Raw genomic sequence first — 121896 nt, forward strand, 5'->3', positions numbered from 1 at the left:
TGTTCTATAGGGAGGGGTATTTAGACAAGGGCATGTCTGTCCAGGCGTTCTATGTTGATGAGTGTTTAGACAAGGGCATGTCTGTCCAGGCGTTCTATGTTGATGAGTGTTTAGACATGGGTATGTCTGTCCAGGCGTTCTATGTTGATGAGTGTTTAGACATGGGTATGTCTGTCCAGGCGTTCTATGTTGATGAGTGTTTAGACATGGGTATGTCTGTCCAGGCGTTCTATGTTGATGAGTGTTTAGACAAGGGCATGTCTGTCCAGGCGTTCTATGTTGATGAGTGTTTAGACATGGGTATGTCTGTCCAGGCGTTCTATGTTGATGAGTGTTTAGACATGGGTATGTCTGTCCAGGCGTTCTATGTTGATGAGTGTTTAGACATGGGTATGTCTGTCCAGGCGTTCTATGTTGATGAGTGTTTAGACATGGGTATGTCTGTCCAGGCGTTCTATGTTGATGAGTGTTTAGACAAGGGCATGTCTGTCCAGGCGTTCTATGTTGATGAGTGTTTAGACATGGGTATGTCTGTCCAGGCGTTCTATGTTGATGAGTGTTTAGACATGGGTATGTCTGTCCAGGCGTTCTATGTTGATGAGTGTTTAGACATGGGTATGTCTGTCCAGGCGTTCTATGTTGATGAGTGTTTAGACAAGGGCATGTCTGTCCAGGCGTTCTATGTTGATGAGTGTTTAGACATGGGTATGTCTGTCCAGGCGTTCTATGTTGATGAGTGTTTAGACATTGGTATGTCTGTCCAGGCGTTCTATGTTGATGAGTGTTTAGACATGGGTATGTCTGTCCAGGCGTTCTATGTTGATGAGTGTTTAGACATGGGTATGTCTGTCCAGGCGTTCTATGTTGATGAGTGTTTAGACATGGGTATGTCTGTCCAGGTGTTCTATGGGAAGGAGTATTTAGACAAGGGCATCTCTTTCCAGGCGTTCTATGTTGATGAGTGTTTAGACATGGGTATGTCTGTCCAGGTGTTCTGTGGGAAGGAGTATTTAGACAAGGGCATCTCTTTCCAGGCGTTCTATGTTGATGAGTGTTTAGACATGGGTATGTCTGTCCAGGTGTTCTGTGGGAAGGAGTATTTAGACAAGGGCATCTCTTTCCAGGCGTTCTGTGTTGATGAGTGTTTAGACATGGGTATGTCTGTCCAGGTATTCTCTGTGTGTGTGGAGGGGGGGGGAGGTATTTAGACAGGGATACGTGTGTTCAGGTGTTTTATGTTGAGGAGTATGAAGGGCATGTGTGTCTACGGAACTCGATGCTCATGAGGGCGATCACTGGATTGTCTGGCCCAGATATGAGTATCTACATATAGTTGGAATATTGTTAAAGAGGACGTTCACACAAACACTAGCAATGCGATCTCCACTTACCGATTAATAAATTCACCTTGAAATCTCTTCAGAATTGAACACATGGCTTGTTAGTGAGGTGGTAAAGGTGGGCCTGATGGTTAGGGTACCTAAATTCTTCGTGGCAAGTTGCCTCCCTTGGGCTCAGTGGGAACCCATAATCTTTATTCGGAAACTCGGCTCAAACCGACTATTTCTCGCCGTCTCATGTTTCACCTAGATAGTGAAACGTGCCTAACTCAGTGTATTCCTACCATGTTGAGTTATAATAAACGGAATGTTATTAAAACGGCATTTAACTCAGTTCGATGCGACAGAGTAGCTTTGTGGTAAGAACGTGCGCTCGTCACGTCGAAATTCCGGGTTCGATTCCCCACATGCGTACAAAGTGTGAAGCCCATTTCATGTCCCCCGCCGTGATATTGCTGGAATGTTGCTAAAAAGGCGTAAAACTACACTCACTTATTCCCTGTTCTTTATGATTTCAGCTTTGAAACATTGCCACGACATCGACTCCTTGACGTCATCTGACCTGTCACAGGTCACGAGGGCCTACGTGCACGCGGTGACTGCTCGATTCCCACGTGCGCGTTATATTGTGGGTCGAGACGCCAACATTATGTTCCGTGTGTTGTGGATCCTCCCTCTGTGGATGAAGGACAGGTTACTGGCGCTTCAGTACATCCAACCAGAAGGAACATTGACACAGAAGCATCGTCAGTCTGCAAAAGGCGGAATATCATCATGAAATCGTGGAAAGCAGAACTAGCAATAACTATTGGCAATTGAAGCAACTCCAGATGAGTGGTCTCTAATGAGCGGGAGACATGGATGGTCTACAGTCCCAGATTCCAGTTCCGCCATATAGCTGGAATATTGCTGCATGCGGCGTAAAACTAAACTCATTCACTCCCAGATTCGAGCTGAAATGACAACCGTTAAGAGAAATCAGAGACAAGAACTGACGTACTCCCTGATGTCGATCGTGGAGTCAAACTTTTACAAAACTCGCAATCCTATCACATTTTACGGAAAGGGCCGTGGTGTACTGAATGTACTGGACACTTTCCGTTCAGTGTCAGAATGCAGTAAGCATTCACACACCCGTTCCGAAAACTGCAACATCACGATTCATCTAGCCCCGGAATAGCATGAGTTGGTCACGAATTGGTCTCATATTTAATCGAAGACCTTTGGACTGCTCCTGAATGACACAAATGAGAAATGAAACGTGACTAGACGAGAATTTACTATAAGTTGCCAAATATCTGCGTTGTTTATTATATGTAAATGGCTTTTGTTCGTATTCCAGGCATATGGAATTTCTCGGGGGTATCGGTGTTAATCTCCATTAATGTCAGAGCACCTAACAGATTTTCCAGCCCTACAACTAGACAATCCAATGCTTACGTTTGCTCAAACCATCAATGATATTGTTCTGGACAGTAGCAGGAAGATCGTTCTGGCATACAAGCAACAATCGTTACTTTCATGATTATTCGTGACTAACTCGTGCTATTCCGGAATAAGTCGGGTACGGAAAGGGTCGAATGGTGCCGAATGGGTCGTGTAATTCTGGGACAAGCAGGTCACGGAAAGAAAGAGGCTTTCCATTCCCCGTTGGCGTCCAAAGACTGGCAGTATTTGTTTCAAGAATATCATCCACTCCGTAACCTGCAATATATAAGCTGGTTATGAATGGGAAGGAGACACTCATTCGTGACCGACCTTGTGTTAGCCCTGGACAAGCCGGACAGTCTTCTTTGGAGGTGACGGAAAGGGGCGAGTTGTGATGAATGTTTGACATTAATGATGTATACGTTCAACTGATTGAAGCGTTACAAAAATCACCCTGTTTGATTGTGGTGCCATATGCTTACATCCTCTGTTTCTCCATCCACATGGTTTTTGTGATCTCAAATTACCGTTGTTATTGGTTACGATACGAGAACTGTAGTTTTAATCGTTAACTGTGAGCGAGCCGTCTAAGACACCTGACTTGTGAGCCAGCGAGCTTGAGGTGCTGGTATCGAGCCTAACTGTGACCGGGAATAAAACCTTGCAGTCAACTCTTACAGTGTCGTCACAACCCCTAGTGTACACCACAACCCTGTGTACTTACAAAATACGAATCTGTTCATGAAGGGAGTCTTTTCACGAAGCAACCTTAACTAAGCTTAAACTTAACTCTGCAAGAGTTGGATAATAATACGATGTGGCGCATCCAATGATGACCATTTGAGCCGCTGTGCTGGATATTAGCGATATACAACTGTTAGTAGAATAATAATGATGAATCTAACTGGAAATCCAATGTTTAAAACGTAACTTCACTCAAGGATATTTGTAATGGAAATACATGTAATATCTTCATGTAAACATTCGTTACCACTCGCCCCTTTCCGTAAACAGCAAAAATTGCCCGCCACAGAATAACATGGGCTACACAAATCGTCGAGTGAAACAAGCTTTGATTTTTAGCTGCTACGAGTTATGTCCCTCACAATCAGCCCGACCTTTGATTGAAAGGTCACTGTTTCCGAAAATCAAGGACGATACAGCGGTTATAAAGTTTTATCCAAATGCTTCCTTGGAGAAGTGGATGGTGAATCTCATACACGGGTTAAATGACACAGGGAAAAACTATCTTATGTGAAATGCGTACCAATAAACTTATAACGTATTCATCGATGGAAAAGTGTCTCAACTGCCACTGAATTCGTTCACTGTGTGGAAGTTGCGGATCAAGAGTTTTAATGGAAGTATCACTAGACAACGTACGGAACTTATTAGCGTACGGCGTGGATTAAATTAGTTACAAAACCGCTTCATACGGTTGCAGAGTCGTCTTTATGTGTCGATTAAGATGCACATTTCACTGTCTATTGACCAGGCATGGAAAGCAGTACAAGTTAAGTGGAACTGATTTTCAGGTCGAGAATGTAAATGATGTCTACGAATAGAGACGCCTAAACCGGATTTTAGGAACCATTTATCAAGAACAGTTTGTTTTTGAGATTCTAGTCACATATATGATAAAAATTTACAGCATTATATTTTTATGCAGATATTACAAAAACGTGTTACCTTAATCAACTATTTGTTTGCACAGTAATGAAAGTTCTGTTTGATGAAACTTTCAATTGGACTGATTACATCATGTTGTATGATACAATTCCCGCCCGTGAAAGTTGACAAAGTGTGTGAATTGTGTACATATAGACAATCACTTCACACAACTGCAAGCAAAGGTCAACCAAAGATGAGGGCCATTTCAGGCCTCTATGCGTGATTCAATACATGAGCAGGACATACAAGATATTTCTCTATCAGTTATATACCATTAAAAAGTAGGAGATATTGGATTGATAACATGCAACTGACGAAGCAAAGGATAAAACAGATGGTGAAGCGAAATTTATTCCATTGCTTTGGAAATGTTTCATCTGTATAGATATATATTAATCTTTCCCATATGCATTGGCTAGTGGTATGCTCGCAAAATGGAATATCCCCTCCTGTTGGTCGACAGCCAACGTCATCAAGTCCAACAGGAACTGAGAATGTGCCTGTCAAATGTGGAATACTGCATACAAGTGTATATTTAGTTTAAAACGGGTCAAGGATCCTCATAAAATGTGCAATACGTGTATTTTTATGCCACAGTGTAATCGTATAACACAAATATATAAATAAAACATCTTGATCATACGTTAAGCATTTCTTTTTGTCACATTTCTATTTGAGTGAGTGTGTGAACGCCGGGTGAGTTCTACAGTATTCCACTCATTTACAGTTAAGGATACGCTGAAAAAAGGTTCATTCCGTCAGTTTAATGGAACATATTTTTTGCATCTCATTACCCGTTATCCTGGAGATATAAAAATTCATCTCCTATGTCCACTTTAGAAAGCTTTGGTATTTCGGGCCAAATGATTCCGCTTGTCGAGTAAGAAATCTTACCTGACAACTATAACCAAGTTATAAAAGTTAAATAAGAACAAGTCTTCTCTCCCATGTAAAGCTGAATACTAAGAACATATATGTAGGGTAATATCCTAAGCTCATTCGTTCTTTTATAGAACGTAATAACCAAAAAAGCCATTTTGGTGGAATATGTGTTGGAAAATTAACAGTCGATCTTTTTAGACACATCTTACAATATTACAGCTGTATGAAGTGCACGGATCAAGGTACGAGTGGTAGAAACCAGATTATCGATTTACAGGCAGTTTATAAATTGCTGGACAAGTTCCATTGTTTAGATTTTGCATGACCGAACAAAAGCACATTTCGTTTAACATCACAGTAGAACTACCAAGGAAAGATGATGATGTGAGAACTGTACAGAAGCGTATGAGGAGGTGTCTTTCGGAGGTGTCTTGAGGAGGAGACCCTGCTGAACTCTACAGCACTAGCAGTGAGTGAACGCTGAACATCGGCTGGCTTCTATACGGTTCGTGTTTGTATATTTGTTTGTTTGACTTTCTGTCGTGTAATACTGCACTCAGCAATATTCCAGTTATGTGGAGTCGAGTCAGGGCCAGACAATCCAGTGATCAAAAATATGAGCATCAACAATAATAGGTTGACAGTTAACAGTTAGCCTTACTGTTCAGTTCAGCTCAACCTGATGAGGGGGCTAGGATAAGCCCCGAAACGTCGTAAATATAAACCCAAGAAGTTGCTATCCATACAATTTGTCCTGTATAATATGAGCATCGATCTGCGTAACTGGGATATGACGACATGCGCCCAGCTGAAGTACTTGACGTGCGTCAAGTTGCACTAATTCACTAGTAGTACCAGCTCTATCTGTGTCGATTGCCTGGGTAGGTGCCATACGCATGTGACTACTAGCTGATGGGTATTACTACACTTACCTAAAAAAGAAAGCACACACCGGTTTTATGCGGAAAATTTAACAACAACGGCGGCTTCGGCGACGACACCAACAACAAACAATACACAATCGTAACCATCTTGAAAAGTTATTTTCAGAGTTACTTGCTACTAAATTACGATTATTGGCCCCCATGATAATTGAGACAGATTACCAGTCATTTTACTTGCTCCACATAAATTTAAAAACAAATCAAAACAAAACTTGATCTGGAACGTTCCTGCAACATGGCGTGAGAAAGACATAATTGTATACTGTGTTTTTCATTATAAAAATGGGCGGAAGATCATACTGACTCTCTCATGATTAAAGCGGCATAAAACTACATTCACTCACTCACTCACTCACTCACTCACTGACTTATACTACATCTCACTTCTTCTTTACGACAACCATAATGATATAATCCAGGAAAGGCGTTCGGGTAGAATTTCATTAGTCTTAACATGTTTACGGAAAGTATAACTGGTTGCATTTATTGCAATCGGACCAGTCGTTCTATACACATCCTGTGAGAACACATGAAGCATGTAGTCAGCCGATGTTCTTTGGTTCAAAGTGGCCAATATCTGGCACCATGCTTGAAAGTGACGGGAACACGACCACTGACTTCTCTCTGATTTCCCGTGAAGTTCCGGGCTAGACGTTGTCCTCAGGAAGCCATGTCGTAAGATGAATCTAATGGAGTCGACAGGCCATTCTTGCTGTCGTGATTCGTCCCCATTTCTGTGTCATCAAACAAACTAGGAATGTGACTTATTCTGTTTTACAATCAATAGGGAAGTAAGAATTAATTCAATCAATCAATCAATCAATCAATCAATAAACCTGAGATTCGAACATAGAATTCTGGCCATGGTATGAGTAACAGACGCAACTCTGGTCTACCTTTGGTGTTTTTCCAAAGCCACGCTTATGAAGAGTCGTTTAACAAAATCGACACACAACCGTTCAAGTCGGCATATGTAGTGATATCTCAAAATGTCATGTTTCGGGTGAGTTAGTCCAGCATCAGGCAATCTTTCCCTGCTTAACTTGATACTATGAAAGTTTAAACTCTCAACGTAAGGATAAACTGTCCAATGATATAGTACCTCAAGCCCTGTGCCATAGCAAGGAAACAAGTCTAGATTTCTACGGGTTCTGAATCGCCCATCTCGCTGCGGCTCCTCTTCAGTTTGAAAGCAATGGTTGGTTTCTACCAAAGGCATCTGTATGCACAGGCTACACATTAGTCTATCTGCCTCACAATCCCCTAACCATGTTTTTCTCCCCCGCCGGGTCTGCATTGTCCCAAAGGAAGCATGTTTTCCGCAGACTCAGGCCTGCTATCACTCTAGGCTATGCTAACACTCTAGGCTAGGCCATGCTGCATGTCCTTAAATTCGCTCTGACTCGCAAAGAGGTCATTCACCTCTTTTTAATTTGGTAGAGCGACTCCAAAAAATAATATCACATACTGATACACACACACGCGCGCGCACTGACTCACGCACACACACAGTGCTAATATCCGTAAAGGCTCTAAGATGGTACAGTTTTCACATACAGTTCAAAGTTCAAATGCTTGATATTTATTACTACTTATTGTGCATTTTGATAGCATGTACCTTTGTCGTCCTTTTAATGAAACGGTGGCCGGATGTACAAGGCCTGCTTACCCTGGTGTAGTATATCACTGTCATGTCTGTGTGCTGCTGTTATTGTATCAGACAGCCATTCCTGTAGCTGTCACCGCTAATTGCCTCTGGCGCCCAGGTCAATCAGTTAGCGCTTGTTTACTATGAGCTTGCCAGGAATTTCAGAAAGCAATATGTTTGAGGGCAGAGACCTTCAGTTTACGCGCGTAATTGGAGACAGTGGGATCTACTTGTCTTTGTCCCTTACACTGAATCCAGGACTGTTTGGTACTGTTTAAGATCCAATAAACACGACAGATGATACCAACGACGTTATTGCTGTCACGGGCCTCATCAGGCGCTGTTGTCAACGTACAGACCTGTGTGTGTTTACTGCGGAGATTGCATACGTCCACTATACACACACTTGGAACTGAGGAGTCCGAGGGCCACATCACTACATGGGAACAAATTTGTGTCCCGCTCGAGTGAGTGAGTGAGTTTAGTGTATATGTTGCATTCACAAATATCCGAGCATTATCACGACAGGGTATGCCAGAAATGGGATTAACACACTGTAACCATGTGAGGCATAGGCCACAGGTCTTCGGCGTGACGAGCTAACGCTATAACCACTTGGCTATCACACCGCCCCATTTCGAACTCTAAAGGAAATGTCGACATTTGCACTTCGACACGTCCGAAAAAGGTCAGCCTTAACAACTTGAAAATAATTTTTGTTGTTTGATAAAGAAGACCACGTGTTAATCACGGTTGGTTATAAACAAGTAAAAGAAATAGAAATGTTGAAATTGCCCAGCATTAGCCTTATTTGCCTTGCTGTTTGCAGCGGAATGGATAATATTATTTTTTTTATTTTCTTACATATCACTTATGTGAAACAGTTTCATCGGACACAAATGGCAAAATAAAAATATATCAAGATATAAAGACTGATTGGAACGGCCAAGTGAGAGATTACGACATGTTGATATTTTTTTATTCCCATGTTACACGTCGAGTGATCCGTCGTTAGACGTGAGTGAGTGAGTTGAGTTTTACGCCGCACTCAGCAATATTCCAGCTATATGACGGCGGTCTGTAAATAATCGAGTCTGTACCAGACAATCCAGTGATCAACAACATGAGCATCGATCTGCGCAATTGGGAACCGATGACATGTGTCAACCAAGTCAGCGAACCTGACCACCCGATCCCGTTAGTTCCCTCTCACGAAAAATATAGTCGCCTTTTATAGCAAACATGGGTTGCTGAAGGTCCATTCTACCCCGGAGCTTCACGGGTCCCGTCGTAGGAAATAACCAGGTACCCGAATCTTTCACCGGGCATGAACATCCATTACTTGTAAACAACAGAAACTCTGCTCGAGACAGTGTTGTATTTTGCCCAGCTAGTTTTATAAAAATCAATGACGCATTATTATGTGACTGGATTGCCTTGTTCACAGTCACTGTCACGGGATTGTCTAGTCCAGCCCCCATTGTTGTTTGTCTGTAGGCAAAAATACACACGTATCTATTGATTTACAACTATCTGGGCAGTGACACCGAAACAGCCAACAACTGTTTTCCATTTAGCGTGGTTGTTGTCTTTCGGATGAGAATCGGGTGGTCAGGTTCGCAGACGTGGTTCACGCATATCATCGTAGCCCGGATGCTCATGATGTTAATCACTGGGTGGTTTGATCTAGACCCGATCACTTACAGGCCGCCGTCATGTAAGTGGAAAATTGCTGTGTGCGGCAACAAAGGGACGGAAATCTTCCGGTGAAGATCCGGGTTACAATTGATCTACCCATAGTAGATTGAGTAATCCATACTTGTATAAGGGGCTAACGGGATCGGGTGATCAGGCTCGCTGACTTGGTTGGCACACACCATCAGCTGTCTAGGCCGATGTTCATTCTGGTGATCACTGGATTGTCTTGTCCAGCTGGAATATTGCTAAGCGGGACCTTAAATTAAACTCACTTGCTCACTCCATTAGGACCTGTGGGTGGCCTATTGATTCGTTACTTGGGTACAATATGTGAAGCCCTTTTTCGGTTCTTTACAACAGACACAGGGGTGTTTATAAACCTGAAACCAACTCAAACACTGTAACATACCAATCCCCTACCGATATGGCTAAGCTATCAAACTACCGATCGTGACACTTATAACTCAACTCAGAAAGGACAGGTATGTCTTGCAAAGCCAGTATGTCTTCAGCGAAGCTGTCTGTGTTATCTCGGGGGTTGTTACTGTGCTTACAGACCAGTAATTTGCAACACTGTATATGGTTGTCATTCCGATATCGATAAATGGTGAATTTACAAGTGCAAGTTAGGATAGGTATGGTATCACTTATATATTTTCATTTGAATGTTGGTTCACTCAATGTGAAAGAGAAAGAGTTTATTCGTTTCAGTATAGGGAACAGCGTCTGTTAAAGAAACACAGGCGAACAGACACCCATACACCGCCATATGCAAGCCAGCAGACACAGACACACACCCAGGCCTACAGACAGAGGCACAAATATAGACCAGCGAGCGCAAACACACACACACAGAGGCTAACAGACAGACACACAAATATAGGCCAAAAAACCAAAACACACATAGGCCAACAGACAGACACACACAGGCCAACAGACACACCCACACAAATACAAGCTAACAGACGCACAGACGCCAACAGACTCATTCAGGCCAACAAACACACACACACAGGCCAACAGACAGACACACACAGGCCAACGGATACACATACACCAAGGCCAACAGACACAGACACAAAGAGCAATAGACAGACCCATACACACCCATACACCGTCATACACGAACACAAACATAGGCCACATAAGCGCGCGCACACACACACTCAGAGGAAACGCGGTATTCATGGGTCGATATCATTTAATAGTAATCATAATTGATAAGTTCCATGCTTTGGTGTAGTAAGAGTAATCGCCCACGACAAAGTAAGTATTATATGTTATATTTGGTCAGCCATCCAACAAAGTCAGCCATCCAACCCACTCGTCTTTTCTGGAGAACACAAGGTCATTTTAGAACTGCTAGTCACTGTGTCACAGTCCCTGAACCGCATTATTTTCCCTACTGCCTAGCCCTCCCTACAATGTCGTCTGTCTCACAGTCCCTGAACCACATTATTTTCTCTACTGCCTAGCCCTCCCTGCAATGTAGTCTTGTCTCACAGTCCCAGAACCACATTATTTTTCTATCTTTAATTATTGTTAATCTATATATTGCATTCGTCACGGTATGACAATATGAAATATTGTCAAAGTGACGTTAAATTTTAACTCACTCATTCACCCCAAACATACCGTGCTACCTTTGGCCACTTTCTAAATGGCGTTGCGTATTTAAAGTACGTATCAGATTCAACACTGAGAAATTTATGGATAACAACTTTTGGGGTAAATTTCAACTTCCGAATTGCCTCTCAAACAAGGTATCAAACGTCTGTACATGATTTGCGAGTTTACTTTAGAAAGGGCGATACGATACAGTCCTAACAATACCACACAGCGTCTGGCCTCGTGTAATGATATATAGGATAGTGTATTTCTGACGTTCGCAATATTGATCTGGAAATATTGAAGCAAATACAAAATGGCCCCTGACCTACACCCCATCCAACTTCTCGGTAAGAGATAATGGACCCCATTCTACAAAACAACTTCACCGCTACGATGATCGTAAGCCTATGTTAATGTATGAGTCACGGCAACCTTAGGCCTTGGGTCGTGTTGTTGAACAGAACCCAAGACGATTCTAGCATTCGAGCCTACAGCTATACGGTTCTAGCACGCTAAAAACAGACAACTCTTGACAGTGAATTGAGGCGAGTTAAAACACCTCCAGCGCTTGCATCGTCTTACAATGTATACTTCATGAGGAGACTCGCAATAACAATGGGATTTATCTAAGAACCACCATTCATCCAATGTTGTACCCCTCATCAACACTGTCGGAAAATCGTTCTCCGATTTCGCGAAAAATTCTAAAATAATGAAGCAAAACTGACATTCAACCTATTAGGCGACTACGGACAGCGACTTTGTGTGATAGTACTTCCGGAATAACTCACGTTTCATCTCCTCTCTTACAACACAGCTGTTGGTGAATGGTGGCCGTGGAAACAACTACTCTGACGGCTGTGATCTGCATGTATTCATGATGGTTTTATGCACTAGCTTGGTTTAGTTAGTTTGGATCTTGATGTAGCATGGATTGTTGATGGCTACAGTTGGCATGGCTATTGCACATTGGTTTCCCAGGGTTTGTTTGTCTGGTGTTTAACGCCACCTTCAGCAATATTCAACGTATTTGGCCACTGTTTGTAAATAATCGAGTGAGTGAGTTTAGTTTTACGCCGCACTCAGCAATGTTCCAGCTATATGGCTGCTGTCTGTATATAAGCGAGTCGGCGCAAGTAGGAACCGATCACATGTGTCAACCAAGGTCAGCGATTTTGACCACCCGATCCCTTTAGTCGCCTCTTCCGACAAGCATAGTCGTTTCTTGTGGTAAGCATCATTCCCTATGAAGACCTGTTCTACCCCGGATCTCCACTGGTCGTAAGTAACCAAGCCTGTAACGACCAATCCAGTGATCAACAGCATGAGCAGCGATCTACGCAACTGACATACGATGACGTGTCAACCACGTCACCAGCCTGACCACCCGATCCTGTTAGTCGTCTTTTACGGGTAACTGAAGATCAGTAATAACCCAGATCATCAAGGGTTGATTTTCAATGATTCATTTGTCGAACCACTATTTTGCCCTGTCGTTTTGTCAAATCTGCTTCGTTAGAAAACATAGAGACTCGTTATTTCCTGTCGTTGACACAATCGGATACGTCGACCCAGGAATCCAAGACTGCAACAGTCCAGTCAAAGACAACTTGGTGGCAGCGTCAGTTCCCAAACTGCGGTGCCTGTATGGGACATGGTACGCGTTGAAGACATTTCCTTATAGTCAAAATGATATCCGTTGCAATGTCCTGTCATGATTTTACGATGTGTTTCCGTGTTTGTCCAGGTGACAGTTGCCCCGCCTGTGTATGTGTGTATGACGGGTGCAGCTAATGGGGCAGGATGAGCTGAGACTTCCGTAATGATTACTAAACCCAAGTTCGTGATGTAGCTTCATTTGGTCATCAAATGTACTTTTGATTATGTAAGTGGCCATTGTCCTCTCTGTTTGTTCCCTGACACACCAAGAATCATGATCAGTGCAAATACAGGAACGGAGACCACGATTCCCTGTGTTGGCACCATGGTCAATGCAAATACAGGAACGGAGACCACGATTCCCTATATTGGCACCATGGTCTCACTAGATTGCTTCACCAGAGCGATGAGAACCGTTATAACTTAACTGCACCGTAGCCATATAACACAGAATGATCACAGGCATGTTGAATAAAATACTTAGCTCAGTACACTGTAGACTTTGGTGATACCTGGTGATTAGAACCATAGGTCATTATACTAACTGTGAATAAGGCATACAACAGGTGGCGGGGACTAAATTTGGAAACAGGGCAACAATAGCATGTGCGTTATAAATGTGTAAACCTGTTCCTTTGTATTTACTATGATTTTCTATTTACTCAGCCAAATAACCTTGTCTGTTTTGGCTAATCACACGTACAAGATGTTACATGTGAAAAAAGCTGGCAAGCGCAGCGACGCAAAAAGAGTTCTGATGAATGATTTGAAAATATCTGATAATCATCATGCCGTTAGTCCGAAGGTTTCCGAAACTGTTATACCTGACATTTCAAGCATAGTCACGTGCTCACTATCAATTCATTCCCCGTCGTACTTTCAATATTTATGTCGTTCTGCCGAAATGTTTTTCGTTGCCTTTTATTTAAGTACATTATCTATTTATGGAACAACATCCTGTTTTAAACACGCGTTATGTGGTAATTTGCTTCTCTAATTGCAATCCACGGCATAACAATTGCAAGCTGAAAATACAAAATGAAAAATAAAGTTTTATTGATGGTTTCTCTGTAACATAAATATCTCTACCTCAAATTACAAAAGCCTTTTATCACAGTTAAAATTGTCTATAATAGCAAGTCAAACAGCGCTTTAGATATGCTTTAATAATCTTGTCCATGAACTGCAATGTGACACGTACTTTGTTACAACGACTCACTGCCATCACGGAAGTAGAATCAATTAAGTTTAACATTCACGTCGTAAAACCAGGAAACTGATAGAAGTGCAAAGCCATGTTTGTTCCGCTCAGGAACACCGACATTCTGCTGATATCTTTTTAAGACACGGTGCCATGGTGATGGTCACCCCAAAGTGCGTCTTGTGGGTGGACTAAAGGACCGTCAGCTTGCTCAGGTTGACCACATGCAGACTGGACATGCAGCGTCTAACGATATCACATGGGTAAGTTTGATTTTCGTTAAAATGTGCTTGAGCTAGACTGAGAAATCCATTTTCTTAGTCACATAGGAATATTGTCTCCCGTTACCTTAAACACTCAAGGAAAGAAATCGCACCAAGAAAATATTTCGGAACATTGTACCTGGCAGTAGTGAAAAAGATTTGTGTACTTTTAGATCTTAATGCATTTGGAACACGCCATTGACAGGGAAAATATGCCTCGGATATTTGTCAGATAATATTTGAATGTGTGTGCATGTGTGTCTCTCCAGATTCCTTGAAAAACAATCCAATTATTTACTGTTACTCTATAATCCCTAATTATTTACTGTTACTCTATAATCCCTAATTCTTTCGTGTTACTCTTTTAATCCCTATGTCACAGGGAGGGCTCCATGCACTGATTTAGGTGTCACATTAGAGGCACTCACATACCAGCCCAGCACAGCGGTGTGAACACTCACCTCATTCTGTGAAATGTCACCACCGACATAATTCCCTGAAATATTTAACGATATATAACTGCCCTGTGATCTGTATTTCCGATGTCAACTTAAAGAGGTAACAATAGACCGCGACACTTCTCGACAGGAAGTTGATGGAGAGTAGTGTCCCTTGGGTGTGCAAGAATACTATGATCAGACGTTTGAATCCCAGATTTTGCCCTACTGTGTGCTAAGTGGTGTATCGGCACCCTATATCCATGGGTTTAACAGGTGAAGTAACTGTCTAAAACTGGGTTTGCGATCGGGCCGTTCATGCGGAACTTCAGCGTAACACAGTGATATATTTAAAATATGCATTACCATAATATAATCACAACCGCATTTGGCAGACAAGTTAAAATAACACTTGTGTCCCAAGGAATACATGATATATTATAGGAATATATTAAAATGGCGAAAGTCTAAATGGTTGTATTTAGAATTAGACAGCATCAGCAAAAAAAACTAAAGTGTCACCTTCGCTAAATCACACAAAAAATAAATTAACCAAAGTGCGACAATGCGACATTTTTGCGACATCCATTGGAACTCCTAAATAAAAACTAATGAAACATGACGTTTTCCAGCAGAGGATGCTTCTGGTTTGTTCCATCAAGACCAGCAGGTTACATATTGTCCTATAACTAAGTGTTTATGTGTTGTTGTTGAATGGTCTTGTGGTGCTGTCTGTACACAGCAACAGTGTTTAACATGCTTTGTTGCATTAATGGATTTTATATTCTCATGATTAACGGCTCTGCGCTACAAAATGACGACACTTTCCTCCTGTCCAAGAGCGTCCGTCGTGGTCGCTCTCGGGTGGTAGTTTAGGATGGTGGACAAGAGACAGGGAGCACATGAGTCGGTGTTAGAGATGAAGACAGCAGCAGCCATATTTTATTACTGTTTGGTCGAAGGATGGTCAAAATGCTAAAATACAGTGGTAAACATGTGACAGAACGCACATCAGGACTGAATGGCCAATGATCCCGATGTGGAGACCCGCTCTGTCACTTACACACATTCAGAAGTCCGACGGCGATTCTCATCGTCGACGTAGTCGTAGGTGGGGCGACGGCCTTGGCCGACACCCCGACTAGCCACACAATCCGCCCACTTCTGTCGATGATCTAGTCTCCATGGTTGGTCTTGCTGGTTGGTCTCGCTGGATGGTCTCGCTGGATGGTCTCGCTGGATGGTCCCGCCGGTTGGTCTGTCGACTGACCATATCAGCCAGGTTTTTATACACAGGGCCATTACGCCACATTGTGCAAGGTCACTGGCCCATGCACATGTACACACGTAAGATTAGGCGACTTAAGGAGGTGTTAATTGACATGTATTGATAACGTTTGAGAATTAAGGGTCCTGCCCGGAGGGGGGTTTATGATAAGAGGGGATACACCGAATGTTTGCCGAATACATTACATAGACAAAGGGGATAGAATTTCGGTGCACTTTGGACTTATATTGAAACAAATAGATTGTTTGAATAAATGAAGTTTTAAGGAAACCTATTGAAATGATTTAGTCTATGACACTCCCAAACAGACATCTTTAGCTATATCGTTCTATGTGAGTAACGAAGCAATGACACTACCTGTCAGTCACTATCAACACAAGAAAATACAACATGTAAACATTATTATCACTACAATACGTAGTAAGAATAGTCCGTGTAATGAATGTCCGATCAACAGTTAATTGAATAACGTATTAATATGCACGATCAGTGAACGTGATGTTGTCACCTTTAATTAACAGTGAATAAACACCTACACCCCTCCGGGAAGTTTCACCAAGACGGACGCATCTGTAACAAATAGCTTCATCAGTGACGTATAGCCATTTTAGATACGGCGATTGTTTTACAAACATGGACATGTTGTATAAGTATGTCATATTCCGTATACATCAGTTTTGATGATGTGTCTGACTGATTTTGCTTGAACGTAGTTTTCACATATTTTTGCATGTTTTTTACACCTGAAGTTCGGACACCTTATATTGTAAATTGAAGAGTGGTTGATTATTTTCCAGTCTCTGGATGTTGTAGAAAACTCCTTTCAAGCTACAGAGCGCGGACATCATGCCACGGCTTACAGAAAATCAGCGTCTCTGCTCCTTGGTTATGGTGGAAACTGGAATGGCCCAAAATGAAGCGGCGAGACATTTTGGTGTCCATCGAAACACGATCTCATCTCTATGGAGACGTTTTCAGTACAACTGCAACACGAGAGATTTGCCTCGGATTGGCCGTCCATACATGACGTCACCACATTTCAGACTGTCATTTTGACTACCCGGACCATTCATGGATTACGTCATATCAGAACCGACTGAGGGAGCAAAACACCCGGTCTCGACGGCCAGTAGTACGTCCAGCTGTGCTCAAGGTCACCGACAGTCACGTCTTGCCTGTTGCAGACGGGAGACAAGACTGGGATGGTGCCTTCTTCACCGAGGAGACGAGGTTTCATCTGGACAGTTCAGGTGGCAGGGAAAGGGTGTACAGACGGTGAGGTGAACGGTATTCTGTCGCATGCGTTGTGCAACGTGGACAGCTTGGAGCCGATGGCATCATGTTATGTAGTGAATCACATCTTATGGTCGGAGACAACTGTCACTGTCTTTGGCAATCTGACAGCTCGGCGTTTCAAGCTTCAGCAGGATAACGCCCACACACATGCCGCACGTGTTGCGGCAGTTTGTCTGAAACAGCAGAACATTGCTGTGCTCCCCTAGCCAGCTGTTTCTCCGGACCCGTCCCTTATCGAACACGCTTGCCATGAATTTGTGATCTGATTCTGGCACCACATCTCTTCAAGGGCATGTCACGATGCCTTATGTCAAATCGTACAGATTTTAATATTATCCTGTCAACAGTTAAACAGCGATAAAGGAAAACACTACAAAATCATGAAAAAAATATCTTTGGGCATTAAAAGGACTTAACATCAAATAATGCTCGGTTGCTTTATTCCAGTTGTAAATAACATAATATGAGAAGTATCTTTACAACTAATTGTAATTCACCATTTGTCAAACATGCAATCCCAATTCATTCTGGATAAATTGTTTACTGTAATATACTACGGTGAAACTGGGGTGATACGATTACAAATATCACTATATATCGCCAGAGATCTAAGTAATTATTATTTTCAGATAAGATATTTTTTATTTTATCTAAAGAAGGCTGCTTCAGGTTACTTTAAACACTTGGATTTACGACAATGCCTTTGAAAATTACAAATGAGAACCGATGACACGTGTCAACCAAGTCAGCTAACCTGGCCACCCGTTCCTGTTATTCGCCTCTCATGCTTGGTTCACAGTGTCTTGCGATTCGTTACGAACGACTGACCACTCGTAGCAGATCGGAGTCCCCGATTGGGGATGATTTGGGGACGTGCAGGTACGTCCTGATACGTTTATCACGAACCGATGCTCTCTGTTGCGATAGGATTCGATAGCGGCTGCGATGTCTTTCACGATCACGATCGAGGTGATCAGGGCTTGAGCTACGACTGAACCCCGACGGGTACATATACAGGCCGACTGACTATGGACTTCAGTGAACTCCTACCGAGAGAACACAACCACTGAGGTGTTTGTCTTGTCCGCGACTGATTCCGATTACCACGATCTGGAAGCACGATTACGATTGACAATTAATCGTGTTGATCGTAGAAACGTTTTGAACCGTTCAAAATCAACACGATTGCCATGACTGACCTGATGATCTGATAAGAGCATGGGATGCTGAGTGCGTAGTGTTTTACGCCGCGTTTAGCAATAGTACAGAAATATCACAGCGAAGAATACCAGAACGCAGTGTATCCATATGGAGAAGTAGTATATACAATGGGGGTTCTGGACCACTTTCAAGAAAAGTCTCTACAAAGCCTTATTTACTAAATAAGGCTTTGGTTGGGCCCTTAGCTCTTGCTACTATTACCCCTACTACTTAACGTGTGTTGGAGGTAACACTGTGCCTATGTCACGTTTATATCGATGAAACAGTTTAACGTGAACCGCCTACGATCTCTTTGGTGTTCATAATAAAGGCTTGCTGGGCTTTTTGTATCCCCTGTTCTATGTACTTTTTTTTCTCGTCCTCGCTGATAGCAGACTTACGAGACTTGGATCGAATATCTTGTTTGATTCCGTTATATTTTTTGAGTTCAGAGAGGATTGAACGAAACTCCTCTTCTGAGATCTTACTATCAGAGAGTGCCATGGAAATACGCTCACTCACTGTGTTCAGCTTTGCTTCTGCCAGAACCCTGATCTCGTCGTGTTTCAATGCCTTACGATGAAGTCTGCGTGATACTAACTTAAGCGCCAATCCTGCTAACCCTGCCACCCCAGCTGTTATTTCAATACCTAGCACTATAGGTGCAGCCACGATGGTAGCCAACAACCCAACGCCTGCCGCCCCTAGTCCCATGCTGGTTGCCATAAGGGTAGTGTCAGCACCGTCCACGATATTGAAAGCTCTATTGTACTTCTTACATAGTGCTTTCCGCGTGTCACGGTCTTGTTCTAGTTGACGTTTCACATCACATAACTGCCTCAAGCGGAACACATCTACGGTTTCCAACGTCTTCGCTACTTCCTCTACGACTGGGTACAGACCCATCCTATAATATATATTATGAAAGATATTTTAATTGGGTTTCAGTTAATAGTCCATAAGTGAATTTGAATTCTATAAGGTCTATACCACTATTCAGGGTAATAGGTGAGAGGTTAATAGACTTTCCTGTTGTAATAAAAACCCCACTGAGGCTTATTAAGCGGTTTATATGACCCGGGGTATCCCGTTGTATAACAATACGACAATGTTGACCTATGTGTTCATCATACCAGTGTATTGACACCCCGGGTACAATTTGGTGTACTCTTGAGTTGTTTTCAGTGCTTAAATAAAAGAAGACTTCTATGATGAGTGTGGAAGGGGAGAATATATCAAGAATATTTATATTACTCAAATGATTGCTAAATGTTAATTTATTTTTTCCTACAGACCTTAAACTATTTACGGAATTAATAAATATCATGAATCCCCTCTCCGGAATGATGAAATCCCCGATCCAGCTACCGTTGTTACTAATCTTAGAGATCCACTGATTTTCGTCCATTGTGATATAAGGTGAGGCGAGTGTTAAGTTGATCCTCCATTTGGGCTCTTTAAAATCTGATAACGACACCCGTCTGTACACGTTGTCTTTGAAGTGCAGGATATATAAGGTGTCTTCCTCACCAGGCTGATCGAATCCCTCCGTATCTCCTAGGTCGTTAAGCGTAGTGTTGGGTCGATGACTGGTCATTATTATACTATTACGATATAATTTCCAACTGGTTTTTTGATAATAGTTCAGGGGTGAACTTCATACCCATGAAGTGTATGTTGGCAGGCAGGAAGATATTGGTTAGTGATATCTTGTTTTCCACGATCACGTTAACCCCCTGCAGACTGGTGTTGGAGTCGGAACCCACCCGCACGTAAACGTTGCAAACTTGATACTGGTGTCGTTTCACCCACCCGAGTTTGATCCCCTTAACGATCTCGACATCATTCCCCGATGGTTCCCCTAGGTAGACTTTGATGATCAGTGTTGAGTTTGCCGGTAGACTCTCTAGTATAGTGACCACGCCTTCGAATTCAGACACCAACTGCAATTTCACGTTTTGTATGGCCGGTTTACTCGTTAGCATGTGGGCTGCCATAGTGTCGAGTGGACTGACGACTATGCTACGTCTCTGAGCTGGGACGTAAGCCACGAGCAGGGTTCCATTGTTCACGACTTTGTTTAGGTGGTTGTCTTTGTTATCCGTGAACACGTAGGGAGAGACGAGTCTAATATTGAGAAACCAGTCGTCGTTATCGGGTAACAACACCCACTTGTCATCTTCGGTGAAGACGAGCATATATGGTTTGTTTTGGACGACGGTAGTGCTCTCAACATCGTCTAAGTCGAACAGTTTACCCCCGAACGATGGGTATATTATCCAGTTATTACCGGTGTTGACAAGGGCGTACTTAGTGTTGACTTTTGCTCTTGCGGTATCTACTATATCACTTAGGGCTCCACCGGAGGTGACTTCAACGCGTTTGTAAATGTTGTTTTTCAGTTGAAATGCGTACGATGTACCATCTACTCCGGGAGCGTCGAAACCGCGCGTGTCTCCGAGGTCGGAGATCCCGATATTGACGCATTTTTTCACTCCAGGCCCTTGTGCGCTGGTCATTTTACATGAAGCATTAAGCTGAGGTATCCTATATTTACAGGATTATGATTTATATCTAACACCGATATTGTCAGCTCAGGTATGTTGCCCTGGGTTAACCTCTTATACTGCCGTGGTGAAAACGACTCGGTTCTACCGTCGTTGTATTTCTCAGTTTTCACCGGCACTGCTCTCAGTATAGTGGAAGGGCGACCTCCTTGAATGTTGTACGTTGTGCTCACCTGATCGAGATGAATGTACAGCTCTCGGTACGGTACTAGATCGGGTAACTTCGTGCCTGTGACGGTTGTTGTTGGCTTTATCTCATCAGGAGACATACCGAGTATCCTCGCTAATGGTCGGCCGAGCCTCAATGAGGTTCTTCCGCTGTTGATTAACACCACTGTACCGTTTGAGTCGTTCATCTTGAGTTCGGCTCCAAGGGGTTTGAAGACCTTGTCGTTTAGAGAGCACACGCTGTAGTAGCCGTCAGTTATCTGGCTGCGAGTTCCACTGACGAACAGCTTATTGTTGCTGATGTTGATGTTAGTCCATTGCGGTAGGTAGGTGATATCGCAGAGTGCGACTTCGAGTTGGCCTGACGTGTTATCGATCGCGTGCGTCAGCTGAACGGCCTCACCGCTCGTTATTCCTGGAAGTGTTATGTACATGTTAGAGTATATATGCTCATTATATAAGAGTTTTAAAATGTTGTTTTACCCTAAACTGGACGTAGATTTCTCCCCCATGAAGATCGTGGTTGCTCCTGAGTTGTATTTCAATGCCCAGCTTTTAGATGTGTTCGATAAGTATAAGCTTTCGGCGACTAACATTAAGGCAGTCCACGCTTGGTTCAACAACCCTATGCAGTTCTGGCAGAATCAATTAAACTTTGCCGTGTGGTGCGCTACAACGGGGTGTGGTGTGACATTGACCGACACTCGGCGTGGACCGCTGAGTCAGTCTGTCTTCAAGTTCCACGTGTACTACCAGGTCAGACGTATCCTTAAAGAGATCAGCGCCCTCCTCCCACAGGACAAAGCGTGGGACGCAACAAACAACCCGTACGATAGACGGGTCTACGAACGTATTTGCAATGAATTCGAAATAAGCCCGAAGACGGATTGGCGTTTGCCGGGGCTGAACCACGGGTTGGGTATTCCTTACAGCGATGGGCTCTCAGTAAAAGCATTTAAGAAAGATTTACTAACAAACTTTATGAAACGAAAAATGTTTAGTACTGGGAATTTTTTCCATGCATTAGATGATATTGTTCCTAAACCTACCAAATATGGACCAAAACCAGTGAAAGATGCAAGTGATGATTTAGTGAAACGAGGTATACTTAGGCAGGACTTTGCTTTGTCGAGTAATGAATGGAGGGATGATCGTATGGACTTTGAAGGTGGTGTTGCTTTCACAATCCAGAAAGTGGAGCAGTCAACCGCAGACGGGTGGAAAATGTTTATGCTGGATACGTCGAAAGGATTCACTCGTGCCGGGGTAGTCAGGTTGAACGACTCGATTCGAACGTACGTATGGGCGCTGTTGGGTGCGCAGTCGATGACGCGTTCCAACATCCTCGGTAAGGGAACTGCTTTCGACGCTCAGAAACAGTTCGTTTCCAACGTTGAGGATGCTATCAATTCTCCAGTTGATCTCCCGCAGGCCATCGACCGCTACCAAAACGTGTTAGAATACGCCAGATCGATAGTCAACTACGTGTTCGGCATGGGGCTGTACATGGCTCCGAGTGATATGCAACTGAGAGTAAAAAAAGTGGTGGGTTATAACAACAAAATAGTCATAGCCACGGCGGATCAAAAGTTGGGTATCAACCCCGATATTAACACCCCCTATATCCCACACATCCCACCACGTGAAACAGGTATAGTGGCGCCACCCCCGGAGTCTAAAGTTCAACCAACACCACAGGAGGTGGCCCCCCATATGCAGGCCTCCTATCAGCAGCATATTGATAGTAAAACGGCCCTGGTGGTTGGTGGAGTAGCTTTGGGACTTATTTGGTTAAAGATTTCTTAGCCGCTACGTACACCAGACCCACCACGGCGACGATGGCTGCCCACAGGTTTTGGCTGAGCCACGTGACAGTTTTAGCCAGAGCGCTCAACAACCACGAGACGATGCTACCCAGGATGCCGGGAAGGGCTTCGGCGGCTTTACCAGCCAGTTTAGCTAGGCCTTCCCCGAGTTTTTTTATCCAGTCTTTAACACCACCACCACTTGGAGTTCCCCCGCCGCCGGCAGGCACCACAGTACCCCCTGTCAGTGACACCACCAGGGTTGATATGATGAAACCCAATGCAGTCAGAATGCTGGCGATGGTGATCCCTTGCTCCCGGAACAATATCCGAATCCTGTCTGCTAACATGGTGTCTCGGTAGAGGACTTGATTGATGGTTTCCCGCACACGGTTGGCCTGGGATCGAAGCTTTTCTTTGTAGCCGGACGCTGTCTCCAACCAGACCTGCCTTTCATCTTCCAAATTACGTATTCGTTCCTCGATGGTGGCTTTCCTAGACTCATCCTCAGTTTCACCGAGTTTTTTCTTTTCATAGGCGATTTTGTCGTCTATCTCACTCACTTTGGCCGTGCTTTTCCAGAGATGGCCACGAATGGTTTGCATCAACAGGTCCAACCCCTTCAGTTCCCGAAAGGTAATTTTGAGGTCTGGGAAGGGTTTGTTCTCGTAGTCGGCCAACACCTTTTCAATATCATAAGTCATGTTTTGAACCGATGTGGCGTCCCTGATGCCTTCCAGATCTTGACTGACCTTCGGGGGAATCTTCTTCGGGGGAATCTTAGGTCGCGCGCCACCGTACTCTGTGAAACCTAGTTCATCTTGGACAAAGCCAATATTGTGGTCTTTTCTCAGTGTTGATAAAGCAAGCGGTTTTCTCGTGTGTTTTTTCATGAGATCGATCTCCGGATGATCCTTCAAACGCAGCTTGCCCTTTCTATCAACAAAAAACTTGGTATAGTCTCGCCACCGCGGCTTGATTTTGTCTCTCTTTTCAACTGTGTTGTAATAAGCGTCGACGGCGCCCCTCACGAGTGTGGTAACTGGCGAGAATGAGATATTCTGCTTGTTTATATCTTCAACTTCGTCGACAGCCGGCTGTAGGCCAGTACTGAATGAGGTCTCCTGCTCATCGGATGCCTGGGCACTAGCGCCCCGCATCTCCTCCATAGGTATGTCTTCATCCATTATTTAGTATTAAAAATATATTTCGTTTATATATAACAATGTACGGCAGAAAATTAGATCCTTTCAGAAGATTGAGAGAGCCATTAGGAGCCAGAGCCATGCGTCAGTCGGTGACCATCACCAACAATCCCAGCAAGATAGACCAGAATCAAACTCTGCTGGTTAGATTTCCAAACCTTGGTGAGAATGACCTCATTGTACCAGGCACTGTTCGACTGGCGTTCAATATCACGTTGACCTCCGACAACGACAAACGCGAGCTAGTGCGGAACGTGGGTCAAGCCATCATCAAGAAAACGACCGTCAAGATCAGCGGTAACGAGGTGCTGAGCATCGACGACAGCGATGTGTTTCACTGCTACAGGGATCTCTGGAAAAGCGAGGGAGAACGAGTCAATGATGTGTACCAGGGCATCAGCAAATCAACCCGGGCGTGCATAGGGTATGTCTTCACGCAAGACCAGCAAGACAAGCTATCGGACGGTGAAAAGGCCATCGCTCGAGCATACGGGAATCGATTCTGCGTGCCGCTAGACTTCGAGTTGCTCACGGGACACGCGCCGTTTTACCAGGCCGCGCTGGGTGATAGGCTCGAATACGAGCTCACGTTTAACGACTATAACAAAGTAGTGCGTACGCCGAACGGTGATGAGGCCAGTTATGCCATAGACAACATCTCTCTGGAGTTCGACATGGTCACTAGCCCGGAGCTGACCAGGCAGGTTCGAAGCCAGTACTCTGGGAAGATGGCTATACTGTACGATCGCGTATTGAGGCATAGATCAGTCGTGCGAGATAAGAGCGACACTGTGTGGAATATCAACGTGAACGTGCCGGCGCGATCGATGAAAGGTATCCTGGTCATCCCCGTGGAGTATTACGATCCATTCCGGAGGGACAGCGAGAAGTTTTTCAACCCCGAGATTGAAAAGGTGGAAGTGACCATCGAGGGCGTGCCCAACCAGCTGTTCAGTCATGGTATGAGACCACACCAGCAGTGGGATGAGATAAAAAAGCTACCAGTGGGGGATTATATAACAAAGGACCTGGACCTCGGCTCCGTGCAGATCGGTGAATACCTGACCACCAAGTACGCCCTATGGTTGGACATGCGATCCACGGATGATGATAAACTGCACGGTAGCGGGCGCCGTATAGATAACGGCAGCGAAGGGATAACCATCCAGATTACTAAGAAGGCTCAACCCGCTGGTAAGTTGAAATTATATCTGTACGTTATTATGGACGCGCAACTTAATATAGACAATGGGAGATTCGTGCAAGCCATCTACTAGTGGGGGAGACCCCCACACACCCCGGGGGTACCCACAACTACCCACTGACCCACACTGCGCCATAGTGTGCGGGCAGACTGGCTGTGGGAAGACCGTTTTCGTGTTGGATATGTTGGAGGGTTACTACAAGGATGTGTTCGATAACATCGTTATCATGTGCCCTACTCTGAGCATGAATAAAACGTACGCGCGACCTTGGGTGATGACGGACCCGGACGTACACAAAATCGACCCTGGAACACGCCTGCAGGACTGGTTGAAAGCTCTTCACGAGAAATTTAAAGGGGAACCGACGCTGTTTATACTGGACGACTGCAGCGCTAATCGCGAGATAACAAAAAAGAGAGACATGCTATCGTACCTGGCCTTCTCCGGCCGGCATGCAAATCACAGCGTCTGGGTGCTAACGCAGAAGTTCAACTCGGTGTTGAAAGACCTCAGGGAGCAGACGCGATGGGTGGCCTTATTTCACTGCAAGGACAGGGATTCGTTCGAGGAGTGTTTGAGAGAGAACGATGTGATGAGTAAATTAGAACGGGAACGGGTGAAGAAACAGCTCGCTGAAACTAAACACGCTAAGCTCGTGCTCAAGACCGACCAACCCGTGGCTTATATAGTATGCTAAGCAAAGCTAAGCAAAGCTAAGCTAAAGCTAAGCTAAAGCTAAGCTAAAGCTAAGCAAAGCTAAGCTAAAGCGAAGCAAATGCTAAGTATAGCTATGATATTTGAAGTATTTGTCGTGTGCAACTTAACCTTCATTTCTCTGTGTTTTGTCTGCATCGGGTATTATATAGTTAAAACTAAATCTTACTTGTTATATTATAAGATGGAGTGTGAGGAATTGCTCGAACAATTGTCTGGGGATGATGATAAGCGAGAGAAACTGGTGGCGTTGGCTGTTGGCGGCAAAGCCAAACATTACTTTGGAGACTACACTCCGGATAAAATTCACAAAATGTCAGCCGAAGAAATCGATAAGCTGTACGCTAGATACGAGTCCCGGCTCGGAGCAGAAATGACAAAGACAATAGGATCGGCTATGACCCAGATATACACCGGTATTGTGTCATACTTCCTTCCCATTCCACCAGAGCGCCGACTTTACCTGTGGGAAGACCTCGAGAAAGACCCTTTTATCGAACACGCCGTGAGCTCTATCAGCTGCGAGCTGTACCACAAATATGGTATGTTGTTGGCTCCAGTGACGGCGGCGATTATCACGGCAAAGCATTGTCAATTTGAGAGAAAAAATAATAATAATAGTATAGATGGATGCTGCACAGGAATCCCCAGTGGGGGAACTGAGGGAAACCCCTCCCGAGGTGACGGTGGAGACCCCTTCACAGGAACCAGTGGGGGTGCCCCCCACAGTAACCAGGCAGAAGAATCCTAAGAGAGTAGCTGCCGGTAAAAAACGGTGGTGTAACCAACATAAAGTGACCAACCCAACCCGACTGTTGTTGGCTGTAGGCGTAACTGCTGCCTTGGCTATCTCGTGGTTATATACACGTGAGGGAAACCCTCACCGTGAGGTACCCCCAAACAGTGAGGTAACCCCCACTATTAACCCGCATATCATGTTATAATTTTAATATTTTATATCATATACATAATGTCTGAGGGGAAAACGTTCGTCAACGACGCATACCACGCCACAGTGGTCGCCAGTCTAGCCGTAGGGTACGCTCGGTTGACTAAAATGGTGCTTAAACAACCAACTATCAAGCTAGATTTCAACCTGCAGGATATGGGTATGCTCATAATGAACCTTGGTATGGCGATGGCCACAAAAGACATCCTAGTAAAACAAGGAATAATACCTGAAAATATAATGAAATAAATATAGGATGACCACGATAGCTATGATGGCCGGTGGGGCGTTAGTGAATGCCCTGGCATTTTCCGGGAGTAATTTCCTCTTCTCGAAACTACGAGATGATCACGCAATACAGGAAGAAAGAAAGCGGCACGATCTCGCTACTGAGAAATTACAAAGGGCACAGGCCGAGTACGCTAAAAAACGCCTCCAGAGGATCGATTTTATTAACGAACAACTCACGCGTGAAAACCATGCCGTTCAAACATTCAACGATGTCGATGAAGCAATGAAAGAATACTACCCACTAACTGGTAAACGATTGGAACCGCTCAATAAACCCACACTCGCTCAGTACTACACACCATCCAAGGGACAAATGAATCGTGAACTGGTCTTCATAGTGTTGGGTATAGCAGCTACTGCGTTGGTTGCGAAGCAATTAAATTAAAATACCTATATAAGTAAACATGAGACCCGCTCCATACCGATGTGAATACATACTTATGGGGAGGACCGAGGCCTGTGGTAGGAAATGCAGGAATCAGGGGTTCTGTTGTTTCCATATGGGAAGTCCTAACTACACGTGTTCTGTGTGTGGTATCGGGGTTAAAGGACACTACTGTCTATGTAAAGCTCACGGAGCGAACGTAGTCAGACATCAACTCATCTACGAGAATAAAAAAGGCTACATAAAAGAACGTAGGCGACTGCTCAAGATAGACTCCAATTAAATGTTTTACACAAGGAACACTATATCCAACAGTGCGTGAAACAGCCACTTAAGGGTTACCTCCCTTTACTGTGAACCAATTAGACATTGGTTCTCTTAGGTGTAAACACTATGGCTACTGTGCGCGAGCTTAAGCGGGTCGCAAAACAGAGAGGTGTGATCGGGTATTCTCGATTGCGGAAGTCAGCATTGTTGAGATTACTAGGTTTAGAAGCCCCTCCTACGGTAACACAATTAAAAGCTCAAGCAAAACAGCTTGGATACACGGGTTATTCAAACCTGGGGAGAGCCGGGTTAACCGCATTGTTATCACATGCCCCCGTAGCACGTCCCACTGTAAAACAACTGAAAGCCGAGGCACACGATTTGGGTTTAGGCGGGTATTCCCGTATGAGAAAACCACAGCTTGTAGAATTATTACGACAGAATAGAGCTATTGACCTACAGTTCGTGCGCACTGAGCGCGCTGTAGGCAACTATTTGAGAGGTTGGCGCATGCACGTTGATAGAAACATAGACATTACAGATATCAAGCCTCTGATAGCTGATAAGGTCAACCAGGAACTAAATAACCTAGGAAGTATCAAGTTTCAGATCACAGTGAAAATGTCGCTCGATAAGCAGGTTGGGAGTACCACTGAATATGTTCAGCCTTACTTCCGAGGTAAACAAGAGGTTGTCACACATACAGAGACCATTGACGCATCAATCGATACCAGTTTTCAGCAGATACGAGAATACCTAGAACGCTACACACACTTGGGGTCCGGGTGGGCTGTAGATAAAATCGATAATGTCTATCTAGACATAGCTAACTACGTGCCGTTCAGAGGCGGGTCAAACCTAGCCTTGCCACCATACTATAGGAACAAACATGCCATAGTAAACGTTAAGAATAGAGGAAACAATTGCCTGAGGTTAGCTATCAGGTCAGCCTTATTTCCAGCTGACACTCATTCAGATAGGCTTTCTAGCTATCCCCAAGACGATGGGCTCAACTGGGATGGTATAGATGAACCCACCCCCATATCCCAGATCACTAAAGTAGAAAAACAGAATAATCTGGCTATAAATGTCTTTGGGCACGAAGGTAACACAACAATAGTACACAGGGTCAGCCCGGTGAAGGATCGCCAAGTTATCAATATATTCATGATCCAGCGAGGTGACAAGTATCACTACACATGGATAAAACACTTTAGCAGGCTGTTGTATGACCAATCGGCACACAGAGAAAAGACCCACTTCTGTGAACGATGCCTACATGGCTTCACACGAGCTGATTTATTAGAATCCCACCGGGATGATTGTCAAGGTGTGGGGCAGACGGCCATACGAGTCGACATGCCTAAGGAAGGTGAGAATATCCTAAAATTCAGTAACCACAAGAACCAAATGTCTGTGCCTTATATCATATACGCCGACTTCGAAGCCTTAGTTGTGGGTGGGGATTCCCCCAGTGGTAGCTTCACCCACAAAACACAGGAGCATAAAGCCTGTGGGTTTGGATACATTGTCGTCCGTTGTGATGGGGAAACGAAAGCTCCGGTAGTGTATAGGGGCCCTGACGCGGCTGAAAGGTTTCTAAAGTGTTTGCAGGAGGAAGAAAAAATTATTAGGAATGCATTGTATAGAATCGCTCCCATGCGTATGACCCGAGTCGACAGGCTAGCTCACGCTAGTAGCACTAACTGTCACGTGTGTGACTCACCACTTAACGGTGATTCGGTGAGAGATCACTGCCACATAACTGGTAAGTATAGAGGCGCCGCTCACAGCGCGTGCAACCTCAAGCTTAAAATCAACCCTAAGACAATAAACATCCCCGTTGTCTTTCACAACTTGAGAGGGTACGACTCACACTTGATCATGCAGGCCATCGCGAAAATCGATGGTAATATAACGTGCATCCCCAACAATATGGAGAGATACATCTCCTTCAGCTTAAACGGACTTAGGTTCATTGACTCGTTTCAGTTCCTCCTGTCGTCACTCGACAGTCTGGTCAAGGCCAACAATACCTTCCCTATCACCGATCGATACACAGACGCCGAGACTAGACCCCTGCTTATGAGGAAGGGTGTGTACCCCTATGAGTACATGGATAGTTGGGCCAAGTTCACCGAGACCAGACTACCCCCTATTGACTGCTTTTATAGCAAGCTGAATGAGGCGTCCGTCTCACGAGATGATTACTCGCACGCGACTAACGTATGGAATAAACTGGGTTGTAAGAACCTGGGTGATTATCACGACCTGTACTTGAGGACAGATGTACTGCTGTTAGCCGACGTGTTCGAGACGTTTAGGCGGACGTGTTTCAAGCAGTATAAACTCGACCCCGCATGTATTACACCAGCCCAGGTCTGTCGTGGGACGCCTTGCTTAAAAAGACCGGAGTTAATTTGGAATTGCTCACAGATTACGACATGCACCTATTCATTGAGAAAGGCTTGCGAGGTGGGATTTCCATGGCATCCAAACGATACGCGAAAGCAAATAATCAATACGTGAAAGGTTACGATCCTAACAAGCCAACCAATCACATTCTCTACCTCGACGCAAACAACCTGTACGGCTGGGCCATGAGTCAGTATCTACCTACAGGGGGATTCGAATGGGTACCCCACGTTGATGTTATGGGGGTTGCACCAGATTCGAACAAAGGGTATATCCTCGAGGTTGACTTAGAGTATACCAAGGAATTACACACATCACACAACAGCTACCCCCTGGCCCCCGAACGTATGAGGGTTAACCCAGACTGGATGTCTGAGTACCAACATAACTTGTTAGGTGGGCGTGTGACAGACGTTGAAAAACTCGTTCCTAACTTAATGAATAAGACCAAGTACATCGTTCACTATCGCAACCTACAGCTGTACCTGTCGTTGGGTATGAGGCTGACCAAAATACACAGGGTGCTCATGTTCGACCAGAGCCCATGGATGGAGCCCTACATCAGAATGAACACAGACCTACGAAAAAAAGCCACCAGTGATTTTGAGAAAAATCTCTACAAGCTCATGAACAACTCGGTGTTTGGTAAGACTATGGAGAACCTGAGGAAACGCGTGACCGTGAAGCTGGTTCGGTCGAGTGAGGAAGACAAGCTCAGGAGATTGATAGCCAGTCCGGCATTCAACCGTAGTAAGATATTCACAGACAACCTGGTTGCCCTACACATGAAGAAAAGCCACATAAAATTCAACTGGCCTGTTTACGTGGGGATGAGCATCCTTGATTTATCCAAACACCTGATGTACGACTTTTACTACAACGAGCTCAAGAAACAGTACGGTGACAGGTGTGAAGTGCTGTACACTGACACGGATTCCCTGCTGTTGGAGATTCGAACCGAGGACGTGTACGAGGACATGAAAAAACACCTCGATTTATGCGACACCAGCGACTACCCTAAGACCCATACCATACACAGTACGGTAAATAAAAAGGTCCTAGGTAAGATGAAGGACGAGTGTGCTGGCACGCCCATAGCCGAGTACATAGGTTTGAGACCTAAGATGTACTCCATCCTGAAAGCCGACAATAGTGAGATCCGGAAGGCTAAGGGGGTTAAGAAGTATGTGGTGAAACAACACATCAAACACGCCAGATTCAAGGAAGCCCTGTTCAAGACCCGTACCTTTAGACATAAAATGAACACACTTAGAAGTGATGGACATAAGATATACGGACTGACTATAAACAAGACGTCCCTGTCGCCTATGGACACGAAACGTTGGATAGCTATTGATGGGATAAACACATACGCGTATGGACATGAAAAAATTTGAGGCTATTTACTACAGCCCGCGTGGGTACTGGAAAGGAGCTAGCGCAGTAGATAAGCTAGCTAAAATAGCGCGAGTACCCCCGGAGGAAGCCAAAGCGTGGCTTGAAAAACAAGCCCTGAGGCAGATCTATTTGCCGGCACCACGCTACATGCCTAGAAGGAGGTTCGGTATTAACATACCTAATAGCGTTCACCAGGCAGACCTACTGTTCCTACCCCACGACAAGAGGTACAAGTATGCCTTAACCGTAGTGGACGTAGCCAGTCGTTACAAGGAAGCCGAACCCTTGACCACGAAAGATTCGGCCCAGGTAGCCAGAGGATTCAAACGCATATACAAACGCAGCCCGCTGACGTGGCCAACAGAGCTGCAAGTTGACCCCGGACGGGAGTTCATGGGTGCCGTGTCACAACTGCTAGTCAAACACGATACAAAGGTCAGGTGTGGCACGGCCGGAGCCCATCGCAGCCAAGCCATAGTTGAGAGATTTAATAGGACTTTGGCTGAGCGCTTGTTTGGCCATCAGTATGCTAGGGAGATGGTCACCCCTGGAAAACGATCGACTGAATGGGTCACGAGGTTACCCAAGGTGGTGTCGGCAATCAACCATGAAGTCACCCGTCTCACCGGTAAGAAACTGGCAGACGCTATCAAACTAAAATCAATAGTTGCAGAGTCGGCCGCTCCATTGCGTGGGAAGGAGAAACAGATACCAGATAGGGCCCTAGTGAGGTATCTATACCAGCCGGGGGAACACGAGGGTGATAGCCGTAAGCGGGCCACCGATCCTATATGGTCAGTCAAAACTTACAACATAGATAAAGTGGATATGAAAGCCGACGAACCTAACTTGTACTACTTGAGGGATGGGCCGGGTAGGGGGTTTGTAAGAGAAGAATTATTGATCGTACCGTACGGCACAGTGTTACCTCCAACACACGTTAAGTAGTAGGGGTAATAGTAGCAAGAGCTAAGGGCCCAACCAAAGCCTTATTTAGTAAATAAGGCTTTGTAGAGACTTTTCTTGAAAGTGGTCCAGAACCCCCATTGTATAAACTACTGGAGAATAGAACCGGGACTTTTGGCGTGACGAGCGAATGTTTTAACCACTTGGCTACCGCCCGATATGGAATGCTGAAGATCAATTCTGACCTGGACCGAGTGCGGCGGGTCACAAGCAGTCAATTGCTTTTTAGTGCACGTTATGGGAGAAGGGGGACGTTGTAGGTAGACCAGGACAGGCTTGCGCCTTTCGTGAGCACCTGGTGTGTTCCTGTGATCCTTTCGATTGGTTCATGTGGTTTTCACTGCTACTTTGGCTTTTGGGCCCAGTGCAGACGAGACTGGTTGGTGACGTTTAATATTGATCACCAACACGAAATCCTTCAAGACATTGCAATTATTACTTCTATCTGTGGTTCTGTTTTCTACCATGCAATGCAGACAGGTAGTCTCTGGTGCAGTGAATAAGCAAACTAAAATACATCAACGCGTATAACTAATTGCCTTTCTGGGCAGAAACAACATTAAAACAACATGCTCCGTGCATATTGCATATTATGACCCCGGAGATATGCGGTGATGTCATTGATTGACCAGCCTGTAGACACGTGACCCTGTAAAGGAAAGCGGTAGATGGCTTTTCGCATCGCCGCTGAATTCCGCGAGGAGCATGTCATGTTTCTTCGTCAGGTTTATGAATGGATTGAGACCCGCGAGGCCCTGAAGTAGAATGGGTTGTATATGATCGCACTTATATTTCAACGTTTGTGCTTATGTGCGTGTGTGTTTGGGGGTTGCTGGGGGAGCGGTACGCGTGTATTTGTCTGCATGTGCGTTCAAACTAATGCCGGTTTTATGGTACCAGCACACTTGGATAGAACAGATCCTCCATGGATGCCACGTTCATCCCCATTTTTCTGTCCAGTCCCGTTTCAGTCCCTGATATAGAACTGCAGGCAGGGCAACATCAGTTATCATTTGTTACGTATTTTAACGGCCGGAGATCAAGCCACCGGCCGTTTCTCTTCAGATAGTCTGTCCACTTCTCTAAAACGTTAAACAATCATACCTGCATGGGTTGTCAGGCAAGGGATGGAGATGGACCTCCTTCGTGTGTCACTTTTCGATGAAGTGTTCAAATGCAGATGGGGCGGCGGGGTAGCCTTGTGGTTAAAGCGTTCGCTCGTCACGCCGAAGACCCGGGTTCGATTCACCACATGGGTGCAATGTGTGAAGCCCATTTTGTGGTGTCCCCCGCCGTGATATTGCGGGAATATTGCTAAAAGTGGCGTAAAAAAATACTCACTCACTCATTTGCAGATCATTCACATTGTGAGGGTTTCCAGTTTAACAAGGTTTTGTTAACAAGCATTGTTAACTACTTGAGGAAAGCAGACCTCTACCACGAATTGTCACTAAGTAATGTGAATGACGGATTGCTTGTTTTCAGATTCTGTGCTATGAATATTTCTACTAAATGATAATGTAATGAATAAATTTGTTTGTAAAACCCAACTCATTTAAGCTTTGTAATCAAAATGTCCACGTATGCAGGCTTATTCTCGTCGCTATATGGTTGAGATAATATTGATGTAAAACTCAACCGAAAATATACTATCCAAAAAAAGACACGCATAGACGAGACATCTGTTGCGTTGTATTTCCAAACATGCATAACTCATCCACAAATAGTGCATGACATTTTACACCAATTGAGTAGAAGGTAATGTCTATACAACCAAGTGGATACTTTTAGATAACGGAGAAGTTGAGCGCGACGTTGACGACGTAGCACGATCCCGACGTCGGGTTTCCTGGCTCTCCAGTCCAGTCGCTTTCAACCTGTTCCGTACAGTTTGACCGGGTATCCTCCAGTCACCTTTGCACCTGTGCTGTCACCCGTGGCAGTAAGATCACGCAACTGTAGTACCCGGATGTACCGATCTTTTGCTGCTGTGGTAACTCGAGGTCTGCCTGCACGGGGACGGTCATTTGTTATACCTGTATGGTTGCAACGAGCTGCAAGCCATGATATCTTGCTGAGACTATCATTCAGTCGCCTGGCAACAGAAGATTGGTAATGCCCACCATTCATTCTTTCAATGGCGGTGTTCCGTGTCGAGTCATGGCGTGAGTGATCGTGAGTGACGTAGTGATCTGACCTTGAAACTTGACCTTGAACTAATGCCAACCTTTGGAAGTAATCTGGATATTGCCAGACACTGTATGCTCTTTGCTGCACAATTTCAACTGGAAGGTGATGTTTGTTGCGTTGCGGCGATGCCTTTCTAATCCTTGCAAACATCTCATAACATTTTGGGGTAAAATCGATTTTTTTTCACTTCTGCAATTGTGTAAACATATTTTAACGATTGTTTGAACTCAATAGGTAATGTTTGTTGTGATTGCTTTGCTTTTTTTATAAATACAAATCGCCTATGCGTTTCTTTTTGGGGATAGTACACAATATGAAAGCTCTAAAACGTGTAGAGGTGAAATCATCAATAATGGAACACTTAAGATAAAATCTATTTGGTAATTTCCTGATGTAAGAAAACCGATATTTCTTTTCCAATACGGGAAGCTTTGCTCAATCAATCGATATTCAGAAGTTGCTTTACCGTGCCTCTAACAAGTCGCTGAAAAATAAACAGTCATGTGACACAGTTGCAATATGGACCAAGCGAAGCGGGGTATGTAAGCCAGCCTCACTAGTACCGATTACTGATAGGTGTATGGATTGAGAGAGAACATCGGACAGACATTGGCTTATGGGAGCGGAGTAATGTGATGTGAACAGAAGGAGGAATAATAGGACCATAAATGAAGCATGATGGAGCCGGGATATGCAGAAACGTAAGTTAAGCAATGCTACTTGTCTTGCGATAATTCTATCAAAATGATTGATTAGTAGAAGTAAGAATATTATATTTTGAAAGTCGCCGCCTCTTATGAGAGAGAGAAAGAGGAAGTGGAATAGAGAGAGAAGGGTTGGCGGGGGGGGGTGTCGCTCGATAGGAGAAGAGGAGAGAGGGGGGGGTGGAAAGAGAAAGGAGTGAGAAACTATTTCACCTCACTGCTCCAAAATTGAAATACATGCAGTATTACAAATTTAACAAACGAAAATGTCGTATTTTGAGAGGTGCTTAAACTTAAAATCGAAAAGTGAGCTGACAAAACAGATAGAGGATGACAAATGACTTAGATTGTGAGATCGCGGTTCATATCACAATCAATGCTACTCAAAGTTTGCTCAGTTTTTGCTGAAAAATGTCAGACAACAATAAAGATTAAAACACCTGACTGAGTAACCGAGCGCCGCGGGGTGTTTGAAAACCAATCTTTCCACGTATCGTGAGAGAATCGTTATCAGAGATCAAAGCATGTGCTACTGAGTATTTCAACAACTGAATGCAATCCCTTAAGCATCAGGGACATAGAATCAGGCACACGATTAGACATGCTTAAAACTGTGTCGCCAGACATCTATATCAGCTACACAGCGATATGCAGATGGTTGACAGCGTTCCACCACAAAGGGGAAGACAACTTCGTAACAAGACATCATCACTTCTCGAAGCATTCATAACCAGAAATGACCTAAAGACGCCAGTGGCGTCAACGTCTCCATTAGTCGGACCACGGGGGTGGGGCATAGCTGACCCCCATCACAGAAAGGCCCGTTTGGGATGGGCTGAAGATGGGTCAGTGGGTCAGACAGGACAGGGATAATGTACTTAATGTTGGTGAACTGACATACCTTCTAATCCGATCAGTATCCTTCTAATGTATCAGCTCTCTAACGTAGTCGAACGTAAGCGCAACCAAGGGTGATCAATCAGTTAAGGATGTGACGAGTGGAGCTGGGAATACCGATCTCCATGTCCAAGATCGGGGTACTGTTACGGGTGCGCTCCACAGGGATGACACTCTGGATGTGTAACTGAGACGACATCAGGTGCGGTCGGACCGGACTTTATTCTCAAAGAGGAAAACGCCATTGTAGCAGCGTCTTTCTTAGGGGAAGCCACTGTCTTAATAGAGTGGCCTGCCTGGTCCCCCAACCCCAACCTAACTCACCTGAACGAGTAGGAAATCGGTTTTCTCACAAGCAGTCATTCCGGCACTACCAGCGATAAAAGCGGTCGTTGGTCGTTCAAATGCCCGGGTGGGGACAATGTGTGAGGCCCATTTCTGATTGTCCAGGAGATGAAAACCATTGACTAATCAGAATGGCCTGCCTGGTAGCCCAACCCCAACCGTATGGAACAGGTAGTAAATAAGCCTCTTCACACGCCCTTCCGGCAACTTTACAAGGGCAATGGAGTAGAACTTGTGGATAAGGCGCTCGCTCGTCACGTCGGAGACCCGGGTTCGAGTCCCCATATCGGTACAATGTGTAAAGCCCCTTTCTGATGTCCCAAGTCGTGATATTGCTGGGGTGTTGCTAAAAGCCGCATAAAACGCAGCTCACTTACTCACTAGGGCAACTCGGCAATCTTCTTACTGAAGAGTGGTAGAATTTTCCTTAGTAACACTTAATGGTAGCCTGAGGTGACGGTGTGAGGCAGTGACATACGGCGTAGTGAGGGTTGGTTTTAACGTCCAAAACTGTGTTCCACAGGAGATATCGCTTGTGTGAGATCAGACATCTCGTAGGAGATATCAGTTTGACAGTAGATTTTGCACTATGCCCTGACAATGCTATGACATCGTTGCACTGCAAATCTACGTCCAGTGCTGTGTTCAGGAATGAACATTTTTGATTGAAAACTAATAAAGAATTACTTTGAATGATAAATTGAACACGTTTTGGCCGTTTCAGTTTTGGGGGCATGCTGTCATTTCGACGGGTGAACTGATTGATTCTTGGACACATCCTGTTTGCAGGCAATATGTCTCACATGGCAAATGAATTTTGATAATTAAACATGACTTTACCCAATGATGTATTCCAACAGACGCTAACGCACTTAATATGACGCACTGCATTTAAAATGGTGATCTTTACCAATCTTTGAGTGGATCATATAGTGGCAGATCAGTTTCTAACCCGTCAGGAGATAATGGAGGCAACCTGTCGTTAGGGGGCGCTAGGCGCTCTGGATACTAATTCTGTATACCACCGAATTTCCATAATCCTCAATTCTATTAAGAACAGACTTTCTGTATTCGTAGAAAGTATTTTGACACAAACAGAAATACCATGTGGATTCTCAGACGCTCAAATGATTGCTTTAATGTGTGGAATCTAAAAATAACTGTCCTGTCAAAACGACTGATATTCAAGTTTTGCACAACGTTGACAAACTAAGGAAAACCTTCATTCATTGGGGCATGGGGTATTTCTAAATATACCTGCTTCAGGGCAATTTGTCACATATGAAAGCAAATGTCATAAGAATTTACTGAGAGGCCAGTGCGTGAACTGATGAAGTCTTCCTGAAGTCGGCATCCCTTTAGGCAACAGTTGGGCTCCCTTCCGCGCAGATCAGAATCAGAATTTCTGCTCCGGTTGGCACAATCAAAGCAATATCATTTTACCGAGACCCCCACCCCGTCCCTTATCCATCATTCATATTGTACATATTACAAGATAATGCAGTTCACAAACACCATAAAGCATTACTGTCCCCGCTGTACTTTAAAAGGTAGCAACTTTCATGAATATTTTAAGTTGTATTCACGTTTTCCAAATTAAACATATTACAAGATAATGCAGTTTACAAGCAGCATGAAGCATTACTGTTCCCGCTGACGTTTAAAAAGTAGAAAGTTTCACGAATATTTTAAGTTGTATTCACGTTTTTTTTCAGTTTGAACAATGTTCAGACAGCCTACATCCATTTACAAATATGAATAATGTCTTGTACTGATATGTGTGGTCATTTCACAATAGTAACGAAGTGCTTCGTCTGTCCATCAAACATATATATATATGAGAGTGTTTCATCTTAACCCTTTGCACTCATGTGTCGCAGACACTTTCGACACGAGTCTGTCGTCGATTAATGGACAGAAGGAAGTGTCTGAAGACACATTTGGTGGCCAGTAGCTCCTTGGGTTACACTTTCATACTCATATTGATCCCCAGGAAAGCCACGAATGCCAAATAAAGTCACATCATTGTGCGTCATGTGACAATAGTGCAGTAAGTCACGTGATAACAGCGTTGAGTAGTCAGATAATAGTGTCGTTAGTCACTAGATAAAAGAGCAGTAAGTCATGTGAAGATAATTTAGCGAGTCATGTGATACTGATGCAGGGAGTCATGTGATAATAGTGCAGTTTCATATGAGATAACAGTTCAGTGTGTCATGAGATAATAGTACAATGAACCAAGTGACAATAGTTCAGTGAAATAATAGTGCCGTGCGCCATGAGATATAAGTCAGCGCGCCATGTGATAATAGTGCAGTTAGACAGTTAGACATGTGATAATAGTGCAGTTAGCATGATATAGAAGTGCATTAGGTGATAACAGTACAGTGAGTCGTGTGATGATAATATTGAGTCATGTGATAATAGTGCAGTAAGCCCTAGGCTAAATGTGCAGTTAAAAACTGCAACAGTAATGCACACAATAGTGTAGCTGGACATGAGACGATAGTGCATAGGCATAACACAATAGTGTAGCTGGGCATGAGATGATAGTGCAGTTAGGCATAACACAATAGTGTAGCTGGGCATGAGACGATAGTGCTGTTAGGCATAACACAATAGTGTAGTTACACATGAGATGATAGTGCAGTTAGGCATAACACAATAGTGTAGCTGGGCATGAGATGATAGTGCTGTTAGGCATAACACAATAGTGTAGCTGGGCATGAGATGATAGTGCAGTTAGGCATAACACAGTAGTGTAGTTACACATGAGATGATAGTGCAGCTAGGCATAACACAATAGTGTAGCTGGGCATGAGATGATAGTGCTGTTAGGCATAACACAATAGTGTAGCTGGGTATGAGATGATAGTGCAGTTAGGTATAACACAATAGTGTAGTTACACATGAGATGATAGTGCAGTTAGGCATAACAATAGTGTAGCTGGGTATGAGATGATAGTGCAGTTAGGCATAACACAATAGTGTAGCTGGACATGAGACGATAGTGCATAGGCATAACACAATAGTGTAGCTGGGCATGAGATGATAGTGCAGTTAGGCATAACACAATAGTGTAGCTGGGCATGAGACGATAGTGCTGTTAGGCATAACACAATAGTGTAGTTACACATGAGATGATAGTGCAGTTAGGCATAACACAATAGTGTAGCTGGGCATGAGATGATAGTGCTGTTAGGCATAACACAATAGTGTAGCTGGGCATGAGATGATAGTGCAGTTAGGCATAACACAATAGTGTAGTTACACATGAGATGATAGTGCAGTTAGGTATAACACAATAGTGTAGTTGGGTATGAGATGATAGTGCTGTTAGGCATAACACAATAGTGTAGCTGGGCATGAGATGATAGTGCAGTTAGGCATAACACAATAGTGTAGTTACACATGAGATGATAGTGCAGTTAGGCATAACACAATAGTGTAACTGGGTATGAGATGATAGTGCTGTTAGGCATAACACAATAGTGTAGTTACACATGAGATGATAGTGCAGCTAGGCATAACACAATAGTGTAGCTGGGCACGAGATGATAGTGCTGTTAGGCATAACACAATAGTGTAGCTGGGTATGAGATGATAGTGTTGTTAGGCATAACACAATAGTGTAGTTACACATGAGATGATAGTGCAGCTAGGCATAACACAATAGTGTAGCTGGGCATGAGATGATAGTGCTGTTAGGCATAACACAATAGTGTAGCTGGGTATGAGATGATAGTGTTGTTAGGCATAACACAATAGTGTAGTTACACATGAGATGATAGTGCAGTTAGGTATAACACAATAGTGTAGTTACACATGAGATGATAGTGCAGTTAGGCATAACAATAGTGTAGCTGGGTATGAGATGATAGTGCAGTTAGGCATAACACAATAGTGTAGCTGGGCATGAGATGATAGTGCAGTTAGGCATAACACAATAATGTACTTAGACATGAGATGATAGTGCTGTTAGGCATAACACAATAGTGTAGTTACACATGAGATGATAGTGCAGTTAGGCATAACACAATAGTGTAGCTGGGCATGAGATGATAGTGCAGTTAGGCATAACGCAGTAGTGTAGCTGGGCATGAGATGATAGTGCAGTTAAGCATAACATAATGGTGTAGCTACCCATGAGATGATAGTGCTGTTAGGCATAACACAATAATGTACTTAGACATGAGATGATAGTGCAGTTAGGCATAACACAATAGTGTAACTGGGTATGAGATGATAGTGCTGTTAGGCATAACACAATAATGTACTTAGACATGAGATGATAGTGCAGTTAGGCATAAAACAATAATGTACTTAGACATGAGATGATAGTGCTGTTAGGCATAACACAATAATGTACTTAGACATGAGATGATAGTGCAGTTAGACATAACACAATAGTGTAGTTACACATGAGATGATAGTGCAGTTAGGCATAACACAATAGTGTAGCTGGGCATGAGATGATAGTGCAGTTAGGCATAACACAGTAGTGTAGCTGGGCATGAGATGATAGTGCAGCTAAGCATAACATAATGGTGTAGCTACCCGTGAGATGATAGTGCTGTTAGGCATAACACAATAATGTACTTAGACATGAGATGATAGTGCTGTTAGGCATAACACAATAATGTACTTAGACATGAGATGATAGTGCAGTTAGGCATAACACAATAATGTACTTAGACATGAGATGATAGTGCTGTTAGGCATAACACAATAATGTACTTAGACATGAGATGATAGTGCTGTTAGGCATAACACAATAATGTACTTAGACATGAGATGATAGTGCAGGTAGGCATAACACAATAATGTACTTAGACATGAGATGATAGTGCAGTTAGGCATAACACAATAATGTACTTAGACATGAGATGATAGTGCAGTTAGGCATAACACAATAATGTACTTAGACATGAGATGATAGTGCAGTTAGGCATAACACAATAATGTACTTAGACATGAGATGATAGTGCTGTTAGGCATAATACAATAATGTACTTAGACATGAGATGATAGTGCTGTTAGGCATAACACAATAATGTACTTAGACATGAGATGATAGTGCAGTTAGGCATAACACAGTAGTGTAGCTGAGATAGAAGTGCATGTGATAAATATGAAATCTGATGGGTTATCATCTCAAAATGTAGAATTGCTTTCTAGGCCAACTGAATAAAGCTTCTACCGAATTCCCTTCTCAAAAGTAACCATAATCCTCCTTACTGTCAAGAAAGGACTGTCTCTTTATTTGCAGAAAGTATTTTGAGACAAACCTAATTGATACCATGTAAATTCACAGATTTCAAAAGACTGCTTTAATGCGTAGAATCTAAAATTAACGGTCCAATTCCAGTTCAGTCCTGTCAAAACTTTTGATACTCAAGTTTTGTACAATGTTGACGAACGGAAGGAAAACCTTCATTTATTGATCCATGGGTCTACATAAACGTGCTTCATTTATCAAATATGAAAGCAAATGTCATCTGGAATTTCCTGAGAAATCAATGAGTGAAAAGCCTGACTTCCTCACCGATCGAGTCTACGGAAAATCAGAATTTTTGCTCCGGTTGACACACAAATATTTTATCAAGATATTTATCTTATAACTTAGGTATATCGATAATCTGATAGTCCTGAAATATAGCCACTTCCCCCTTCCACTGATTCACTGTACTTGAAACATGGCTGACAAGTTGGACCGTCTCGGGTGGTTCACATCTACATCTGTGTACAAAGATTTCAAAGATCAGTGCGTCAGGTGATGATAGTACAGGGAGTCATGTGATAATAGTATAGTGAGTCAGGTGATGATAGTACAGGGAGTCATGTGATAATGGTATAGTGCGTCAGGTGATGATAGTACAGGGAGTCATGTGATAATGGTACAGTGAATCATGTCATAATAGTACAGTGAGTCATGTGATAATAGTATAGTGAGTCATGTGATGATAGTACAGTGAGCCATGTGATAATAGTATAGTGAGTCATGTGATGATAGTACAGTGAGCCATGTGATAATAGTACAGTGAGCCATGTGATAATAGTATAGTGAGTCATGTGATGATAGTACAGTGAGTAATAATGAGTGAGTAATGCAGAAGGTCATGTGATAATGGTTCAGCGAGTCAAGCAATAATAGTGCAGGGAGCCATGTAATAACAGTGCAGTGTGTCATGTGATAATAGTGCAATGTGTCATATGATAACAGCGCAGTGTGGCGTGTGATAATAGTGCAGGGAGAAATGCGATAACAGTGCAGTGTGTCTTGTGATAATGGTTCAGCGAGTCAAGTGATAATAGTGCAGGGAGGCATGTAATAATAGTGCAGTGTGCCATATGATAATAGTGCAGTGAGTCATGTGATAATAGTGCAGTGTGGTATGTGATAATAGCGCTGGTAGCCATGTGATGATAGTGCACTCCAGTATGTTACCTTGTAGCAAGGACGCAGTTTGAATGGCAGTTCTATGGAAAGCTAGATGTACACGCAGAATGTGTAGAAGATTGGATTTCCTCCAGGGCCTGTAAAACATGAATAAAACACATTGCATTGAATTTGCTTTGCCTGCATCGTTTTGTCCATGTACAAAGAAACGTGTTTAATATTTCACTCCACGCCCCGACATGCATTCCATAATCATTAAAACATGTGGAATAGAGACAAAAACAAATAAGCTCAACCAAATAATAATAACTTAAGGCAACAATAACAACACACACCTCAACAAGGCGACCCAAAGAAAATCGACAAGATCAAAATCAGACAACAACCTCAAACAAATAGACAATCCAACAACACACCTTGTTTAAATGTTCATGGGGACACATCATGTGCTTCCCAGTGTTCACTACTTGCATTCAATACTTAGAGTCAATCATTCACAACATGTAATAAAGAGAAAGTGTCATATTAAACAGCAGATCCGTGTGCGCTTTCAAGTGTATGTGTCCATTCAGTTCCTCCCCTCACTTAAAACCACCCCACATGCATCAATAGATTAGATCGAGATAAACACAGAACCCTAGCAGTTCATTGCATTTCCCAAGATGCAATTAGAAGCCTGAAGATCAATAAATCAAAATTGCTTCACGGTATTGTCGACGCCATGTGTGTATTTTAGGAACATGTCTCTCAGTTTGTGTAACCATGCAAACATGTCGGGGGCAATGCATTTTGATGCAGCCTTTATTCTGACAGATATCATGAATATATGTCATTAAATCGTCTAAGACAGAGTGAGGTGTGGATAAATCGATTGATTTGATTAAAGTTTACATTTGAGCTGACACGTGAATTTCATGACATAACACCTGTACAGCGTCACGTTTTGCATAGAAAGATCACCACCCCCAGCCCCCACCCCACCCTCAGGTCACGAATCAGTCGAAGTTAAGCAACATTGGGCGCTGAGTCTTTGGATGGGTGACCAAGTTTGGCAGTTTAATTCCTGAGAGTGTCTGGGACGTCAGTCCTGTCCCACATTGAATCACATGTGATAATCTGGTCTGACCTTTGGTGTGTGAATTTGTGGCAACAATGCCTCTGTTGACCTGGCAGAATATGGATGTCTAGTGGGATAAGTCATGTGGTTATCGCCTTCTACGTCTTCTCACTTCATCACATTGGCCATTATCACTTCATCAGGATTGGCCTTATCACTTCATCAGGATTGGCCTTATCACGTCATAAGGATTGGCCTTATCACCCGATCATGACTGGCCTAATCACGTCATAAGGATTGACCTTATCACGTCATAAGGATTGGCCTTATCACGTCATTAGGGTTGGCCTTATCACGTCATTGGGATTGGCCTTATCACTTCATCAAGATTGACCTTATCACGTCATAAGGATTGGCCTTATCACCCCATCATGACTGGCCTTATCACGTCATAAGAATTGGCCTTATCACGTCATAAGGATTGGCCTTATCACGTCATTAGGATTGACCTTATCACCCCATCAGGACTGGCCTTATCACTTCATCAGAACTGGCCTTATCACGTCATCAGGATTGGCCTTATCACTTCATCAGGATTGGCCTTATCACTTCATCGGGACTGGCCTTATCACTTCATCAGGACTGGCCTTATCACGTCATCAGAACTGGCCTTATCACCCCATCAGGACTGGCCTTATCACTTCATCAGAACTGGCCTTATCACGTCATCAGGACTGGCCTTATCACTTCATTAGGACTGGCCGTATCACTTCATCAGGATTGGCCTTATCACGTCATAAGGATTGGCCTTATCACCCGATCATGACTGGCCTAATCACGTCATAAGGATTGACCTTATCACGTCATAAGGATTGGCCTTATCACGTCATTAGGGTTGGCCTTATCACGTCATTGGGATTGGCCTTATCACTTCATCAAGATTGACCTTATCACGTCATAATGATTGGCCTTATCGCGTCATCAGGATTGGCCTGACCACTTCATCAAGATTGGCCTTATCACCCCATCAGGATGGGCCTTATCACTTCATCAGGATTGGCCTTATCACGTCATCAAGATTGACCTTATCACGTCATCAGGATTGGCCTTTATCACGTAATCAGCATCGGCCTTATTCCACTTCATTAAGACTGAAAGACGTACCTGAGACCATACATTGTTAGTAAAAGCTGAACGTAGTACCTGTCACCATGCATTGTTAGTGAAAAAAGCTAAAAGTAGTAACTGTGACCATGGATTCTTAGTCAACACAGAAAGTAGTACCTGGGGCATGCATTGTTAGTAAACACTGAAAGTAGTACCTGAGACCATGCATTGTTAATTAACACCGAAAGTAGTACCTCAATACATGCATTGTTAATAAACATTGAAAGTAGTATGTGAGGCCATGCATTGTTCGTAAGCACTGAAAGTAGTACCTGAGACCATGCATTGTTAGTAAACATTGAACGTAGTACCTGTGGCCATGCGTTGTTAGTAAACGCTGATTTAATTTGTCTCTTGTTTTAGTGCAGTATAGTTCTGTATGCTACTATAAGTTAAGTGATAAATTAACAAAAATGTAACATTAAATAAGTTTCAAAATGTGTAGTTTTCTTCTGCATAACTGTAATCCACATATTATATTTTTTCAGATCATTGTGAATTAGCCATACCCGCTGTGTAACATGACTGTCCAACACAATACATCCATGGCAGAGATCAACCTATCTTTGTGTCAAGGCAACTCCACGTCGGACGAGTACGACCATCTGGTCAGAGTGTCCGACATCATAAAACAGTTCTACATCTGGGTTGTGTTTGTCGCTGGTTTCCCTGGCAACATCATCAGCGCTATTGTGGTTACCAGGATGTGCCAGCAACGTCTGACAACGTCGTTGTTCTACGTCGGTTTGTTGGCAATGGTGGACAACATCGCCATTGTTTTGAAACTCGTAGAGAACCAGTCCCAGAACAGGAGACTCGCCATGGACGACAGAAGTTGCCGAGGATTGTTTTTTCTGGGGCTTGTCTTCTCCACGTACGCTAACTGGATACTCACTACCCTGGCAATAGAGAGATTCCTGGCGGTGAGGTACCCGTTCAAGATGGCGGTCAAGTGGACCGTGAGGAAAGGTCTGGTGATTATTTCTTGTGTGTTTGTCTTGCTGTGCCTCATCCACCTGCATCTGTTGTGGACCGTCATTCAATATGAAGGATACACTTGCACGCTGACATTAGAAGGTCCATCCTTTAAGGCCTGGTTCTATGTCGGGTCCTTTGTGTACGCCATCCTGCCTGCTTTCTGCCTCTCCATCTGCAACATCCTCATCATCGTCTCCGTCAGGAGGTCGGCCAACAATCGACGGACTCTGTCTGAGAACCACTCGGCCACTGTTGCCACAAGGAGACTGGATACACAGATCACAACGATGCTGGTGATTGTGGCGACAGTGTTTGTACTTCTGTCGTTTCCAAGATGCATTTTCTTGGTTGCATATGGTTACTGGAATCCAACTAGTTGTTCTATAGGTGAAGCGAGAAAATATTTCTTCGACGTCCTTACAACCAACATTGCCGACAGCAACCACGCCGTTAACTTCTACCTGTACTTCCTGGCTGGGAGGAGATTCAGGCATGCCTATTCTTCTATCATCCGGGATATTTCGTCCAGAAAAAGGAGCTCGGAAAAAATTCCACCCCAAACAGACAGTGAACTAAGGACGAGATAATAATATGCCCTTTGTGTGGCCCAATGAAAGAATCAAATTCTAGAGTTACAGAAATCGCTATGCTGCAAAGATATTTATCATGTTTAATTGATATTTTGCTGTACTATGGTTTCTGAATTCTGTACATGATTGGGGTAGTGGGGTAACGCAGTGATTAAAGCGTTCGCACGGCACCCCGAATATCCGGGTTCGATTCCCGAAGTGGGTACAGTGATTGAATTGAATTTCTGGTGACCATGCTGAACAATTGCTAAAAGTGGCGACGGCTTTAACCCATACTTACTCACTCTAACATGCTCAAGGACACAGACAGGTTGCTGGTCGATAACGGGCGATTAACCTCAACATTTGTATAACATTGCACCAGTGCGTGTCCAAGATGTCATGGGCTTGTTAGTAAGTCATAATGAATATCTAAGAAGATCAGTGTTAATCGACGTCAAGTGCAGTGGATGAAGTACTAAGGTTATCTTAAAACCTAAACTCTATGCTAAACTATGGTGTATAAACGCGTGCACACTAAAGGGCTATTGTCTTTTATTGTCCATTGAAAAGCTCATTTTTTGTTTTTTATGTAATAATATAAAATAAAGTCATTGCATGTTCCAATGTTTATTAAGTATTATTTGGCTTCAGTGAATTTGTGGACGGTTGCGTAGAGAAATGAATTCACGTTTCACCCAGAATCATTGTCCGGATTCGAACACTGGTCTGGCATCATCGCCAAACAAACACTCACAGACATGGGTGTCATTTGTGCATTGAGAATGTACATGCAGTAGTAGTAGTAGTAGTAGTAGTAGTAGTAGTAGTAGTAGTAGTAGTAGTAGTAGTAGTAGTAGTAGTAGTAGTAGCAGCAGCAGCAGCGGCGGTGGTGGCGGCAGCAGCAGCAGCAGTAGTAGTAGTACTAGCAGCAGCAGTAGTAGTATTAGTAGCATAGGAGAAGCAGCAGTAGTACGAGCAGCAGTACTCTTTATTTGCAAAGTTTTGTCTCCTCCAGATACATGAGACTTAGGGGTCAAGATTGTGAAACAATACAAAATAACTCCCATCTTTTGGTTCAATACAAGTCTCGATAATTAGTTGCTGAACGTATCTTGTGTGGGTATCTATCTCACTTTTACCACTCACTGTAACTAATCTGTAACACAAATCCGACTGAAGCGGGAATAAAATACCACATGTAACACAAGCGACGGGGCTTCGTACTGTCTGAAACTGTCTGCAAAGGAGGGATGGGAGAGGTTCTGTGTAACTAATGTGTGAACGAGTATGGTTTGACGACGCGTTTAGCAATATTTCAGCAATATCACGGCGGAGACACCAGAAATGAGCTTGTGGGGACTCGAATCCAGTTCTTCGGAGGAAGGGTGAACGTTTTAGCCAATAGGCTACCCTACCGCTCCTATATACCAAACAAGATTATAGGTACATATTATATATACTCACAGATTTATGCCCTTGAGGTATCGAGGATGGGATGGCACAGGCATTTGATATTCTACATAACATGCGTGGGCGTGCGTGCGTGTGTGCGTGAGAGGAGGCCATCACTCAGTAGTGTATGAACAGAGGTGGGTCACCACAGGACAGTAATGTTACGACACAAACACCGATTCTGCATGAAGCGTACGTAAAATATGAACTTTCGTCACCGCTCGGGGATATATCTGTTCAGAGATTTGTTTCGCTTGTTTCTAGTTTACCGTCACAGAAATATTCAAACTATATGGCGGCGGTCTGTTGATACACGAGTCAGAACCAGATCAACAGCGTGAGATCACCGATACATGTGATACGATGATGTGTAACCAAGTCAGCGAGCTAGTGACTCCTCGATCCCGTTTGTTGCCTACAACAGAGACGGGTAGCTGACTGACTGGGTTTGGGGACATGTAGGGGACACCAGAAATGGACTTCACAAACTGTATCCGTGTGGAGATTCGAACCCGGGTCTTCGGCGTGTCGAGCCAACGCGTTCACCACTACGCTCCCCCACCGCACCGACTGATGTGGGCAATATTCTAGCAACATCACCACAGAAAGCAACAAATATTTACATGATACAGTCGGCTTGGGACACAGACAGACAGACAGACAGACAGACAGACACAGACAGACACAGACACAGGCAGGCGGGCGGGCAGACACACAGACAGACAGGCAGGCAGGCAGGCACGCAGGCAGGCACGCAGGCAGGCAGATAGATAGACAGACTGACATTTTTTTACTTATTTATCTTATCTTAAATCCAGTCGAGGAAAGGTTCCCAGCTAACTTTCTGTGTGTGGTTAGAAGACATTAAAACCCGTGGAGATCGAAGTAAGAACTGCTCTTCAACAAGCGATGCTTACCAAAAGGCGCGACTAACGGCATCGGGTGGTCAGGATATGTCATCGTATCTTAATTGCGTAGATCGATGCACATGCTATTGATCACTGGATTGCCTGGTCCAGTTTTGATTTTGTGTACGGCCTAAAGCAACAAACCGCCAAACAGGAGATACTAAATGGACCGTGTGGTGGCTCCTCGTTGCGTGACACGTCTGTGTATTGAAACACTCCATGAAAGAATTCTCGTTTTGCACAAAACAAACGTGCATCATTTTGTACGTATCTGCAACAACAGCTAAACATTTTATCTGAGTTAATAGTGTTCAGAGTGTTTTCGTTGATAAAGGCACATGTCGTTTAATAACATCTGATCTAAATCATAACGCTATTGTGCGTGTTTATTGTGTGCTTCTGGAGTGAGTGAGTGTAGTTTTAGCAATATTCCAGCAATCTCAGGGCGTGGGACCCCAGTAATGAGCTTCACACATTGTACCCATCAGGGCAACTGAAATCAGGTCTTCGGCGTGACGAGCGAACGTTTTAAACACTAGGCCACAGCACCGTCCCCTGTGATTCTAGAACAGTGCGAGAATAACGTTAAGTATTTTGGCAAATGCGTTTTTTCATAAAAGCACAAGAGGTTTCAGCAGTCAATATCGATACATTTTGAGAGGAGTTGTCATTAGGAAAATTCCTATGTTTGAATCCCGTTAATCATGCCGTGGTTGCAGTGTAACGCGCGCATGCGTATCCCAAACTGTGTTTGTAAACGTTTGTAATAAAAAGATACACAAAACAATACATGAAACGTTTATACACGTAATGCACGTGCAACATGTAGGGCACATGAGTAGAGACATCGACTATAAAAGATCACACTAAATTCATCATTACATATTTACCACGTGAACGAAGTGCATTAAATGCCAAGATTCAATGCCCCTGGCCGAAATATCGCCATTGGACGTTTGGAAGCATGAGTGTCACTTCTCAACGTTCACCACATCATTTTTGGAGTATGGCATCGCTTAAATTCAGTTCAAGGCCACTCCTGCTCGGGACTGATTCATCCGGGTGTTTCATCTGCGTTATTCATCACTGCGGGACAGGTGCTTGGTCTTCGAAGAGTTCCCGACCAAACCATCAGAAATCTTCTGAGAGATATGAGAATTCGAGATAATCGACAAAGGTCGATAATCCTTTCACGAAGCAACCTCTACTAGGGTTAACCCTAACTCCGATTCTATAACACTGATCTAGGTTTACCTTAGTGACTTACAATCACCTTAGTACTTTGTGACAAGGGACTTAGAACACCCGCCTGTGTCCACACAAGCACAATGAGTGAACTGAATGAATGCTGACAATGATCACAATATATCATCCGTGTGTCGAATTTACTTAATCTATGTTCAAGCTTAATCGACTTATGTACACTTAAATACGTGTAATATATTTCTTTATTTTGGCATGTATGTTTCTTTTTTTCGTCTTTTGGGGAGACTTTATAAACAGTCTCCTGGTTGATTTTATTTTATCACGGGTTTGACATACTATACTAAATCCGATAAAAAAAAATATAGCTAGATTTATTACGTTTAATAACTGACCCTGAAAACCGCTGACTGCTGGAGTGCACTCATTTGTAAGAATATATTTTGTATTTTGTGTAAAAATATATGGACATCATTTCTAATCAAGGTCATGTGATTATAAATTCACATCTGACCAATTCCTTTTCACACAAACATACCCAGCCACGAAATACTGTTTTTACAAATGTTGCAGGAATGAGAGATACAAAAGATAAGACGATGGCTGACATTGAACGTCACTATTCGTCACCATTCGCCCCTATCCGTAGCCTACCGGAATAACACGATCTGATGCGAATGCCTCGAAAGAAAACCTTGCTTTTACTAATTTACTCCAGCAGAAATTGAAATGAGTTTGGAGAGTCTGCCAATCAGTTATGTTTTTCTTTGAAAACGATTTTTACCAGGAGAAAGATCTGAAATAACTGGGGCCAAGTAGCAAAACGATCATCGTCACGTGTTTTTACAGCAATTCAGTTTTATCATATTTGTGACTAACGCGTGTTGTTCCGGAAAAGGCCGAATACCAAAGTTACGGAAAGGGGCGAATGGTGACGAATGTTTGCATTCGTAACTACTCGTCTCTCTCCGTGACCTGCAAGAAGACGGATTGCCGGAATGACACGAGTAGTTACGAATGGAATGTTTGATGCAATGATACCACAGTTTTCAGTAATACCACAGTAGCGAGTAAATGTATCAATATTGCCTCTACATCACGACAGGGACACCAGAAATGGGCTTCACATACTGTAGAACTGAGGAGTCGAACCCGTGTCCTCGGCGTGACGAGCGAACGCTTTCACCACTGGGCTACCCCACTGCCCATAACAACATAGCCAGTAACACAGACAGCTTGCGCGCACACGTACATACGCTCAAACAGTGTTACTCGTTTTTTTATTGAAGTTCTTTTACTGAATCAAAATCAGTAATATAATTATGGTGATGAATTTGACTCGTTCGTATTCTGCGAGACACAACAACATGCAAAGCCGTGGGAATTCTTTCTTCTGGCGGACGTTTACTGATATATCCACGACTGCACCTTATGGGTAACGCCCATACACCGAATCAGGTCACTCAAATATTGTTGTTGTTGTTGTTGTTGTTGTTGTTGTTGTTGTTGTTGTTGTTGCTGTTGTTGTTATTGTATGTGACCTTTAAGCTTTTAAGCTTTCTTGTAAACTAATATCTTCTAACATATCTATGATGGTTTTTGACCCTTTGACGTTTAGTGTATAGTTTTTCTTTGTTTTCTCGATTTATTTATACCGATAGGTTTTATAATAGTATTTGGACAATGGTGGATTGCCGGACTACATTAAGTACAGAGTTGTTATTTCCAACCAAGAAAGCGATATGACTCTCAGCACCTCTGTTCATATGTCAGTTCTTACCACTTTCAACAAATGTTCAACTCCGACAACTCGAACAGACCTCTGATACTGCTGCTATGGTGTTCCTCTAGATGAACTAATCAACCATGAAGTAGAGAGTTCAATGAATGCATCTTTGGACCCATGAAGATTCGATCTTCAGCAACCCGTGCTTGTCGTAAGAGGCAACTAACGGGACCGAGTGGTCAGACTCGCTGACTTGATTGGCACATGTCATCATATCCCAACCGTGTAGGACCCAAGTGACATCATTCATGCAGAAGTTTGGAACTGATTGTCTTGATGAAGCATATATAGGTATGCTCTGTTAGGCCAGTGTCACGTACAAGCTGTTAAACGTGACATTTGGTGTGTAGTCCCCATTGTCTCTCGCAGTGTGATAGTGGTGTCTTAGCCGCAGAAACATCCAGAAGTATCTCTATCCAAGCTGATACGTTCAGGTAAAAATATTAATGTATCTTCGACCTGAAGCTTAGTTTCATTGTACATAGATGAGTCCTTAGACACATTATAAAATATTTCGCCTTAGCAAACACCAAACGGGTAGAAAGGTTTCTATTTAAGATAATTTGTGTTACTGGAGATTCTATAGTATAGATACGATCTGCCGTAAAGAGCAAGTACATTTATTGTTCAAATATAGCGCCATTTCATTCTTTTTGACAGGTGCGTCGATAAGGAGGTCACGAGAGGTCATTCCATGACGTCATCCTCCCAGCATTCTTTGGAAACATGGCGACTGTGTGTTGAAGAAGATGATGTGATACTGTACTTAGAGGATGATTTGACCAATTATTCTGCTCCGGAACGATTTACAAACAAACTTGACAGCTGTCAGAGGTATTTCTCGAATTGCCTGGTATAATTCAGTTCGGATATTACCCAGACGGCTCTGTATTTTACCATCGGCATTCCGTCCCGCAAAATGATCAATGAATCCGAGAGATCCAGTTGGTCGCCAACACGAAGCGAATAATTTATTCTCCGTTTGATATTTGTCATAATAGTTAAGGTGGGATTTACGAACGTTCTCTTGTGTCCCTAGTTATTCCACAGAGGAGGTAAAATGGCTGCAGACGAAACAATCAAAGTTGTTTGCCGAGTACGACCCTTGAATTCGACGGAGGAGAAGGCTGGGAGCAAATTCGTCTTGAAATTTCCAACAGACGACTCCATTGCAGTATCAGTGAGTACATTGTATCAATGAATATATTTATAAAGTAGTATGTGCATAAGGATAACTGTCATTCAGCAAATACAACCCTGTGACAGTTTATTCTGTTCCCTGACGTAATGCTCACAACACTAATGTTAATGTATATGTTTATCATAATAAATACGCCTTCAGGTAGCTTCATAATTTTTCAGCATTTTCATCAATAATGATAAGAGATTTGTACCAGTTGTATGTTTTCCATAGTTGTGTCTTCCCTTTATATAATATTGTATGTTGCATACTCAATGAATGCGTATAAATGGTGTAGATTGATTATTGTATTGATTTGCCAAGGAAATTGCAAATGGCAGCCCTACTGGTTGCACGCAGTCTGTCGCAGATCAATAATAAACAATTGTTGATGAAATGGCAGGATGGATAGGTTTCTAGTGTATCTATGCATCTTGAACGATATGGATATTTACATACAGAACTGATACAACTTGATTTCATTTCTTAACAGATTAGACACAAATTGTAAACAATTATTAAAAATGCAGCCCTTGTATTTACAAGGTGGAATATTGTGTGCAATACTGTTTCTCAGTGGCAGTTAGCTGAATGTGTATCAAATATCAGTATACTGCCATTATTGTGATCTTTCAAATTCATAATTTGTCTGTACATTCTTTAATAATTTGTGTGAATGTGCTGACAACTAGTAGTACAATTCTGTCCAGTCTAACTATTATCAATAATATTTTTACCATCCCTGCATAATCATGATAATAAATGAGGTTCTTCCATGCTGACATTTGTGAAAATGTAATAAAAAGCCAAATTGAATCTGTCATATTTTCCATCATTAGGCTTTATGATTAGCTTAAGGAATGATGATCTAACGAATGTACTAATAGTATTATGACCTAATACTCTTTCACAGTTTCTACTTATGATCTGGCAATGCTCTAGTCTAAGTGATCTACCAAACAGACAGTCACATTACGTAACAATTAACACACATGATCCCATGCATCCTTTCCACACCTGTATTGGCCTGGTTTGTGGTAATGAGTAATACACGTATGCTACAATGTTGGTTGTTTGCCTCAACTGCTGTGATGATTACAGCAGAGAAGTACCGGTACATGTGCTGTGGGACCACATGTGCCCGGCCTTGACTTACAGCTGAGAACCTGTTGGAAATGTCAGGAATTCATCGCAGATGCACAAATAGCTTTTATCTCAGCTCAACAGCAGTAGCTTCAAGTGATCATGAGTCTCTCTAGAAGAAAAATGTTGAAAGGGATATTTCTTTTTATGGGGAATATCGGTTTGGGCCAAATTAAGAATATGGGTCTATTAATAATTCTCTTGACATTGGGACCTGTTTTTTATCTCTCATCCTTAGAGCGTATGGGCTTGATCTATCCAAGGTTTAGTAATAATAACAAACCGTTGGTATCTTATTCAAAGATGTTTTTTCATGGTAAGGAACTTTTTATTTAAACAAATCTGATGTCAAAACAGTTTTTATTTGCTCATACATGTAAGAAGAGCATCATATCACTCTTAAAGTTTTTTTAGTGTGTCAGTATGTTTATTATAATTTAGTAGGTAAGTTTAGCACTTGTTGCTAATCTGAGTTCATTTCTACACCACTTCCAGCCAATCCTATATGCTTAATTTCAATCAGACCTATTGATAAGTTTTATATCTATCTGTTGTTCTAACATCTTCAGTAAATATGCTTCCTAAACAACCACAGGTTTCTCCTCTTCATGAGCATATGAAGTAATGTTGACAGAAGGTGCAGTTGTCTAATACCTCTGACAAACAATGACACTCCCATTTGTTCATGTGGGTATGTACATCTATACTGAGAGGGTGTGAGCAGTTGAATGTTCTTTTCTTGCACAAACTAGGTCATCGGTTTATGCAGCTTTATGATGGAAATGAGATGAAGTTTTTAATGTTCAGTGGGATGAGCAAAGGAAATATTTAGAATGTCGAAATATTTCCTTCACATCTGTGTGATTGTTGTGAAGTTCTGTGAAGTTGCTTTGTTACTTTGATTTTAAATTTTAGCATCAGTACACTGACAGAAAAATACACTGATATGTTGAGCATAAACGTAAAGATGAGACTACTTCGGTGCATTTCTGGGGGAGTGGATTAGTCACACCGAAGACCTGGGTTTGATTCCCCACATGGGTACAATGTGTGGAGCTCATTTCTGATGTCCGCTGCTGTGATATTGTTGGAATATTGCTAAAACTAAACTCGCTCACTCATTCACTTTGTGAATTTCACTCTCAGTGTTGTGTGATTAGCTTTTCAATCATAGGCATGTATTTTTGCCTCTATTTGTAGTGTAGTCTTAACAAATAAAGTTGTTAAAATAATGAATTACTTTAGTATGAGTGGGGAAAACTGTTAGACACAGGTTTGAGGTGTAAGAATCCTACTATTGACATTCCAGTTTATTTATGTTTATAGGCAAATACGTTGTAGATATGTATCATTTGCTATCAGTTTAATAGGTTTCAACATTAACGTTCTGTTCTCAGTGTATGTCTCTATTGATAGGCTTTGACATCAAAATGCATTGCAGACGTATAGATTTGAATAGCCTTTGAAAATGAAATTATATTGCAGATATGCATGGATTTGTTAGGTTCTGACATTAAAATTACATTGTAGATATGCATGGATTTGATAGGCGTTGACATGACATTGTAGATATGCATGGATTTGATAGGCGTTGACATGACATTGCAGCTATGCATGGATTTGATAGACTTTGACATTACATTGCAGCTATGCATGGATTTGATAGACTTTGACATGACATTGTAGATATGCATGGATTTGATAGGCGTTGACATGACATTGCAGCTATGCATGGATTTGATAGACTTTGACATGACATTGAAGATATGCATGGATTTGATAGACTTTGACATTACATTGCAGATATGCATGGATTTGATAGACTTTAACATTACATTGCAGATATGCATGGATTTGATAGACTTTGACATGACATTGAAGATATGCATGGATTTGATAGGATTTCAACATTAACGTTACTAATGTAATATGAGAAGGTCTGGCGTGATGCTGGAGTATTGTCTATGTGGGTTGTCACTTTGATCAGCTGGTACAACTGTATCGGCATTTTAATTCTGCTGACTATGGAAAATGCGAAATAATGTCTTACCCTAGTTGATAGCAGTGTGTCAGTGACACCGAGTTAACACTTATATGTTTTGAAAGGATGATTATGAATATGATCATTAGTCGTATAGGTGGGGTAATGAGAACTGTAATTTGGAAAGATGATTATAGATTTTATGTCTCCAGACTATACAGAGACCTCTGGCCAAGATAAAATATAAGAAGTCATTCAGTATTGCATCATTTCAGTATCTGATTTCAGGTCACAGTGATCACTAGCTGTCAGTTGAATTCACCATTGATGTTGTTACAACTTACATATGAATATTTTGTATACATAGTATTAATGTAAATTTACTTTATTTATCAGATTGAAATCAGTGATACTTTTCAAGATTGTGTCAAATGTTACATGATGTAGATATATTTGTTAAGATGTATAAGTGCTATTACAAAAGATATGTTTACACATTCCTTAAGCACACAAGCAGTGATCAAAGTAGCAAATACATTACGTATGGTCAAACTATATTTAATAATTTTAAATCACTACTGTTAACAATTTAAGATTGTGTGAAATGTTATATGAATGTAGGTGGTTTGTCTGATGTATATATCATGATATATGTAGATACATTCCATAAGCACATGAGCATTGATCAGAGTAGCAAATATTACTGTGACAATATTGTACCTGCAATCAAGTAAATGTGCCTGGCATATATGTATACTACATACACATAGGTGAATCTTTTGTTGAGCCTGCATTAAAACACACCAGACCCTAAACACACAGGAGGTAATGGCATGAGATTTGAGGTCAGCTTGTCACAGTCAGTGTGCAGGGTTGTATACATCAACATCACTCGATATGGTTGTGAATAGGGGTCACAGCCCCGGGTATTGATGATAAATCTTGGTTATTCACATTCCTTTCGTGGACATATCTAGTGCAGGGAGACACACTTCCAGTCATCCTTTGTCACCTTGTAATATACTACCCATCAAAAGTTTAGATTCACATGTGGTTACATCAAAGATGAAGTACTCCACTACCTTAGGGGAACCAACTGTAAACCTTATGCAAATAAAATGCACAAGTATCATGCATCAAATTGCTGAAAGACATATGCAAATGTCATGCATGTGAACATCTACATTTTGGTGTAAAGTTTTCTTGAGAATTCGCCAATTTTCACTGAGTTTCATCGTCGATTGAACTCATAACAAGAATCTTGCAAAGTTATGAATTTGTTTTACATTGCATCCGTGCATGAGTAAACTATACCGTTAAACAGTGTGGAATATTTTGCAAAATGTAGTTTAGAATAGTTGACTCAATAAAGTGGCTACATTTACTCTAGTGAGTAAAATTTTGAAGAGTAGCATGTTTGGATTGAGAAATGAAATAACAGTTGGCAGCTTGTAGAAGGGAAAGTTTCTTTGCCATTCCTAAAGCTACTGAAATGTATTCTAAACAACTGATTAAAAATAATCAAATGTCTTAAAGTCAAACTGCAAGAATGGAATGTTAAATATGGTATGTAGGTCCTATCTGTTTGATATAGCAGTGAAAGCATGTGTTTATCACACCAATGACTCCGGTTCAATTCCCGGTACAATATAAAGCCCATTATTGGTGTCCTCTGCCCTGACATTGCTGGAATACTGCTAAAAGTTAAAACTAAATTCACTTATTCTTTTCAATATATCAGATGTAACTGTTTCTTGATAAATGGAGGCAGGTGCAGGTGTGTGGCATTTCCTGATTCTGGATACAAGTGATTACAGGGATCAAAATTAAGTTTTCTTCAAGGGTGCCTCGTCACTGTGTCATGATAATTTAAGTGTGCCATTTCAGTTTCAGATGTGCCATAAATTTCATGGTCTGTTAAACTGAACTTTAAAACATTACATGACTTGAAGTGAATGTAAAAGTTGTGATAACATTCACTTATGAATCACAAGTAACAAAACAATGCTAGGTATTTTTGTTTTTTCACTGACCCCAAAACTTTCAAAAGACATTGATGAGTAGCTGTCTGTCTGACCTGTACACTTTATCATTGATCATTGTTCATAATTTCATTTTAAATCGTGAAAGATAATAATTGTTCAAACAAACTTGAATGCACTTTCGTAAATAAATCAAATGTGCCATGAGGTAAGAATTTAACTGTGCCATTTCAATCTTAGCTTTGTCATGGGTACAATATCACATAGTGACATAGCATTCAACAAAAGGGCTATCAGAACAAAGGTATCATAAATGTATTGTGACGTTTTTATCCAGTTCATAATAAAATGAGGAAATATGCAGTATATTTTAGAACATGGGCCCTGTGAAGATCTTCAGCAGCCCTTGTTTGTTGTTAGCTGCTACTAGTACCAACATGATCCAACAATCACAATTGTGTACATGCTTATGGTGTCAGTCACTGGATTGTCTGGGTCATACTTCATTATTTTCAAACCACTGACCACTGTAGTTGGAATTTTGCTGAGAACAGTGTTAAACAATACCAACACTAATAGCAACATAAAGAGTATGCGTTCAATATTGTTTAGATTAAATAGATGCAGTGTTAACAATTCTAGAATTCTTATTCATCAACAGTATTTTTCTATTTGTGAAGTATTCCTATGAGTGCTGTATTTAACAGGTATAACATGAGATCACATTACATAACAATATAGTTCACAATAAACAAACATTGATATTGAGGGTATAATATAGTGTTATTGCGCCCACTCCGCCCACCCTTGTGCACTGGAAGTGTACTTTCTGTAGGTGTGCAGTGTATGGGGTGAGTTAAGGCTGTACATGTGGACAATAACAGGTATGTCTGAATACCTGCTTCCTACTGAACTGTGTCTGCTTCCATTCATAGACACCATCCCTTAATGTTGTCAGTGACATGTTATCTCTATAATCGGTGACAATGACAGTCTAGGTCTGAATGTTATATATAATTGGATATTGAAACAGTGTTTGTAGTAATTTTAGGGATGATCACAAGGTTACAACACAGAGTTGACAAGGACATACTGACATACATGACATCACATATAGACTAATCAGTAATACCATCAATGATATATCTTAAGGGGATGACATTAGGGCATGTCAGGCAAGGAATTATAAGTAGATGCCTGCAGCTCTATATAAGCAGCTTTGTGATAGGAGTTTAATGTGGACTGATAACAGTCTTATATCTAGTGATTCAGAAAAAAACACTGGTATCAGATGAAAGTAGAATGCTAAACAACAGGTTAGTAGTAGAACCAGCCGCTGACACATTTAACGTCCACCACCTTTTTTGAATACAAGAATCTTAGTCTTTTAGATATTAATTGACACTTGCAACTTTTTTGCTATTTTCTTCTGCAAGTTACTGACACTGTCTCCAAGTATGGCGACATCATCTGCAAATAATGAGATAGATAATGCATCAACAGTTTCTTCAGTGAAAGCACCACTGTCTTCACAGTATCACTTACAAGTTCCACCATATATAAAGTAAAGAATGGGAGACAGTTTACAGCCCTGTCAGACTCCAGTTGATTTAGATGCTTCAGTCATAGTCATGCTGTGTTCCAAACGTTTGTACGTAATCGGACTGAAAACTAAATAAAGCTATTATATAATATTTGACACATTAAAGTTTTAATTCATCTGGATATGGTAATGTGACGTCTTTTATGTGACCATATCAATGAAATTCCACAGCCCATATATATATATATACTCGCACACATAGACACGCGCAAGCACACTCACAACTTTGAATTGTTTTGAAAAGAATAATTTGTAATTAATGTGCTTTAACCATTGTGAAGTTGTCCTTTGATAAATGTAATGTGTTTCTATTATTTGACTTCATGAAATATTGTATAGGATTTAACTGATAACATTTATAAGGCAAGGCTTATAGTTATAAGTGTAGGATAACAGCTATAATCTGATTATTGTATGTTTTTGGATGAAGAAAATACCAGTGCATATATATTATATACAAATGGAAGATGAATTACCAGTCATAGCAGACATATTTCTTATTAGATATTAGAGCAGTACGTGCACAGCATGCCGTCTACCTCTATCAGTAACCTAGAAAGTTACCTCACCTGGCTGTACATTATCTAGGCCAGCTTGTGATGGCCAGGAGAACCAGAGATAGATAATTCCTGTAACCTCCATCATAGTGGACATATATACATACATCTCCTTATTCCTGACATAATATGGCAGGACTGATGAGTTAGGTTTAGGTATTTCCGGATGTGTCAAAACGATGGAATCATCCTGATCATGGTTCCGGGTTCCTCATGACCATAATTGTGCTAGAGAATTAGACCATAGTGGTAAATCTGGTTGGGCGTGCATCTCCTGGGGTGTTTGCCAGCCTTTTAACTGATATGCAGTTGAGTAACAGAACTATTGATAATGCATAGCACCCACAGTATTGTATGGATACAGAGTACAGACTAACAACAGACTGAAAAGGACATATTTCACAGAAAAGCTCACAGTAACAAGAAAACATACTTAATAAAGTCCTGAGATATTCTTCGTTTTTCTGAAGCTGTAGAAATCTAGACTTGCCTCATTTATATATTTGCTTCACGGTCTTTATGACAGACTACTTGGAGTACTGAGGTTTAGGGTTATGACTTAAGGTCTTCTGCATCAGATACTTGCAGAAAGACTTCACATTGGGTTGTTTGGTGGTTGACAGATGTTATTGTATCTGAGGTGCATAGATCGATGCTCATAACGTCATCCACAGTATTGTCTAGTCCAGACTGAATTATTTGCAGACCACTGTCATATAGCTGGAACCTTGCTGAGTGGTGTTAAACAATGATGAAACAAAGTTTACAATTACAGAGTGGTGGCGTAGCCTGGTGGTGTATGTGTTTGCTCACATCCATTTACATGTATATTTTATTCCCGTTATAGGCAAGCAAACCTTATAGTCTCCACCACTGCTGTCCTATTTTTCCGCACACCAATGTTAATCTGGTTAACCTAGAGGTAGAAGTTGTTCAGCTTAACACATTCCTGAATAAGGGGATTATGGTTGTCTTATTATCACATGGACATTTCCAGAAGCAGTCGCCCTGAAAGTCGAGTTTCCAGACTTGCCAATGTAGATTAACAAGTTGTCTGCAAGTCCCATTCATTTTCACTGGACTTTGTACAATCATCCAGCATTCATTGCTAACATTGATCGTGGGATGCAGCCAGACATATTAACTCATACCTGGTATATTTTATTCTAATAACTGAACACTGTTTGGTAGTAAACTGGTGAACCTGACCATAGTTCTGTATATTTATTACATATTATGGTAAAAAAAATGCATTATTAATATTGGACTCTATTGATCATTGACTGTGGGACATGATACTGACAGTCGGGCAAACTATTTCCGCCCAGAAGGGTTTTGTATAACCCAGAAATTTGTGACCAGTGTGCACACACGACAAGAAGGGATATAGAGAATATTTTTCCCTGTCTCAAATTCACCACTAGCAATATAAAGTTCTAGTTATAAACATATCTATCACATCAGTATAGTGCACTACACTACTTCATTCATCATTGTAGAGGACCTATGTTTCTTGTAGGGACCAACCCATGAAGGTCCAGGGTTGAATAGGCTTTCAGCAACCCAAGCTTGCTATAAAAGGCTGAGTGCAGCGTAAAACTAAACTTACTCACTCTTTTGTAAGGACCCTGGAAATACATAACTGGGTTCTTTGGAACCCCTAGCTGTGATGGGTAAGGTCACTGGGCAAGTGACTTTAAGAAAGTTACTTGCCCTGACTAATTTTGCGCTGATTTTTATAACATAATCATGATGATGTAATTTTGAGAGAATAAATCAACCTGGTATTTGATGTTAATTTTTACTGGACTATTTAACAAGAAGTGACATATAGTAAAGAAAGATAACTCTACTTTATTATCATCGCGAAATTTAATAGTTACATTTTAAACAGATATGAAGTGAAAGGTTATTTGCAGCTTGGAACCGTAAGCAGAAATTGTCTAGTAGCCTAAAGACAGTAACATACCATTGTTTGATAGTCCTAAATGAAAACTGAGTTGTCCTGGGTGTTGTGCAAGGGATTGTTTAACCCCTCTCATGGTACACCCATAATCCAAGATGTGAGATTCAGTATGGTTATGTGGCCGTACATGTTGTTGATCTCCATGTAGAGGTTACACCATTAATGGCCTGCTGCCAGGTTAAGTGAACATTGTCACATGGATGAAAGAGGAAGGGCAGCTGGATCGACAATAAGTGATGGATTGAAGCACAACCAAGCTTAAGGTTGTTTGTGGAAGGAAAGCGTGCAAGCAGACACTGCTGTTGAAATTCAACACTTGTATCAAAAGTGACACACATGCATTTAAGTTTCCTGTGTGTAATGGTCTTGGAGTGAGTGAGATGAGTTTAAAGCTGGTTGTGCTGCCACTTTGAAGACGATTCATGTTATTTACAGCTTGTCAGCCTAATGTCAGAAAATCTTATTCTTGGGTTAATGCTGGTGTCCAAAACCCAGGAACAAGGGTATAATCGTGACAAACCTCAAGCCGTAATCATGGGATTCGAACACACAGTCATGTGTTCTGTTGTGCCCAAGGGAGGCAACTGTGCACTGTAGATTGTGGCACTTGAAATGACTTGTCACCCCAACACTGTGGATGTAGAAATATTGTCATTTTGTAAATCAAATGATCACATTACTTTTAGTATATAAACCACTATTCGTATCCAGATAAGGACAAACCTCAAAGGCCCAGTAACCTCTTTAATTTGAACACTGTGGGGTTTGCATAGTTTGACATGTGTCATGTTATCTGGGAACACAACAATTTTTTGACAGGAAGAAACCTTTAATTTTTTCCTGGGCTGATTTTGAATGTGTTTGTGTCATAGCTTCGTCTCTGCCCTTTCAATTAGTGTTTAAGCCTAACAACAAATATGACTGACAGTTATGGGTGTTAGGTCTCTATTTGATGGTCACACTATTGTCATTTGACCTGCATATGGGCTAGAACCAGTTGTAACCTACGAGTAAAATGATACTGGTGAATCATTTGGAGCCATGACTCCTGTTGCCTTTGTTCTGTTAAATGTAACTTAATTCCTGCATTGTTTTGTTTTAGAACAAAGTGTTCGTGTTTGACAAGATCCTCAAGCCTAATGTCACCCAGGAGCATGTATACAATGTTGCAGCTAAACCCATTGTTGCAGGTGAGTGTCATAAATCTCTTATAACATGGATTTTACACCATTTGGTGATTATTGATTCTAGTTGAGGGGGCATTCATAATTTATGGTTTGGAGGGTGTTGATGATTCTTATGGAGAGGCATGTACATTGTAAATAACCCCCTGAAATACATGTACAAAGTAAGTGACCCCCTGTATATGTCATTTACAAAATCAATGACACCCTCCTCCCTTCTCATAACTTCCAAGTGTGTTTTCAAAATTGTTTTATGTACAAAATTGATGACCCCCTACTTCCCCACAATAATAGTAGACAGCCCTATAAATCATCATCACATCCCCAAGACATAAATTATGAACGGACTCTTTGTAGGTGAATGATCAGACAGCAAACAGACATACTTATGTACTCCTTAATTTGGGGTGACAGTCTTTTCATTCTAGAAATGTACTAATTTTTCAGTTCATGTGGTTGTAGCAGCTGATTATATTAGGGACTGGTTGGACACAATGGCCATCCTGAATGCTACTTAAACATGTTAAATGGGTGACCACTTGTGAAACAATATGGCAATAAAGTGTTGTATCCCAATACAAGATTCATTGTACACAACAACCATTTACAACAGGTGTATAGAGATACATGGATGCCTTACATGTCATATTAGCGTAATAATGAGAATACAACAGCCAGCTCTGGCAGACTGTTATATCTCCTGACTAACCTTGCAGAACAAACCAAAATTTCTTCTCTCCATTGTTCTGTACTTGATCACCAAAATTTGAAAACATTTGATTGTATTACTGTTTTATTCACCTTCGGAAGAAGAAATATAAACTTGTGAAAGTAAATGGATTGTATCAGGATATAAACCGTATAGCACTTACAGTATAGGAATGCATATCTTATTGAAACCTGACCAGACCATAGAGTAACCAGATCATAGGTTTTGGTGGTCCAACATTCCAGGTGTACTTGATATTGTAAGCAGGCATAGTGGTACCTATTCTGGCCCAACCTTTGATATGTGCACTTTCAGAAGGAGATTAATAATTGACTATGATGGACTGATTTATTTAGACTTGCTGCAGTTAAAAACTTTGTGTCAGGAATTGGGAAAGGCAAGAGCCATTCTGCACATTGGAATAAGAAATGGCCCATTAAAATTTTAAGTTTACTCTTCATACAAGATCAGTGACCCATTCTTAATTCACAAAATGGCTAATAATCTGAGAACAGCCTATTGTCGAAGTTTCTCTTTCCCAACACATTAGTGGTGATGGTGTTACTCTGAAATTCCTGTACAGAAGCTATTAGAACTTTGAACGTAAGCCTCCTTTCAGTTGGAAACTTTTTATCTAAAACTTTCACTTTGCTCTGGTTTAAAAGTATGTTAAAAGAGGATCACTGACCTCACATTCAGAGTCTCTTTAACATTTGAAGATAGGATAATGTGAGAGGTCCCTGAAGTGTCATTAACTGCACTGCAAGTAAATCATGTGGTGTTGTAAGAATAGTTTGATAATGCCTGGAAATGGGTTGTGATGTTACAACAGCTGTTCATGTTGCCATGGGGATTTGAAGTTGACATTGAATTTCGAAGGTCATCTCTATGTGTTTAAGGTACACCAGTCTGTTATAATTATGGTAGGACTCTAGGTGGTGGAACAGCCCCATGTTGGTTCTGTATAATGTCTGGCTGATTGTCTTATCTATGATGTGCCAATCAGTCTCAAATGCAATCAAACGGACTGTAGTAAATGATTTCTTACACCACTTCAACAAAAGGAACTTCTTTTCAAATGGATGCCGTTAGATATGTTTCAGTTAATCAGTCTTTGCCACAGGTATGAGGCAAACCCTGCTTTGAAGTGGCAGCACAGCCATTACTTTTGTACTGTAGTATGTTTCTCAAATGCTACAGATTCAATATATTAAAGATGTTCTGGTATTTTGGTTAAGAAATTTTGCATGATTTTGTTATAATTTGTGTCACTACCCTAAAATATCCCAAGATGTGCAAAGAACTTCACTCCTAAGTGGAGTTTCCTTTTGAAATTGAACAACAAAAGCATGGAAACGTGGAGTTGATTTTTCTCTCTCTCTCTCTCGTTGTTAAGTCCTTTAAGTCCTTGTATCCATGACTCCAAAATAGCAGCAACTGACCATGCAGAGAAATACCTCTTCGGTTTGTAGAAAGAAAGATCTGATTGTCAAGTCAGTCGCAGTCCCAGTCCCATGATGTATGCACCATGTATGTCCCAAGAAGTGAACCAAGTATGCACCATGTTTAGAGTAGAAGCCAGCAGACAGCCGATCCAGGTGACATGATCTGTCCGTAACTCTGTAGAATACAGCAGCATTGAGTAAGAAGAATCTTCAGAAAGTGATTCTGTACAAGTTTGAGGTTGTGGACTCCAAAGAGTTTGGCACGGACTTCAAACACACCCCATCATTACAGAATCATTCAGTGAATTCATTATTTGTAATGACCATTAGAAGTGGTCGCTTTACAAATTCCTGGCATGACCTGAGCACATTAGCCTCAGTTGAGTCGTGTTCCCACTTCCATTGCTCTGGAGCCCCATTTAGACATCAAAGCGTTTACCATGGTGATGACATGCTATCTACCATCAGAAGTACTGGCACCAGAATGTCTTTGAAATTAAAGTTAAGAAGAAACTTCTCTCAAATTGTATTGATCTTTGCCTTCCAAAGTTAATCAGTTTCTCAGACTTTAACATGCATTCCAGCAATCGATGTTTACTGCATGAAATGGACAGTCGCTTGAATATATTCTATATGGTCTGGTTTCTCACAGTGGATAATTTCTCTATCCTGTTGTAGTGGAAGGGTGATGAACGATTGGATGCAATTTCTTCAAGGCTCAAAAAAAATGCAAACAGAACATATTGGAGGCAGTAGAGTAGCCTCATGGTTAAAGTACTCACTCAACACACCAAGGACTCTGGTTTGCCTTTTGCGTGGGTGTAATGTCTTCAATGTGTCCCCCCACTGGAAAATTGCTTAATGCAAAATATGAAACAAGCATTCAGGCTGTGTATAATTTGTCACAAAATACATGTGCCTATTTTTCAAAAATAAAAATGTTTTCATTGAATAGAGAACTTGGCTCAATTTAGCATGCAGCATCTTCCAAAATATTGCCAACATGGGTTAAAATTTCATTCACTCATTCAGGAAATTCAGAAAAAAATATTTAGGTTTTGAGTTTCCAAGTTACAGTCAATGGTCGAATGACACACATACATATGTTATGTTACCATTATCACCTTGAGTTATCTGGATCAAGTGGAAGGCAGACATTCCTGAGTCATGTTCCAGGTCTTGAGGGTCCCTTGGCTGAGTCTCCTGGTATCTGTCTAACAAGGTGATGAAAAAGAAACAGACAAAACAGTCAGTTCTGGATCCAGTGTACATTCACTTCAGCAATGCTCGCATATGTAGGAAGGCTATAATACAGCTTTAGCTCAATTTCTTCGATTATTGGTTCTGATTATTGTTGCTCAACATGTATATTCAGCTGTTTGATAAGTGTTTTACTTTACCCAACAGTGTACTTTACCCAACAGTGTATGTAAACATGTTGAGGATTTGATGGATAGACCTCATTCTTCATCTTGATCATGTTGAATGTACTGGCTTGACATATTGCTGCAAACTTTTCATGATAAATGTGTTATCTGTTCACAAACAGATGTTTACACAATCAGCCTCATGTGTTTTAAATCTTGACGCTGATATAATCTTGAAAAACATTCATTCATTCCTCTAGATTACAAAACCATATGTATTTGTGAATGGGAATCGCCATTGTGGTCTTGGGTTCAGTTCCCAACTCAGGGACCTGTTTATCAAAATAATTCTGTTTAAAATGGATTTCCGCTACTAACCCTGACATGCAGTAGAACTGATACAGAATATTAGCAGCTGAACCTACTGATCAAACACATTTCAGTTAATTCAGGCTGTCAATCGTAAGAGGCGACTAATGGGACCAGGAGGTCAGACTTGCTGATTTGTTTGACACGTTATCAGTCCCCAGTTGCACAGATCAATGCTCATGCTGTTGATCACTGGATTGCCTGGTCCAAATTTGATTATTTACTCCCTTATTCACTCAGGCTGTGGACTCATGGTGAGATTTGCAGCCTAATTTAGTGTTTCCTTTACAAAGGTAGTTTATTTTATTGATAGCATGACTGCTAGTGAGAAAAAGAGATTTAAATAGTATTTATATGTTCATTGCTCTGAATACACTGTGTAAAGACCACTTGAAGAAAACATGAATTTTGTAAAGTACAAAATGTTATATCCATTTTTCTAATCCATAAGCTTTTTACTTTAGGACCCTAGACAAATTGCGCATACTCCACTCCCAGATGTTAGGACCTGATTCTTTCATATTGCTATGCATAGTATATCACAGCAGGACAGAATAACTGTAGTACTAGTAATATGAAAGAATTTGTTGTCTTCTTAAGTTGAAGCTGTGTATGTACATGAGATATACTGTTTGAGAATACCGGTGCTATGCCCCGTTGGTATTGTTTTTACTTGTTGTAATAGCAAGACAAGCCAGAGCTGTAGATGTCTATCAGTAACATAGGAAAAGCAAGGCAGGCTGGGTATCAGGCAGACTACCAGAAATAAGCTGATAACTCAGACAATGGCGGAACATGACACAAGCTGCCCAACAGCTCTCCCAGTTAACATTACTGACAGACATCAGCAGGGAACTTCAGAATGGCATGGACAGGGATCTATCATGTACATCTTGTGTATTCCTGTAGTGGGTCATTTAGGCGTCCATGAGAATTAGTAGCGATGATAGAGACAAGGTTAGCAGTTTGAATATGAAACTATGGGCGGTTTGGTTGGTAGTCTGTCATACAGACCCTGAAACATATATATCCAAGAAAACAAAATATATCCAAGAAAGCCCATGCAAGTTTAGAATATCTGGCAAATCCACAGTTTCTTAAAGTAAAGAAAGTCTCAGAGCCCCTTTTCATAATATTTTTTTCTATTATGAACTGAATTTTCCATAAACATGTTCAATTCAGAGACTAGTTGTTAGTCTAAACATAAATGATTGTAGATGGGAAAATTGTGTCATTGATAATATGTTACATGGCCTACTGTTACAAAAGAGAGTTCTGTGTGTAGAAAGACAGACTTCACCCGAAGACATAATGTTTTGAGCATGTTCTCCACACTATGTAAACCACGCGTATTGTAGGATCTGTGTTAGTAATCCATACATACGGGTGTCACTACATGCTGCTCAAGATTTTCCTTTCTTATAATTTTGGCTTAAGTTTCTTTCTCTGAAATATAAAGGTCAGCAGTGAATTAATATGATTAAGTTTTCATTGCATGCGTATTGGTCTGTATCTTACCCAAAAGTTTGGAACAGCATTCATTACTACAGCAGGATTAAGTTAAAAATAACATGTTTTAACTGCTCAGATGAAACGCCTGCCCACTGGTTTTTTGCATTGTATCCTGTAATCACTTCACAAGTGTTGTCTACAACTGAAAATACCTGTAACTCTCCAAACAACATAGGAAGAATACTGTCAAGAGACAGTCCTACACATCAGTACTCTAGCAGTGGGACGTTAATGAGAAGTCAATGGCCTTTCTAATTTGTTCACATGGTATAGACATCGACAGGATCTGTTATTGCAGCTAGGTGTCGACTATTGAAACGTTGGCTGAGAACCGCGCGGTTGTACTCTCTTCTTCATAATGGAGATGTGAACGTGAGGTGGAAGGAATACTTTCGTGTTCAGTGGGAATGTGTTTTTGAAGCAACATTAGAACTTAATGCTTTTAGAATTGGCACTTTTCCCAGTCAAGCTTGCATCTTTTGTAAAATGTTTCTTGATTTGATGAACTTCCACAAATGATGTATTGTCAGGTTGAATTTGGAGCAGTGATGTAGTTTGTGGCGCTTTCATGGGCAACTGTTTTGAGTCTACAGAAGTTCATTGCCAAAATACAGCTGTCATGTCACAATATTGTTATGTACTGTGGGCCCAACGCTACTAAGGCAGACATCCTTTGGGTGCTTTTGGTAGAATTTGATCAAACCACATCAGCTAAGCTGGTTTGAGTGGAGTACGTATCACTTTGACTTGCAACTAATGATAGAAGTGGCTGAAGTTATGAACTCCAGGTATCCCTGTGTGTCATTAGGACCTTGTTACCATTGCAGGTTACCTTCACAGTCTCATATAGAAACTAGTTCAAAGAATTACTCTTGCAAGTCAGGATTATTTCAGTACTCTAGATGGGTTAAACCAAATCTGATTTTTCAGATTTTTTATTCAGATTGTTTGCTTTGTGTCTTGAGTGACAGTGCTGTTATTACTATTGTAGATCATTCTGCAATTACTGTTTGTGGGTATTTTTATGTTCTAAACATATTTTCTGTTATGATTTAGACAATTTATTAACAACAGACCAAAAATGACCATTATGAAATTAGTTTTGATGATAGGCCACATTATTCTGATCAATTAACTTGAAAAATCAGAGACATTTTGAAAGGATTATGACAATGGCCTTCTAAATTTCATAGTAGTCACAGTGTCCTGTTCTTGCCCCATTGTGGTAAATGTGAAATACTAGCTTTCGTTGGTCACGGTTCTGTTCCTGTACAAGCTAGTAGCGTCATTGTTCTGTCCCTGCCCTAGCAGACGGTCAGTACTAGATAATTGCATCACAGTTCTATGCCTGTACTAGTAGATGGTGGTCAGTACTAGCTAACTACATCACATTCTATCCCTGTACTGGTAGTAGACAGACAGTATTTGTATGAGGTAGACAGAGTACTCCTATTCCAGCCATGTGCTGTAGTGTGAGGCTTGTGCTTGAACGGAGATTGGGGATCAGGTTCTTGGAACTGTCAGCCAGAGATTCCACACAATGTCAGGCTAACTGTTGGTGGAAGTGAGAGCCAGGTATTCCACATTGACTGTGTACAAGGAGTGGCATACATTTCATTCATTGCCTTATGAACACAGGAATTCTTTGAAACTGTTGTTAACAATGGATTGATGTGTATCACAGACAGAAACATCAGGTTATTGGTTTGCCTTGGTCAAACCGGTTGTATTTACTTGCCAAATATTTGATTATTCTGTCCCTCTGAAAATTTTATTTTTGGATACAAACCTTTGGTTATTTCATTTCAGTTATAGAAACTTGTATCTGTGCAGTGTAGATATTTTACTACAGCCCTAGTTAATTGGTTACTTTCACTGATTATTCAGCTGAGCACAAAGCTTCCTACTTTGTCTTTGTTAAAATGTCCAGGTCGTCATGACATTCTTCAAAGTGTTTGCAGCACTAGAAACATTATGGCTGCAATGCCATGTACAGTGACATTGTCATATAGATTATGTCTATCACAACATATACGCTGACTTAAGTGTTTATATCAACACAGGTGAGACACATGCGTCTTCCCAGATGTCATAATTACCCCATGACACCTGTTGCCTCACATGTGTTAAAACTGTTATAGCCTCCCACATAAAATGTGTACAACCAACCAATGTACATGCATTACACAGTATGATTGGCAGGCAAGAGCCATGTACTGGACCATCTCACCCCTCACCCCTTACTCAGTGAACTAAGTATAGACACATATCTCCCATGCTTTCCCTCTCAGAGATGATGGATCCAGCTTCCAGGCATACCTAGCTGTAGCTTTCTTACATGGCCCTTTCTTTGCATGTCATAATAGACAGCCCGTTCGGACACTTTATTCAGGGAGGGGTCTGTGGTGTGGCTTACAGGAGCCCCACTTTGTCTGTATAGAAAGAATTCAGTTGGACATTTATATCCTTGGCATGGCCTATGCAGGACATCATGTGTCATGGATTTAGAAAGATAAGAATGAAATGTGGACATTTCCCTATCATTACATAATAAATCTGCAGGATCCTTTGGATGACAGGCAGTGTTGCAGAAAGCTTATCTAAAGCTCCACCTCTGTTTGGATGGAGCCCAGTTTGATTCTTGAGGGAGGGATGCCTTATTTATTGGCATGACAAAAAGACCTGTCACTCTCAGTATACAGCGCCAAGCTCAACTCTTTAGGGTGGTTGGTATGTCTAAAGGATCTCCTGTCTGTCTGTGCATGGAATATAGACACAGCCCAGTTGTATGGCTGGGTTAGTGGTGTGGCTTGTGAAAACAGTATCATGTTCCTGCCCCAATAGAAGGTGGCATTGTTAGTGTGAAGAACTGAACTTGCCTTCAGTGTCATTTCTCTGTTGTAAGCAGATTTGCTGTAAGCCTGACAAAGGTAAATCTCGCTTTGTCAGTCAAAGAACATTCAAGTCAAGATGTCAAAATTTCAAGAGATCTTTTAGTTTTGTTGTATGAGATGTTTCCTTTCACCTGAACAATGATATATTCGCAGATGGAAAATTGTTTTGGTCAACGTTAAAATCTGTAAATGCAGTGCTGTAAGACATTCAGCTTTGGTAAGCATTTAGTAAAATTTATTATTTATAAGTATTCTTTGGTTTTCAATTTTTGAAGAATATGATGATTCTTCTTCTTCATCTTTTGTCTTTGTACTCTGACATAGTCCCATTATCAATAAACATGAATCTTTCTGTCCAGGAAGACTTTCAGGGTTTCACGGGATAAGAGGAAATACTTTTTGGAAGACCCGTCATGCATCGTCATCATTTCAAGGCAGATGTAAACTTTGGTTTTTCAATATTTATTGAAACAATGAATTCAGTACACCCTGTGTCAAAACAGATAGCGTCCTTACATTAGCTCCATTTGGAGTCCACTTTTGTATCAGAATGAGACCAGTGTGCAGAATATAGGTTTTTACATGCAAGAAGATATTGCCCCGTGAATATTACCCTTTGAAAAATGACCCCTTGAATTCATTGTCAAAGATTTTCACTGATTCATTCATTGAGGACTTTTAGCCTTTGACATTATGTCTGCATCCTCTGTGTTGCAGTGCGTGTGGAGCCTGACATTTCAGATGCTGCATTGTAAACTGGGCTGGTGGTTACAGTGATAGGAGGAAAGTGATTCATGATGGACTTGTAGTGTGTTGTTAGAAAACGGACTCCTGAGATTGACATCTGCATTACATCTTGCCAGTGCCTCCAGATACAGCACTTCTATTCATGTCTCGTCTATAGCTTGTCCCATCCAGTATGTGTTTTGATATGTTTCAAACATTGTGACTTTTCCCAAATGGGAATATATTTCAAAGGAAGTCATTGTAGGAATTTTCTTTGTACAAATTTTTACTACGGATATACAAATATGAACTGATAGTATCATCTACTAAAGAGTGAACCATATGTTCCTTCTGAAATTTGAGGCCCATGATGTCAATCACAGGATTGTCCATCCCAGACTTGTATTTTACTGACCATCATATAGCTGGAAACGTGCTGAGTTAGACCACAAGTAAATTAATAAACAAACAAACAAATTGTTAATTTTCAACACAAAAACTTCATTTTGAACCCAAGAAGATGGTGCAATGTGCTGCTTCCTTCAGCTGGTTCACTATGGCAGTCTGCATCATTCTCAAACCAACAGCGGTGTGCAGCATGTTAAATTTTGATGATTTCCAATCGACCTGAGGTTTTAGATTGAAACTCTGTAATCCAGTTGCTGAGGAGAGAATAAAACAGCCTGGAACATTTCTGGATGTAACTTGAACTGTGAGAGGGAATGTTCTGTTTCTGAGTAGACAAAACTGTTTGTGTTGTGTAAGTCTGGTGTGAAGGTGCAGGATGCCTTCAAGCCTGCTGAGTCACTCTGGATGAATGAATGCATTACCATCATCACAACACAGCAGTCCAAGAGTCACTTCCCTCCGCTTCTGTTGTGACTAACCCAGAATAACCCCAGCCCATAGTTGTGGCAGACTTTGATATACATTAGTGTATCATCTAAGTACCCAAAACGTACATTCCTTACCTGCTCTGTATCTACTGTCAAAAGATTTGTAGTTTGCACAAAAATATCAACTTAGGGGGATTTAGTACAGGGCACTTTATATAATTTGCTTACAGATTGTTTAGTATTTGTGGCAGCTTAAAATATTATATACAGAAAAACACTTAATATTTCTAAACAAGAGGCTAGTATTTTTCTGAAGAAGTATTTTTATTATAAAAATTACATATAACACACATAATACAGATTACAAAATAGATTTTCCAAAGGCATGTCTTGTAACTGCTGCTTGTTGACTACCCCTTTAAATGCTTCTTAGCATAATTTTCTGGAAATGATGTGTATTTACTATCACTATGGCAGGTATTCATTTACATGCCAGATTATTTGTAGATTTTTCAGAAGGCAACTCGAAAGTTGCAGTTGCCACATGAGAAAACAATGAAGGTTGCCATTCTTCCAGGTGCATGAATTGGTCTGAGCATCAGTGGTTGACTTTTTAGCTGTCATGCACCAGTTAGCATACCATTCCCGTTTCACACATATGCTCTGAAAGTTTCTCCCTGAATGTCATGACCAGCTGGGTTGAACCGAGGGTTATGTTTGATGGCTATGCCCTTCTGTAGACGGATCTATGTGGGACATACTTGTGGGAGGAGGAAATGCCTCTCACAGATGTAGCAGGCTAAACATGATGCTACTGTAAGCACTTTTCAAGGTAAGAAATAATCTTGGAACTACTGAGGGTTTGAAGACTCCAGGAACATGTAGATGGTGAGGTGTAGGAATGTGTCTGACATTATTACAGCTTCTGTCTTGGTTAGTGTGCTGTCATATGTCTTGATCTTATCTTGATGAACTTTGGTGTGGCAGTGAGCAGGTATCTTCATCTTGTCTCTGTCTGCCATGGAAACTACCACAGTGAATGATTAATGGGACAGTGTTGTAAAGTTGGGTGAGTAGCAGTTAAGAGAAAGGTATTGGACATTGTTTTAGATAACTATGTGGAAAATGAGGATTAGGATAGTTTATTTGTTGTTTATTGCCTCACTCACCAATATTCCAGCTAAACAGCTGCAGTCTGTAAATAATCGAGTCTGGACCAGACAATCCAGTTATCAGCAACATGAGCACTGATCTGTTCAATTGGGATACAACGACATGTGACAACTAGACTTCATTAGTTTCCTCTTTCGACAAGCAAAAGGTCGTTGATGGACAATTGTAATCCAGATCTTTACAGGTTGAAGATAGGGACATGACAGATGCTGGCTCAGTTAGTGAATATCAGAATTTATCCATCTGACCCCATCTTTCTGTATGCATCTGGAAGGGAGATAGCTCTGTGGATATACAATTTCAACAACAGTACAATAGTTGCAACATTTCGATCAGTGGATATACCACTGCTTTATTGCCATATTTGCATTATCCATTCTGGGTATACCGTTTCTTTAATGCAACATTTGAAACATTTCGCTCAGTGTATATTCTTTATAGCAGTATTTGCTATGTGCACTCAATGGATATACAACTTCTTTATTACAATGCTTGCACCGTTTCACTCTCCGGATCTGCCAGTTCTTTATTTCAATATTTGCAATGTTACATTCAATGAGCATGCAACTTCTTTATTACAATACTTGCAATGTTTCGCTCTCTGGATCTACCATTTCTTTATTTTAATATTTGCGATGTTTCATTCGATGGACATACAACTTCTTTATTACCATATTTGCTATTTTTTGCTCTGTGGATATACCACTGCATTGTTACAATATTTGTCTTACACTGTCATCAAGTGATGAAGTCAAAGTTATGGGTAGTAAGAAGTTGGACATTCATTTTTGTAGAGACGGATAACCAGTTGTTCCGCTCACCTGAGATATGGGCTGCCCTTTAGAAAACTAGTATATCCATGCCATGAAATTACCCAGAAGTTGTTTTTCCAATTAACACATATTCCAGTGTTGAATAACTGGTTTGTGTAAGCAGATTAGCACATGACGCATTTGTACTTCATCACTCTACTGAAGTTGACAGTGTTGAGAAGATACAGGAATTTACAGGCTGTATCCAGTTGTGCAAGGAGGATGGTAGGCCAATTATTCTCAAGGATTCGGGTATCACATCATTTCTCTTAACATTTCCTTTCTGGTGATTTATGCTACTTGGGATTATTCTTCATGGTAAACACTGATGAAAACAAATTTATCACAATATTTTATTGAAATTTTCATGAAAAAAATGCTGGTAGAACTCACCTCACTGAGGATATGAATTGGACCATGACTTGTTGAGTAACATTTACAAAATGTGAAAAGTAATTTATGCTGCAAGTGTGAGTTTTACCGTGTGTGCAACACTAGGATAGTAGGCAACTGCTTCAGATATTGTATTGATCTGAAGTCTTTCAGATATCTAGACATTATTTTTCGTCATTGGGCAAAGATTATTCAGTAAACCTGTCTGACTGAAATTGGTCAACTTCATATGACAAGGACGTCTCACCAAGAGGCTGTATGACCGACATTGTTTTAGTGTGATCCACTCGAGTGGTAATGATTCTCAACATCGCCATCTGAAGCTGTGACTCACACAAGTTAAAATATTGTCATAATGAATGATGACACAACTTGGATTGTGCAGTAGACGTTATTATGATTGAACATTTTATCACTAATAATTTTTTTAAATGAAATGAATGTGATATTTCAGATATTGATTTGAAGCATCTGGAAAGACGATTAAAATATTCAATTTTATGATGCAAATCAGTTACACAGGATTTTATTATTACCAAGTCATATCGTTGACTGTGATGTGTCTTGTGGTTTTGAAGACTTGCCTGACTGCCTGTTTTGCCAGAGCATTCTATAAATAAGTCTAACCCATCCTTACAATGTAGTTGAGGTCAGGTCAGTAGACAGGTAAATAATATTCGTATGTCCCTCTTTATTACGTCTGTATCAACCGTGACTGTGTATATGATAGGTGTAATATATAACATATTGACCCTTAAAGCACAACAGGGATGTGTGGAATGTTTTCAGGGATAGGACTGTTGTGTTCTATAACATTGTCCTTCACTGTAAGTGCATTTAAAAAATGGAGTTTAAAGTATTTTCTCAACTGTTTGACTTGTATTTAGGAGAGAACTTGAATAAATTTGGGGTGGGGAATATTCAGTTGTTTTGTGTAACTGATGTTACAAGACTGGCCAAGTGGTTTTAATCTGGTAGTGGAAAGTGACAACTTGAAAACATTTTTTTAACTATCTACTTAACGTGGATGTTTTGCATTCTGGAGAAAAGGGCTGCAGACAATAATGTGTTGGTTTGTGCAGCTGATGGTTGGTGATTTGCTGAGTGTTACGGATATGGTAATGTTAAAGCCAACAGGTCAACACGTTGATTGTTGTTGTTTTTGCTGTTAGTCTTTAAGTGTTGTTCAGGGCTTTATCTAGACCTGCTTTCTGGCCAGTTTCTGTCTCCATGTCAGTTGCGAATGTCTGTCTTACTTAAAATGTTTGAACTAAGCATAAACTGATTCACTGTTAATTCATCATTAGCATTATGGTTTTATTAGTGAGTGAATGAGTTTAGTTTTACACCGCAATCAACAATATTCTAGCTAAAGGGCGGCGGTTTGTAAATAATCAAGTCTGGACCAGACAATCCAGTGATCAACAACATAAGCATCGATCTGCACAATTGGGAACCGATGACATGTGTCAACCACGTCAGCGACCACCATTGACCACCTGAGCCCGATGACATGTCCCAACCAAGTCAGCAAGCCTGACCACCTGAGACCATTAGTCGCCTCTTACGACAAGCATAGTCGCCTTTTATGGCAAGCATGGGTTGCTGTAGGCCTATTCTACCCCGGGACCTTCAGGGGTCTATGGCTTTGTAACTTGTATTTCATTGAAAAATACAATTGACAAATACGGAGGAGAAAGTGACAATGTGATGTTGAATTTCCCACCAATTCCAATTTTGAACAGGATTTATCTATCCTGGTTTCCAATTTCAGATTAAGCTCTGTGATGTTGCACAGGAAGGTGTATAGGCTGAAATTACTTAACTTTTCAAGGCACATGATAGATATCACTGATTATATTGTAATTTACTATGCATCGTCTGTTACCTGGCTATTGTGTTTGCATTAGAATCATTTGTTTCAATAAAATGAAATCATGTACTTTGAAAATGTTTCATCAGATGTCATGATCAGGTCCTTAAAGTTAAAATTAGTAAAAACAAATTCATTTACTTAGCTTTTTTTGGAATAAATAATAGGATTTGTTGCTAAATGGTCTTTTCAGGTATTTATTTATGCGTGACATCATTGAGGCTTTCGCATTTAATAAAAATCAAAGTAATATTGATTTTAATATTGTAATATTGATGTAAGCAATCAATAATTGAAAATTGAAGCAATGTTTATATAGTGGGAAGCCAAGTAGAACTCACAGTAGTAACAAAAAGCTGTCTGCTTGCTTTATCATTTATTTATGCTACTGACAATTGAAAATGAAATTCTGTTGTATTTTAAAGTCAGTTTACAAGATGCATTCTGAGAGTGTGAGCACTCTTCGTCAATCCTGTTGGAGACTGCATCAAGTGTCTCTTCTTCTTTGTCCTCAGTTCATTGAACAAGGCATTTGTTCTTAAGCCAGAAAAAATAATTGATTGCCAGCATTCAGGTGTGTTCACAGTGATGCAGAATTCCAGAGCCAATTATTGGTCCCAGTAAGACTTGTCAGCGTGACCTAGGTGCCTGGACAGCTCACATCACTGTTGTCATGGCGGCTCAAGATTCTGTTGAAATGCAATTTTTGGTGAAGACTCATTTGAAATTTGCCTATTGACAATCGGGCACAATGTGTTATTTGTTTATGGATACACTCAGAAGTATTCCATGTATATGATGACATAATGAAAATATTCAAGTCTGGACCTGACAATCAAGTGTTTTGCATTGTGCCCTGAAGTTGTGATGTTGTGCTGACAGCTATGTCACTGTACCTGACCATTGGTTCCATTTGGATGCTGGTAGCCAGTTCAAACCCAGAATCCTCATGGAGGGTCACTATAGATACGACCTAAGGAAATTCATAAGGAATGCCCTCTTTACATGTGTTTTAAGAATCTATGAAATTTCAAATAAGGGTCAGGTGTGGAAACATGGGAGACTCTTCAGTAGGATATTTATGTACAAGGTTCTATCCGTTGATTCACATTTCTTGTCAAAGTTCTAAGTATATATTAGAATAGATTATTTTTAGCTTGTGTAAAACTCGTTATATCTCTGAGGTGATTTTATGCTCTGGTTAGCATGAACACAAACTGGTTGTTAGCGGATTCCACAGTTTGATGAGGTCTCCATGCCTTTAGATCAGTAACATGCAAACAAGAACTTTACTAGACACTTTGTGGCAGCATCATGTGCTTAGTTTAAGATCATGGGATGCGGTTCGTTGAAGTTTATGATTCTTGTCAGAAATTTTACATATCGATAGTAGCAGCAGGCACAAGTGTTTATTATTTATGTCCAGTAGACATGGAAAAGGAATCATGTATGGACTGGCAATGCATTTCTAAATGTTTCGCTTGATGTTTTTCTGATGCAATGGGGATGGTTGAAGCTTACACTTTTCACTCTGAAGGCCTGGTGTTCAATTCCCACATTTGTACAATGAGTAAAGTCTGTTCCTGGTATCCCCCTCCATCTTGTTGCTTGACTGTTGCTGAAAGCAGCATAAACCTAAACCAACCACTCAGAGGAAACACTTTTATACCCGTGGAGGGCATCAAGGCAGGACAGGACCTAACAATCCATATTTAGTGAAACAGCAATTTTTTTTTTATCCATGTTTTGTTCCACAGTTGTTCCAAGATATGGCACCTTGAAAATTGAACGCTCAATGATCCCGTGTTGGACTAGGTCACAAATTTGTATTTGTTGTGAAAGCAAGGTGCCCTGTGGTACCTGGTTTAGAGCAGCATCACAGAATTTCTTTGCTCGTCAGAAGAGATGACTTTATTGGATGGAGTGGTCAGAATGGGTTACTTGGTTGAGTGGACAGGATCATTCCCAGGCAACATGAGACTAGTTGGGAACATGAACTGTCATGTCTGATCTGGACTGATGTTGATAGACCAGTTAATGTTACTGAACTATTGCAGGGTAAACAGAAACTGGCAGTCAATATTGAAACGAGGATCCAGTGGCCACAATGTATGATTGTGTTGCCATGACAGTTTTGATCTTGCAGTCACATTGGTTTCCAGAATGGATTCTTTCCTGCTTGCTTTGGTACTTCTGAAATGTCCCAGATGGCATCATCCTTGTTTATACGCTTGGTCATAAAGTCGTTATTTTTGGCAGTAGTAACTTGAACTTGAGTTAAACAAAAGCAATTATTCAGCATTAACTGACCTTAGATTCGTGAATATTTTACCAATGTTAAAGCGAACAAACTTAGAGAAGGAAGGGAAAGTAACTATCCTATGAACTTGTTCTGACAATCTCACTAATGTGCCTATTGATCTTGAAGTCAAGCATAGCAACAGAACAGCTCAGTGGTTTCTGATATGAAGGATTTTCCCTGTGGATGTGATGAAAAAGGTCAGAGGGGTTTAGGTTTAGAGTAGGCCTGTTGTATCCATTGGAATAGATTTTGTCATTACAGAGATTATTTGAACTTTTGATATGGACAGAAATAGTTTACTGTCATGGCGGAAATTGACATTGATCAGGCTTGCTCTGGAACACTGAAGTCAGCTCTCTGTTTAGAAGAGGTCATTTTTCTATGAAATGGTTTCCATCAAAGTGTCAAGTAGAATGGATAGAGATTGTCCAAATAGTTGAAATCAGATGTTGATTTCTTTTCTTGAAACACCATACTCGTTTTGGTAATATGGGTAAGACTTAAGGAGACCTTTGTTGTCTTCAATGAAATAATTTAGCGTTAAGGTATTATTATTGTTGTGAAGTTTGGTTCTGAATATGCTGCCATTGTTGGCACATCAGCATTAGTGTTTCTCCCAGAAATGATCAACTGATTGTGAGTTTGAGCCTCGGACTGGTATGAATCGTGTTTCTTCATCTATTTGCATCATACCTGTGCCCTAGTTTGCCCAGGCCCTGATTTCTCGAAACAAACTTAAGTTTTTACCCAAATCTCAAACTGAGTTTCACAGCTGAAATTTTAACTCAACTGCATTTTTGAAACAACTTTAGTAATCTAATCACCAAACTCATATTGTCCCATATATTTTGAGTTTTATGTCAATTTCAGTTCATTCTGTGAAATGCTTTTTCTCAAAGTAAAAACTCAGACTTAAGTTTGTTTCGAGAAATCGGGGCCAGGACCTCCATCACTGTCCACTTTAAGTCATGATGTATCGGAAATACTGTGGAACATGGCATTAAATCAGTCCCATTCATGCTTTATGTATTCTGGTGCCTGCCCCGAATGGTGACCAGTTGACATTTCCATAAATCTTCACATTGATTTATTGTTGGAAAGACAAGCATTAATGCTATTTATCACCAAACCTGATCCAATTGATTTTTGGTTATTGCTTTTGGTTCTGTCAAATCTGATTTACCTCCTCATCTTTGGTGAGCTGTATTTGATGCATCTCTTTGATGTTGTGGCCAAGTGGCTTGCCAAGGACCAAGAAACCTGTCCCTGCTTCAGTTATGATGCAGTGTTTGAAATGAAGCCTCAGAGTTCAGGGATGCTTGTCATAACTATTATGTTTAAAAGTCTTGTGCTTTAAAGGGGAATAATGCCTTTATTTACTTATCCATATTTATGTTTCTGGCTGATTCTGAGTAAATAGTAATACTAGTAAAGTAGTACACAGGTGAAAAAGTTTGAGTGAAGGTTTCATTCCCCATGGTTGAATGTTTTGATTCATTTTTCTAGTCAGTCACCGACATTTAGTCGTATATGTATATATATGGTTTTTTTATATGCAATATACTCTCTATCTGATAATTTCTCATATATAATCTGACGCACTGTGCCTGAACCGCACTGTTTTCCCCGCTGCCTTTCTTCTGTGAATGAAGCAAGTCTTGATTTCCTCAGGTTCATGAACTCCCTTCTCACAGGAGGATTATTTGTTTCTATCAAAATTATACATTGTCATAGACTCAGGCCAAGTCTACCTCTTCATCTATTAGTCCTGTTTAACACACTTCCACAAAGCCCTAACGTTGGTTATGCATATACATATATACTAACATGAATGGGATTTTTTTAACGTTCAGGATAATTTGCAGACATTTGCTGCAGACTTGAAGCTGTATGTCAGCCTGAGAGTAGAGCTACATAAACCCCTGTCTGTGCCTACAAGCAGGTTAAAGGACACTGCCACAGTGGCTGTAATACAGGTGTCCCCCACACCGAATACAGCTGGTCTGATATGCCTCTTTATGTCCATCCCAGCCTTGGTGGTATAACTTGTTTGACTTCACACACTGACTCACTGCATCGATATGGGCCGTAATGTTTACTGTGAACAACCGATGCTGCAGCTTCAGCTTGCCTGCAATATGTTCAGCACGGCCATAGGGAAAGGAATTTATCGATTGATGTATAATAGATATTACTACTCCCTTAGCTGAATATAGAGCTGATGCATTGGTCCGTTCACTTCCTGGAATATGGCATACAAGAACCAAGAGAACAGATGATTACTACACACCATAGTCAATGTCAATAGGATATTTTAAGGTCATATTCGTGTGTCCATTTTATCACAAATAGAATTGGATCAACATTTTGTGATTTCCCTTGTAGCTGCATCCACTGCCATATTGTATCTACGACAAGTGCTCTCATACTAATTCTAATATTCCACAGTAAAAGTCGGTATTTTGCTTGAGACTAATGGTCATAGGTCAGTTTCATTCTTCTGTATAATTATCAAGTAAGTAGAAAATCTCTGTAGCATTTGGATGGAATTTGGTGAATGTCCAAGAAAATCATCTAATTTGAAACCGAAGAGAATTCCTACAAGCAAGTGAGTTTAGTTTTACTTTCAGCAATATTTCAGTAAAATCACCAGAAATGGGCCTCACACATTGCACCCATGTGGGGAATCGAACGAGAGTCCTCGGTGTGACAAGGTTACCCCACCGAAATAGCAATACAACGAAAAAACAGGACACCTCATTACAAACACTATCATATATATTCAGACACAAGGAAGAATTTCAGCTACATACTCAAGTAGGATTGCATTCGTAATATGTTTTGCAGACATAATGCAAGTTAGATTTTTTCCTGAAAACAACAGGTCCTTGCCTCTGAATCCGATGCTATCAATGCTAATCTCAAAGGTCGCATACATTTTTGTTGGGTTGAACTACGGAGTGTCGGCTTCAGATCAATAACGACGAAGTCAGACACAACATGATTGAAATATTCATGAGCAGTACCATCAAGCTCCTGGAACAACACAGGTTGATGTCTATGGATGAATGTCTTGATGTAAAACAGAACAGCAGTGACCCAGAATACTCAAAACACAGATATGGCCATCTTGTTGCCCAGTTAGTGTACATTGTCAAATGTATAGAAAGTAATTCATGAATTCTTTGTGACAGAGCGATTGCATCAAACTGTAATATCAGGGTTCATACAGAATTTCAAGACCAAGATTTAATGCTTTTTCAAGGCTTTTGGGGGGCAAAATTAAGGCCAATAAGACAAGCAATTATATAAGTAAAGCTAATGAAAATGATAACAAACACAACTTCTGAGCACTGTCATAGTCTGTTTGCCTAGAAAGTGTCTCCATGAATTCCTAATGTATCAGTTTAGAAAGGTAGTTAATAAATACTATGAATCAAGATGTTCATGAATATTCTAAACCCAAACACCTTGGCTCTCGGCTAATGTTAAATTCCTAAAATTGCATATCATTTTGATATGACTTCTGTCTGGCCAGTTTACCAGCCTACAGTGTCTTGGGACTACTGACATTCTGGTCAGAAAATCAGTCTACAGTGTTGAATGAGTTAGCAGACATAATTTTCCCTTCAAGCTACAACTTGAAATTCAAGTTTTTATTCAAGGCTTTTTAAGGAAAAGGTAGATTTTCCCTGGCCTTTTTAAGACAAAGAGCCCAAATTGCAGACTTTTTCAAGATTGTATGAACCTGGAATACTTTTTAAGTGTTTTTTAGATATTTCAAAATTGGCAATTCAACATAAATTAGAGTTATATATTGCTGTAAAATTGTGACAGGTGGCAGTATCTGAAGAACTAAGGCTAACATTCGTGGACAGCTGTTGTTCTAAATGTTACAAATTTTCTAAACCACTACAAAACATGAATTGATACATCGGTGAGGTTTGCCATTTGTAAACTGAAGAACTCTGAACTCTTTCACCCTTTGTTTCAACTACACCAAAGGCAGGAGTACTGCCTGGCTAATAGATTGAATCAACGTAAAACTTTACTATAATCACTTACCTAACCTAACAATCAAATCCAAAGAATAAAGATGTAGTTCCTTTTCAGAATGTAACGGTTTTTCATGCTAAAATGATGAGCTGAATATTATGTCTGCTTGACAGCTCAGGAACTAATGCAGATATGAACTACATGTCACCTATATTTGTGTCAAAATGTCTATACAGTGTTTACCAAAGCCACTCAGGAGATACATGTTACCTGCCAACTGTCAACAAAGCCAAGCTATGTTTCATTTATAACAACATGTATGTAACACTCAGCTAGACTTTACAGTACTTGTCATTGTGGTAATGTTTATTATTTAATGTTGGGAATCGGTTGTGATTTCATAATCAGTTACAATCTGATTGGCCCAGCCAATCAGTCATCAGTTAAAAATCGACATCAAATGAACAACCTGTAAATGAATAATATATTACACAGTATCTTATGTTTGTTATTGTCCCAGATGATTGAACATGTAGAGGTACACAAAAGAGAATGGCTTTTTCTTTTTTTTTCTTTTTTTGATCTTTTATGGTTTATTGTTTGCCATCAACAATATCAATTACTAGCCATTCAACAAACAGCAGATCTTGTCAGAGGTCCTGCCTTGTATTATAATAGTGGTATAAGAAAGGTTGTTGCAGCAGATGTGACTAGTCAAGTTCTAAAATATCTCCAGCATCATTGTCAGATGTGCTTAAAGGCAAGGGTGAACGATTTCATTTTCTGATTATCAAAAATTCTAAAAAATCGATCAAAAGTAGGATTATGAATGATTATTGATTGTAAGAAACATAATTTCAATTAATGTTTTACAGTTATGTCACAATGCCAATACCTCTGTTACAGTGGTATTAGATCTTGCTTGGCACAGAGAAAGCTGAGAGTTATCACACTGTAGGCAAGTGGTGATACATGGAGGGTCATTTAATATCCTTTATGTATTGCTGTAACACATCTGCAATAAAAGAATCAAAGGAAGTGTAAGTTTAGTTGTGAAAAAATCTTGACAGATTAACCCTATCATATGCAATGAGGATAATGAGCCTATTTCCTGTTTCCTCAACAACCTGGGTCTGTAAACAGACTTATTGTAGGTAGAGCAGCCAACTGTATGATAGATTCCATGTTTAATCCCTCACGCAGGCTCATACACTGCCAATCAAACAGTTAGGGAAGCTTTGCTTTCATCCACACTAATTGTAAGTGCTATAACACAATTATTTCTGTGATGTATACAGCTGAGTAAGTAGCCTGTCTTGATCAGGGAATTCCTGGTAGAAATCCTCCTGGGGACAGCAATAGATTGCTTGCAGTTTTTGTAAGGAAGTAATGAAGTGAAATGATGTACTGTTCCCACCTGTATGTAATGGGCTTTTTTTTTCACCTGGCCTCAACAGGTGCTTGTCATTTATAAGCTGATTAGAGGTGAAAACACCTGATAAAAATCAATTTGATTACTTGTATATCATTTTGAGATAATAAATGAAAATACTTAGTTTGAGATAAGATACCAAGATCTTCTGGTATGACATGGTATGGATTTTTTTGTGGAGTTTGTTTGAAAAGAAACATTGTTACTATTTCTTGGAATGCTTGCTCTGCACTCAGTATGTTTTGATACATTTAATTATGTGTGAAAGTTTCCCTTTAATAAATGCTTTGAGGTTGTTTTGTTATTTCTTCTTTGAGGTAGCTAGGAATTACGGAGTCCCATGTTTTGAAGTGAAATATAATTGATATTCCAGATCTTGGTTTGCATTTGGCCCCTGCTTACTGTTTTGGGGTGGCCATGTGGTCGCTTTAGGTAACTTTGGTTAATCATTTGATCATACCCACCCTAATGTGGGTGACGCTGATGCTATCAACCACTGGTTTATCTAAGACAGGATGATGTATGGGTCACTGTGACCCAGCTGGAATTCTGCTGACAATGACGAGACAAACATTCAGGTCATCATGGCTGTAAGTGATGTGTTCAGCTCAGTTCTTCATCCACATTTCTGTTTACTTTGGGTATTTTCCAAGTGGGAATATTTACCTACTGACTACACCTTTGTTCTGACAGTAGGCTCATCCTTCTCTCATCTTGGGTCAGTCCATGTGACAACAGGGGTGCATCAGGTAGCATTGGTTTCAGTTTGATGCTTTAACCCCTTTTTGTGGAAATGTCAGAGGTCCTTGGTTGTTTGTGGATGGTCCATTGATGATGTAGGGTGTGATGGAAGTGATTGATGGAGCTGGGTCAGGAATTTACCGATGTATGACAACAAAGGAGTAGGCAACTCCATGTAGCAGAACACATTCTTGAAAGCGAAGCAGAACAAAACCCACAGTTTTGTCAAGCATTGTTGCATTGTTAGAAATACTAGCATAGGTATCATGCTATTTAGGAAATCGGTTGTTGTAGCTGGAATATGATAGTTGCAGATTAGAGAGGGTCCTGAAATGTGTATAATGTGTTCCGGGATAGTCAAGTCCTGTGCAGCGTGCAACTAATTTCCTGACTTTGATTGCCAGTTGGGCTAGTTATGCCAGAAGTATAGCAGCCCCCCAAATAATTCACAAGACTACAGTTTGAATATAGACACAGGTTTCATCATTAAGCTACTAATATGATGATCATTTTTATCAGGTCATAATCTTGCATGTTTTGAGAGTGTATTTTAACCCAACAAGTTGGAGAGAGTGGTATATCTGCACAATGACCCCATGAAAATTTACTAGCCAGGGGCTAGCGGGCCAGTGGCTGTTTCCTGTGTGAATGTCTCATACTGTATGTGTCATTTTAGAAGCTGAGCTATCAGTGAACACTTGACCAATAGACTTAAATTTCTTGACCTTCCTGGGATCATGGGTTGGCCATCCATCTTGGGACCTTACAGAGTTGTTTCCCTTGAATCATGGTTTTCCTCCATCCTATTTCTAGATTTTTCAGTGCAAGACCCATAGTCATGGGTCTCATTATTGTGGTAAGTGACTTGCATCACCTAACTCTTTCCTTCCACATCAAGTCTATGATATAACGTGAATACTACCCATCCAGGCTATAAACCCCATTTACTCACTGTAACTACGTGATGTGGAGCAGGTGATCAGACTTGGATAGTGAAGCTCCTGGTCAGTTATATCTGCTATATTGAGTGTATCCAGAAATAGCAGGGTTGATCATCACCTGTACTTGTCGCCTATCAGGTGTTGAAGATAAAGGTCGTGGTGCAGGTCGGCTGGTTAGATGTTACAAGTAGATTACACGTGGATAGGTGATCATTCACTCCTTCTCTCCTGATATCTCGCTGAATGATTAACAGGGTATCAATTGATTCAGTGATGAGCAGGCAAGTTTTTGGACGGTCCAGCTCACTGACTCACACAGTCACTTAAGCCTTTACCAAACCAGCAGGCATATGATATCATTTGTGCCAATGACTAGCAGCTCAATGTTGTATCTGTTTAACCCACTCGCTCACTCACTCACTAGCTCATTCATTCACTCACTCACTCAAACCTGTATGAATGCAGCAGGCATAGTATTAATTGAGTCAGTGATGGCCAACTCAATGTTGTATCAGTTAAACTCGTAGCAGCTTCCATCAGGGAAGGATGTGTAATGGAATCTAATTAAGTACTTGAAATTAGTTCCTGCTGATGTTGTGGCTGGGTCGTCACTAACGAGGTAAGGCTGACAAGAGCCAGGTAATTGATCAGTTTGATGGTTTGAGCTGTATCCAGCCACTGCTGTCTCCTCCAGTTCTCACCAGCTAGCACTGTGGTTGTGGGCATCTGAGCATCTCTAGCATGGTGGTTGCTGTTCATCTGTACATCTCTCGCTGCTCCATAACATTGGTCTACAGAGCAGCTCCAGCATGGTTAAGCCAGATTTGATTATGACCCTTGCCTTGTCCGTACCTGCATAGTCCCTGCCTGTTACAGTTGGACGAGCAGAGATGTTGATCGGATTCCAGACTTTGTGCCAGAGGCAGACATATTGGAAAATTGATTTTCGGGATTTTCTTTATAGGGATATTTTGACATTTTAATCAATTTTAAGTCTAAACATAAACAAAACAGCTTCCTGTTGTTTGTTTGACCAGTTATCAGTGAAGCACATGTATCTTCAGCAAAGAAATAAAGTATTACTGGTAACTGCTCAACCTGACAAATTCTGAATTTCGATGTTCGGATTGTTCGAAACTTAGGGCTGATGATTGGACTCTGAGTGGCCTCCAAGCTTGTCAGTGTAGATCTTTAATGAGAGATGGCTGTATATCCTTTAATCTGCCAATTGAATTGCAGAGCAGGAAAGCAATCTGGGAATCGATTTTATGGAAGATTCTGTATGTGAGCGAATCAGACTCTGTTTAGAATTCTTACCCAGTGAACGAGTCACTAGCAACCTATGCTTGTAAGGTTGAACAAATGGAATAGCATGATATTATTTGTCTTGGTTGGGGCATATCCAGTTAGCAGCATTGATCGATGCTCATGATGTCAGTCACATGATTGTCTGGTCCAGACTCAGTTATACACTGCCCTCTGTCATGTGAGTGTGAATGAGTGAGTGAGTTTAGTTTTCTGCCACTTTAAGCATTAACGCTGAAACACCATGGTTGGGGACATTAGGAATTGGCTTCACACTTTGTACTCATGGAGAATCATCTGTTAAGAGTGAAAAATATTTCCTTAGAACACTTTTACATTGTGCTTAAGGTTGATTACTGAATGAAAACACTGCCATTTTATGTGGGGGAAACACTATGTTTTGAGTTTATTGTCACACCCTACAACGGCTGCAGTGGCAGACATGATTCACTCTCTGTGTATTTGGTTCAGTCTGATATGGTTCAACCTTGCTGAAAGTAAGCGGAATTTGATGAAGCACTCTCACCTTCTTGCAGTAAGAGCAAAGAGGCACACCAGCCACACTTGTCTCAAGTAGCACATTTTGCAATGCTGAGTTGTGTCCCTTCAGCACCACATTTGACAGATTGTATTTCCCAATTTTCATGTGTATCACGACAATGATTCTATTCATTGTCATCACCACAGAAGCATTTGAAGTTCTCATACGTCATAAACATCTTAGACGGGAAGCATGTGTGCAACAAAAACAGAGATAACTGAAGTGAAGTTCAAGGCAGCATTATGCTTGCTATTAAAGGCGGCTTGTCATAAGAGGTGACTTACAGGATCGGGTGGTCAGCCTTGACACAAGTCATCGGTTCACAATTGCACAGTTCGATGCTCATGTTGTTGATCACTGGATTGCCTGGTCCAGACTTGATTATTTTCAGACCACCGCCATATGGCTGGAATATTGCTGAGTGCAGCGTAAAACTAAACTCACCCTCACCCCCAAGGCAACATTAACCCCAAGAGGAACAATGAGGCTTTTAGTCTCCTGGACCAAATCCATGAAGTGATCTTTGCACACAGTGTATTTTGTTAAGTATGATGGTCCTGTGGAGTGACAAAATCTCAGAAGACATGTCCTCTGTCCTTTAGCCCTATGTACAAGGAAAGCTTGCCTGAAGTGAGTGTAAGGCTGTTGTCATGGTACATCAGTTGTACAGTTAAGATTGCTTTGTGGAATGAAGCTGTGAGGTCAATTCCTCTGTAATTCCCACAACATTAAATCCAGAATAGAAAATGCAGTTTTGGGCCAGCATTTAGAAGTTTGTCAGATTGGGAGACTCATAATGAGACAGCAACTTTAATTGTGATCACGCAAGATTTGGGACTGCCCGAGTACAACTTCTTTCCTTCTCATTACTCACTTGAAGGCCACAAATTTAGCTCTGAAAATTTGCGAAGGGAATTCTTGAAGAAGTTGCCGTTCATTAAGGCAAGTAATTTAAAGGTTTGGGGACCATTGATTCGTCCTCTAGTATGGTCCCATTGCTTCTTAACATGGTAATGAAAGTCGTCACTGCTAAGGAGATTTGTCAGAATGACTTTGAAGAAAGTGATTTTAAAGTGGGAGTTAATTCAGGGAGAGTGTCAGTAACATGTAATTATAAGTACGGAGGAAACAATTTAAAAAATCATTGATGGATAAGAATCTTAATGTCTTTGGGGGTTTTTATGTTATGTTTTGGTTTGGGTGTGGATCTGAAAGTTTTTTGGCCACTGTTATTGTCTCTAATTTAACTTTTACATAAAAGATGATGAAATTTTCTTAAAATTTTGTGTCATTGTTGTTGGTCATTTCTTCAAAGCCTGAGTGAGTATATTAAATGTAATCATGTGGCGGCACTTGTTTGGATTCAAATTGCAGGTGTTCTTTGCAGCACTAACTTCATAAATTAATGAAGCCAAGCTAATGGCACTGTGTACCTGCCAGAGTCTGCCAGTGAGTACATGTGTCTGCAAGTTATCCATAACTCCAGTAGGATGTATCGATCTGCGTGAGAATGCAGGGTTCACCTGATCATGAAGGAACTGCGGTCGATCCCATCAGCTAGAGCTGCTTATATCTGTGTCATACTGACTGCATCACGCCATCACGTCAGGCAGAGAAATCAATAAGGCCTCATTCAATTAGGCCTGGAGTTGTCACTGATAATTATAGGATAAATGTTTGGTTTAGTTCTATTTCGATATTTTCTTATGTGCTCACATTTCCAAGTGATACCTGTAATGCATTTACTGTTCCATGTTCAAGGTGTCCCTAAAAGCAGTATATGGAATTTGAAGCGCGATGCTTGTTTATAGAGGTCTGAGTTCCTTATTTACAATGTGTAAAGTCCATTTCAGGTGTCCCCTGCTAAAAATACCATTGCTGAAAACCATACTCACTCACTCACTTACTGAAACTGATCCTGTGGACATTATGCAAGGCTGTTTGCAGAGGCAATAGCTCGATACAAATGTCGGCACTGTAAACAATGATACTCCATTGTGGTGCAAGGAAATATTGCAATCACATGATGGCATCACAGGATGAACTGTTGCATGGATTCATTGGTTGGTCATTTTGAAACAGCTTTCCTTGTGGCATGCTGTTATGGATGTATTGGCCTTCATGCTGGACCAGTTGAACTTCCTGTTAATATTTATTGATGAGCTGTTCTTCAGGCTGATAACCATTAGCAGTGGGAGATATGCAGCTGTTGTGACTCACGCTGTTGACTTCAGATTTGCCTTTGTTATGAGACCGCCTCCATGGAGTCGTTAGAGGGTCTGCACAGAGTGCAGGTTCGATCCCTGGCCACATAATACCAAAAGACCTTAAAATATGGTACATGTTGGTCCCTGCCTGGCGCTTGGCATTAATAGGTACTACAAGGGCTGTTTGACTGAGAGTCAGTATACTGTGCCTGAGTGGGGTATTCAGACTGCATCATGGTATCTCTGTGAGCTAGCACTATAAAACCACTGTCAGTGTGGGCTAGTATAAGCAGCCACACATATGTTTATTGTCATATGAGCAAAATATTCTTAACAGCGACCTTAAACCCCATTTTACCTTACGTCACATGTGTCATGAGGGGCGATGGGGTAACCTGATGATGATGAAGCCCGGGGTTTGATGGGTACAATGTGCACAGCCACTTCTGAGTCCCCTGCTCTGAAATTGCTGGAACATTGCTAAAAGGGGCATAGAACCATACTCATCAACTCAATCATAATATCATACAAACGGTGTGTACTGTTTGGGAGTTATGCAGCTGTTTTGCCATTTGAGTCATACCTTGACTTTGAGTCTCTGACATAAAAAATTATGAACGAGGTAGTCCTCAAAACGCTCCCTTGATAGTTTATATCTATTGGTGAAAAAGAGAGGCCATGACTTTGCCTCAAGTATGATTCTTAGTCTGTCATGAACACCATGTGGCGTGTGGTCCTGTGCACAGAGCACATTTGATGTTAGCAGCATTGAGCACAGAGAGTACTTGGATGGGTAGACATGTTTAGCAGCTTTACTCCTTAAAGTTTCTAGGACTTCAGTCCTGCCCCTTGACAAAGTACATGTAAAACATGTGGTCTTGCCTTTGGCAGGAGTGTTTGTTCAAAATATCCTCAGTTCGCCCAGCAGAAAAGGGGACCCTATTGGGATAAGTCATGTAACCATTAACCTTCTACACCGTACAGACAGCTTGGGTTATCTGAAGTAATAATAATCAGATTGTGTCTGCTTTGAACATGTAGGCATGGATACTTGGTACAAGTATATTATTATTTTTGTTATATAAGTGTATGGTTATCACAGGGTCTAAACCTGTGCAAGTGCTGTGTTCGTATGTTCTTTCCAATGTTCCTCAGGATTACTTTCTAAGAAGAACATTTGTCTTCAACATGGAACTTATTTTGACTCTGCCTTTCCAGTTTTTACTGAGCATGCCTCTAATACCAGAAATCCGTAGGATGAGTTGCCTGCTATGGTGTTGTCAGGTAGCAACAGATGGCTGAACTAAACACAGTATTGATCGGATATAAATTATTGCTACTGTGTATGAATATCCAGATATCAGTGTCTCATAAACAGTATTGCATGCAGAATATTCCTTGTCAGCAGCTCTGAATATTTGTTGCTCTAGGAGTAAGGTGAATCGTTTATGGACCTTGTCATGTAAGATTTGGTTGGTTCTTAGTTAACAAAGGGACGTTTGTGAGGTTGCTGAATGACCAAGTACATGTGCACACTGTTGCTGTTGGAAGGCAGTGACTCATGACTGTGGAGTTGGCGTCATTTGTACATGAATAATGGATGGCTTTTCTTAGTAATGGCATTTTCAGCAGTGAAAGTGAAAATTTTATTAATTGTATGGCCATTTCATGCTGGTAGATGTTGATAAAACTAAATCAAAATTAGATTGTGTGTGTGGATACATTTTAAAATTAAACATCCTGTGAACATGTTCATTAGTGCATGGGAGTTGTTCATTTGTTTGTGTGAACTGATTGAAAGATAAGATCCACTGCAGTTTGTAATTCTTCAGTATGTAGAAATGAGATATCTTTACAGTCAGTGGCGCTCACTGTCAAACATTCACCTTTTAATATGTCGCAATATGATTTGCATTAAGTTACCTGAATTTTTTTCCCATGCAGTTTGTCGCAGCCTTTTTGATTATGATGTACACATTTTGATATTTCTTGGAAGAAGTTGATTAATTAGAAAAGACAAAGACAAAGTAATTATTCTGTGTGATGTGATTGAGTTGTACTATTGATGTTACTGTTGATCAGGGTGCTAAGGACTTCTTTTTAAAAAAGTTTCATAATCTGGAAACATCTGTTACACTGAGATGGTGGCAAGGGCAACTTGACATTAATTGATCTTATTTTTAACTCTGCATATGTGGCCTGTCAAATGAATACTGTAACTTATGTATTGATACGAGCAACGCTGTCATTAGTGCGTGAGAAACTGCCTTACCGCTTGATCATAATAACTTCACTTAGTATTCTGTGTGATTTTATATTCAGGTATAAGAAACTGCTGTCATGCATGGTTATAATAAGTTATCGTCGTAGTCTATTTGATTTATATTCAGGTATGAAACAGATCATGTTTCCCACACCTTCTGTAACAGTAGTTGTTCCAAGGGCTTGGTCACACATAGCAGTCTACTCTAGGTTTCTGTATATTATTTTCTCCCTGTGGGCTTGTGTACATACATGAACTCATGTTAAGTGCTATTGACAACTGCGGCTGAGGAGTAAGATAATTTGTGCCACCACCTTTGATTGTCGTAAAAAGCTATTACTACAAGAGTTTACATTACAAAAATAGTGTTCGAATGCAGTGAAAGCAGCAATGGAAACTTTGTTCTAAACCATGATGTAAGTGGTAAGATGACATTAGTTTTTAAATTTTATTATACGATTAAGTCATATTATTATTACTCACCAGTTGAAGACATCACTATTTATTAATTATAATGTTATTACATGATGACGTTAAAGTGGTTTACAGTTATCACATCACATTGCTAATACCTCTATTTTAAGACCTTGTTTGACTCGCAAAAAGCTGAGAGTCATCACACTTGTTGAATTCTTAGGAAAGGAGTACTTGATATTGATATTATTTTGTAATAAATGTAATAAATGAAATACTGAACTATTGGTTTTAATATTCTCTCTGTGCTAGGATAGTTTAGTGGGACAGGGTACCAAAACTGTGGTAAGCCTAATTAAGGTATCAGAGGTATCTTAGTAAAAGTCGCTGCTTACAATGTACCGGATCACATTTGACTAAGCAATATTGGCAGCAGGACAGTTATAACTCACATATTTTAACTTTGACTTGGACAGTAGTAATGCAAGGATTGTGTTGATGACTGGGGACTCTGCATCTCATAGTGTTTTCAGTGGCCTAACACTAGTGAAGATATCTATGGCAATATTGTCTTGTAGAAGTTGCCACAGGCCTGCTTCAACTGGGTACTTGTTCTAAAGAACACAAAGTAATAACGATGATAATAGTAGTAATAATAAGCAGATTTCACATGCTTAAAAATTCCAGGTATAACTGTGTCTTTTAGTTTTCATGTTTCAAAATGTCATGCACTTTTTGTTTCTCTGCTACTTGCAGAGTGCATTATGGTGTCTGTTGTAACTGGTTGTATGGGAAGCAGTATTTTGCATTGAATAACATGCTGGATCCTGACCACCAGGTTGTGTTTGTTTCAGATGTACTCAGTGGCTACAATGGAACCATCTTTGCCTATGGACAGACTTCCAGTGGCAAGACACACACCATGGAGGTATGTACCAATTTGAGTGTAGTAACTGATTGAACTTCTAGATATGACACAGCAACCTATTTCTTTGGTTTGGCCCCTAAAATGGGCATGGTTGGGTGAACTTGATGTATAACAAAGTGTGATAATGTAATATGTGGATGAACAACTTGTTTATTGCAGTGAGAACAACGTTTTGGTGTAGGTTCTAAAGCTTATCAAGCACTTGCTTGATAACGATGATAGAACCTACACCAAAGCCTCACTCTCAATGCAATAAACAAGTTGGTCATCCACATATTGTTATACTTCTTTTCATCTCCAGCTTCTAAGTGCCTCTCAAAGACATTGGCAGTGTAAGCATTGTTAAATATAAAAATTTGAAGCACAAAATACCATGAAATTATTTGAAATTCTCGTCACAAAACTTGGCAAGATAATCAATGAAAAACTTATTCCATACAAACAAATCCTAAGCAAATATCTTTCAGAATCTTGCTTGTTTGGTATGTGGCAGATCATAAACCAAAGCTTTTTCTCTCCAGGGTGTCTTGGGGCATCCTCAGATGCAAGGTATCATTCCTCGCATCATCGCCGACATCTTCAACTACATTTACGGCATGGATGAGAACCTTGAGTTCCATATCAAGGTCAGTACATGGACTGTATCAGTGTACCAGAAGCGCATTATTTTCCCTTCCTCCCAGCCGTCCCTGCAATGTTAGAGTCCCAAACGAAGCAAGTCTAGATCTCCTCAAACTCATAAATTCCCATCTCACTTGGGATCCTTTTCGGTTTAGAAGGAATCATAGTTTTTATGAAACTTATACATATGCAGTGACTAAGATTTGGTTTAGGTCAGGACATTATCTGTAGTTGAACTTTAAGCCTGATAGGAGATACACTGTGTTTTCTTCTAATTGTGTATTGTTTATCATTGCAAATTCTATATTCAGTATTGACTGTATGTATGGTTACCTAAAAATATTTAATTTTAATTGAATTTTCATTGTTTTTTTCTGTAAAGTATTGTGAGATCATGAAGCTGGGAAAATATAAATTGAATTACACTTTTATTTTGTGTTATTGTTTTCTTATGGTAGTTTACCAACCATCACCAAATGAACGCTTTTTGTCTGGTCATCATTATAACTTGTGTCATTTCATTTCAGGTGTCATATTTTGAAATTTATATGGATAAAATCAGGGATTTACTTGACAGTAAGTATAGTTTTGTATGTGTTGACACCTCATTGGACACGTTCTGGTAGTCTGATGACTTTTATTTAATGTTGCAGTCTACTTAATACACACACATTCAAAGCACAACATTTAACTCTGGTGACTCGCTGCAAATAGCTGCAACATTGCTGATGTGGCTTTAAGCAATGTTCACTTACTTACTAACAGTGGTGAGTGGATCAGAGAATGTTGGCTTGTCACATGGATACAATGTTCACTTACTAACAGTGGTGAGTGGATCAGAGAATGTTGGCTTGTCACATGGATACAATGATCACTTACTAACAGTGGTGAGTGGATCAGAGAATGTTGGCTTGTCACATGGATACAATGTTCACTTACTCACAGTGGTGAGTGGATCAGAGAATGTTGGCTTGTCACATGGATACAATGTTCACTTACTTACTAACAGTGGTGAGTGGATCAGAGAATGTTGGCTTGTCACATGGATACAATGTTCACTTACTTACTAACATTGGTGAGTGGATCAGAGAATGTTGGCTTGTCACATGGATACAATGTGTGAAGCCAATTTCTGGTGTTTACCGCCGTGAGGTTTCTAGAATAGTGCTAACAATGGTGTATAGCCAAACTTCAGTACAGAGTCAGAACAGTGTACTTCACTCACTCACTCACTCACTCACTCACTCACTCACTCACTCACTCACTCAAAGCACAACATTTAATTCTGCAGCGTGGATCAGAGAGCACTCATTGTCATTGTCATTCCTCTGGAATGTGACTGACTGACAGGAAACAAACAAACAAACAAACAAACATCCTGTGATGACTCAAATGCTCTCTGTTTCCAGTAACCAAGACCAACCTATCTGTCCATGAAGATAAGAATAAAACTCCATATGTAAAGGTGAGTGTGTCCCGGTGATTGCTGGTTTGAAATGATCGTTATGGCAACAGCTCATTATAGTAATAATTAATGTGAACGTATAATGCACCTTACAATAAATGAGGCACAAAGCGTAGGATCAGGTTACCAAGAATGATGACAGTTTTATGGATAAACAGCTTCTTTTATTCTAACAACATAAGAATCTATATTGGAAACATCACCTTTCACAGAATGAAAGAAGTTGTATAAAAATTGTCACCATTCTTCAACTCAACTTCTAACATGCCAATCAAGGAAGAAAACAGCTTAACAAGTATGCAAAAGATATGTTTCAAAATGTCAGAGACTATATGATGTGTCTGTTTGGACATTTTGTACACTAGGCAGCACCTCCATTAGCCATATTTGTGGGTTTCACAAAAGTGGTGGACATTCAGTCATGTCTTTAAAAGTCATTTAGAAGTTTGATGAATATGAAGATATGATTCTTATCACACCCATCACTACAGGGTTCATGTGTATATTTGGTTTATCGCCTGTTAATCCCATTGGCATGGTCCTTAAAGGAACATATGAGCATGTATAGATATATAGGCAATGATTACCTCATGAAGGGATACTGTAGCTCTAAAACATGGGCGCAACAAAGAATAAAGAGGTTGTTATACATGAATAATTGTCAAGTCTTTATCTTCAACCTGCTTCTTATCTCTTCCATAAAAAGTTGACATGTTGAAATATTTTACATGATCTTCATGACTGAGTTAAAACAAACACAGTAAGTAGTTAAAACCGACTGTCAGTTATTGCATTTCAAAGATGTGGTAACTTATGATTTATGTAGATTGCTCAGGGACAGATGTGGTGGAGTAGCCTAATTTTAAAGGTGTCTGCTTGTCACACTGAAGACCTGGGTTTAATTCCTCACATGGGTACACTATGTGAAGCCCATTTCTGCTGTCTGCCGTGATAATGTTGGAATGTTGCTTAAAGCAGCGTGAAATCATACTCACTCATTCATTATTATGCCCCAAATCTGCAACAACTGACACATGAAGTTCAAGTTGGGGATGTGGTAGATTTAGGTAATTATGAGGATAGGTTTGCTGATATTGATTGTTTGTATCTTCATAGCCATGGGTTTAGCCTATACTGGATTATGTAAATGGGCCGAATATTGCTGGGTTTCAAAGATTATGGAACTGAAAACCACTCTTTTTGGAGCTTCATTAGCTGCATTTGTTTGTAGTGCTGCAAACTTGGGTTTGAGAACCTATGTGATGTTGTTTGTGATGCTCATTAATTCTGATGTCTTTCTTCAATTTTAGGGCTGCACAGAGCGGTTTGTGTCCAGTCCAGAGGAGGTGATGGAGGTTATAGATGAAGGAAAATCCAATAGACATGTTGCTGTAACTAGTAAGTAGTTGTACAGACCATAGTGTTCATAATAGAGGTTAGAGATAAAGGAAAGTACAAAACACATATTGCTGTAACTAGTAAGTAGTTGTACATAATGTCGAGTTCATAATGGATGTTCAAAATGAAGGAAAATACCAAAGGCATGTCATAACTAATAAGTAGTTGTACAGAATCTAGTGTTCATAATAGAGGATATTAATGAAGGAAAAAACAATAGACATATCACTGTAATTAGTAAGTAGTTGTACAGAATCTAGTGTTCATAATAGAGGATATTAATGAAGGAAAAAACAATAGACATATCACTGTAATTAGTAAGTAGTTGTACAGAATGTAGTTTTTATAATGGAGGTTAAAAGTCGAGGAAAGTGCAAAACACATATCACTGTAACTAGTAAGTCCTTGCATAGAATGTAGTGTTCATAATGGAGGTTTAATATGAAGGAAAATACTGTAGATAGATGATGGAAAATTCCAATAGACATGTCGCTGTAACTTTCATGCAGTATAGTAGTGAGAGACACAAGTTGTTGCTTGTGTATATTTTGGATGTTTACATTTGAATTTGAGTCATTATGATTTGATTTGCTTCAGATATGAATGAGCATAGCTCAAGAAGCCACAGTGTGTTCCTGATTCATGTAAAACAAGAAAATGTAGAGACGGAGAAGAAACTACATGGAAAACTGTATCTAGTCGACTTGGCTGGCAGTGAAAAAGTAAGCTATGTGTTACAGAAAATGACTTGTGGGAAACTGTTGCTCACTTATACCAGTCTTTAAGAGATGGGACCCGTGAAAGTCCAGTGTAGAATAGACCTTCATCAACCCATGCTTGCCATAAAAGGCGACTATGCTTGTCATAGGAGGCAACTAACAGGATCAGATCGTCAGGCTCACTGACTTGGTTGACACATGTCATCAGTTCATAATTGTGCAGATTGATGCTCCTGCTGTTGATCACTGGATTGTCTGCTCCTGATTCAATTATTTACAAACAAGAAAATGTCTACCCCCGGTTTAATTCATTGTTGTGATTCTCTGTCAACATCTCAGCAAAGAAATTGACAACTCAACGAGAACAGACGCCACTGACAAAACAGAACTATTTCACAAGTCGTTTTGAACAGACAGTTTATGTAAATCAATTAGATTTTGGAATTTACCCTATGAACCATGTTTTGGAATAAACAAAATGTCACACACTAGTTCTTCAAGAGTTTAATGCAAATCATTCTTACTAGTATCTGTACCTGCTTGATTAATGATTGTAATTACCTTTCAGGTTAGCAAAACTGGCGCTGAGGGAGCAGTGCTGGATGAAGCAAAGAATATAAACAAGTCCCTGTCAGCTTTAGGAAATGTTATCTCAGCACTAGCTGATGGAGTGGTGAGTCCTTTCTTCCAGTTCCTAAATGGATCATAATTAAATGACCGTTACACTGTTAATGCAGTCAGATACTACAAACTTAGGGCTGTCTCAAAGATAAAGCTTGGTCCCAGCGTTTTTCTGCTTTAGTTATCATTTTGTGTTTGTATTGAACTTCTGATGGCTTGAAGTATTTACATAGATCTCTTCAACTTCCTGATAATTGTGTTTGATAGTAATAAGGGCATCATTTTTATTTTCTGGATTCGAGGACCCCAGCTTAACTGACCCTTCTTAAAAAAAAGCCTTCAACATAAAACATACCTCATCATACAAAAATGTTTTCTTTAAGTCAGTCGCTGCCATAAGTCCAAAGAAAACAAGAAATTGTAGTAAGAATTATTGAATTAATAATTAATAATTAAATAATGAGAATCAAGAACATTATCGAGATACTTTTGTCTTTATTGAGGTTTCGTTTCTTTGGTTTTATCCCCGCAATGAACTGACCAATGTTCAGATTTTGATGGCTATGTGAAGCACATGAAAAATGATGCCCTAATTACAAGTAGTATTTGTCATAGAACTGTTTTACCTTTGATGCTTCAGCATCATGTCATCATCATTGTTGTGCGTTGTTAAGCAAGTGTTACATCTAATTCAACATTCACTCTCTGCTTCACATTTGTGAATGGGGTTGCTTAACATATATGTTCATCATGCCAAGGAACCGGGTTTGATTGCCCACATGGAAACATTGTTCCTATAGCGCCCCCACCGTGATATTGCTGGAATGTTGCTTAAAGCAGTGTAAAACTAAAGTAAACTCACTCACTCGTTTGTGTAAGATGACCAGGTTTCAGAGGGGATCACTTGACTGTTTCAGAAATCTCATGTACCTTACCGAGACAGTAAGCTGACCCGAATCCTGCAGGAGAGTTTGGGCGGCAATGCCAGAACCACCATGATTATCTGTTGTTCCCCTGCATCTTACAATGAGTCTGAGACCAAATCCACTCTGCTCTTCGGTCAAAGGTAAGCAGTGGTCCGGCTGTATAGTGACATGATCTACGAAGAATACAGTGTAACACATATCATTATGACTAGTTATCAATATAGATAATAAAGACTGATAATCAACTAAATATTGACCTGTTGAGCAAAAATATCTGAAAGAAATGAATATATTTCACATCACAGTTGACTGGTGACATATTTGTGCTTGAATTACAATAAAACAACATCCTCAACATAATGTCGTTTAGCGGCATTTAGAAGTTGTAATTGGATCTGGAATGACCCCGAAACATTGTGTGTAAATGATTAAAGAAGGTTTATCCATAAGAGATCTTGGTCATCCTGAACATAATTTAGAAGTAGACTGTGATAAAAGTGCATTAAGTAAGTAGTGCTGGAAAAATAAAGAATTAAATTTTAAAAAATATTTAGATTTTACTAAATTTGTATATTGTGTGAGAAAATGAAACATTTCTGTCACAAAAGTTAATGTGTGATATTGTCTGTAACACAATTCTTGTATCGACATTGATGTTTGTAGGGCCAAGACAATCAAGAACGTGGTAACAGTGAATGAGGAGTTGACAGCTGATGAGTGGAAGAGGCGCTACGAGAAGGAGAAAGAGAAGAACGCAAAGCTGAAGGGAATTATTGAGAAGCTGCAGGCCGAACTGAACATGTGGCGGAGTGGTGAGTGCTGGATAACCAATGTTACTGTTTTTTGTTATCTCGTGACATGCTTCCTCACGTTATCTTACATACGATGATTGTCATATTACATGCATATTATCATACTTGAGTCTCATTACAGTGCATATCATGGTACTTGAGTTTTGTTACAATGTAGACCATCTTCGAGTCTTGCATGAGTCTGTATCAGTGTTCATGAGCTTGGTGTATTCACTCCACAGGTAAGGAGGTTCCAGCAGATGAGCAGATTGACATGAAATCAGCTGACACCTCTGTCCTTGAGGAGGCACCTGCACCTCCGCCTCCATCACTGGCCTCCATGAATGATGCAGACAAGCTGCAGTGGGAGGAAGCTAAGCTGATCCTGTACAAGCAGATGGATGATAAGGTAGGGTCTTGTACAAGAAGATGGGCGATTAGGTAGGGTCTAGTACAGTCAGATGGACGATTAGGTAGGGGCTAGTACAATCAGATGGACAATAAGGTAGGGCTAGTACAATTAGATGGACAATTAAGTAGGGACTAGTACAATCCGATGGACGATTAGGTAGGGGCTCGTACATTCAGATGGACGATAACGTAGGAACTTGTACAAGAAGATGGATGTTGAGATAGGGACTTGTAGAAGCAGATTGACAATTAGATAGGGGTCTTGTAGAAGCAGATGGACAATGAGATAGGGTTCTTGTAGAAGTAGGTGGAAGACAGTGCAGGGGTCTTGTACAAGAAGGTTGATGATATGGTAAGGGCTTTTACAAGAAGCAAGATAAAGTAAGGGTCGTGTAGAAGAAGTTGTAAAGTAAAGTTAGGGGTCTTGTGGAACCAGATGGATTGGTAGGTTGGGGTCTTGTAGAAGCAGTCACTTGTATGTAAATATGTCTGTATCCCATCTGTACAAGAAGATGGATGTTGAGATAGGGACTTGTAGAAGCAGATTGACGATTAGATAGGGGTCTTGTAGAAGCAGATGGACAATGAGATAGGGTTCTTGTAGAAGTAGGTGGAAGACAGTGCAGGGGTCTTGTACAAGAAGGTTGATGATATGGTAAGGGCTTGTACAAGAAGCAAGATAAAGTAAGGGTCGTGTAGAAGAAGTTGTAAAGTAAAGTTAGGGGTCTTGTGGAACCAGATGGATTGGTAGGTTGGGGTCTTGTAGAAGCAGTCACTTGTATGTAAATATGTCTGTATCCCATCTGCAGGATGAGGAGATCAACAACCAGTCGCAGCTGATTGAGAAACTGAAGGAGCAGATGCTGGAACAGGAGGATTTGATCACTGCTTCCCGTTCCGACTACGAGAAGCTGCAGCAAGAGATGGCTCGTATCCAGGGAGACAATGAGTCGGCCAAGGATGAGGTGAAGGAGGTGCTGCAGGCTCTGGAAGAGCTGGCCATGAACTATGACCAGAAGTCTCAGGAGGTAGACAACAAGAACAGCGACATTGAGGGACTCACTGAGGAACTCAACCAGACCATGGTGAGTTGAAGGTCATATTGTCTTGCTTCCAGAATGGTGGCCACTGAGTGGTTTATGTGGTAACATAGGCTGAAAAATTTTACCCCAGTATACTAGTATTATGGAATAATGATCCATCAGAAGTTGATGAAGACTTAAATGTGCCCTGAAACCTAAAGTCCGTAAAATATTCACCATTTTGATCCAGGAGATACAGTTGTTTGAGATGTCCCATGCTGTATTGCTGACTGTATCTATTTGTGTTGGTAGAGCTCCTTGAACTCGGTCCAGTCTGAGTTGGAGACTCTTAAGGATTCGAGTCTACACCAGAAGAAGAGAGTCACCGAGATGATGCTGTCTCTCCTCAAAGACCTGGGAGACATCGGCTCTGTCATTGGAGGCAGCGCTGCTGAGTCAAAGGTAGCAACACCTATATATATATTATCAAAACCTGAAACAACAGATTCATTTATCCCTCCACCATTGTTTGACCAGATTCATGGACTCAGCACTGGCTTGTCCTGCTGTAGACCCAGGTTTGGCTAACCAGATGGGCGCGGTAATAATAATAACAATGGATAGTATTTATATTGCGCTAATCTCCATAAGGACTCTTTGCCTTGTATATAGAAAGTTCTCTGGACAGATTGGGCGGTAGTGAACCATCAAAATGGCGAAACACAAGTGTTGCAATCTTGTATTTGCATCGAAATGAGATAGGCAGCCAATGCAGATGCTGCAGCATGGGTGTTACATGATCATGCTTCCTTCTTTCTTCCTTCTCCTGACAGTGATGTCAGGATGTAATGTCTGGACTTGTAGCAATGTTGAATTTGGAAAGGGATGGGGCTACCCATCTATCTGTTCTTAATATTAAACGTGTATAGCAATATTTAAGGTTGGGAAAGAACATCTCTTCATGATATTGAAATAGATGTTCCATGGTTCTGCACATCCTGACTTGCAGAATGATTTCAAATCAGAGCTCAGTTCCACCCAATGACTTTTGTACGTAGACTGTTTTAAGTCCATGTTTAAGTGTTTGAGTTAAGATCATTGTAGCTCTGACATTGCCTTTCAGAACGGGCACCAGAGCATTATTGCTGAAGTTTTAGCCCTAACATCTGTTCTGGACTTCCGTTGAAGTAATGAAACATTTTAGGATAGCAACTACCTCTTGTTTGTAGTGACTTCTTGCCTCCTTGACAATTTATGTCTTCATGTTATTTCAACTTTTATTGCTTAACACATTGACTGCTACCACAAATATACTGGTAGTGTCAGTTATCTCATTATAACAGCGGCCTAGCTGACTGGCTACTGTGTGAATGTTCAGCCAGCAAAGGGAGGTAATAAAATCATGTGGCTGAGCTGTAGATGCATCCAGGGTATAATGGAGACTAATCAGAATGTATACCCTGGAAATATCAAGGATGTATTTGATGTAGCTTGTTACCCATGAAGGTCCGGGGTAGAACAGGCCTTCAGTAACCCAAGCTTGCTGTAAAAGGCGACTCTGTTATAAGAGGCAACTAATGGGATTGGGTGGTCAGGCTCGCTGACTTGGTTGACACATCATCCGTTCCCAATTGCACAGATCGATGCTCATGTTGTTGGTCACTGGATTCTCTGGTCTAGACTCCATTATTTACAGACCAGTGCCATATAGCTGGAATATTGCTGAGTGCGGCTTAAAACTAAATTCACTCACTCACTCGTTTGATGTAGCTTGTAAGATACAGTTTATTCTCTACTTTACTGATAATGATTTCCTGACACTAGTCACAGCAAGTTATGGCAGGGATTGTGAGTATGTGATTGTTGTTTCAGCCGGCTGTCGGTGGCAGTGAGAAGATCGAGGAGGAGTTCACCGTCGCTCGTCTCTACATCAGCAAGATGAAGTCCGAGGTGAAGACTCTGGTGAACAGATCTCAGAACTTGGAGTCCCAGCAGGGCGACACTGCCAAGAAACTTGATGAAGCAGAGAAGGACTTATCTGAGTGTAAACTCAAGATTCAACAGGTATTGCATATTCAGGGACACAGAAAACATTCTTGAAATAGCAGAAATGTGTGGTTAGATTAACGAAACGAAGTGTTGGGATGTCATTATATATGATGATATATATCAATAAGTAATTCTTTTTGTTACTGTATTGATGATTTATGGTGGGGCTCCTGATGGGTGGATGAATTTTTACTGTTCTTGAACAAACGGTTTTAAGTTTTAAGTTACTGTCAAAAGGGAAAGGAGATAGGCAATATAGCATGGGTCAGAATAACTATTTAGTATCAGTTTTATCATAAAGATGACATAGATCTTGGTGCTGTGTTAATTCAGTGCCACTGAAATTCTACATTGAAGACTAAGTTAACTAATTCTAGGTCTACTAGGAATTTTGTGTCTACACTTTCCAAGTGACTACTTCTGTTGTTAAAACAAATATCAGTATACTATGAGTACTCAACTTGTCCATCGATAAGACTCATACTGTCATGAGAATATTTCACGCACCGTGAAGACAGAGTTGTGAAACTGCATCAATTGATGCTCATGCTCTTAATCATTGCATTGTCTGGTCCAGACTTGATTATTTACAGACAGCCATCATGCAGCTGGAATATTGCTGAGTTCGGCATTCAACAACGAACAAAAAGGAAGAATATCAACAACTCATTGTTCTGTGCTGTACTAGATAATTACGTTTGGGATATTGTATGCATGAATTACTTAACACTTGCTTGGCATGTTGATAGAATGAGGCCAAGATGTCCACTCTCACCGAGACCATCCAGGACATAGAGTCCAAGAAACGAGAGTTGCAGGACAATGTTGACTCTCTCAGTGAGGAGGTAGCCAAGCTGAAAGCACAGGGTACGTCTCCATGGGAACCAATGTCGTACAGAAATCTCTCGAGTACAGGAAATGTATCTAATACTATGCCTAGCCATGCAGTATGGTGGTGTTAAAATTTAATACTTAAATGAGTTCTTAACATCTGATAACAGATGTAAGTAGTAGTTAATTATGAAACTAGAGTGTAAGGATTTTTAACATGAAAGTCTTTGACACATCATTCATTGTCTAGTGTTTGCAGAGTTGTTCCCTTAGTTATTCAGCCAGCATTGATGGAATCAAAGATTTGATCATGATTTTGATCCCCAATTTATCAGTGTCATACCCATGGACGTGGTCTCATCAAGTTGAACCTACTCATTGATTGTTTTCTTCGCAGAACAAATGCACCAGACGTCCCTGTCCCAGGTGGAGAAAGAGACGACGGACAAGCTGCAGTCGGAGGTGAAGATGAAGGAGGCTCTGGAGAGTCAGATGGAGGCTCACCGGGAGCAGCACCAGAAGCAGCTCAACTCCCTGCGGGACGAGATCACAAACAAACAGGGGGTCATCGACAACCTCAAGGAGTAAGTGGGATACTTCACAGATAAACAGTATGCTAGTTGTATGAAGTGATGTCTGGAGTGATAAGAATGTACCAGTCAGGAAGGTCTAGAAATGTCAGTTTTTCATCTGTGTGAATGAATGATCTTTCTTATGTAGAGATGTCAACCTGACTTATATCTAGAACAGTAAGTGAGTGAGCAAGGTTTTAACACCGTTTTTAGCAGTATTCCAGCAACATCACTTCATATACATTGTCCTCATATGGGGAATCGAACCTGTATGTTTGGTGTGACAAGTGAATGCTTTAACCACTAGGCTACAACATCTTTCCCCCTGTAGAGTAGTACCATAGCATGTGAGTTGTGAAGAGATGAGAGAGTTCAAGTTGAGCCATGTAAATCACTCATCTGTCCTGGTAGAAAATGAAGTATGTGTGTGGCATCTCAGTACATTATGGGACACTTCCTTCCCTGAATGTATCATCTGTGATGTCAGTCTGAACTGAATTTTTCCCACCTTGTTGTAGACACTGATTTCCATGACTTTATGCAATGGTTAAAATATCACTGACTTGCACAACAGCGTTCTCTGTCTGTAAGTTTGCTGTTGAAAGTAACTTGCTAGGACATGGTCGAGTGCAGCTCACTAACTATCTGTGTTACTGGGGGTGCTAGTCTGTCCTAGAAAAAGATATTGCTGCATGTGCCGTAAAACAACTTTCAGTCACTGTGTAGCTCCCTGCTCATTCCTGAATGTGATGTAAGTCTGACCTGTCTGTCTGTGTGTCCAGGACCAACCAGAAGCTGACCCTGGCTCTGGAGAAGTTGCAGGCCGACTACGACAAGCTCAAGTCCGAAGAGGCTGAGAAGACCAGCAAGCTGTCAGAGATCTCACTACAGATGGACCGCCGCGAACAAGCCAAGCAGGACCTCAAGGGGCTTGAGGAGACTGTGGTATGGAAACTTGTCTTAGTTAAGAAAAGTTATTTTACCTATAAACAGAGGGATAGAAACAGCTGGGATACTTTTGTTAATATTACTGTTACCATTTAGCTTTGCCTGTTCAGTGTTTGCTAACTCTGGAGTGAGGGTGGAATATATATGCATGTTACAGTCAGATTGTGAAAACTGTCATTTTGTGTAACAACAATCAATATACTTCAGTCATTTCACCTATATGCATTGGACAGGGTTTTGTGAATTATGGCTGCTCTGGACACAGCAAGTGTCAAGCAAACAGGTGTAAGGGCTTCAAAGCCAAGCTAACCAGCAACAGTCACTGCCACAATAGTTTACTGTCCATGACAGTAAGTGATGTTGAAACTGTGATCCACTTTTGTAGATTAAGTTGTAAGTGAAATTTCATGATTTTTCCTAAAAGTGACGTAAACCCAACCTTCTCTACTTCCAGGCAAAGGAACTCCAGACCCTGCACAACCTGCGCAAGCTGTTTGTCCAGGACCTCCAGAACAGAGTCAAGAAGGTTGGTATTGTCATTCACTCTACACTATTTGTTCTCAGTGAGGAGGGGAGGTGAGGTAGCCTGGGGACTAAAGCGTTCCCTCGTCACGCCAAAGACCCAGGTTCAATACCCTGCATGGGTACAATGTGTTGAGCCCATTTCTGGTGCCCTCCACAGTGATTAAACTCTATATCTGTTTTGATTTTGGCTTTCGAATTAGAATTGGTCTTCAGAACCCCTTGCTTGTCATAAGAGGTGACTAACAGGATCAAGTGGTCGGACTCACTGACTTGATTGACACATGTCATGATATCCCTTTGAAGTAGATATATGGTTATTTATGCTGTTGATCACTTGATTGCGTGGTCCAGACACAATTATTAACAGATTTGCTCTTAGCAAAACTAAATGCAGAGAGGCCACCGGTTTTACATGTTTGCCCATCATGCTGTTTAGTATTCCCTACTATGAACAAATTGAGGGAGCCCCTTGCCATGGCTGAATGTTGCTTAAAGCTGCATAAATCTGTACATTCTCTTCATCTGAATAGTGGTGAGTTCACTCTCTTTATTCTTGTAGATCAGCATGTATCTGCTGGAATGTCTGGATATTAGATTAATGTGAGTGTGTTAATGTAACTGTGATTTTTAAGTGGTGTTCATTTTGTTGCCAGTCTGCCAACAAGAAAGAGGAGGAAGAGGAGGAGGACACAAGTGGCAGCGCTGCCCAGAAGCAGAAAATCTCCTTCCTGGAGAACAACCTGGAACAACTCACCAAAGTCCACAAACAGGTTGGTAAAGAGGGGCATGGCATGGATCGGTTGACAGGCTGATTTCTTGGCAGCATTGAGGGTTGGTTCTTTATTTCAGGGCAGTGTTGAGGGAGTAGTGATGAGGGAGTTGTTTTTGTTTTGGCTTTTGGGGGGTTCTTTTCAGGGCATGTTGGAAGGGTTATTTCAGGGAATGTTTGAGAGATTTATTTCAGTTTCAGGGCCATGTGGAGGGAGGTTTATTGAGGTTTATTTCAGGGCACGTCTTTGGGAGGCTCGGTCAGAGTGGGATTGAGAGAACGCAAGTCATAGGCAAAAATATACTGGAGTCACAACTGTGAATGAAGTGTTGGTTCATTGATTGACTCTCTCCCCTGTGAAGGCTTGGCATTATGTAATACAGTCAGACCAGTAGCTGGTCATGGGATTACCAGGTCATCATGGGAGAGGTATATTATCAAATGTATCTTGCATGTTTGCAGCTTAGCATTTGATTCCCATCATACCATGGACTCAGTATAAAAGGCTAACAGATCTTTTTTCTCACTCACAAAACCAATGGTTGTTTGTAGAAGATGTTATTGGTGTGCTTGTCCTGAGAAATCAGTACACCCTCAGTATCAGAATCTCTGGACCATTTTAAACATTGCAACACCCTAATCATGGATGTGTCTGATCTTCCAGTTGGTGCGTGACAATGCAGATCTCAGATGTGAGCTTCCCAAGTTGGAGAAGAGACTGAGAGCAACCATGGAGAGAGTTAAGTCCCTTGAAACAGCTCTCAAGGAGGCAAAGGAAGGAGCGATGAGAGACAGGAAGAGGTATGGAGTTGCCTCCCTTTGTTGTCTTTTCTGTAACACCAAACTGACTTGTATTTTTATTTGGTGGTGGATGTTGATAGTGCTAGATTGTGATGATGGTAGACCGGTCTTTGTTTTGTATGTGACATTGACATTCAGCTGTGATTGATCTGACACTGGAGAAATGTGCATGATCAGCAGTATTTGGTCTTAATGACTTGTTCACTTGACTAACATTACAAATGACATGTCTGTATGATATGGAAGATTTGCTGTTGCATTGTGGATGTAATTACTGTTCCTGCTAGGGACTTGTTTCAGTAGGAAGTTGTTACATGTAGAGACGTTGAAAACTTAACACCAAACCTCTTCCTTAGTCTTGGTCCAATATTGGTCAAAATTATTTGCAGTGGTGTAACAGACTGAGTTAGAACCAGGACAGAGCAAAATATTTATATTGTTACATCAGCTAATATACAACAGTACGACAGTGTAATTTTGGACAGTGGGGTAGCCTAGTGGTTAAAGTGTTCGCTCATCATGCCAAAGACCTGGGTTCGATTCCCCACATGGGTGCAATGTGTCAAGCCCATTTCAGCTTACTTAATACTGCTTAAAGCACCGTAAAACTAAACTCTCTCACTCGTATTGTAAATCAAGTACCCACTCTCAAGAGCTGTTTGTCATGAGGTGACTAACAAGATGGGATGGCCAGACTCGTGGTTTTGTTGATTCACGAATCCTTGTTGTATCCCATTCGTGTTGACGAATGCTCACGATATCAGCCACTGGTCGACATGCTGTGTCTTATAGCTGGAATGTTGCTGAGCGTGGCTGAAACAAGTCATAAAGTAGAATAATGCTGAGGTCTGCTTTAACACACCAAGAACGTCATGTCTGACCTATCGTTTTGGTTTGCCTGATCACCTTTCTCTCTCAAATTTAGTCAACTGCATGTGGGATCTAAACAATCATTCCTACAATTACTAATTACTGAAAAACTAATATTATAGTATAGAATGACTTGACAAAGGTGTGGGAAAGCTGGTACCTGAATCATCCATAGATCTGTCTGAAAGACTAATTTGGACATATATGACATATTTTGATATATTTTCTATAATTAGGTGTTTAACAGTGCATGAAAATCTGTTCATAGAAGATTAACAGCAAGGAAGTACCTCTTGTTGCTTGTTGAAAAATTCACTGACAGAGATTACCATTCAGAGGAAGATATTATTGATCTGTATATCATACAGTTGACTCTTGTTAATGGCATGTGAACTGCGCAGACTTTTCTTAGTGGAATTTCAACCTTTTTAACATAACCACTTGTCTCAGATTCATCTGTGTGTTATCAGATTATAGACTTCTTGTGTAGTTGATGCGTCAGTTGTCGATGTAAGAACACCAGAGAGGATGTTGATTAGAGTCAGATAGAGTGGTTTTAAATTTATGGTCCCCAACAACTGCTGGCCAGAAGCAACCACATTTCTATGAACACTAGTGGGGATATTGATTAGAGTGGGATCTTATTGTTAGACTGGGTGACTCAGTTTATGACATGTCGTCCACAGCAGTGTGGATTGTCTGGTCCAGATCACATTATTTACAGATGTTTGTCATATGGGTTGATCTTGGCTAGACATTGGTCTTCAGTAACATTGCTAGTTAAAGAGGTGACTGTCGGGAGCAGGTGCTTGCTGTGGGAGTTGACGGGTGGTATCAGGTGCTTGCTGTAAGAGGAGACTGGTGGGAGCAGATGCTTGCTGTAAGAGGAGACTGGCGGGAGCAGGTGCTTGCTGTAAGAGGTGACAGGCGGGATCAGGTGCTTGCTGTAAAAGGTGACGGGTGGGATCAGGTGCTTGCTATAAGAGGTGCTTGCTGTAAGAGGTGACGGGTGGGAGCAGATGCTTGCTGTAAGAGGTGACAGGCGGGATCAGGTGCTTGCTGTAAAAGGTGACGGGTGGGATCAGGTGCTTGCTATAAGAGGTGACTGGGGGATCAGGTGCTTACTGTAAGAGGTGCTTGCTGTAATAGGTGACTGATGGGATCAGGTGCTTGCTGTAAGAGGTGACAGGTGGGATCAGGTGCTTACTGTAAGAGGTGCTTGCTGTAAGAGGTGACGGGTGGGATTAGGTGCTTGCTGTAAGAGGTGACAGTTGGGATCAGGTGCTTGCCGTCAGAGGTGACAGTTGGGATCAGGTGCTTGCTGTGAGAGTTGACAGTTGGGATCAGGTGCTTGCTGTAAAAGGTGACAGGCGGGATTAGGTGCTTGTTGTAAAAGGTGACTGGCGGGATCAGGTGCTTGCTGTAAGAGGTGACAGTTGGGATCAGGTGCTTGCCGTCAGAGGTGACATTTGGGATCAGGTGCTTGCTGTGAGAGTTGACAGTTGGGATCAGGTGCTTGCTGTAAAAGGTGACAGGCGGGATTAGGTGCTTGTTGTAAGAGGTGACAGTTGGGATTAGGTGCTTGTTGTAAAAGGTGACTGGCGGGATCAGGTGCTTGCTGTAAGAGGTGACAGTTGGGATCAGGTGCTTGCTGTAAGAGTTGGCAGGTGGGATCAGGTGCTTGCTTTAAGAGGTGCTTACTGTAAGAGGTGACAGGCGGGATCAGGTGCTAACTGTAAGAGGTAACAGGTGGCAAGGCTCACCAACTTGGTTGATGTATGTCACTCTGCCCCAGTGGCATAGCTCAATGCTCATGATATTAGTCACTGGATTGACAGTCCAGACATGAATATTACAGAAAAAATTCAAGATGTCATATATCACAAGTATTTGACTTGTCTCCATGTAGAGATGCAAAATTCCAAACATAGGAGATACTGCCAACTTCAGCCTTACACAGCATTCAATCTTAATCTAAAACAAAACTGTCAAACACTTAGATTTAACAAGAGTCGACTGTACATCATGTCTGAAAAAGTCATCAAGGCATATTTTGGGACCACTGAACTACAGGTGAAATAATATCTGAACTCAATTTGATGACCTAAATTGCTGTGGAGAGAGAATTGAACCTGTCTAAATTGCATATATTTTCAGCATTGAATATTCTGTTATTGACTCTCGGTGAGAACCATGTCCACTGCCTCTCTATGCAGTCAGGTGGCTGTTGCTAATGAATGGCTTTGTCTACTAACATAGCTCTACCTTCAGACGCTTCGCCTTGCCGTAACAAGGGGGAATAACCCTGGATGTAGTACCAATAATCCCAATAGCATAGTTAACCGCTATATTGAATGTCATTTAAAGGTAGACACATAGCTGTATGTTGTTATACTCACTACTGTTTTCTGTTTGGACTATGGGCGGCGGGATATTTTAGTAGTGAAAGTGGTGGGTTCTCACCTTGAAGGTCCAGTTTTGATTCTCATCATTGGTATGGTGTGAATTATCAGCTTTCTGGTATCCTGCTCACTATATCACTGGAATAATGCTAAAAGTGGTGTGAAACCTCTCCCACTCACTCACTCAGCTGTACTGTTTTTGTCTAAACCCTGTTCATACTATGAGTGTTGTACCTGTGTGTACCTGTGATGTGTTCACTACAGGTGAAGGATGTTTTTAACTAGAAAAACCAATGGTCCATCTTCCTTTTTCTTATGAAAAATACCCTGGGTATTCACAACTACAAACTTAACATATTTTACCCTGCATTATCGAGAATGGTACTGCTATGATGTACATATACTATTGATTGATGTTACTGCAATAATATTTTAACAATGAAAAAAAATCACTGAAACACATGTAGGTTTAGCAGGGATAAAGGAAGGTGAAATAGGAAATATGGTCGAAGTCAGTTGTCTTTAAACAGGTCTTGTACAGACATGACAATAATTTCAGCCAAACTGAATGTTTGTGTATTGATACAGTGGTGTTTTGTGTTACAAAGGAACTTGAATGTTGTCATGATAGATTATAAATCAACCTCTTTTTGCCTTAGAATTTTCTTTTATCTGTTTTCTAGTCAATTGTCTTAATAAATCAAAAGAACTTTCACATGATATTGGGTGTAGGTTAGAGGGTAAACCTGCAGAGTTGGAGCTTTATAAATATAATTTGTTGTTTATGATTGTCTTTCTTAGGAAGCATTTTTTATTTTATTTATTCATTTTTTTTTTTTTTTTTTTTCCACACAGTTATTTGCATTTATTTTCACATCATAAGATACTCAGGGATGGCAATTTCCTGCGGAATTCTGCCATTTTATTTCAGACTGATCAATTTGTGACACAGTATGAAGTTTTCAGCTGAAAATCAATTTACCTGTTGCTAGCCCTGGATACTTTGTTTTTAAAAAATATGGTTCCTGTCACTATGTTTCACGCTGCTGTTCAAGAGCTGTACTTTGTGACTGTTACTAATTTTGTATTGGAGCATATTATTTATTTGAATTTCAAATTTCCACTGTAGATAGTATTTGTCACAGTAGATGCACTGCATTTGAATGCATTTTTTGTAGAATTATGTTGAAGGTATCCTGAAATGCATCAGGCACCTAATAATCATGCTTGTGAGCATATTTTCGATGTTCAAGACTAGACATCTTTCACAGTGTTCTGCATGAGATTATCAGCAAGGATTTTAATCACATTGTCATGTACAAATTCAGACAGTTTAACTTGCAGTCAGTGGTTCCTTTATGTTTCCTACTTAATTTGTCAGTTGGTAATTAGTACAAAACTGTTTAAGAAATATTCATATACTCTATTATCTTTTACCTTGGCCTTCTTGCACATTCCATGATGATATTAAATTTGTTGAAATAATATTTCTTTTCTACCCAGTACCTCATTTTATGGGTAGATATTGCTTTAAAATATTAACATTTGAAAGAATGACAAACATGGGAACTTCTATCTTTGTACCATGAAACAGAATCATGTAGTTGAAGTGCCGTCCCACTTGTCTATATGGTGATTTTACCTCAAAATGCTGTAATAATCTTGTTATTATCAAGCCAGATACTGTTTTTTGGTTTTTTTAAGGTTTCTGTCTCGTCAATGTCACATCTGTTCATGTTTTTGAGAATGAATTCATCCAAAACCGTTTTGTAATGTTCAGTTTGTCTTTTATCTCAAAAAAGGTGGATTTCTGTGAAAAGATTAAATTTTATTTTCTTGTTAAATTTTGTTTCCAACCACAATGAATGAATGTGTGTTTGTGTGAGATATCATATAAGAGGTTTTTTGCATTTTCAAACAGGTTTAGTTGTTTCTGATAAATGGATTATTGTCTAGTCAATAAAGAGTAGGAATTCGTCATAGGAATTTTCTCCCTTTGACAGTGGGACAATCTGTAAAGGATAGCTGAACTATCAGCTACAATCTACCTCACCCGTAACAGTCCAATGATGGGGGTTGTGTGATAATCTGTGGACCTCGAGACCCGCATCATGGCCAGGGATAACTGTATTTGTGAATGACTGAAGACTGCTTCATCTTATCTAAACTGTCTCCTTCTCCCCTGTGCTGGTGTCTTGTGTTAGCTGCATGTCTCTGCTGTATCATGTAGGTGTGTAGTGGCATGCTGGTTCTACAAAACCAGTTCTCTAAGCTGTCTGTCGTGTTGCAGATACCAGATGGAGGTGGACCGCATCAAAGAGGCCGTGAGGCAGAGGAACCTCGCCAGACGAGGACATGCAGCACAAATTGGTACGCTGTTGGTCTTTGATCCATTATTAGGACCTTTAGCTACTGAATAGTATTGTCTATACCTTAGATGACCTAGGAAGATCCAGGTTTGAATTTGGCACTCATCATATGCTTGTCGTACGAGACAACTAACCAAGTGACAGTATCTGGTGGTGAGACTCGCTCACTTGGTTGACAGATGTCATTGTAATCCTAGTTATGCTGATCACTGGATGGTCTGGACCAGACCAAGACCGCTTGCATATAGATGAAATACTCCTTAGTGCTGCAGTAAACAAGAAACAATATTATTTGTGACATGTTTTGTTTCATGTTGTATTTTCTGCAGAATTTTGTAAAGATTGCACAAATTACGATATGTAAAAGCCTATCTTTGATTAATGTGGTTGTGTAATTTTCAGCCAAGCCGATCCGACCTGGCCAGCACCAGGGTGGTTCGCCAGCAGGCCCCGTGGGAATCAGGGGAGGTGGCATGCCTCACAATGGTCCCACACCCATCAAAGCAGACGCATCAGCGTAAGTAACCGAAGGTCCCTAAGTTTCTATTAACATTGTAAAGACATCAGCCACTGAAGTATGAAGATCGTTTACAGAAAGTTAGAGAATCATTTTATAGCAATCCTTCATAGCTGTTCACCTGATTTACGATTAGTTCAAAGGCATCATTGGAAATATAATTTCACATTTGCTTAAGTACCTTGTGCTTAGTCGACTCTTTGTATTCAGTTAGTAGGGGATTGGGGAGCCTTGTGCTTCGTTGACTCTTTGTATTCAGTTAGTAGGAGATTGGGGAGCCTTGTGCTTAGCTGACTCTTTGTATTCAGTTAGTTGGGGATTGGGTAGGCTTGTATGTGTAGGTTCTCGACATCAGTGGGTTCAAATCCCACAGTGGGCACAAGGGGTGAAGCATATCCTCTATTTCTGGAACACCCAGATCTGATTCCCCACATGAGTACAGTGACTTCGGACTAGTCATTGAAAAGGCACGAAGGTTTGTTACTGCTGTATTAAACAAGATTCACCCACATAGATCCTGCAGCCAGACATGGTGCTTCATCAGGGATTGGGTTGCAAAATATTGACTATGGACCATTTTCAAGACTATTAGGCATTTTATGAACTTAGAATGGGCCACACTCCTTGTATCAATAGTAAACTTCAGATTTTAGTGGGCCATTATTTATTCTAATGTGCAAACTGGCCCATAGCCCCTGCCTTTCCTGATCCCTGGTTCATTTATGTACTCTGTATTCTGATGAATAAGTTCTAATGATATCCAGCACAAGAACTGGTTATTTACAGGTTATCACTGTGGAGGTAGAATATTTTCATGTGGCAGTAAACTAGCAACTTGTGTTGCCAGCCGGATGTGAGAGTTTTGTTTGTGTGTTGCAGGTAAAGTGTGACTGTTCTGGAGCAGAGGACATGAGTAGTGTGAGTCAGGCCATTCAAGAGGTAGACCCCACTCACCAACATGGGACTGTTTTCCTCTCACTAGCATTCCGCTGCTTGTAGGGTGTCGCTACCTCGTAGCACCACATCATGCATTGTGTTGGACAGTATCCGCAAACAGGCATCGCATGGTGTTCACTGGATTCATATATCACTGTTTCTGCATTTAAACTGGAGTTGGGCATTTCTGAATGGATGAACACCTTGTGCTGGAAACTTTCAGCAATTTGCTGTAGGCTGGTCTCCTACTCCAAATTCAGAAGTTGGTGCAATGACTGAAGCAAAGCTTCTAGAAGTAGCTTCTTCAGTGTTGGAATTGATAATTTCATCTTGCTGATTAAGAACATTCTACAGCAATAGCTGACAATTGTAAAAGGATTCCCTCCAGAAAAAGTCATCTGCTAAGTTCCTGAAGATGGGAAAGTGGATACCATATCAGACTATATTCCCTTTCAAGACTCTTCAAGGCTGAAGTGTTTCATGGATTGTATTATAACCAGGATTCTTTGATGGACAGTGTTCTTGACTGGCTGTATTAATTTTCGTGTATGTAGAACTGGTGTCTAGGCATTTGGATGACTGCATTGTATATGATTGGAATGTATATGTTCTGCAAATATGCTCTTGATCATGTTCCTTGTAATCAATACAACCATGCTTTGCTAATGTACCAGTCAGGCATGACTGTTCATTGCATGATTTACCAGAAATGGTTTCAATCAGTTGCTGCCGACTTCATTGTGACTGTTGAACAACCTTGTCCTCAGTTCTAAAGATCATTCATGCAGTGTTGATTTAGTAAACTTAACCTTTGTTTTAAAGGTCGTTAAGACACGCTTGGAAGAGTAGCCTTGACCTTGAAGTCATTGATGCAGGGATTCAGGAATGTATTACATAAGAATGGTGATGGGCATATAATTTAACACCTTATACAAATTGTTTTCAATGTCATCCAGTGAATTATGAAAGTAATCCTTGAAAACATTTGTGCTTGAAGTCATTCATGATGCAGTCAGCATTTCTCAGAGGGAGTCCTTTTACCTATGTACATCAATTCAGTGGAATTATTGCAAGTAAGAAGACCAGCTTTGACCTGTAGTACTGGCATGAAGTGAACTGAAACAGCGGCCATCTGAGGCACCGATGTCCAATTAACCAGCTCTACAAGTGATGTGATCCATGTTGAGGGTATGAAGACTGACCTTGGATACATGGCTCTTTGACAAGATATGTGAATGGTGCATTGCTGTTCCAAATGTGGTTGCTGGTAGCGACACCCACAGTTTAGTAGGCGTCATTGTGTACATTGTTCATCCTGCGCTATGTGTCTATAATGCTGACTGGGTATTTTCATGTTGTTTTACAAACGCAAGTTATTCTGTCATCCATACGTTAGGTTCAGATAGAACCAAGAAACTCAACATTAGACAGATTTGGATAAAACCAAGCAAGTATTGGATGAAACCCAAATTGATAAACATTCTATATTTAAATTTTGGGGAGTATTGAACAAATTGGAACATTTGTACAATGTTTTCTCAATTGGTAAAATTATGTACTGAAAGAAAAAAGATACGGATTGTGAATATCTTTTGGATATTACTTTGTGTTGACATCTTGAGTGCAAAATATTTGTCCCAAAATATTCTTGATCTGTAACTTTCATTGTTCAGTATTCTTGCAAATATTGACAAGGTTTTTAATTTGGTAATGCAAATTTGAAGTTGACTATGGTATTTAATAAGTGTTTGTGCTTTTACACCATGTACACGGAAGACTGTTTTACAGCGTTATCTCTTACTCGTTTATTTAATGTGAACAGGCTGGTTGTATTAACTGCTGAGTTGTTGACAAGTTGTTTTATTTATTTCAGTTGTGTATAATTAAGAATTTAAGCAGCAAAATATGACAAGTGCAACCATAGGCTTTAATGAATGAGAAAAATCAGAACTGATTCTGGAAATGGAAGTCAAGTTATTACTGTTTTTCTGAGACCTACTGTAGAAGGGGTGATCCTCTTCATTTTCGAATACAGCGGGACCTGTGTTAATTCTTTCAGAAATGATATGCCAATGAAGTTGTAAGCCCTCAGTTTTTAAATACTGAATGTGTGGAGACACTTTTTTCGATGAATTGGAAAGGATTAACGTTAGGGTGTATCAGAAACAGCATACTCAAAACTCATTTAGTCTGATTTTGTCGATTTCTATTCAAATTGGTTAAGTTTGTTATGGAGATTTGACACAAATTGTTCAATATCTGAATTTTTAAACACACGTTATGATTGAAACCATCTGATTTTGAAATGATTCTATTTCACTTGAAGAATACAGCACAACCATACAGTGTCTGAATCGTAAACAGTTGTTCTGATTAAAACTGATCATTCTATATTCCGATGGAAAAGTTTGTGATATTGTGAGGTGTTGTGTGGACTGACAAATGAACACATGACCAGCCATTAAGCAAATTCTGAATGAAGAGGATTTGAAGACAAAACCACTCGTTGTTGATTGTGCTTTCCGCAGTATCTACCATGTCACTGTGTATGTTGTGGAAGATTTCATGATCTTTGTCAATGTATATGATCTACAGATCTTTGCCTGTTGATAGCCCGAGAACTTGGAGGGCCCACTTTGTAATGTAAGGTGGTGTGGATGAGTATTGAACTATTTATGTGTATGTTTGAAATACAGGATGCATACGTCCTCCCAGTTAGTGTTGGGGGAACTTGCTTGAATTGTTTTAATTTCATAATTTGATCACGCCCTGGACCTTGAGAAACAGAGGTGTGCTGTGATTGAGAGATTCTCTTTTCCATCTTGTTCTGTTTCAGCTTTGAATTGTTCAGGGAGACACACTGGAACATTTCTGGACTGTCAGCTAATAGCTTCTTTAATTCTGTGCTTTATCCATCAACTCAGAAATATGTTCATTATTGCTTAGGCAGTATCTATGTCTGTTGTTCCTCTGATTGCCATCAAAACTGGTTCTAGTCCTAGTTCTGTGCTGATTATTAAATATCTGTCACCTAAAACGTCCAAATAGGAATGCATGTGAATTGTTACAAATACACATCTTCATTCCCATAAATTAGTAGTGGTAGTTGCAGAGGATGATCATCATTCTACCTTGGTCATTGTGGAGTCTCTTTGTCAGCCATGTTTTACTCTCCTTGACTGACGTACTCTTCATAAGACAGTGTCCATTCATATAAAGCTGACACCTTGAACTTAAAGCATTGAATACTACATACTTAAGCATAAATGTTTTCTGATTGAATTCTGATGAGTCAGTGTCTGAACTCTGGACGCTCAATGTCTGAATTCTGATAAGTCAGACTCTGATGACCTCTTTCTCCAAGACATATCTCGTTTCTCTAAGACTGACCATCTGAAAGTTTGGACCATCCAGAAATGTTCCACATGTCAGGTAGACCGGTTCATATGCAGAGTGTGTAATATGGGTATTGCCGTGATGAAATTTTGCTTGTTATCATATTGAATGTTTTCATCACGATTCAATAAGTCTTTCATGACAATGTTTTGTAGTTTATTATTGTACGATTCCCAACCTATTTCCATTATTGAAACAAGCGCTTATACATATTCGACAATATATTGTAATTTAATTTATTACGAGTAATAATCCATGCAGATAGTACTGTGTATTGCTTCCTAATTTTGTTCTGTTTTAGTAAACTGTACATAGTCAATTGACATTTTCATGTTCAGTGTAGCTGAGAAATGGTGGTTGGGCCTACAGAGGGCCATTGTGTACATAGATATTGAAGGCTTTTACTCTGGGAAGTGGAATCATAGAGGCGAGGTGTTGCACTTGCAGAATTTAAACACAAATTATTATATGCATTCTTTGGGGAACTACCGAGATGAAATTTCTGAAATTACAATAGATGAAAATGGTGGTGAGATTCTAGCAGGTGACTGACTAGTGGTAGGGCCCACCACCTCTAGGTTGTGTCTATGTCTAGTCCACACTGTAACGTGTCCTGCCTATCTAGGTGCACAGTATACTGCATTTGACGACTAGTAACACTGTATTTTATTGTATAGCTGGCCTTCCAGCCTCTTCAATCATGTGTGCTACAAGCTTAATCTGTAAGTGTGATTCGGCTCGTGGCTTAGCTGCAATATCCGTGATGTATAAAACACTATGTATGCTCGTTTCTGCACGAATAAAACACTTACTCTACTCAGTGCCTGGTTTGTTGTTTCTCTGTGCAACATTGCATTCTTTGTGCAACATTGCATCATTTGCTTGGCAAACTTAAAGCCATTAGTTCAAAATTACTGCTGGTTTTTGACGGTTTAATTGATGGCAGAAATAATGATGATAATGCACTTCTGTGGTCTCCAAAATCCATCAGTAGAGTGCTCACTGGTGCTGTATAAATTTGAATAATAAGAGAAGACTCATATCCTACAAAGGGTGATTGTGTGAAGCCCAGTGCAAATCCTATTTGTTCAGGGTATTATTTTATACTTGTGTATTGTATTATATATCCTCAGCTTATTTCATACAACCACTTTATGCCAAGTTACATTTGACATGACTACAATGACATATTTTACACTGTTCTGTCCTAACTGAAACATCCAGGTTCAGGTATCAAGTAGTCTCCTCTAAGGCTTTACTTTAGGTCCAATTCAAGTGGAATAACACTACAGTAACACATTACTGCAATAGTACTACTGTAAGACAACAACAATTACTCTGTCTTGTCACAAATGCTATTTTTGTGTCTACTTGGAAATTGTTTCCAGTAGAACTTGGAATGACTGGCAAGGTTTGTATGGCAAGACACTACGAAGCAAAACCACGGATTGCATTGTTCTGTGACAAGAGAGGCAACTAATACGTCCTGTGATGTCTTGTCTTGAAACTTCCTCAGATCCAACCGGAAATGCCTGATCTTTACAAATTCTTGTTGAGGGCTAACATGAAGCTTTTGCCTAGATTGTAGACGAGTGTAGATCT

General features: G+C 40.7%; 3 protein-coding genes across 6 annotated transcripts in view; all 3 read left to right on the plus strand.

Moving 5' to 3' along the window:
* LOC137256629 (retinol dehydrogenase 16-like) overlaps positions 1-3439 on the plus strand; it is a 17642-nt gene extending 14203 nt beyond the window's left edge. For 2 of the 3 annotated variants that reach the window (XR_010954573.1, XR_010954572.1), the window contains exons 5-6: positions 1859-2260; positions 2521-3439. Coding sequence is in view for 1 of the 3 variants with exons in the window: in XM_067794526.1 (XP_067650627.1) it covers positions 1859-2118 (260 nt within the window). In the remaining 2 variants the exon portion in view is untranslated. Of the gene's footprint in view, positions 1-1858 lie in introns of all 3 variants that reach the window. The other variant, XM_067794526.1, reaches the window with a different exon arrangement.
* Positions 3440-14280: 10841 nt separating this feature from the next.
* On the plus strand, positions 14281-47739 carry LOC137256270 (somatostatin receptor type 2-like). Its single transcript, XM_067794001.1, has 2 exons — positions 14281-14345; positions 46150-47739. The coding sequence occupies exon 2, from the start codon at positions 46183-46185 to the stop codon at positions 47224-47226; it is 1044 nt and encodes a 347-aa protein (XP_067650102.1). The 5' UTR covers positions 14281-14345; positions 46150-46182; the 3' UTR covers positions 47227-47739.
* A 5520-nt stretch (positions 47740-53259) lies between these two features.
* Positions 53260-121114, plus strand: LOC137256628 (kinesin heavy chain-like). 2 transcript variants are annotated; one of them, XM_067794525.1, is made up of 25 exons: positions 53261-53394; positions 53600-53740; positions 64075-64162; positions 95262-95335; positions 95857-95961; positions 96484-96532; positions 97366-97421; positions 98732-98819; positions 99417-99541; positions 100107-100211; positions 101077-101225; positions 101749-101897; positions 102119-102285; positions 103097-103372; positions 103622-103771; positions 105182-105373; positions 106108-106225; positions 106587-106773; positions 107544-107706; positions 108164-108235; positions 108888-109004; positions 109668-109804; positions 115367-115446; positions 115848-115962; positions 116842-121114. In XM_067794525.1, the coding sequence occupies exons 2-25, from the start codon at positions 53621-53623 to the stop codon at positions 116843-116845; spliced, it is 2886 nt and encodes a 961-aa protein (XP_067650626.1). In that variant the 5' UTR covers positions 53261-53394; positions 53600-53620; the 3' UTR covers positions 116846-121114. The 2 variants fall into 2 exon arrangements, with proteins under 2 accessions (XP_067650625.1, XP_067650626.1); XM_067794524.1 differs by having other exon boundaries at positions 53260-53740.
* The last annotated feature ends 782 nt before the right edge of the window (positions 121115-121896 follow it).

Source organism: Haliotis asinina, chromosome 11, assembly GCF_037392515.1.
Source record: "Haliotis asinina isolate JCU_RB_2024 chromosome 11, JCU_Hal_asi_v2, whole genome shotgun sequence".
NCBI classification, from domain to species: Eukaryota; Metazoa; Mollusca; class Gastropoda; order Lepetellida; family Haliotidae; genus Haliotis; species Haliotis asinina.

Coding starts and splice junctions, on each gene's coding strand:
- LOC137256270 (XM_067794001.1), top strand. CDS start 46,183: ATGACTGTCCAACACAATACATCCATGGCAGAGATCAACCTATCTTTG.
- LOC137256628 (XM_067794524.1), top strand. CDS start 53,621: ATGGCTGCAGACGAAACAATCAAAGTTGTTTGCCGAGTACGACCCTTG. Junction 64,163..95,261: donor AGCTAAACCCATTGTTGCAG/GTGAGTGTCATA, acceptor TGTTTGTTTCAG/ATGTACTCAGTGGCTACAAT. Junction 98,820..99,416: donor TAGACATGTTGCTGTAACTA/GTAAGTAGTTGT, acceptor GATTTGCTTCAG/ATATGAATGAGCATAGCTCA.